Source organism: Microcebus murinus, unplaced genomic scaffold (assembly GCF_040939455.1).
Source record: "Microcebus murinus isolate Inina unplaced genomic scaffold, M.murinus_Inina_mat1.0 scaf006_hap2_Mmur4.0, whole genome shotgun sequence".
NCBI lineage: Eukaryota > Metazoa > Chordata > Mammalia > Primates > Cheirogaleidae > Microcebus > Microcebus murinus.
This window is the reverse complement of record NW_027438952.1, coordinates 172,268-305,975: the sequence shown is the minus strand read 5'-3', so window position 1 is coordinate 305,975 and position 133,708 is coordinate 172,268. Positions and strand designations below refer to the sequence as shown.

Sequence of the window (133,708 nt, the reverse complement as noted above, 5' to 3'; positions counted from 1 at the left end):
AGCCCGTCTCCTCTGCCCCTGCCTGACGCACTCCTCCCCGGCCAGGCCCGTCACTGTCCTGGGCCCCCGCCTGACCGGCTCCTCCCCGCCCGGCCGGTCACCGTCCTCTGCCCCTGCCTGACACGCTCCTTCCCGCCCGGCCTCTCACCGTCCTCGGCCCCTGCCTGACCGGCTCCTCCGTCGCCTGGGCCTTCCAAGGGCTTGGTGTGGATGCTGCTTCCAGGAAGCCCTCCAGAAACCCGGCAGCAGGGTGGCCGCAGCAGTCTCCAGCAGCCGTCCCTAAGTCGCGTGAGTGCGGGGGACGTGCCCCCGCTGTGCCGCGGGGGCCCAGCCTGGTGTCTTCCCTGAGGCCCTGCGGCTGCCGGCTGGGCTGCGGCTCCCCGCAAGGGGAGAGCCGCGGAGGTGGGGACCGCCTCCTGATGGGGACGTACACGCAGCTCTCCACGTCGGATTCCGGGGCTCTCTGTCCTGCCCGAAGGCCCAGCTGGCCTGCGGGTCCTTAGAGTGGCAAAAACCTCCGAAAACTGAGACTGAGGGTCCGGTGGGTGTCTGCACTTTTGTGCTGGGCACCCCAGGGAGGCCCGGGGGCTGGCTGGACAACGCGGTCTGCTCGGCCAGGGGGGGGGGGTTGGAGGAGCAACTGATGCCCTTTGCACTTTGGGTAGCAAGAGTCTGAGGTGTCTCTGAGCCCTGTGCCCTGTGGGGGCGGGGCGGGGGGGAGGAGGAGGAGGAGGAGGAGGAGGAGGAGGTGGGAAGGGCCGGGGCCTGCAGTCCTGTTCCCGGGGTGGCACGGCAAGTGGCTTCTTCCACAGGCTGCTTGGCCTGGGCTCCCTGCACCTGGGCCTTTGGAGGACCGGCCCTGTGCTTGCCAACACTTCCTGCAGGGACCCAGAGCTGGGAGGTGGCATCTCTCAGCCCTGGGTCGGGCAGAGCCCCAGCGGGCCATGCCCACAACCTCTCTCAGCACCGGTCCCCCAGAAGGCTCCTTTGGGACCAGGATTCTCTTGGGGTGACTCTTTAAGGTCTGGCCCCTGGATGGAGGGGCACCAGGAGTAGAGGAGCAGGAAGGGGAAGGGGGTGGCCATGCGAGGGGACACTTTGAGGCCAAGTCCCAGCTTCAGCCTGATCCTCCTGGGAACCCCGCTCTGAGACAAGGAGCCGGGCTTCGCATTCCCACAGCAGCCAGTCGTGGGCTGAGGACACCTGGGGCGTTGGGAACTCCCTGGCTTCTCCTTGGTTTAACATCTAGAGCTGCTTGTGAATCGCGCCACCACACACACCCGAGCGCAGGTGTCTTCCGCACAGACTGCGGGCCTCGCTCTTCTGAATGCCGCTGGCTCGCCACCCACCCACGGGTGAACCTGGTCAGGGTGCTTTCTCTCAGGGGCAGACTCTTTTCCGGGCGGGCTACCGGTGTCTCTGTTTGCTCGTTTCTTTCTTCCATTTCGGGAAAGTCTTCCTTGCTGGGTGTGGAAATCTCCTATGCCTTCCCTCGCCTATTCTGTCAGCTTTAAAATTCTCTTTCAGTTGCCACCCTCACAGATGGATTAGGAAACTCTTTCCGGTGCACTCATTAGTGAAATGACCTCCAGGAAGCTGGAATCCAATATCTAATGGCCGATTTTTAGCGAGTCCACACGCCAGGGTGGTCGGGGTCCAATGCAGCCCCGGCCAGGCCCAGGCCCCTTGGACTGGGCCACAGGAGGACACGGAGGAGGGTCCCGGCCCCCACGAAGCGGTGCCGGCAGTTCTCCACGGGCTTGGGCGTTTTCCAGAGGTAGGAGATGGAGGGGACTGATTTCTTCAGCACCCCCCAAACCACGCCACCCCACCCCACCCATGGGACACATCCCCAGAGAGAGACGCCCCATACACTGGCTGTGCCCCAGCCCTGGCCCGGGGGAATAGGCGGCAGCCCACCCACAGGGCGAGGGGGGGGCACAGCTGAAAGGGGTTGTGGGGGAGGGCGGCCCCTGGCTGGGGTCAAAGGGCGAGCGTCCCGCGAGTGCGCAGTCAGCGGCAGCGACGCGCTGGGGGTGGGCAGCGGGTAGGTGAAGGAGGCCGGGCGAGGAGACGAGGGGGGCTGGGAGGGCTCCACCTTGGCGAGTCCAGCCGTGGAGGCGCATCTTGTGTGAGTGTGAGTGAGTGTGAGTGTGTGTGTGTGTGTATAGAGAGACAGCCCCCCACCCCGCCCCGCCCCGCCCCGCCCCGCCCATCACCCTCGTCCCTGGGAGCCCGCGGGACCCGGCCGGCGAACTCAACCGGCCCGGCCCGGCCCGGCCCGGCGCGGGGCCTGGGGCGGGAGGCGGCGGCGGGGAAGCCCAGAGAGGCTCGGCTTCTCGAGCGGGGCAGGGGCGCCCTCCGCCGTCTAGGGCCACACCACCCTGAACGCGCCCGATCTCGTCTGGTCTCGGAAGCTAAGCAGGGTCGGGCCTGGTTAGTACTTGGATGGGAGACCGCCTGGGAATACCGGGTGCCACAGGCTGCTGCTTTTTTTTTTTTTTTTTTCTTGCCTCTTGTTCTGTCCCCTTTCTGGGAGCGAGGCGGCGGCCCGGGGTGGGGGTCACCCCCACCCTCAGCGCCCGCGCGGTGCCTGGCGCCCCAGCCCGCACCGGGGGGCCTCCTCTTGTCCCAAGCCGCGACACCGCGGCCACGCGGCAGCATGCGTGGCATCTGGACTGTCAGGTCTCAGACCAAAGGTCTGCTCTGTGGGAACCGACACGCTGGAGGAAACCTTGAGAGTCTGAGAGGGGAGGGAGTTCCAGAAGAAGGCCAGGATGTCATTTTGAGGGAGTATGTGACCAGAACTCGTCCCGTTGCTTTTGGGGTTCTATGGGCTACACGCAGGAATCTTTGGTGGTGGCACCTGATGTTGGGGGATCCGTAGTCACACCCAGACCTGCTCCACAGGCCTCCTTTTACTTTTCTCTTCGGATTCATTATTTTTAAAAAGTGTCTCTTACCTCTAGGATTGCATTTTCTTTTCTCTCTCTTTTCAAGCAGATGATGGGAGTACAAGTATTCAGGTGACATGTGTTGCCCGTGCCGCCCTCCCCCCTGTGTTCTTTTTTTTTTTTTTTTTTGAGACAGAGTCTCGTTTTGCTGCCCAGGCTAGAGTGAGTGCCATGGCGTCAGCCTAGCTCACAGCAACCTCAATCTCCGGGCTCAAGCAATCCTGCTGCCTCAGCCTCCCGAGTAGTTGGGACTACAGGCATGCACCACCACGCCCGGCTGTGTTTTTCTATATATATTAGTTGGCCAATTAATTTCTTTCTATTTTTAGTAGAGACGGGGTCTCGCTCTTGCTCAGGCTGGTTTCGAACTCCTGACCTGGAGCAATCCGCCCGCCTCGGCCTCCCAGAGAGCTAGGATTACAGGCGTGAGCCACCGCGCCCGGCCCCCCCTGTGTTCTTATTCATATACCTCTCATGTTGTTCCAGCGTATTGTGGGGGTACCAATGTTAAGGTCGGGTGCCTTGCCCTCTCCAAGCCTCCCCCCTCGGGTCAGAGCTTCAAGTGCGCCCATCCCCCAGTCGGTGCGCACCCACCCCATGCCTAATGGATGTGTATGCCCCTCCCCTCCCCCCACCCGCCCGCCCGACACCCACCCGATGAAGGTGATTCCTCTCTGTCCACTTAGGCGTCCATCCGTTCGTACCAATTTGCTGGTGAGCGCGCTCACGTGGTGCTCGTGTGTCCATTCTTGGGATACCTGGCCTACTGGAACGGGTTCCAGCTCTGGCCAGGAGAACACGAGAGGCGCCCTCTCACCGCTGCTCCTCACAGCCGAATGGCACTCCGTGGTGTCCACGCGCCACATTTTATTGATGCACTCCTGGATGGATGGGCACTCGGGTCGCTTCCACGTCTTTGGGATTGTGAATTGTGCCCTAACTGTAACCCTAACCCTTACCCAGCCCGTCTCCTCTGCCCCTGCCTGACGCACTCCTCCCCGGCCAGGCCCGTCACTGTCCTGGGCCCCCGCCTGACCGGCTCCTCCCCGCCCGGCCGGTCACCGTCCTCTGCCCCTGCCTGACACGCTCCTTCCCGCCCGGCCTCTCACCGTCCTCGGCCCCTGCCTGACCGGCTCCTCCGTCGCCTGGGCCTTCCAAGGGCTTGGTGTGGATGCTGCTTCCAGGAAGCCCTCCAGAAACCCGGCAGCAGGGTGGCCGCAGCAGTCTCCAGCAGCCGTCCCTAAGTCGCGTGAGTGCGGGGGACGTGCCCCCGCTGTGCCGCGGGGGCCCAGCCTGGTGTCTTCCCTGAGGCCCTGCGGCTGCCGGCTGGGCTGCGGCTCCCCGCAAGGGGAGAGCCGCGGAGGTGGGGACCGCCTCCTGATGGGGACGTACACGCAGCTCTCCACGTCGGATTCCGGGGCTCTCTGTCCTGCCCGAAGGCCCAGCTGGCCTGCGGGTCCTTAGAGTGGCAAAAACCTCCGAAAACTGAGACTGAGGGTCCGGTGGGTGTCTGCACTTTTGTGCTGGGCACCCCAGGGAGGCCCGGGGGCTGGCTGGACAACGCGGTCTGCTCGGCCAGGGGGGGGGGGTTGGAGGAGCAACTGATGCCCTTTGCACTTTGGGTAGCAAGAGTCTGAGGTGTCTCTGAGCCCTGTGCCCTGTGGGGGCGGGGCGGGGGGGAGGAGGAGGAGGAGGAGGAGGAGGAGGAGGTGGGAAGGGCCGGGGCCTGCAGTCCTGTTCCCGGGGTGGCACGGCAAGTGGCTTCTTCCACAGGCTGCTTGGCCTGGGCTCCCTGCACCTGGGCCTTTGGAGGACCGGCCCTGTGCTTGCCAACACTTCCTGCAGGGACCCAGAGCTGGGAGGTGGCATCTCTCAGCCCTGGGTCGGGCAGAGCCCCAGCGGGCCATGCCCACAACCTCTCTCAGCACCGGTCCCCCAGAAGGCTCCTTTGGGACCAGGATTCTCTTGGGGTGACTCTTTAAGGTCTGGCCCCTGGATGGAGGGGCACCAGGAGTAGAGGAGCAGGAAGGGGAAGGGGGTGGCCATGCGAGGGGACACTTTGAGGCCAAGTCCCAGCTTCAGCCTGATCCTCCTGGGAACCCCGCTCTGAGACAAGGAGCCGGGCTTCGCATTCCCACAGCAGCCAGTCGTGGGCTGAGGACACCTGGGGCGTTGGGAACTCCCTGGCTTCTCCTTGGTTTAACATCTAGAGCTGCTTGTGAATCGCGCCACCACACACACCCGAGCGCAGGTGTCTTCCGCACAGACTGCGGGCCTCGCTCTTCTGAATGCCGCTGGCTCGCCACCCACCCACGGGTGAACCTGGTCAGGGTGCTTTCTCTCAGGGGCAGACTCTTTTCCGGGCGGGCTACCGGTGTCTCTGTTTGCTCGTTTCTTTCTTCCATTTCGGGAAAGTCTTCCTTGCTGGGTGTGGAAATCTCCTATGCCTTCCCTCGCCTATTCTGTCAGCTTTAAAATTCTCTTTCAGTTGCCACCCTCACAGATGGATTAGGAAACTCTTTCCGGTGCACTCATTAGTGAAATGACCTCCAGGAAGCTGGAATCCAATATCTAATGGCCGATTTTTAGCGAGTCCACACGCCAGGGTGGTCGGGGTCCAATGCAGCCCCGGCCAGGCCCAGGCCCCTTGGACTGGGCCACAGGAGGACACGGAGGAGGGTCCCGGCCCCCACGAAGCGGTGCCGGCAGTTCTCCACGGGCTTGGGCGTTTTCCAGAGGTAGGAGATGGAGGGGACTGATTTCTTCAGCACCCCCCAAACCACGCCACCCCACCCCACCCATGGGACACATCCCCAGAGAGAGACGCCCCATACACTGGCTGTGCCCCAGCCCTGGCCCGGGGGAATAGGCGGCAGCCCACCCACAGGGCGAGGGGGGGGCACAGCTGAAAGGGGTTGTGGGGGAGGGCGGCCCCTGGCTGGGGTCAAAGGGCGAGCGTCCCGCGCGTGCGCAGTCAGCGGCAGCGACGCGCTGGGGGTGGGCAGCGGGTAGGTGAAGGAGGCCCGGCGAGGAGACGAGGGGGGCTGGGAGGGCTCCACCTTGGCGAGTCCAGCCGTGGAGGCGCATCTTGTGTGAGTGTGAGTGAGTGTGAGTGTGTGTGTGTGTGTATAGAGAGACAGCGCCCCGCCCCGCCCCGCCCCGCCCATCACCCCCGTCCCTGGGAGCCCGCGGGACCCGGCCGGCGAACTCAACCGGCCCGGCCGGCCCGGCCCGGCGCGGGGCCTGGGGCGGGAGGCGGCGGCGGGGAAGCCCAGAGAGGCTCGGCTTCTCGAGCGGGGCAGGGGCGCCCTCCGCCGTCTAGGGCCACACCACCCTGAACGCGCCCGATCTCGTCTGGTCTCGGAAGCTAAGCAGGGTCGGGCCTGGTTAGTACTTGGATGGGAGACCGCCTGGGAATACCGGGTGCCACAGGCTGCTGCTTTTTTTTTTTTTTTTTCTTGCCTCTTGTTCTGTCCCCTTTCTGGGAGCGAGGCGGCGGCCCGGGGTGGGGGTCACCCCCACCCTCAGCGCCCGCGCGGTGCCTGGCGCCCCAGCCCGCACCGGGGGGCCTCCTCTTGTCCCAAGCCGCGACACCGCGGCCACGCGGCAGCATGCGTGGCATCTGGACTGTCAGGTCTCAGACCAAAGGTCTGCTCTGTGGGAACCGACACGCTGGAGGAAACCTTGAGAGTCTGAGAGGGGAGGGAGTTCCAGAAGAAGGCCAGGATGTCATTTTGAGGGAGTATGTGACCAGAACTCGTCCCGTTGCTTTTGGGGTTCTATGGGCTACACGCAGGAATCTTTGGTGGTGGCACCTGATGTTGGGGGATCCGGAGTCACACCCAGACCTGCTTCACAGGCCTCCTTTTACTTTTCTCTTCGGATTCATTATTTTTAAAAAGTGTCTCTTACCTCTAGGATTGCATTTTCTTTTCTCTCTCTTTTCAAGCAGATGATGGGAGTACAAGTATTCAGGTGACATGTGTTGCCCGTGCCGCCCTCCCCCCTGTATTCTTTTTTTTTTTTTTTTTTTTGAGACAGAGTCTCGTTTTGCTGCCCAGGCTAGAGTGAGTGCCATGGCGTCAGCCTAGCTCACAGCAACCTCAATCTCCGGGCTCAAGCAATCCTGCTGCCTCAGCCTCCCGAGTAGTTGGGACTACAGGCATGCACCACCACGCCCGGCTGTGTTTTTCTATATATATTAGTTGGCCAATTAATTTCTTTCTATTTTTAGTAGAGACGGGGTCTCGCTCTTGCTCAGGCTGGTTTCGAACTCCTGACCTGGAGCAATCCGCCCGCCTCGGCCTCCCAGAGAGCTAGGATTACAGGCGTGAGCCACCGCGCCCGGCCCCCCCTGTGTTCTTATTCATATACCTCTCATGTTGTTCCAGCGTATTGTGGGGGTACCAATGTTAAGGTCGGGTGCCTTGCCCTCTCCAAGCCTCCCCCCTCGGGTCAGAGCTTCAAGTGCGCCCATCCCCCAGTCGGTGCGCACCCACCCCATGCCTAATGGATGTGTATGCCCCTCCCCTCCCCCCACCCGCCCGCCCGACACCCACCCGATGAAGGTGATTCCTCTCTGTCCACTTAGGCGTCCATCCGTTCGTACCAATTTGCTGGTGAGCGCGCTCACGTGGTGCTCGTGTGTCCATTCTTGGGATACCTGGCCTACTGGAACGGGTTCCAGCTCTGGCCAGGAGAACACGAGAGGCGCCCTCTCACCGCTGCTCCTCACAGCCGAATGGCACTCCGTGGTGTCCACGCGCCACATTTTATTGATGCACTCCTGGATGGATGGGCACTCGGGTCGCTTCCACGTCTTTGGGATTGTGAATTGTGCCCTAACTGTAACCCTAACCCTTACCCAGCCCGTCTCCTCTGCCCCTGCCTGACGCACTCCTCCCCGGCCAGGCCCGTCACTGTCCTGGGCCCCCGCCTGACCGGCTCCTCCCCGCCCGGCCGGTCACCGTCCTCTGCCCCTGCCTGACACGCTCCTTCCCGCCCGGCCTCTCACCGTCCTCGGCCCCTGCCTGACCGGCTCCTCCGTCGCCTGGGCCTTCCAAGGGCTTGGTGTGGATGCTGCTTCCAGGAAGCCCTCCAGAAACCCGGCAGCAGGGTGGCCGCAGCAGTCTCCAGCAGCCGTCCCTAAGTCGCGTGAGTGCGGGGGACGTGCCCCCGCTGTGCCGCGGGGGCCCAGCCTGGTGTCTTCCCTGAGGCCCTGCGGCTGCCGGCTGGGCTGCGGCTCCCCGCAAGGGGAGAGCCGCGGAGGTGGGGACCGCCTCCTGATGGGGACGTACACGCAGCTCTCCACGTCGGATTCCGGGGCTCTCTGTCCTGCCCGAAGGCCCAGCTGGCCTGCGGGTCCTTAGAGTGGCAAAAACCTCCGAAAACTGAGACTGAGGGTCCGGTGGGTGTCTGCACTTTTGTGCTGGGCACCCCAGGGAGGCCCGGGGGCTGGCTGGACAACGCGGTCTGCTCGGCCAGGGGGGGGGGTTGGAGGAGCAACTGATGCCCTTTGCACTTTGGGTAGCAAGAGTCTGAGTTGTCTCTGAGCCCTGTGCCCTGTGGGGGCGGGGCGGGGGGGAGGAGGAGGAGGAGGAGGAGGAGGAGGAGGTGGGAAGGGCCGGGGCCTGCAGTCCTGTTCCCGGGGTGGCACGGCAAGTGGCTTCTTCCACAGGCTGCTTGGCCTGGGCTCCCTGCACCTGGGCCTTTGGAGGACCGGCCCTGTGCTTGCCAACACTTCCTGCAGGGACCCAGAGCTGGGAGGTGGCATCTCTCAGCCCTGGGTCGGGCAGAGCCCCAGCGGGCCATGCCCACAACCTCTCTCAGCACCGGTCCCCCAGAAGGCTCCTTTGGGACCAGGATTCTCTTGCGGTGACTCTTTAAGGTCTGGCCCCTGGATGGAGGGGCACCAGGAGTAGAGGAGCAGGAAGGGGAAGGGGGTGGCCATGCGAGGGGACACTTTGAGGCCAAGTCCCAGCTTCAGCCTGATCCTCCTGGGAACCCCGCTCTGAGACAAGGAGCCGGGCTTCGCATTCCCACAGCAGCCAGTCGTGGGCTGAGGACACCTGGGGCGTTGGGAACTCCCTGGCTTCTCCTTGGTTTAACATCTAGAGCTGCTTGTGAATCGCGCCGCCACACACACCCGAGCGCAGGTGTCTTCCGCACAGACTGCGGGCCTCGCTCTTCTGAATGCCGCTGGCTCGCCACCCACCCACGGGTGAACCTGGTCAGGGTGCTTTCTCTCAGGGGCAGACTCTTTTCCGGGCGGGCTACCGGTGTCTCTGCTCGTTTCTTTCTTCCATTTCGGGAAAGTCTTCCTTGCTGGGTGTGGAAATCTCCTATGCCTTCCCTCGCCTATTCTGTCAGCTTTAAAATTCTCTTTCAGTTGCCACCCTCACAGATGGATTAGGAAACTCTTTCCGGTGCACTCATTAGTGAAATGACCTCCAGGAAGCTGGAATCCAATATCTAATGGCCGATTTTTAGCGAGTCCACACGCCAGGGTGGTCGGGGTCCAATGCAGCCCCGGCCAGGCCCAGGCCCCTTGGACTGGGCCACAGGAGGACACGGAGGAGGGTCCCGGCCCCCACGAAGCGGTGCCGGCAGTTCTCCACGGGCTTGGGCGTTTTCCAGAGGTAGGAGATGGAGGGGACTGATTTCTTCAGCACCCCCCAAACCACGCCACCCCACCCCACCCATGGGACACATCCCCAGAGAGAGACGCCCCATACACTGGCTGTGCCCCAGCCCTGGCCCGGGGGAATAGGCGGCAGCCCACCCACAGGGCGAGGGGGGGGCACAGCTGAAAGGGGTTGTGGGGGAGGGCGGCCCCTGGCTGGGGTCAAAGGGCGAGCGTCCCGCGCGTGCGCAGTCAGCGGCAGCGACGCGCTGGGGGTGGGCAGCGGGTAGGTGAAGGAGGCCGGGCGAGGAGACGAGGGGGGCTGGGAGGGCTCCACCTTGGCGAGTCCAGCCGTGGAGGCGCATCTTGTGTGAGTGTGAGTGAGTGTGAGTGTGTGTGTGTGTGTATAGAGAGACAGCCCCCCACCCCGCCCCGCCCCGCCCCGCCCCGCCCATCACCCCCGTCCCTGGGAGCCCGCGGGACCTGGCCGGCGAACTCAACCGGCCCGGCCCGGCCCGGCCCGGCCCGGCGCGGGGCCTGGGGCGGGAGGCGGCGGCGGGGAAGCCCAGAGAGGCTCGGCTTCTCGAGCGGGGCAGGGGCGCCCTCCGCCGTCTAGGGCCACACCACCCTGAACGCGCCCGATCTCGTCTGGTCTCGGAAGCTAAGCAGGGTCTGGCCTGGTTAGTACTTGGATGGGAGACCGCCTGGGAATACCGGGTGCCACAGGCTGCTGCTTTTTTTTTTTTTTTTTCTTGCCTCTTGTTCTGTCCCCTTTCTGGGAGCGAGGCGGCGGCCCGGGGTGGGGGTCACCCCCACCCTCAGCGCCCGCGCGGTGCCTGGCGCCCCAGCCCGCACCGGGGGGCCTCCTCTTGTCCCAAGCCGCGACACCGCGGCCACGCGGCAGCATGCGTGGCATCTGGACTGTCAGGTCTCAGACCAAAGGTCTGCTCTGTGGGAACCGACACGCTGGAGGAAACCTTGAGAGTCTGAGAGGGGAGGGAGTTCCAGAAGAAGGCCAGGATGTCATTTTGAGGGAGTATGTGACCAGAACTCGTCCCGTTGCTTTTGGGGTTCTATGGGCTACACGCAGGAATCTTTGGTGGTGGCACCTGATGTTGGGGGATCCGGAGTCACACCCAGACCTGCTCCACAGGCCTCCTTTTACTTTTCTCTTCGGATTCATTATTTTTAAAAAGTGTCTCTTACCTCTAGGATTGCATTTTCTTTTCTCTCTCTTTTCAAGCAGATGATGGGAGTACAAGTATTCAGGTGACATGTGTTGCCCGTGCCGCCCTCCCCCCTGTGTTCTTTTTTTTTTTTTTTTTTGAGACAGAGTCTCGTTTTGCTGCCCAGGCTAGAGTGAGTGCCATGGCGTCAGCCTAGCTCACAGCAACCTCAATCTCCGGGCTCAAGCAATCCTGCTGCCTCAGCCTCCCGAGTAGTTGGGACTACAGGCATGCACCACCACGCCCGGCTGTGTTTTTCTATATATATTAGTTGGCCAATTAATTTCTTTCTATTTTTAGTAGAGACGGGGTCTCGCTCTTGCTCAGGCTGGTTTCGAACTCCTGACCTGGAGCAATCCGCCCGCCTCGGCCTCCCAGAGAGCTAGGATTACAGGCGTGAGCCACCGCGCCCGGCCCCCCCTGTGTTCTTATTCATATACCTCTCATGTTGTTCCAGCGTATTGTGGGGGTACCAATGTTAAGGTCGGGTGCCTTGCCCTCTCCAAGCCTCCCCCCTCGGGTCAGAGCTTCAAGTGCGCCCATCCCCCAGTCGGTGCGCACCCACCCCATGCCTAATGGATGTGTATGCCCCTCCCCTCCCCCCACCCGCCCGCCCGACACCCACCCGATGAAGGTGATTCCTCTCTGTCCACTTAGGCGTCCATCCGTTCGTACCAATTTGCTGGTGAGCGCGCTCACGTGGTGCTCGTGTGTCCATTCTTGGGATACCTGGCCTACTGGAACGGGTTCCAGCTCTGGCCAGGAGAACACGAGAGGCGCCCTCTCACCGCTGCTCCTCACAGCCGAATGGCACTCCGTGGTGTCCACGCGCCACATTTTATTGATGCACTCCTGGATGGATGGGCACTCGGGTCGCTTCCACGTCTTTGGGATTGTGAATTGTGCCCTAACTGTAACCCTAACCCTTACCCAGCCCGTCTCCTCTGCCCCTGCCTGACGCACTCCTCCCCGGCCAGGCCCGTCACTGTCCTGGGCCCCCGCCTGACCGGCTCCTCCCCGCCCGGCCGGTCACCGTCCTCTGCCCCTGCCTGACACGCTCCTTCCCGCCCGGCCTCTCACCGTCCTCGGCCCCTGCCTGACCGGCTCCTCCGTCGCCTGGGCCTTCCAAGGGCTTGGTGTGGATGCTGCTTCCAGGAAGCCCTCCAGAAACCCGGCAGCAGGGTGGCCGCAGCAGTCTCCAGCAGCCGTCCCTAAGTCGCGTGAGTGCGGGGGACGTGCCCCCGCTGTGCCGCGGGGGCCCAGCCTGGTGTCTTCCCTGAGGCCCTGCGGCTGCCGGCTGGGCTGCGGCTCCCCGCAAGGGGAGAGCCGCGGAGGTGGGGACCGCCTCCTGATGGGGACGTACACGCAGCTCTCCACGTCGGATTCCGGGGCTCTCTGTCCTGCCCGAAGGCCCAGCTGGCCTGCGGGTCCTTAGAGTGGCAAAAACCTCCGAAAACTGAGACTGAGGGTCCGGTGGGTGTCTGCACTTTTGTGCTGGGCACCCCAGGGAGGCCCGGGGGCTGGCTGGACAACGCGGTCTGCTCGGCCAGGGGGGGGGGGTTGGAGGAGCAACTGATGCCCTTTGCACTTTGGGTAGCAAGAGTCTGAGGTGTCTCTGAGCCCTGTGCCCTGTGGGGGCGGGGCGGGGGGGAGGAGGAGGAGGAGGAGGAGGAGGAGGAGGTGGGAAGGGCCGGGGCCTGCAGTCCTGTTCCCGGGGTGGCACGGCAAGTGGCTTCTTCCACAGGCTGCTTGGCCTGGGCTCCCTGCACCTGGGCCTTTGGAGGACCGGCCCTGTGCTTGCCAACACTTCCTGCAGGGACCCAGAGCTGGGAGGTGGCATCTCTCAGCCCTGGGTCGGGCAGAGCCCCAGCGGGCCATGCCCACAACCTCTCTCAGCACCGGTCCCCCAGAAGGCTCCTTTGGGACCAGGATTCTCTTGGGGTGACTCTTTAAGGTCTGGCCCCTGGATGGAGGGGCACCAGGAGTAGAGGAGCAGGAAGGGGAAGGGGGTGGCCATGCGAGGGGACACTTTGAGGCCAAGTCCCAGCTTCAGCCTGATCCTCCTGGGAACCCCGCTCTGAGACAAGGAGCCGGGCTTCGCATTCCCACAGCAGCCAGTCGTGGGCTGAGGACACCTGGGGCGTTGGGAACTCCCTGGCTTCTCCTTGGTTTAACATCTAGAGCTGCTTGTGAATCGCGCCACCACACACACCCGAGCGCAGGTGTCTTCCGCACAGACTGCGGGCCTCGCTCTTCTGAATGCCGCTGGCTCGCCACCCACCCACGGGTGAACCTGGTCAGGGTGCTTTCTCTCAGGGGCAGACTCTTTTCCGGGCGGGCTACCGGTGTCTCTGTTTGCTCGTTTCTTTCTTCCATTTCGGGAAAGTCTTCCTTGCTGGGTGTGGAAATCTCCTATGCCTTCCCTCGCCTATTCTGTCAGCTTTAAAATTCTCTTTCAGTTGCCACCCTCACAGATGGATTAGGAAACTCTTTCCGGTGCACTCATTAGTGAAATGACCTCCAGGAAGCTGGAATCCAATATCTAATGGCCGATTTTTAGCGAGTCCACACGCCAGGGTGGTCGGGGTCCAATGCAGCCCCGGCCAGGCCCAGGCCCCTTGGACTGGGCCACAGGAGGACACGGAGGAGGGTCCCGGCCCCCACGAAGCGGTGCCGGCAGTTCTCCACGGGCTTGGGCGTTTTCCAGAGGTAGGAGATGGAGGGGACTGATTTCTTCAGCACCCCCCAAACCACGCCACCCCACCCCACCCATGGGACACATCCCCAGAGAGAGACGCCCCATACACTGGCTGTGCCCCAGCCCTGGCCCGGGGGAATAGGCGGCAGCCCACCCACAGGGCGAGGGGGGGGCACAGCTGAAAGGGGTTGTGGGGGAGGGCGGCCCCTGGCTGGGGTCAAAGGGCGAGCGTCCCGCGCGTGCGCAGTCAGCGGCAGCGACGCGCTGGGGGTGGGCAGCGGGTAGGTGAAGGAGGCCGGGCGAGGAGACGAGGGGGGCTGGGAGGGCTCCACCTTGGCGAGTCCAGCCGTGGAGGCGCATCTTGTGTGAGTGTGAGTGAGTGTGAGTGTGTGTGTGTGTGTATAGAGAGACAGCCCCCCACCCCGCCCCGCCCCGCCCCGCCCCGCCCATCACCCCCGTCGCTGGGAGCCCGCGGGACCCGGCCGGCGAACTCAACCGGCCCGGCCCGGCCCGGCCCGGCGCGGGGCCTGGGGCGGGAGGCGGCGGCGGGGAAGCCCAGAGAGGCTCGGCTTCTCGAGCGGGGCAGGGGCGCCCTCCGCCGTCTAGGGCCACACCACCCTGAACGCCCCCGATCTCGTCTGGTCTCGGAAGCTAAGCAGGGTCGGGCCTGGTTAGTACTTGGATGGGAGACCGCCTGGGAATACCGGGTGCCACAGGCTGCTGCTTTTTTTTTTTTTTTTTCTTGCCTCTTGTTCTGTCCCCTTTCTGGGAGCGAGGCGGCGGCCCGGGGTGGGGGTCACCCCCACCCTCAGCGCCCGCGCGGTGCCTGGCGCCCCAGCCCGCACCGGGGGGCCTCCTCTTGTCCCAAGCCGCGACACCGCGGCCACGCGGCAGCATGCGTGGCATCTGGACTGTCAGGTCTCAGACCAAAGGTCTGCTCTGTGGGAACCGACACGCTGGAGGAAACCTTGAGAGTCTGAGAGGGGAGGGAGTTCCAGAAGAAGGCCAGGATGTCATTTTGAGGGAGTATGTGACCAGAACTCGTCCCGTTGCTTTTGGGGTTCTATGGGCTACACGCAGGAATCTTTGGTGGTGGCACCTGATGTTGGGGGATCCGGAGTCACACCCAGACCTGCTCCACAGGCCTCCTTTTACTTTTCTCTTCGGATTCATTATTTTTAAAAAGTGTCTCTTACCTCTAGGATTGCATTTTCTTTTCTCTCTCTTTTCAAGCAGATGATGGGAGTACAAGTATTCAGGTGACATGTGTTGCCCGTGCCGCCCTCCCCCCTGTGTTCTTTTTTTTTTTTTTTTTTTGAGACAGAGTCTCGTTTTGCTGCCCAGGCTAGAGTGAGTGCCATGGCGTCAGCCTAGCTCACAGCAACCTCAATCTCCGGGCTCAAGCAATCCTGCTGCCTCAGCCTCCCGAGTAGTTGGGACTACAGGCATGCACCACCACGCCCGGCTGTGTTTTTCTATATATATTAGTTGGCCAATTAATTTCTTTCTATTTTTAGTAGAGACGGGGTCTCGCTCTTGCTCAGGCTGGTTTCGAACTCCTGACCTGGAGCAATCCGCCCGTCTCGGCCTCCCAGAGAGCTAGGATTACAGGCGTGAGCCACCGCGCCCGGCCCCCCCTGTGTTCTTATTCATATACCTCTCATGTTGTTCCAGCGTATTGTGGGGGTACCAATGTTAAGGTCGGGTGCCTTGCCCTCTCCAAGCCTCCCCCCTCGGGTCAGAGCTTCAAGTGCGCCCATCCCCCAGTCGGTGCGCACCCACCCCATGCCTAATGGATGTGTATGCCCCTCCCCTCCCCCCACCCGCCCGCCCGACACCCACCCGATGAAGGTGATTCCTCTCTGTCCACTTAGGCGTCCATCCGTTCGTACCAATTTGCTGGTGAGCGCGCTCACGTGGTGCTCGTGTGTCCATTCTTGGGATACCTGGCCTACTGGAACGGGTTCCAGCTCTGGCCAGGAGAACACGAGAGGCGCCCTCTCACCGCTGCTCCTCACAGCCGAATGGCACTCCGTGGTGTCCACGCGCCACATTTTATTGATGCACTCCTGGATGGATGGGCACTCGGGTCGCTTCCACGTCTTTGGGATTGTGAATTGTGCCCTAACTGTAACCCTAACCCTTACCCAGCCCGTCTCCTCTGCCCCTGCCTGACGCACTCCTCCCCGGCCAGGCCCGTCACTGTCCTGGGCCCCCGCCTGACCGGCTCCTCCCCGCCCGGCCGGTCACCGTCCTCTGCCCCTGCCTGACACGCTCCTTCCCGCCCGGCCTCTCACCGTCCTCGGCCCCTGCCTGACCGGCTCCTCCGTCGCCTGGGCCTTCCAAGGGCTTGGTGTGGATGCTGCTTCCAGGAAGCCCTCCAGAAACCCGGCAGCAGGGTGGCCGCAGCAGTCTCCAGCAGCCGTCCCTAAGTCGCGTGAGTGCGGGGGACGTGCCCCCGCTGTGCCGCGGGGGCCCAGCCTGGTGTCTTCCCTGAGGCCCTGCGGCTGCCGGCTGGGCTGCGGCTCCCCGCAAGGGGAGAGCCGCGGAGGTGGGGACCGCCTCCTGATGGGGACGTACACGCAGCTCTCCACGTCGGATTCCGGGGCTCTCTGTCCTGCCCGAAGGCCCAGCTGGCCTGCGGGTCCTTAGAGTGGCAAAAACCTCCGAAAACTGAGACTGAGGGTCCGGTGGGTGTCTGCACTTTTGTGCTGGGCACCCCAGGGAGGCCCGGGGGCTGGCTGGACAACGCGGTCTGCTCGGCCAGGGGGGGGGGTTGGAGGAGCAACTGATGCCCTTTGCACTTTGGGTAGCAAGAGTCTGAGGTGTCTCTGAGCCCTGTGCCCTGTGGGGGCGGGGCGGGGGGGAGGAGGAGGAGGAGGAGGAGGAGGAGGAGGTGGGAAGGGCCGGGGCCTGCAGTCCTGTTCCCGGGGTGGCACGGCAAGTGGCTTCTTCCACAGGCTGCTTGGCCTGGGCTCCCTGCACCTGGGCCTTTGGAGGACCGGCCCTGTGCTTGCCAACACTTCCTGCAGGGACCCAGAGCTGGGAGGTGGCATCTCTCAGCCCTGGGTCGGGCAGAGCCCCAGCGGGCCATGCCCACAACCTCTCTCAGCACCGGTCCCCCAGAAGGCTCCTTTGGGACCAGGATTCTCTTGCGGTGACTCTTTAAGGTCTGGCCCCTGGATGGAGGGGCACCAGGAGTAGAGGAGCAGGAAGGGGAAGGGGGTGGCCATGCGAGGGGACACTTTGAGGCCAAGTCCCAGCTTCAGCCTGATCCTCCTGGGAACCCCGCTCTGAGACAAGGAGCCGGGCTTCGCATTCCCACAGCAGCCAGTCGTGGGCTGAGGACACCTGGGGCGTTGGGAACTCCCTGGCTTCTCCTTGGTTTAACATCTAGAGCTGCTTGTGAATCGCGCCGCCACACACACCCGAGCGCAGGTGTCTTCCGCACAGACTGCGGGCCTCGCTCTTCTGAATGCCGCTGGCTCGCCACCCACCCACGGGTGAACCTGGTCAGGGTGCTTTCTCTCAGGGGCAGACTCTTTTCCGGGCGGGCTACCGGTGTCTCTGCTCGTTTCTTTCTTCCATTTCGGGAAAGTCTTCCTTGCTGGGTGTGGAAATCTCCTATGCCTTCCCTCGCCTATTCTGTCAGCTTTAAAATTCTCTTTCAGTTGCCACCCTCACAGATGGATTAGGAAACTCTTTCCGGTGCACTCATTAGTGAAATGACCTCCAGGAAGCTGGAATCCAATATCTAATGGCCGATTTTTAGCGAGTCCACACGCCAGGGTGGTCGGGGTCCAATGCAGCCCCGGCCAGGCCCAGGCCCCTTGGACTGGGCCACAGGAGGACACGGAGGAGGGTCCCGGCCCCCACGAAGCGGTGCCGGCAGTTCTCCACGGGCTTGGGCGTTTTCCAGAGGTAGGAGATGGAGGGGACTGATTTCTTCAGCACCCCCCAAACCACGCCACCCCACCCCACCCATGGGACACATCCCCAGAGAGAGACGCCCCATACACTGGCTGTGCCCCAGCCCTGGCCCGGGGGAATAGGCGGCAGCCCACCCACAGGGCGAGGGGGGGGCACAGCTGAAAGGGGTTGTGGGGGAGGGCGGCCCCTGGCTGGGGTCAAAGGGCGAGCGTCCCGCGCGTGCGCAGTCAGCGGCAGCGACGCGCTGGGGGTGGGCAGCGGGTAGGTGAAGGAGGCCGGGCGAGGAGACGAGGGGGGCTGGGAGGGCTCCACCTTGGCGAGTCCAGCCGTGGAGGCGCATCTTGTGTGAGTGTGAGTGAGTGTGAGTGTGTGTGTGTGTGTATAGAGAGACAGCCCCCCACCCCGCCCCGCCCCGCCCCGCCCCGCCCATCACCCCCGTCGCTGGGAGCCCGCGGGACCCGGCCGGCGAACTCAACCGGCCCGGCCCGGCCCGGCCCGGCGCGGGGCCTGGGGCGGGAGGCGGCGGCGGGGAAGCCCAGAGAGGCTCGGCTTCTCGAGCGGGGCAGGGGCGCCCTCCGCCGTCTAGGGCCACACCACCCTGAACGCGCCCGATCTCGTCTGGTCTCGGAAGCTAAGCAGGGTCGGGCCTGGTTAGTACTTGGATGGGAGACCGCCTGGGAATACCGGGTGCCACAGGCTGCTGCTTTTTTTTTTTTTTTTTTCTTGCCTCTTGTTCTGTCCCCTTTCTGGGAGCGAGGCGGCGGCCCGGGGTGGGGGTCACCCCCACCCTCAGCGCCCGCGCGGTGCCTGGCGCCCCAGCCCGCACCGGGGGGCCTCCTCTTGTCCCAAGCCGCGACACCGCGGCCACGCGGCAGCATGCGTGGCATCTGGACTGTCAGGTCTCAGACCAAAGGTCTGCTCTGTGGGAACCGACACGCTGGAGGAAACCTTGAGAGTCTGAGAGGGGAGGGAGTTCCAGAAGAAGGCCAGGATGTCATTTTGAGGGAGTATGTGACCAGAACTCGTCCCGTTGCTTTTGGGGTTCTATGGGCTACACGCAGGAATCTTTGGTGGTGGCACCTGATGTTGGGGGATCCGGAGTCACACCCAGACCTGCTCCACAGGCCTCCTTTTACTTTTCTCTTCGGATTCATTATTTTTAAAAAGTGTCTCTTACCTCTAGGATTGCATTTTCTTTTCTCTCTCTTTTGAAGCAGATGATGGGAGTACAAGTATTCAGGTGACATGTGTTGCCCGTGCCGCCCTCCCCCCTGTGTTCTTTTTTTTTTTTTTTTTTGAGACAGAGTCTCGTTTTGCTGCCCAGGCTAGAGTGAGTGCCATGGCGTCAGCCTAGCTCACAGCAACCTCAATCTCCGGGCTCAAGCAATCCTGCTGCCTCAGCCTCCCGAGTAGTTGGGACTACAGGCATGCACCACCACGCCCGGCTGTGTTTTTCTATATATATTAGTTGGCCAATTAATTTCTTTCTATTTTTAGTAGAGACGGGGTCTCGCTCTTGCTCAGGCTGGTTTCGAACTCCTGACCTGGAGCAATCCGCCCGCCTCGGCCTCCCAGAGAGCTAGGATTACAGGCGTGAGCCACCGCGCCCGGCCCCCCCTGTGTTCTTATTCATATACCTCTCATGTTGTTCCAGCGTATTGTGGGGGTACCAATGTTAAGGTCGGGTGCCTTGCCCTCTCCAAGCCTCCCCCCTCGGGTCAGAGCTTCAAGTGCGCCCATCCCCCAGTCGGTGCGCACCCACCCCATGCCTAATGGATGTGTATGCCCCTCCCCTCCCCCCACCCGCCCGCCCGACACCCACCCGATGAAGGTGATTCCTCTCTGTCCACTTAGGCGTCCATCCGTTCGTACCAATTTGCTGGTGAGCGCGCTCACGTGGTGCTCGTGTGTCCATTCTTGGGATACCTGGCCTACTGGAACGGGTTCCAGCTCTGGCCAGGAGAACACGAGAGGCGCCCTCTCACCGCTGCTCCTCACAGCCGAATGGCACTCCGTGGTGTCCACGCGCCACATTTTATTGATGCACTCCTGGATGGATGGGCACTCGGGTCGCTTCCACGTCTTTGGGATTGTGAATTGTGCCCTAACTGTAACCCTAACCCTTACCCAGCCCGTCTCCTCTGCCCCTGCCTGACGCACTCCTCCCCGGCCAGGCCCGTCACTGTCCTGGGCCCCCGCCTGACCGGCTCCTCCCCGCCCGGCCGGTCACCGTCCTCTGCCCCTGCCTGACACGCTCCTTCCCGCCCGGCCTCTCACCGTCCTCGGCCCCTGCCTGACCGGCTCCTCCGTCGCCTGGGCCTTCCAAGGGCTTGGTGTGGATGCTGCTTTCAGGAAGCCCTCCAGAAACCCGGCAGCAGGGTGGCCGCAGCAGTCTCCAGCAGCCGTCCCTAAGTCGCGTGAGTGCGGGGGACGTGCCCCCGCTGTGCCGCGGGGGCCCAGCCTGGTGTCTTCCCTGAGGCCCTGCGGCTGCCGGCTGGGCTGCGGCTCCCCGCAAGGGGAGAGCCGCGGAGGTGGGGACCGCCTCCTGATGGGGACGTACACGCAGCTCTCCACGTCGGATTCCGGGGCTCTCTGTCCTGCCCGAAGGCCCAGCTGGCCTGCGGGTCCTTAGAGTGGCAAAAACCTCCGAAAACTGAGACTGAGGGTCCGGTGGGTGTCTGCACTTTTGTGCTGGGCACCCCAGGGAGGCCCGGGGGCTGGCTGGACAACGCGGTCTGCTCGGCCGGGGGGGGGGGTTGGAGGAGCAACTGATGCCCTTTGCACTTTGGGTAGCAAGAGTCTGAGGTGTCTCTGAGCCCTGTGCCCTGTGGGGGCGGGGCGGGGGGGAGGAGGAGGAGGAGGAGGAGGAGGAGGAGGTGGGAAGGGCCGGGGCCTGCAGTCCTGTTCCCGGGGTGGCACGGCAAGTGGCTTCTTCCACAGGCTGCTTGGCCTGGGCTCCCTGCACCTGGGCCTTTGGAGGACCGGCCCTGTGCTTGCCAACACTTCCTGCAGGGACCCAGAGCTGGGAGGTGGCATCTCTCAGCCCTGGGTCGGGCAGAGCCCCAGCGGGCCATGCCCACAACCTCTCTCAGCACCGGTCCCCCAGAAGGCTCCTTTGGGACCAGGATTCTCTTGCGGTGACTCTTTAAGGTCTGGCCCCTGGATGGAGGGGCACCAGGAGTAGAGGAGCAGGAAGGGGAAGGGGGTGGCCATGCGAGGGGACACTTTGAGGCCAAGTCCCAGCTTCAGCCTGATCCTCCTGGGAACCCCGCTCTGAGACAAGGAGCCGGGCTTCGCATTCCCACAGCAGCCAGTCGTGGGCTGAGGACACCTGGGGCGTTGGGAACTCCCTGGCTTCTCCTTGGTTTAACATCTAGAGCTGCTTGTGAATCGCGCCACCACACACACCCGAGCGCAGGTGTCTTCCGCACAGACTGCGGGCCTCGCTCTTCTGAATGCCGCTGGCTCGCCACCCACCCACGGGTGAACCTGGTCAGGGTGCTTTCTCTCAGGGGCAGACTCTTTTCCGGGCGGGCTACCGGTGTCTCTGTTTGCTCGTTTCTTTCTTCCATTTCGGGAAAGTCTTCCTTGCTGGGTGTGGAAATCTCCTATGCCTTCCCTCGCCTATTCTGTCAGCTTTAAAATTCTCTTTCAGTTGCCACCCTCACAGATGGATTAGGAAACTCTTTCCGGTGCACTCATTAGTGAAATGACCTCCAGGAAGCTGGAATCCAATATCTAATGGCCGATTTTTAGCGAGTCCACACGCCAGGGTGGTCGGGGTCCAATGCAGCCCCGGCCAGGCCCAGGCCCCTTGGACTGGGCCACAGGAGGACACGGAGGAGGGTCCCGGCCCCCACGAAGCGGTGCCGGCAGTTCTCCACGGGCTTGGGCGTTTTCCAGAGGTAGGAGATGGAGGGGACTGATTTCTTCAGCACCCCCCAAACCACGCCACCCCACCCCACCCATGGGACACATCCCCAGAGAGAGACGCCCCATACACTGGCTGTGCCCCAGCCCTGGCCCGGGGGAATAGGCGGCAGCCCACCCACAGGGCGAGGGGGGGGCACAGCTGAAAGGGGTTGTGGGGGAGGGCGGCCCCTGGCTGGGGTCAAAGGGCGAGCGTCCCGCGCGTGCGCAGTCAGCGGCAGCGACGCGCTGGGGGTGGGCAGCGGGTAGGTGAAGGAGGCCGGGCGAGGAGACGAGGGGGGCTGGGAGGGCTCCACCTTGGCGAGTCCAGCCGTGGAGGCGCATCTTGTGTGAGTGTGAGTGAGTGTGAGTGTGTGTGTGTGTGTATAGAGAGACAGCCCCCCACCCCGCCCCGCCCCGCCCCGCCCCGCCCATCACCCCCGTCCCTGGGAGCCCGCGGGACCCGGCCGGCGAACTCAACCGGCCCGGCCCGGCCCGGCCCGGCCCGGCGCGGGGCCTGGGGCGGGAGGCGGCGGCGGGGAAGCCCAGAGAGGCTCGGCTTCTCGAGCGGGGCAGGGGCGCCCTCCGCCGTCTAGGGCCACACCACCCTGAACGCGCCCGATCTCGTCTGGTCTCGGAAGCTAAGCAGGGTCGGGCCTGGTTAGTACTTGGATGGGAGACCGCCTGGGAATACCGGGTGCCACAGGCTGCTGCTTTTTTTTTTTTTTTTTCTTGCCTCTTGTTCTGTCCCCTTTCTGGGAGCGAGGCGGCGGCCCGGGGTGGGGGTCACCCCCACCCTCAGCGCCCGCGCGGTGCCTGGCGCCCCAGCCCGCACCGGGGGGCCTCCTCTTGTCCCAAGCCGCGACACCGCGGCCACGCGGCAGCATGCGTGGCATCTGGACTGTCAGGTCTCAGACCAAAGGTCTGCTCTGTGGGAACCGACACGCTGGAGGAAACCTTGAGAGTCTGAGAGGGGAGGGAGTTCCAGAAGAAGGCCAGGATGTCATTTTGAGGGAGTATGTGACCAGAACTCGTCCCGTTGCTTTTGGGGTTCTATGGGCTACACGCAGGAATCTTTGGTGGTGGCACCTGATGTTGGGGGATCCGGAGTCACACCCAGACCTGCTCCACAGGCCTCCTTTTACTTTTCTCTTCGGATTCATTATTTTTAAAAAGTGTCTCTTACCTCTAGGATTGCATTTTCTTTTCTCTCTCTTTTCAAGCAGATGATGGGAGTACAAGTATTCAGGTGACATGTGTTGCCCGTGCCGCCCTCCCCCCTGTGTTCTTTTTTTTTTTTTTTTTTTGAGACAGAGTCTCGTTTTGCTGCCCAGGCTAGAGTGAGTGCCATGGCGTCAGCCTAGCTCACAGCAACCTCAATCTCCGGGCTCAAGCAATCCTGCTGCCTCAGCCTCCCGAGTAGTTGGGACTACAGGCATGCACCACCACGCCCGGCTGTGTTTTTCTATATATATTAGTTGGCCAATTAATTTCTTTCTATTTTTAGTAGAGACGGGGTCTCGCTCTTGCTCAGGCTGGTTTCGAACTCCTGACCTGGAGCAATCCGCCCGCCTCGGCCTCCCAGAGAGCTAGGATTACAGGCGTGAGCCACCGCGCCCGGCCCCCCCTGTGTTCTTATTCATATACCTCTCATGTTGTTCCAGCGTATTGTGGGGGTACCAATGTTAAGGTCGGGTGCCTTGCCCTCTCCAAGCCTCCCCCCTCGGGTCAGAGCTTCAAGTGCGCCCATCCCCCAGTCGGTGCGCACCCACCCCATGCCTAATGGATGTGTATGCCCCTCCCCTCCCCCCACCCGCCCGCCCGACACCCACCCGATGAAGGTGATTCCTCTCTGTCCACTTAGGCGTCCATCCGTTCGTACCAATTTGCTGGTGAGCGCGCTCACGTGGTGCTCGTGTGTCCATTCTTGGGATACCTGGCCTACTGGAACGGGTTCCAGCTCTGGCCAGGAGAACACGAGAGGCGCCCTCTCACCGCTGCTCCTCACAGCCGAATGGCACTCCGTGGTGTCCACGCGCCACATTTTATTGATGCACTCCTGGATGGATGGGCACTCGGGTCGCTTCCACGTCTTTGGGATTGTGAATTGTGCCCTAACTGTAACCCTAACCCTTACCCAGCCCGTCTCCTCTGCCCCTGCCTGACGCACTCCTCCCCGGCCAGGCCCGTCACTGTCCTGGGCCCCCGCCTGACCGGCTCCTCCCCGCCCGGCCGGTCACCGTCCTCTGCCCCTGCCTGACACGCTCCTTCCCGCCCGGCCTCTCACCGTCCTCGGCCCCTGCCTGACCGGCTCCTCCGTCGCCTGGGCCTTCCAAGGGCTTGGTGTGGATGCTGCTTCCAGGAAGCCCTCCAGAAACCCGGCAGCAGGGTGGCCGCAGCAGTCTCCAGCAGCCGTCCCTAAGTCGCGTGAGTGCGGGGGACGTGCCCCCGCTGTGCCGCGGGGGCCCAGCCTGGTGTCTTCCCTGAGGCCCTGCGGCTGCCGGCTGGGCTGCGGCTCCCCGCAAGGGGAGAGCCGCGGAGGTGGGGACCGCCTCCTGATGGGGACGTACACGCAGCTCTCCACGTCGGATTCCGGGGCTCTCTGTCCTGCCCGAAGGCCCAGCTGGCCTGCGGGTCCTTAGAGTGGCAAAAACCTCCGAAAACTGAGACTGAGGGTCCGGTGGGTGTCTGCACTTTTGTGCTGGGCACCCCAGGGAGGCCCGGGGGCTGGCTGGACAACGCGGTCTGCTCGGCCAGGGGGGGGGGTTGGAGGAGCAACTGATGCCCTTTGCACTTTGGGTAGCAAGAGTCTGAGGTGTCTCTGAGCCCTGTGCCCTGTGGGGGCGGGGCGGGGGGGAGGAGGAGGAGGAGGAGGAGGAGGAGGTGGGAAGGGCCGGGGCCTGCAGTCCTGTTCCCGGGGTGGCACGGCAAGTGGCTTCTTCCACAGGCTGCTTGGCCTGGGCTCCCTGCACCTGGGCCTTTGGAGGACCGGCCCTGTGCTTGCCAACACTTCCTGCAGGGACCCAGAGCTGGGAGGTGGCATCTCTCAGCCCTGGGTCGGGCAGAGCCCCAGCGGGCCATGCCCACAACCTCTCTCAGCACCGGTCCCCCAGAAGGCTCCTTTGGGACCAGGATTCTCTTGCGGTGACTCTTTAAGGTCTGGCCCCTGGATGGAGGGGCACCAGGAGTAGAGGAGCAGGAAGGGGAACGGGGTGGCCATGCGAGGGGACACTTTGAGGCCAAGTCCCAGCTTCAGCCTGATCCTCCTGGGAACCCCGCTCTGAGACAAGGAGCCGGGCTTCGCATTCCCACAGCAGCCAGTCGTGGGCTGAGGACACCTGGGGCGTTGGGAACTCCCTGGCTTCTCCTTGGTTTAACATCTAGAGCTGCTTGTGAATCGCGCCGCCACACACACCCGAGCGCAGGTGTCTTCCGCACAGACTGCGGGCCTCGCTCTTCTGAATGCCGCTGGCTCGCCACCCACCCACGGGTGAACCTGGTCAGGGTGCTTTCTCTCAGGGGCAGACTCTTTTCCGGGCGGGCTACCGGTGTCTCTGCTCGTTTCTTTCTTCCATTTCGGGAAAGTCTTCCTTGCTGGGTGTGGAAATCTCCTATGCCTTCCCTCGCCTATTCTGTCAGCTTTAAAATTCTCTTTCAGTTGCCACCCTCACAGATGGATTAGGAAACTCTTTCCGGTGCACTCATTAGTGAAATGACCTCCAGGAAGCTGGAATCCAATATCTAATGGCCGATTTTTAGCGAGTCCACACGCCAGGGTGGTCGGGGTCCAATGCAGCCCCGGCCAGGCCCAGGCCCCTTGGACTGGGCCACAGGAGGACACGGAGGAGGGTCCCGGCCCCCACGAAGCGGTGCCGGCAGTTCTCCACGGGCTTGGGCGTTTTCCAGAGGTAGGAGATGGAGGGGACTGATTTCTTCAGCACCCCCCAAACCACGCCACCCCACCCCACCCATGGGACACATCCCCAGAGAGAGACGCCCCATACACTGGCTGTGCCCCAGCCCTGGCCCGGGGGAATAGGCGGCAGCCCACCCACAGGGCGAGGGGGGGGCACAGCTGAAAGGGGTTGTGGGGGAGGGCGGCCCCTGGCTGGGGTCAAAGGGCGAGCGTCCCGCGCGTGCGCAGTCAGCGGCAGCGACGCGCTGGGGGTGGGCAGCGGGTAGGTGAAGGAGGCCGGGCGAGGAGACGAGGGGGGCTGGGAGGGCTCCACCTTGGCGAGTCCAGCCGTGGAGGCGCATCTTGTGTGAGTGTGAGTGAGTGTGAGTGTGTGTGTGTGTGTATAGAGAGACAGCCCCCCACCCCGCCCCGCCCCGCCCCGCCCCGCCCATCACCCCCGTCGCTGGGAGCCCGCGGGACCCGGCCGGCGAACTCAACCGGCCCGGCCCGGCCCGGCCCGGCGCGGGGCCTGGGGCGGGAGGCGGCGGCGGGGAAGCCCAGAGAGGCTCGGCTTCTCGAGCGGGGCAGGGGCGCCCTCCGCCGTCTAGGGCCACACCACCCTGAACGCCCCCGATCTCGTCTGGTCTCGGAAGCTAAGCAGGGTCGGGCCTGGTTAGTACTTGGATGGGAGACCGCCTGGGAATACCGGGTGCCACAGGCTGCTGCTTTTTTTTTTTTTTTTTCTTGCCTCTTGTTCTGTCCCCTTTCTGGGAGCGAGGCGGCGGCCCGGGGTGGGGGTCACCCCCACCCTCAGCGCCCGCGCGGTGCCTGGCGCCCCAGCCCGCACCGGGGGGCCTCCTCTTGTCCCAAGCCGCGACACCGCGGCCACGCGGCAGCATGCGTGGCATCTGGACTGTCAGGTCTCAGACCAAAGGTCTGCTCTGTGGGAACCGACACGCTGGAGGAAACCTTGAGAGTCTGAGAGGGGAGGGAGTTCCAGAAGAAGGCCAGGATGTCATTTTGAGGGAGTATGTGACCAGAACTCGTCCCGTTGCTTTTGGGGTTCTATGGGCTACACGCAGGAATCTTTGGTGGTGGCACCTGATGTTGGGGGATCCGGAGTCACACCCAGACCTGCTCCACAGGCCTCCTTTTACTTTTCTCTTCGGATTCATTATTTTTAAAAAGTGTCTCTTACCTCTAGGATTGCATTTTCTTTTCTCTCTCTTTTCAAGCAGATGATGGGAGTACAAGTATTCAGGTGACATGTGTTGCCCGTGCCGCCCTCCCCCCTGTGTTCTTTTTTTTTTTTTTTTTTTGAGACAGAGTCTCGTTTTGCTGCCCAGGCTAGAGTGAGTGCCATGGCGTCAGCCTAGCTCACAGCAACCTCAATCTCCGGGCTCAAGCAATCCTGCTGCCTCAGCCTCCCGAGTAGTTGGGACTACAGGCATGCACCACCACGCCCGGCTGTGTTTTTCTATATATATTAGTTGGCCAATTAATTTCTTTCTATTTTTAGTAGAGACGGGGTCTCGCTCTTGCTCAGGCTGGTTTCGAACTCCTGACCTGGAGCAATCCGCCCGCCTCGGCCTCCCAGAGAGCTAGGATTACAGGCGTGAGCCACCGCGCCCGGCCCCCCCTGTGTTCTTATTCATATACCTCTCATGTTGTTCCAGCGTATTGTGGGGGTACCAATGTTAAGGTCGGGTGCCTTGCCCTCTCCAAGCCTCCCCCCTCGGGTCAGAGCTTCAAGTGCGCCCATCCCCCAGTCGGTGCGCACCCACCCCATGCCTAATGGATGTGTATGCCCCTCCCCTCCCCCCACCCGCCCGCCCGACACCCACCCGATGAAGGTGATTCCTCTCTGTCCACTTAGGCGTCCATCCGTTCGTACCAATTTGCTGGTGAGCGCGCTCACGTGGTGCTCGTGTGTCCATTCTTGGGATACCTGGCCTACTGGAACGGGTTCCAGCTCTGGCCAGGAGAACACGAGAGGCGCCCTCTCACCGCTGCTCCTCACAGCCGAATGGCACTCCGTGGTGTCCACGCGCCACATTTTATTGATGCACTCCTGGATGGATGGGCACTCGGGTCGCTTCCACGTCTTTGGGATTGTGAATTGTGCCCTAACTGTAACCCTAACCCTTACCCAGCCCGTCTCCTCTGCCCCTGCCTGACGCACTCCTCCCCGGCCAGGCCCGTCACTGTCCTGGGCCCCCGCCTGACCGGCTCCTCCCCGCCCGGCCGGTCACCGTCCTCTGCCCCTGCCTGACACGCTCCTTCCCGCCCGGCCTCTCACCGTCCTCGGCCCCTGCCTGACCGGCTCCTCCGTCGCCTGGGCCTTCCAAGGGCTTGGTGTGGATGCTGCTTCCAGGAAGCCCTCCAGAAACCCGGCAGCAGGGTGGCCGCAGCAGTCTCCAGCAGCCGTCCCTAAGTCGCGTGAGTGCGGGGGACGTGCCCCCGCTGTGCCGCGGGGGCCCAGCCTGGTGTCTTCCCTGAGGCCCTGCGGCTGCCGGCTGGGCTGCGGCTCCCCGCAAGGGGAGAGCCGCGGAGGTGGGGACCGCCTCCTGATGGGGACGTACACGCAGCTCTCCACGTCGGATTCCGGGGCTCTCTGTCCTGCCCGAAGGCCCAGCTGGCCTGCGGGTCCTTAGAGTGGCAAAAACCTCCGAAAACTGAGACTGAGGGTCCGGTGGGTGTCTGCACTTTTGTGCTGGGCACCCCAGGGAGGCCCGGGGGCTGGCTGGACAACGCGGTCTGCTCGGCCAGGGGGGGGGGTTGGAGGAGCAACTGATGCCCTTTGCACTTTGGGTAGCAAGAGTCTGAGGTGTCTCTGAGCCCTGTGCCCTGTGGGGGCGGGGCGGGGGGGAGGAGGAGGAGGAGGAGGAGGAGGAGGAGGTGGGAAGGGCCGGGGCCTGCAGTCCTGTTCCCGGGGTGGCACGGCAAGTGGCTTCTTCCACAGGCTGCTTGGCCTGGGCTCCCTGCACCTGGGCCTTTGGAGGACCGGCCCTGTGCTTGCCAACACTTCCTGCAGGGACCCAGAGCTGGGAGGTGGCATCTCTCAGCCCTGGGTCGGGCAGAGCCCCAGCGGGCCATGCCCACAACCTCTCTCAGCACCGGTCCCCCAGAAGGCTCCTTTGGGACCAGGATTCTCTTGCGGTGACTCTTTAAGGTCTGGCCCCTGGATGGAGGGGCACCAGGAGTAGAGGAGCAGGAAGGGGAAGGGGGTGGCCATGCGAGGGGACACTTTGAGGCCAAGTCCCAGCTTCAGCCTGATCCTCCTGGGAACCCCGCTCTGAGACAAGGAGCCGGGCTTCGCATTCCCACAGCAGCCAGTCGTGGGCTGAGGACACCTGGGGCGTTGGGAACTCCCTGGCTTCTCCTTGGTTTAACATCTAGAGCTGCTTGTGAATCGCGCCGCCACACACACCCGAGCGCAGGTGTCTTCCGCACAGACTGCGGGCCTCGCTCTTCTGAATGCCGCTGGCTCGCCACCCACCCACGGGTGAACCTGGTCAGGGTGCTTTCTCTCAGGGGCAGACTCTTTTCCGGGCGGGCTACCGGTGTCTCTGCTCGTTTCTTTCTTCCATTTCGGGAAAGTCTTCCTTGCTGGGTGTGGAAATCTCCTATGCCTTCCCTCGCCTATTCTGTCAGCTTTAAAATTCTCTTTCAGTTGCCACCCTCACAGATGGATTAGGAAACTCTTTCCGGTGCACTCATTAGTGAAATGACCTCCAGGAAGCTGGAATCCAATATCTAATGGCCGATTTTTAGCGAGTCCACACGCCAGGGTGGTCGGGGTCCAATGCAGCCCTGGCCAGGCCCAGGCCCCTTGGACTGGGCCACAGGAGGACACGGAGGAGGGTCCCGGCCCCCACGAAGCGGTGCCGGCAGTTCTCCACGGGCTTGGGCGTTTTCCAGAGGTAGGAGATGGAGGGGACTGATTTCTTCAGCACCCCCCAAACCACGCCACCCCACCCCACCCATGGGACACATCCCCAGAGAGAGACGCCCCATACACTGGCTGTGCCCCAGCCCTGGCCCGGGGGAATAGGCGGCAGCCCACCCACAGGGCGAGGGGGGGGCACAGCTGAAAGGGGTTGTGGGGGAGGGCGGCCCCTGGCTGGGGTCAAAGGGCGAGCGTCCCGCGCGTGCGCAGTCAGCGGCAGCGACGCGCTGGGGGTGGGCAGCGGGTAGGTGAAGGAGGCCGGGCGAGGAGACGAGGGGGGCTGGGAGGGCTCCACCTTGGCGAGTCCAGCCGTGGAGGCGCATCTTGTGTGAGTGTGAGTGAGTGTGAGTGTGTGTGTGTGTGTATAGAGAGACAGCGCCCCGCCCCGCCCCGCCCCGCCCATCACCCCCGTCCCTGGGAGCCCGCGGGACCCGGCCGGCGAACTCAACCGGCCCGGCCGGCCCGGCCCGGCGCGGGGCCTGGGGCGGGAGGCGGCGGCGGGGAAGCCCAGAGAGGCTCGGCTTCTCGAGCGGGGCAGGGGCGCCCTCCGCCGTCTAGGGCCACACCACCCTGAACGCGCCCGATCTCGTCTGGTCTCGGAAGCTAAGCAGGGTCGGGCCTGGTTAGTACTTGGATGGGAGACCGCCTGGGAATACCGGGTGCCACAGGCTGCTGCTTTTTTTTTTTTTTTTTCTTGCCTCTTGTTCTGTCCCCTTTCTGGGAGCGAGGCGGCGGCCCGGGGTGGGGGTCACCCCCACCCTCAGCGCCCGCGCGGTGCCTGGCGCCCCAGCCCGCACCGGGGGGCCTCCTCTTGTCCCAAGCCGCGACACCGCGGCCACGCGGCAGCATGCGTGGCATCTGGACTGTCAGGTCTCAGACCAAAGGTCTGCTCTGTGGGAACCGACACGCTGGAGGAAACCTTGAGAGTCTGAGAGGGGAGGGAGTTCCAGAAGAAGGCCAGGATGTCATTTTGAGGGAGTATGTGACCAGAACTCGTCCCGTTGCTTTTGGGGTTCTATGGGCTACACGCAGGAATCTTTGGTGGTGGCACCTGATGTTGGGGGATCCGGAGTCACACCCAGACCTGCTTCACAGGCCTCCTTTTACTTTTCTCTTCGGATTCATTATTTTTAAAAAGTGTCTCTTACCTCTAGGATTGCATTTTCTTTTCTCTCTCTTTTCAAGCAGATGATGGGAGTACAAGTATTCAGGTGACATGTGTTGCCCGTGCCGCCCTCCCCCCTGTATTCTTTTTTTTTTTTTTTTTTTTGAGACAGAGTCTCGTTTTGCTGCCCAGGCTAGAGTGAGTGCCATGGCGTCAGCCTAGCTCACAGCAACCTCAATCTCCGGGCTCAAGCAATCCTGCTGCCTCAGCCTCCCGAGTAGTTGGGACTACAGGCATGCACCACCACGCCCGGCTGTGTTTTTCTATATATATTAGTTGGCCAATTAATTTCTTTCTATTTTTAGTAGAGACGGGGTCTCGCTCTTGCTCAGGCTGGTTTCGAACTCCTGACCTGGAGCAATCCGCCCGCCTCGGCCTCCCAGAGAGCTAGGATTACAGGCGTGAGCCACCGCGCCCGGCCCCCCCTGTGTTCTTATTCATATACCTCTCATGTTGTTCCAGCGTATTGTGGGGGTACCAATGTTAAGGTCGGGTGCCTTGCCCTCTCCAAGCCTCCCCCCTCGGGTCAGAGCTTCAAGTGCGCCCATCCCCCAGTCGGTGCGCACCCACCCCATGCCTAATGGATGTGTATGCCCCTCCCCTCCCCCCACCCGCCCGCCCGACACCCACCCGATGAAGGTGATTCCTCTCTGTCCACTTAGGCGTCCATCCGTTCGTACCAATTTGCTGGTGAGCGCGCTCACGTGGTGCTCGTGTGTCCATTCTTGGGATACCTGGCCTACTGGAACGGGTTCCAGCTCTGGCCAGGAGAACACGAGAGGCGCCCTCTCACCGCTGCTCCTCACAGCCGAATGGCACTCCGTGGTGTCCACGCGCCACATTTTATTGATGCACTCCTGGATGGATGGGCACTCGGGTCGCTTCCACGTCTTTGGGATTGTGAATTGTGCCCTAACTGTAACCCTAACCCTTACCCAGCCCGTCTCCTCTGCCCCTGCCTGACGCACTCCTCCCCGGCCAGGCCCGTCACTGTCCTGGGCCCCCGCCTGACCGGCTCCTCCCCGCCCGGCCGGTCACCGTCCTCTGCCCCTGCCTGACACGCTCCTTCCCGCCCGGCCTCTCACCGTCCTCGGCCCCTGCCTGACCGGCTCCTCCGTCGCCTGGGCCTTCCAAGGGCTTGGTGTGGATGCTGCTTCCAGGAAGCCCTCCAGAAACCCGGCAGCAGGGTGGCCGCAGCAGTCTCCAGCAGCCGTCCCTAAGTCGCGTGAGTGCGGGGGACGTGCCCCCGCTGTGCCGCGGGGGCCCAGCCTGGTGTCTTCCCTGAGGCCCTGCGGCTGCCGGCTGGGCTGCGGCTCCCCGCAAGGGGAGAGCCGCGGAGGTGGGGACCGCCTCCTGATGGGGACGTACACGCAGCTCTCCACGTCGGATTCCGGGGCTCTCTGTCCTGCCCGAAGGCCCAGCTGGCCTGCGGGTCCTTAGAGTGGCAAAAACCTCCGAAAACTGAGACTGAGGGTCCGGTGGGTGTCTGCACTTTTGTGCTGGGCACCCCAGGGAGGCCCGGGGGCTGGCTGGACAACGCGGTCTGCTCGGCCAGGGGGGGGGGTTGGAGGAGCAACTGATGCCCTTTGCACTTTGGGTAGCAAGAGTCTGAGTTGTCTCTGAGCCCTGTGCCCTGTGGGGGCGGGGCGGGGGGGAGGAGGAGGAGGAGGAGGAGGAGGAGGAGGTGGGAAGGGCCGGGGCCTGCAGTCCTGTTCCCGGGGTGGCACGGCAAGTGGCTTCTTCCACAGGCTGCTTGGCCTGGGCTCCCTGCACCTGGGCCTTTGGAGGACCGGCCCTGTGCTTGCCAACACTTCCTGCAGGGACCCAGAGCTGGGAGGTGGCATCTCTCAGCCCTGGGTCGGGCAGAGCCCCAGCGGGCCATGCCCACAACCTCTCTCAGCACCGGTCCCCCAGAAGGCTCCTTTGGGACCAGGATTCTCTTGCGGTGACTCTTTAAGGTCTGGCCCCTGGATGGAGGGGCACCAGGAGTAGAGGAGCAGGAAGGGGAAGGGGGTGGCCATGCGAGGGGACACTTTGAGGCCAAGTCCCAGCTTCAGCCTGATCCTCCTGGGAACCCCGCTCTGAGACAAGGAGCCGGGCTTCGCATTCCCACAGCAGCCAGTCGTGGGCTGAGGACACCTGGGGCGTTGGGAACTCCCTGGCTTCTCCTTGGTTTAACATCTAGAGCTGCTTGTGAATCGCGCCGCCACACACACCCGAGCGCAGGTGTCTTCCGCACAGACTGCGGGCCTCGCTCTTCTGAATGCCGCTGGCTCGCCACCCACCCACGGGTGAACCTGGTCAGGGTGCTTTCTCTCAGGGGCAGACTCTTTTCCGGGCGGGCTACCGGTGTCTCTGCTCGTTTCTTTCTTCCATTTCGGGAAAGTCTTCCTTGCTGGGTGTGGAAATCTCCTATGCCTTCCCTCGCCTATTCTGTCAGCTTTAAAATTCTCTTTCAGTTGCCACCCTCACAGATGGATTAGGAAACTCTTTCCGGTGCACTCATTAGTGAAATGACCTCCAGGAAGCTGGAATCCAATATCTAATGGCCGATTTTTAGCGAGTCCACACGCCAGGGTGGTCGGGGTCCAATGCAGCCCCGGCCAGGCCCAGGCCCCTTGGACTGGGCCACAGGAGGACACGGAGGAGGGTCCCGGCCCCCACGAAGCGGTGCCGGCAGTTCTCCACGGGCTTGGGCGTTTTCCAGAGGTAGGAGATGGAGGGGACTGATTTCTTCAGCACCCCCCAAACCACGCCACCCCACCCCACCCATGGGACACATCCCCAGAGAGAGACGCCCCATACACTGGCTGTGCCCCAGCCCTGGCCCGGGGGAATAGGCGGCAGCCCACCCACAGGGCGAGGGGGGGGCACAGCTGAAAGGGGTTGTGGGGGAGGGCGGCCCCTGGCTGGGGTCAAAGGGCGAGCGTCCCGCGCGTGCGCAGTCAGCGGCAGCGACGCGCTGGGGGTGGGCAGCGGGTAGGTGAAGGAGGCCGGGCGAGGAGACGAGGGGGGCTGGGAGGGCTCCACCTTGGCGAGTCCAGCCGTGGAGGCGCATCTTGTGTGAGTGTGAGTGAGTGTGAGTGTGTGTGTGTGTGTATAGAGAGACAGCCCCCCACCCCGCCCCGCCCCGCCCCGCCCCGCCCATCACCCCCGTCCCTGGGAGCCCGCGGGACCTGGCCGGCGAACTCAACCGGCCCGGCCCGGCCCGGCCCGGCCCGGCGCGGGGCCTGGGGCGGGAGGCGGCGGCGGGGAAGCCCAGAGAGGCTCGGCTTCTCGAGCGGGGCAGGGGCGCCCTCCGCCGTCTAGGGCCACACCACCCTGAACGCGCCCGATCTCGTCTGGTCTCGGAAGCTAAGCAGGGTCTGGCCTGGTTAGTACTTGGATGGGAGACCGCCTGGGAATACCGGGTGCCACAGGCTGCTGCTTTTTTTTTTTTTTTTTCTTGCCTCTTGTTCTGTCCCCTTTCTGGGAGCGAGGCGGCGGCCCGGGGTGGGGGTCACCCCCACCCTCAGCGCCCGCGCGGTGCCTGGCGCCCCAGCCCGCACCGGGGGGCCTCCTCTTGTCCCAAGCCGCGACACCGCGGCCACGCGGCAGCATGCGTGGCATCTGGACTGTCAGGTCTCAGACCAAAGGTCTGCTCTGTGGGAACCGACACGCTGGAGGAAACCTTGAGAGTCTGAGAGGGGAGGGAGTTCCAGAAGAAGGCCAGGATGTCATTTTGAGGGAGTATGTGACCAGAACTCGTCCCGTTGCTTTTGGGGTTCTATGGGCTACACGCAGGAATCTTTGGTGGTGGCACCTGATGTTGGGGGATCCGGAGTCACACCCAGACCTGCTCCACAGGCCTCCTTTTACTTTTCTCTTCGGATTCATTATTTTTAAAAAGTGTCTCTTACCTCTAGGATTGCATTTTCTTTTCTCTCTCTTTTCAAGCAGATGATGGGAGTACAAGTATTCAGGTGACATGTGTTGCCCGTGCCGCCCTCCCCCCTGTGTTCTTTTTTTTTTTTTTTTTTGAGACAGAGTCTCGTTTTGCTGCCCAGGCTAGAGTGAGTGCCATGGCGTCAGCCTAGCTCACAGCAACCTCAATCTCCGGGCTCAAGCAATCCTGCTGCCTCAGCCTCCCGAGTAGTTGGGACTACAGGCATGCACCACCACGCCCGGCTGTGTTTTTCTATATATATTAGTTGGCCAATTAATTTCTTTCTATTTTTAGTAGAGACGGGGTCTCGCTCTTGCTCAGGCTGGTTTCGAACTCCTGACCTGGAGCAATCCGCCCGCCTCGGCCTCCCAGAGAGCTAGGATTACAGGCGTGAGCCACCGCGCCCGGCCCCCCCTGTGTTCTTATTCATATACCTCTCATGTTGTTCCAGCGTATTGTGGGGGTACCAATGTTAAGGTCGGGTGCCTTGCCCTCTCCAAGCCTCCCCCCTCGGGTCAGAGCTTCAAGTGCGCCCATCCCCCAGTCGGTGCGCACCCACCCCATGCCTAATGGATGTGTATGCCCCTCCCCTCCCCCCACCCGCCCGCCCGACACCCACCCGATGAAGGTGATTCCTCTCTGTCCACTTAGGCGTCCATCCGTTCGTACCAATTTGCTGGTGAGCGCGCTCACGTGGTGCTCGTGTGTCCATTCTTGGGATACCTGGCCTACTGGAACGGGTTCCAGCTCTGGCCAGGAGAACACGAGAGGCGCCCTCTCACCGCTGCTCCTCACAGCCGAATGGCACTCCGTGGTGTCCACGCGCCACATTTTATTGATGCACTCCTGGATGGATGGGCACTCGGGTCGCTTCCACGTCTTTGGGATTGTGAATTGTGCCCTAACTGTAACCCTAACCCTTACCCAGCCCGTCTCCTCTGCCCCTGCCTGACGCACTCCTCCCCGGCCAGGCCCGTCACTGTCCTGGGCCCCCGCCTGACCGGCTCCTCCCCGCCCGGCCGGTCACCGTCCTCTGCCCCTGCCTGACACGCTCCTTCCCGCCCGGCCTCTCACCGTCCTCGGCCCCTGCCTGACCGGCTCCTCCGTCGCCTGGGCCTTCCAAGGGCTTGGTGTGGATGCTGCTTCCAGGAAGCCCTCCAGAAACCCGGCAGCAGGGTGGCCGCAGCAGTCTCCAGCAGCCGTCCCTAAGTCGCGTGAGTGCGGGGGACGTGCCCCCGCTGTGCCGCGGGGGCCCAGCCTGGTGTCTTCCCTGAGGCCCTGCGGCTGCCGGCTGGGCTGCGGCTCCCCGCAAGGGGAGAGCCGCGGAGGTGGGGACCGCCTCCTGATGGGGACGTACACGCAGCTCTCCACGTCGGATTCCGGGGCTCTCTGTCCTGCCCGAAGGCCCAGCTGGCCTGCGGGTCCTTAGAGTGGCAAAAACCTCCGAAAACTGAGACTGAGGGTCCGGTGGGTGTCTGCACTTTTGTGCTGGGCACCCCAGGGAGGCCCGGGGGCTGGCTGGACAACGCGGTCTGCTCGGCCAGGGGGGGGGGGTTGGAGGAGCAACTGATGCCCTTTGCACTTTGGGTAGCAAGAGTCTGAGGTGTCTCTGAGCCCTGTGCCCTGTGGGGGCGGGGCGGGGGGGAGGAGGAGGAGGAGGAGGAGGAGGAGGAGGTGGGAAGGGCCGGGGCCTGCAGTCCTGTTCCCGGGGTGGCACGGCAAGTGGCTTCTTCCACAGGCTGCTTGGCCTGGGCTCCCTGCACCTGGGCCTTTGGAGGACCGGCCCTGTGCTTGCCAACACTTCCTGCAGGGACCCAGAGCTGGGAGGTGGCATCTCTCAGCCCTGGGTCGGGCAGAGCCCCAGCGGGCCATGCCCACAACCTCTCTCAGCACCGGTCCCCCAGAAGGCTCCTTTGGGACCAGGATTCTCTTGGGGTGACTCTTTAAGGTCTGGCCCCTGGATGGAGGGGCACCAGGAGTAGAGGAGCAGGAAGGGGAAGGGGGTGGCCATGCGAGGGGACACTTTGAGGCCAAGTCCCAGCTTCAGCCTGATCCTCCTGGGAACCCCGCTCTGAGACAAGGAGCCGGGCTTCGCATTCCCACAGCAGCCAGTCGTGGGCTGAGGACACCTGGGGCGTTGGGAACTCCCTGGCTTCTCCTTGGTTTAACATCTAGAGCTGCTTGTGAATCGCGCCACCACACACACCCGAGCGCAGGTGTCTTCCGCACAGACTGCGGGCCTCGCTCTTCTGAATGCCGCTGGCTCGCCACCCACCCACGGGTGAACCTGGTCAGGGTGCTTTCTCTCAGGGGCAGACTCTTTTCCGGGCGGGCTACCGGTGTCTCTGTTTGCTCGTTTCTTTCTTCCATTTCGGGAAAGTCTTCCTTGCTGGGTGTGGAAATCTCCTATGCCTTCCCTCGCCTATTCTGTCAGCTTTAAAATTCTCTTTCAGTTGCCACCCTCACAGATGGATTAGGAAACTCTTTCCGGTGCACTCATTAGTGAAATGACCTCCAGGAAGCTGGAATCCAATATCTAATGGCCGATTTTTAGCGAGTCCACACGCCAGGGTGGTCGGGGTCCAATGCAGCCCCGGCCAGGCCCAGGCCCCTTGGACTGGGCCACAGGAGGACACGGAGGAGGGTCCCGGCCCCCACGAAGCGGTGCCGGCAGTTCTCCACGGGCTTGGGCGTTTTCCAGAGGTAGGAGATGGAGGGGACTGATTTCTTCAGCACCCCCCAAACCACGCCACCCCACCCCACCCATGGGACACATCCCCAGAGAGAGACGCCCCATACACTGGCTGTGCCCCAGCCCTGGCCCGGGGGAATAGGCGGCAGCCCACCCACAGGGCGAGGGGGGGGCACAGCTGAAAGGGGTTGTGGGGGAGGGCGGCCCCTGGCTGGGGTCAAAGGGCGAGCGTCCCGCGCGTGCGCAGTCAGCGGCAGCGACGCGCTGGGGGTGGGCAGCGGGTAGGTGAAGGAGGCCGGGCGAGGAGACGAGGGGGGCTGGGAGGGCTCCACCTTGGCGAGTCCAGCCGTGGAGGCGCATCTTGTGTGAGTGTGAGTGAGTGTGAGTGTGTGTGTGTGTGTATAGAGAGACAGCCCCCCACCCCGCCCCGCCCCGCCCCGCCCCGCCCATCACCCCCGTCGCTGGGAGCCCGCGGGACCCGGCCGGCGAACTCAACCGGCCCGGCCCGGCCCGGCCCGGCGCGGGGCCTGGGGCGGGAGGCGGCGGCGGGGAAGCCCAGAGAGGCTCGGCTTCTCGAGCGGGGCAGGGGCGCCCTCCGCCGTCTAGGGCCACACCACCCTGAACGCCCCCGATCTCGTCTGGTCTCGGAAGCTAAGCAGGGTCGGGCCTGGTTAGTACTTGGATGGGAGACCGCCTGGGAATACCGGGTGCCACAGGCTGCTGCTTTTTTTTTTTTTTTTTCTTGCCTCTTGTTCTGTCCCCTTTCTGGGAGCGAGGCGGCGGCCCGGGGTGGGGGTCACCCCCACCCTCAGCGCCCGCGCGGTGCCTGGCGCCCCAGCCCGCACCGGGGGGCCTCCTCTTGTCCCAAGCCGCGACACCGCGGCCACGCGGCAGCATGCGTGGCATCTGGACTGTCAGGTCTCAGACCAAAGGTCTGCTCTGTGGGAACCGACACGCTGGAGGAAACCTTGAGAGTCTGAGAGGGGAGGGAGTTCCAGAAGAAGGCCAGGATGTCATTTTGAGGGAGTATGTGACCAGAACTCGTCCCGTTGCTTTTGGGGTTCTATGGGCTACACGCAGGAATCTTTGGTGGTGGCACCTGATGTTGGGGGATCCGGAGTCACACCCAGACCTGCTCCACAGGCCTCCTTTTACTTTTCTCTTCGGATTCATTATTTTTAAAAAGTGTCTCTTACCTCTAGGATTGCATTTTCTTTTCTCTCTCTTTTCAAGCAGATGATGGGAGTACAAGTATTCAGGTGACATGTGTTGCCCGTGCCGCCCTCCCCCCTGTGTTCTTTTTTTTTTTTTTTTTTTGAGACAGAGTCTCGTTTTGCTGCCCAGGCTAGAGTGAGTGCCATGGCGTCAGCCTAGCTCACAGCAACCTCAATCTCCGGGCTCAAGCAATCCTGCTGCCTCAGCCTCCCGAGTAGTTGGGACTACAGGCATGCACCACCACGCCCGGCTGTGTTTTTCTATATATATTAGTTGGCCAATTAATTTCTTTCTATTTTTAGTAGAGACGGGGTCTCGCTCTTGCTCAGGCTGGTTTCGAACTCCTGACCTGGAGCAATCCGCCCGTCTCGGCCTCCCAGAGAGCTAGGATTACAGGCGTGAGCCACCGCGCCCGGCCCCCCCTGTGTTCTTATTCATATACCTCTCATGTTGTTCCAGCGTATTGTGGGGGTACCAATGTTAAGGTCGGGTGCCTTGCCCTCTCCAAGCCTCCCCCCTCGGGTCAGAGCTTCAAGTGCGCCCATCCCCCAGTCGGTGCGCACCCACCCCATGCCTAATGGATGTGTATGCCCCTCCCCTCCCCCCACCCGCCCGCCCGACACCCACCCGATGAAGGTGATTCCTCTCTGTCCACTTAGGCGTCCATCCGTTCGTACCAATTTGCTGGTGAGCGCGCTCACGTGGTGCTCGTGTGTCCATTCTTGGGATACCTGGCCTACTGGAACGGGTTCCAGCTCTGGCCAGGAGAACACGAGAGGCGCCCTCTCACCGCTGCTCCTCACAGCCGAATGGCACTCCGTGGTGTCCACGCGCCACATTTTATTGATGCACTCCTGGATGGATGGGCACTCGGGTCGCTTCCACGTCTTTGGGATTGTGAATTGTGCCCTAACTGTAACCCTAACCCTTACCCAGCCCGTCTCCTCTGCCCCTGCCTGACGCACTCCTCCCCGGCCAGGCCCGTCACTGTCCTGGGCCCCCGCCTGACCGGCTCCTCCCCGCCCGGCCGGTCACCGTCCTCTGCCCCTGCCTGACACGCTCCTTCCCGCCCGGCCTCTCACCGTCCTCGGCCCCTGCCTGACCGGCTCCTCCGTCGCCTGGGCCTTCCAAGGGCTTGGTGTGGATGCTGCTTCCAGGAAGCCCTCCAGAAACCCGGCAGCAGGGTGGCCGCAGCAGTCTCCAGCAGCCGTCCCTAAGTCGCGTGAGTGCGGGGGACGTGCCCCCGCTGTGCCGCGGGGGCCCAGCCTGGTGTCTTCCCTGAGGCCCTGCGGCTGCCGGCTGGGCTGCGGCTCCCCGCAAGGGGAGAGCCGCGGAGGTGGGGACCGCCTCCTGATGGGGACGTACACGCAGCTCTCCACGTCGGATTCCGGGGCTCTCTGTCCTGCCCGAAGGCCCAGCTGGCCTGCGGGTCCTTAGAGTGGCAAAAACCTCCGAAAACTGAGACTGAGGGTCCGGTGGGTGTCTGCACTTTTGTGCTGGGCACCCCAGGGAGGCCCGGGGGCTGGCTGGACAACGCGGTCTGCTCGGCCAGGGGGGGGGGTTGGAGGAGCAACTGATGCCCTTTGCACTTTGGGTAGCAAGAGTCTGAGGTGTCTCTGAGCCCTGTGCCCTGTGGGGGCGGGGCGGGGGGGAGGAGGAGGAGGAGGAGGAGGAGGAGGAGGTGGGAAGGGCCGGGGCCTGCAGTCCTGTTCCCGGGGTGGCACGGCAAGTGGCTTCTTCCACAGGCTGCTTGGCCTGGGCTCCCTGCACCTGGGCCTTTGGAGGACCGGCCCTGTGCTTGCCAACACTTCCTGCAGGGACCCAGAGCTGGGAGGTGGCATCTCTCAGCCCTGGGTCGGGCAGAGCCCCAGCGGGCCATGCCCACAACCTCTCTCAGCACCGGTCCCCCAGAAGGCTCCTTTGGGACCAGGATTCTCTTGCGGTGACTCTTTAAGGTCTGGCCCCTGGATGGAGGGGCACCAGGAGTAGAGGAGCAGGAAGGGGAAGGGGGTGGCCATGCGAGGGGACACTTTGAGGCCAAGTCCCAGCTTCAGCCTGATCCTCCTGGGAACCCCGCTCTGAGACAAGGAGCCGGGCTTCGCATTCCCACAGCAGCCAGTCGTGGGCTGAGGACACCTGGGGCGTTGGGAACTCCCTGGCTTCTCCTTGGTTTAACATCTAGAGCTGCTTGTGAATCGCGCCGCCACACACACCCGAGCGCAGGTGTCTTCCGCACAGACTGCGGGCCTCGCTCTTCTGAATGCCGCTGGCTCGCCACCCACCCACGGGTGAACCTGGTCAGGGTGCTTTCTCTCAGGGGCAGACTCTTTTCCGGGCGGGCTACCGGTGTCTCTGCTCGTTTCTTTCTTCCATTTCGGGAAAGTCTTCCTTGCTGGGTGTGGAAATCTCCTATGCCTTCCCTCGCCTATTCTGTCAGCTTTAAAATTCTCTTTCAGTTGCCACCCTCACAGATGGATTAGGAAACTCTTTCCGGTGCACTCATTAGTGAAATGACCTCCAGGAAGCTGGAATCCAATATCTAATGGCCGATTTTTAGCGAGTCCACACGCCAGGGTGGTCGGGGTCCAATGCAGCCCCGGCCAGGCCCAGGCCCCTTGGACTGGGCCACAGGAGGACACGGAGGAGGGTCCCGGCCCCCACGAAGCGGTGCCGGCAGTTCTCCACGGGCTTGGGCGTTTTCCAGAGGTAGGAGATGGAGGGGACTGATTTCTTCAGCACCCCCCAAACCACGCCACCCCACCCCACCCATGGGACACATCCCCAGAGAGAGACGCCCCATACACTGGCTGTGCCCCAGCCCTGGCCCGGGGGAATAGGCGGCAGCCCACCCACAGGGCGAGGGGGGGGCACAGCTGAAAGGGGTTGTGGGGGAGGGCGGCCCCTGGCTGGGGTCAAAGGGCGAGCGTCCCGCGCGTGCGCAGTCAGCGGCAGCGACGCGCTGGGGGTGGGCAGCGGGTAGGTGAAGGAGGCCGGGCGAGGAGACGAGGGGGGCTGGGAGGGCTCCACCTTGGCGAGTCCAGCCGTGGAGGCGCATCTTGTGTGAGTGTGAGTGAGTGTGAGTGTGTGTGTGTGTGTATAGAGAGACAGCCCCCCACCCCGCCCCGCCCCGCCCCGCCCCGCCCATCACCCCCGTCGCTGGGAGCCCGCGGGACCCGGCCGGCGAACTCAACCGGCCCGGCCCGGCCCGGCCCGGCGCGGGGCCTGGGGCGGGAGGCGGCGGCGGGGAAGCCCAGAGAGGCTCGGCTTCTCGAGCGGGGCAGGGGCGCCCTCCGCCGTCTAGGGCCACACCACCCTGAACGCGCCCGATCTCGTCTGGTCTCGGAAGCTAAGCAGGGTCGGGCCTGGTTAGTACTTGGATGGGAGACCGCCTGGGAATACCGGGTGCCACAGGCTGCTGCTTTTTTTTTTTTTTTTTTCTTGCCTCTTGTTCTGTCCCCTTTCTGGGAGCGAGGCGGCGGCCCGGGGTGGGGGTCACCCCCACCCTCAGCGCCCGCGCGGTGCCTGGCGCCCCAGCCCGCACCGGGGGGCCTCCTCTTGTCCCAAGCCGCGACACCGCGGCCACGCGGCAGCATGCGTGGCATCTGGACTGTCAGGTCTCAGACCAAAGGTCTGCTCTGTGGGAACCGACACGCTGGAGGAAACCTTGAGAGTCTGAGAGGGGAGGGAGTTCCAGAAGAAGGCCAGGATGTCATTTTGAGGGAGTATGTGACCAGAACTCGTCCCGTTGCTTTTGGGGTTCTATGGGCTACACGCAGGAATCTTTGGTGGTGGCACCTGATGTTGGGGGATCCGGAGTCACACCCAGACCTGCTCCACAGGCCTCCTTTTACTTTTCTCTTCGGATTCATTATTTTTAAAAAGTGTCTCTTACCTCTAGGATTGCATTTTCTTTTCTCTCTCTTTTGAAGCAGATGATGGGAGTACAAGTATTCAGGTGACATGTGTTGCCCGTGCCGCCCTCCCCCCTGTGTTCTTTTTTTTTTTTTTTTTTGAGACAGAGTCTCGTTTTGCTGCCCAGGCTAGAGTGAGTGCCATGGCGTCAGCCTAGCTCACAGCAACCTCAATCTCCGGGCTCAAGCAATCCTGCTGCCTCAGCCTCCCGAGTAGTTGGGACTACAGGCATGCACCACCACGCCCGGCTGTGTTTTTCTATATATATTAGTTGGCCAATTAATTTCTTTCTATTTTTAGTAGAGACGGGGTCTCGCTCTTGCTCAGGCTGGTTTCGAACTCCTGACCTGGAGCAATCCGCCCGCCTCGGCCTCCCAGAGAGCTAGGATTACAGGCGTGAGCCACCGCGCCCGGCCCCCCCTGTGTTCTTATTCATATACCTCTCATGTTGTTCCAGCGTATTGTGGGGGTACCAATGTTAAGGTCGGGTGCCTTGCCCTCTCCAAGCCTCCCCCCTCGGGTCAGAGCTTCAAGTGCGCCCATCCCCCAGTCGGTGCGCACCCACCCCATGCCTAATGGATGTGTATGCCCCTCCCCTCCCCCCACCCGCCCGCCCGACACCCACCCGATGAAGGTGATTCCTCTCTGTCCACTTAGGCGTCCATCCGTTCGTACCAATTTGCTGGTGAGCGCGCTCACGTGGTGCTCGTGTGTCCATTCTTGGGATACCTGGCCTACTGGAACGGGTTCCAGCTCTGGCCAGGAGAACACGAGAGGCGCCCTCTCACCGCTGCTCCTCACAGCCGAATGGCACTCCGTGGTGTCCACGCGCCACATTTTATTGATGCACTCCTGGATGGATGGGCACTCGGGTCGCTTCCACGTCTTTGGGATTGTGAATTGTGCCCTAACTGTAACCCTAACCCTTACCCAGCCCGTCTCCTCTGCCCCTGCCTGACGCACTCCTCCCCGGCCAGGCCCGTCACTGTCCTGGGCCCCCGCCTGACCGGCTCCTCCCCGCCCGGCCGGTCACCGTCCTCTGCCCCTGCCTGACACGCTCCTTCCCGCCCGGCCTCTCACCGTCCTCGGCCCCTGCCTGACCGGCTCCTCCGTCGCCTGGGCCTTCCAAGGGCTTGGTGTGGATGCTGCTTTCAGGAAGCCCTCCAGAAACCCGGCAGCAGGGTGGCCGCAGCAGTCTCCAGCAGCCGTCCCTAAGTCGCGTGAGTGCGGGGGACGTGCCCCCGCTGTGCCGCGGGGGCCCAGCCTGGTGTCTTCCCTGAGGCCCTGCGGCTGCCGGCTGGGCTGCGGCTCCCCGCAAGGGGAGAGCCGCGGAGGTGGGGACCGCCTCCTGATGGGGACGTACACGCAGCTCTCCACGTCGGATTCCGGGGCTCTCTGTCCTGCCCGAAGGCCCAGCTGGCCTGCGGGTCCTTAGAGTGGCAAAAACCTCCGAAAACTGAGACTGAGGGTCCGGTGGGTGTCTGCACTTTTGTGCTGGGCACCCCAGGGAGGCCCGGGGGCTGGCTGGACAACGCGGTCTGCTCGGCCGGGGGGGGGGGTTGGAGGAGCAACTGATGCCCTTTGCACTTTGGGTAGCAAGAGTCTGAGGTGTCTCTGAGCCCTGTGCCCTGTGGGGGCGGGGCGGGGGGGAGGAGGAGGAGGAGGAGGAGGAGGAGGAGGTGGGAAGGGCCGGGGCCTGCAGTCCTGTTCCCGGGGTGGCACGGCAAGTGGCTTCTTCCACAGGCTGCTTGGCCTGGGCTCCCTGCACCTGGGCCTTTGGAGGACCGGCCCTGTGCTTGCCAACACTTCCTGCAGGGACCCAGAGCTGGGAGGTGGCATCTCTCAGCCCTGGGTCGGGCAGAGCCCCAGCGGGCCATGCCCACAACCTCTCTCAGCACCGGTCCCCCAGAAGGCTCCTTTGGGACCAGGATTCTCTTGGGGTGACTCTTTAAGGTCTGGCCCCTGGATGGAGGGGCACCAGGAGTAGAGGAGCAGGAAGGGGAAGGGGGTGGCCATGCGAGGGGACACTTTGAGGCCAAGTCCCAGCTTCAGCCTGATCCTCCTGGGAACCCCGCTCTGAGACAAGGAGCCGGGCTTCGCATTCCCACAGCAGCCAGTCGTGGGCTGAGGACACCTGGGGCGTTGGGAACTCCCTGGCTTCTCCTTGGTTTAACATCTAGAGCTGCTTGTGAATCGCGCCACCACACACACCCGAGCGCAGGTGTCTTCCGCACAGACTGCGGGCCTCGCTCTTCTGAATGCCGCTGGCTCGCCACCCACCCACGGGTGAACCTGGTCAGGGTGCTTTCTCTCAGGGGCAGACTCTTTTCCGGGCGGGCTACCGGTGTCTCTGTTTGCTCGTTTCTTTCTTCCATTTCGGGAAAGTCTTCCTTGCTGGGTGTGGAAATCTCCTATGCCTTCCCTCGCCTATTCTGTCAGCTTTAAAATTCTCTTTCAGTTGCCACCCTCACAGATGGATTAGGAAACTCTTTCCGGTGCACTCATTAGTGAAATGACCTCCAGGAAGCTGGAATCCAATATCTAATGGCCGATTTTTAGCGAGTCCACACGCCAGGGTGGTCGGGGTCCAATGCAGCCCCGGCCAGGCCCAGGCCCCTTGGACTGGGCCACAGGAGGACACGGAGGAGGGTCCCGGCCCCCACGAAGCGGTGCCGGCAGTTCTCCACGGGCTTGGGCGTTTTCCAGAGGTAGGAGATGGAGGGGACTGATTTCTTCAGCACCCCCCAAACCACGCCACCCCACCCCACCCATGGGACACATCCCCAGAGAGAGACGCCCCATACACTGGCTGTGCCCCAGCCCTGGCCCGGGGGAATAGGCGGCAGCCCACCCACAGGGCGAGGGGGGGGCACAGCTGAAAGGGGTTGTGGGGGAGGGCGGCCCCTGGCTGGGGTCAAAGGGCGAGCGTCCCGCGCGTGCGCAGTCAGCGGCAGCGACGCGCTGGGGGTGGGCAGCGGGTAGGTGAAGGAGGCCGGGCGAGGAGACGAGGGGGGCTGGGAGGGCTCCACCTTGGCGAGTCCAGCCGTGGAGGCGCATCTTGTGTGAGTGTGAGTGAGTGTGAGTGTGTGTGTGTGTGTATAGAGAGACAGCCCCCCACCCCGCCCCGCCCCGCCCCGCCCCGCCCATCACCCCCGTCCCTGGGAGCCCGCGGGACCCGGCCGGCGAACTCAACCGGCCCGGCCCGGCCCGGCCCGGCCCGGCGCGGGGCCTGGGGCGGGAGGCGGCGGCGGGGAAGCCCAGAGAGGCTCGGCTTCTCGAGCGGGGCAGGGGCGCCCTCCGCCGTCTAGGGCCACACCACCCTGAACGCGCCCGATCTCGTCTGGTCTCGGAAGCTAAGCAGGGTCGGGCCTGGTTAGTACTTGGATGGGAGACCGCCTGGGAATACCGGGTGCCACAGGCTGCTGCTTTTTTTTTTTTTTTTTCTTGCCTCTTGTTCTGTCCCCTTTCTGGGAGCGAGGCGGCGGCCCGGGGTGGGGGTCACCCCCACCCTCAGCGCCCGCGCGGTGCCTGGCGCCCCAGCCCGCACCGGGGGGCCTCCTCTTGTCCCAAGCCGCGACACCGCGGCCACGCGGCAGCATGCGTGGCATCTGGACTGTCAGGTCTCAGACCAAAGGTCTGCTCTGTGGGAACCGACACGCTGGAGGAAACCTTGAGAGTCTGAGAGGGGAGGGAGTTCCAGAAGAAGGCCAGGATGTCATTTTGAGGGAGTATGTGACCAGAACTCGTCCCGTTGCTTTTGGGGTTCTATGGGCTACACGCAGGAATCTTTGGTGGTGGCACCTGATGTTGGGGGATCCGGAGTCACACCCAGACCTGCTCCACAGGCCTCCTTTTACTTTTCTCTTCGGATTCATTATTTTTAAAAAGTGTCTCTTACCTCTAGGATTGCATTTTCTTTTCTCTCTCTTTTCAAGCAGATGATGGGAGTACAAGTATTCAGGTGACATGTGTTGCCCGTGCCGCCCTCCCCCCTGTGTTCTTTTTTTTTTTTTTTTTTTGAGACAGAGTCTCGTTTTGCTGCCCAGGCTAGAGTGAGTGCCATGGCGTCAGCCTAGCTCACAGCAACCTCAATCTCCGGGCTCAAGCAATCCTGCTGCCTCAGCCTCCCGAGTAGTTGGGACTACAGGCATGCACCACCACGCCCGGCTGTGTTTTTCTATATATATTAGTTGGCCAATTAATTTCTTTCTATTTTTAGTAGAGACGGGGTCTCGCTCTTGCTCAGGCTGGTTTCGAACTCCTGACCTGGAGCAATCCGCCCGCCTCGGCCTCCCAGAGAGCTAGGATTACAGGCGTGAGCCACCGCGCCCGGCCCCCCCTGTGTTCTTATTCATATACCTCTCATGTTGTTCCAGCGTATTGTGGGGGTACCAATGTTAAGGTCGGGTGCCTTGCCCTCTCCAAGCCTCCCCCCTCGGGTCAGAGCTTCAAGTGCGCCCATCCCCCAGTCGGTGCGCACCCACCCCATGCCTAATGGATGTGTATGCCCCTCCCCTCCCCCCACCCGCCCGCCCGACACCCACCCGATGAAGGTGATTCCTCTCTGTCCACTTAGGCGTCCATCCGTTCGTACCAATTTGCTGGTGAGCGCGCTCACGTGGTGCTCGTGTGTCCATTCTTGGGATACCTGGCCTACTGGAACGGGTTCCAGCTCTGGCCAGGAGAACACGAGAGGCGCCCTCTCACCGCTGCTCCTCACAGCCGAATGGCACTCCGTGGTGTCCACGCGCCACATTTTATTGATGCACTCCTGGATGGATGGGCACTCGGGTCGCTTCCACGTCTTTGGGATTGTGAATTGTGCCCTAACTGTAACCCTAACCCTTACCCAGCCCGTCTCCTCTGCCCCTGCCTGACGCACTCCTCCCCGGCCAGGCCCGTCACTGTCCTGGGCCCCCGCCTGACCGGCTCCTCCCCGCCCGGCCGGTCACCGTCCTCTGCCCCTGCCTGACACGCTCCTTCCCGCCCGGCCTCTCACCGTCCTCGGCCCCTGCCTGACCGGCTCCTCCGTCGCCTGGGCCTTCCAAGGGCTTGGTGTGGATGCTGCTTCCAGGAAGCCCTCCAGAAACCCGGCAGCAGGGTGGCCGCAGCAGTCTCCAGCAGCCGTCCCTAAGTCGCGTGAGTGCGGGGGACGTGCCCCCGCTGTGCCGCGGGGGCCCAGCCTGGTGTCTTCCCTGAGGCCCTGCGGCTGCCGGCTGGGCTGCGGCTCCCCGCAAGGGGAGAGCCGCGGAGGTGGGGACCGCCTCCTGATGGGGACGTACACGCAGCTCTCCACGTCGGATTCCGGGGCTCTCTGTCCTGCCCGAAGGCCCAGCTGGCCTGCGGGTCCTTAGAGTGGCAAAAACCTCCGAAAACTGAGACTGAGGGTCCGGTGGGTGTCTGCACTTTTGTGCTGGGCACCCCAGGGAGGCCCGGGGGCTGGCTGGACAACGCGGTCTGCTCGGCCAGGGGGGGGGGTTGGAGGAGCAACTGATGCCCTTTGCACTTTGGGTAGCAAGAGTCTGAGGTGTCTCTGAGCCCTGTGCCCTGTGGGGGCGGGGCGGGGGGGAGGAGGAGGAGGAGGAGGAGGAGGAGGTGGGAAGGGCCGGGGCCTGCAGTCCTGTTCCCGGGGTGGCACGGCAAGTGGCTTCTTCCACAGGCTGCTTGGCCTGGGCTCCCTGCACCTGGGCCTTTGGAGGACCGGCCCTGTGCTTGCCAACACTTCCTGCAGGGACCCAGAGCTGGGAGGTGGCATCTCTCAGCCCTGGGTCGGGCAGAGCCCCAGCGGGCCATGCCCACAACCTCTCTCAGCACCGGTCCCCCAGAAGGCTCCTTTGGGACCAGGATTCTCTTGCGGTGACTCTTTAAGGTCTGGCCCCTGGATGGAGGGGCACCAGGAGTAGAGGAGCAGGAAGGGGAACGGGGTGGCCATGCGAGGGGACACTTTGAGGCCAAGTCCCAGCTTCAGCCTGATCCTCCTGGGAACCCCGCTCTGAGACAAGGAGCCGGGCTTCGCATTCCCACAGCAGCCAGTCGTGGGCTGAGGACACCTGGGGCGTTGGGAACTCCCTGGCTTCTCCTTGGTTTAACATCTAGAGCTGCTTGTGAATCGCGCCGCCACACACACCCGAGCGCAGGTGTCTTCCGCACAGACTGCGGGCCTCGCTCTTCTGAATGCCGCTGGCTCGCCACCCACCCACGGGTGAACCTGGTCAGGGTGCTTTCTCTCAGGGGCAGACTCTTTTCCGGGCGGGCTACCGGTGTCTCTGCTCGTTTCTTTCTTCCATTTCGGGAAAGTCTTCCTTGCTGGGTGTGGAAATCTCCTATGCCTTCCCTCGCCTATTCTGTCAGCTTTAAAATTCTCTTTCAGTTGCCACCCTCACAGATGGATTAGGAAACTCTTTCCGGTGCACTCATTAGTGAAATGACCTCCAGGAAGCTGGAATCCAATATCTAATGGCCGATTTTTAGCGAGTCCACACGCCAGGGTGGTCGGGGTCCAATGCAGCCCCGGCCAGGCCCAGGCCCCTTGGACTGGGCCACAGGAGGACACGGAGGAGGGTCCCGGCCCCCACGAAGCGGTGCCGGCAGTTCTCCACGGGCTTGGGCGTTTTCCAGAGGTAGGAGATGGAGGGGACTGATTTCTTCAGCACCCCCCAAACCACGCCACCCCACCCCACCCATGGGACACATCCCCAGAGAGAGACGCCCCATACACTGGCTGTGCCCCAGCCCTGGCCCGGGGGAATAGGCGGCAGCCCACCCACAGGGCGAGGGGGGGGCACAGCTGAAAGGGGTTGTGGGGGAGGGCGGCCCCTGGCTGGGGTCAAAGGGCGAGCGTCCCGCGCGTGCGCAGTCAGCGGCAGCGACGCGCTGGGGGTGGGCAGCGGGTAGGTGAAGGAGGCCGGGCGAGGAGACGAGGGGGGCTGGGAGGGCTCCACCTTGGCGAGTCCAGCCGTGGAGGCGCATCTTGTGTGAGTGTGAGTGAGTGTGAGTGTGTGTGTGTGTGTATAGAGAGACAGCCCCCCACCCCGCCCCGCCCCGCCCCGCCCCGCCCATCACCCCCGTCGCTGGGAGCCCGCGGGACCCGGCCGGCGAACTCAACCGGCCCGGCCCGGCCCGGCCCGGCGCGGGGCCTGGGGCGGGAGGCGGCGGCGGGGAAGCCCAGAGAGGCTCGGCTTCTCGAGCGGGGCAGGGGCGCCCTCCGCCGTCTAGGGCCACACCACCCTGAACGCCCCCGATCTCGTCTGGTCTCGGAAGCTAAGCAGGGTCGGGCCTGGTTAGTACTTGGATGGGAGACCGCCTGGGAATACCGGGTGCCACAGGCTGCTGCTTTTTTTTTTTTTTTTTCTTGCCTCTTGTTCTGTCCCCTTTCTGGGAGCGAGGCGGCGGCCCGGGGTGGGGGTCACCCCCACCCTCAGCGCCCGCGCGGTGCCTGGCGCCCCAGCCCGCACCGGGGGGCCTCCTCTTGTCCCAAGCCGCGACACCGCGGCCACGCGGCAGCATGCGTGGCATCTGGACTGTCAGGTCTCAGACCAAAGGTCTGCTCTGTGGGAACCGACACGCTGGAGGAAACCTTGAGAGTCTGAGAGGGGAGGGAGTTCCAGAAGAAGGCCAGGATGTCATTTTGAGGGAGTATGTGACCAGAACTCGTCCCGTTGCTTTTGGGGTTCTATGGGCTACACGCAGGAATCTTTGGTGGTGGCACCTGATGTTGGGGGATCCGGAGTCACACCCAGACCTGCTCCACAGGCCTCCTTTTACTTTTCTCTTCGGATTCATTATTTTTAAAAAGTGTCTCTTACCTCTAGGATTGCATTTTCTTTTCTCTCTCTTTTCAAGCAGATGATGGGAGTACAAGTATTCAGGTGACATGTGTTGCCCGTGCCGCCCTCCCCCCTGTGTTCTTTTTTTTTTTTTTTTTTTGAGACAGAGTCTCGTTTTGCTGCCCAGGCTAGAGTGAGTGCCATGGCGTCAGCCTAGCTCACAGCAACCTCAATCTCCGGGCTCAAGCAATCCTGCTGCCTCAGCCTCCCGAGTAGTTGGGACTACAGGCATGCACCACCACGCCCGGCTGTGTTTTTCTATATATATTAGTTGGCCAATTAATTTCTTTCTATTTTTAGTAGAGACGGGGTCTCGCTCTTGCTCAGGCTGGTTTCGAACTCCTGACCTGGAGCAATCCGCCCGCCTCGGCCTCCCAGAGAGCTAGGATTACAGGCGTGAGCCACCGCGCCCGGCCCCCCCTGTGTTCTTATTCATATACCTCTCATGTTGTTCCAGCGTATTGTGGGGGTACCAATGTTAAGGTCGGGTGCCTTGCCCTCTCCAAGCCTCCCCCCTCGGGTCAGAGCTTCAAGTGCGCCCATCCCCCAGTCGGTGCGCACCCACCCCATGCCTAATGGATGTGTATGCCCCTCCCCTCCCCCCACCCGCCCGCCCGACACCCACCCGATGAAGGTGATTCCTCTCTGTCCACTTAGGCGTCCATCCGTTCGTACCAATTTGCTGGTGAGCGCGCTCACGTGGTGCTCGTGTGTCCATTCTTGGGATACCTGGCCTACTGGAACGGGTTCCAGCTCTGGCCAGGAGAACACGAGAGGCGCCCTCTCACCGCTGCTCCTCACAGCCGAATGGCACTCCGTGGTGTCCACGCGCCACATTTTATTGATGCACTCCTGGATGGATGGGCACTCGGGTCGCTTCCACGTCTTTGGGATTGTGAATTGTGCCCTAACTGTAACCCTAACCCTTACCCAGCCCGTCTCCTCTGCCCCTGCCTGACGCACTCCTCCCCGGCCAGGCCCGTCACTGTCCTGGGCCCCCGCCTGACCGGCTCCTCCCCGCCCGGCCGGTCACCGTCCTCTGCCCCTGCCTGACACGCTCCTTCCCGCCCGGCCTCTCACCGTCCTCGGCCCCTGCCTGACCGGCTCCTCCGTCGCCTGGGCCTTCCAAGGGCTTGGTGTGGATGCTGCTTCCAGGAAGCCCTCCAGAAACCCGGCAGCAGGGTGGCCGCAGCAGTCTCCAGCAGCCGTCCCTAAGTCGCGTGAGTGCGGGGGACGTGCCCCCGCTGTGCCGCGGGGGCCCAGCCTGGTGTCTTCCCTGAGGCCCTGCGGCTGCCGGCTGGGCTGCGGCTCCCCGCAAGGGGAGAGCCGCGGAGGTGGGGACCGCCTCCTGATGGGGACGTACACGCAGCTCTCCACGTCGGATTCCGGGGCTCTCTGTCCTGCCCGAAGGCCCAGCTGGCCTGCGGGTCCTTAGAGTGGCAAAAACCTCCGAAAACTGAGACTGAGGGTCCGGTGGGTGTCTGCACTTTTGTGCTGGGCACCCCAGGGAGGCCCGGGGGCTGGCTGGACAACGCGGTCTGCTCGGCCAGGGGGGGGGGTTGGAGGAGCAACTGATGCCCTTTGCACTTTGGGTAGCAAGAGTCTGAGGTGTCTCTGAGCCCTGTGCCCTGTGGGGGCGGGGCGGGGGGGAGGAGGAGGAGGAGGAGGAGGAGGAGGAGGTGGGAAGGGCCGGGGCCTGCAGTCCTGTTCCCGGGGTGGCACGGCAAGTGGCTTCTTCCACAGGCTGCTTGGCCTGGGCTCCCTGCACCTGGGCCTTTGGAGGACCGGCCCTGTGCTTGCCAACACTTCCTGCAGGGACCCAGAGCTGGGAGGTGGCATCTCTCAGCCCTGGGTCGGGCAGAGCCCCAGCGGGCCATGCCCACAACCTCTCTCAGCACCGGTCCCCCAGAAGGCTCCTTTGGGACCAGGATTCTCTTGCGGTGACTCTTTAAGGTCTGGCCCCTGGATGGAGGGGCACCAGGAGTAGAGGAGCAGGAAGGGGAAGGGGGTGGCCATGCGAGGGGACACTTTGAGGCCAAGTCCCAGCTTCAGCCTGATCCTCCTGGGAACCCCGCTCTGAGACAAGGAGCCGGGCTTCGCATTCCCACAGCAGCCAGTCGTGGGCTGAGGACACCTGGGGCGTTGGGAACTCCCTGGCTTCTCCTTGGTTTAACATCTAGAGCTGCTTGTGAATCGCGCCGCCACACACACCCGAGCGCAGGTGTCTTCCGCACAGACTGCGGGCCTCGCTCTTCTGAATGCCGCTGGCTCGCCACCCACCCACGGGTGAACCTGGTCAGGGTGCTTTCTCTCAGGGGCAGACTCTTTTCCGGGCGGGCTACCGGTGTCTCTGCTCGTTTCTTTCTTCCATTTCGGGAAAGTCTTCCTTGCTGGGTGTGGAAATCTCCTATGCCTTCCCTCGCCTATTCTGTCAGCTTTAAAATTCTCTTTCAGTTGCCACCCTCACAGATGGATTAGGAAACTCTTTCCGGTGCACTCATTAGTGAAATGACCTCCAGGAAGCTGGAATCCAATATCTAATGGCCGATTTTTAGCGAGTCCACACGCCAGGGTGGTCGGGGTCCAATGCAGCCCTGGCCAGGCCCAGGCCCCTTGGACTGGGCCACAGGAGGACACGGAGGAGGGTCCCGGCCCCCACGAAGCGGTGCCGGCAGTTCTCCACGGGCTTGGGCGTTTTCCAGAGGTAGGAGATGGAGGGGACTGATTTCTTCAGCACCCCCCAAACCACGCCACCCCACCCCACCCATGGGACACATCCCCAGAGAGAGACGCCCCATACACTGGCTGTGCCCCAGCCCTGGCCCGGGGGAATAGGCGGCAGCCCACCCACAGGGCGAGGGGGGGGCACAGCTGAAAGGGGTTGTGGGGGAGGGCGGCCCCTGGCTGGGGTCAAAGGGCGAGCGTCCCGCGCGTGCGCAGTCAGCGGCAGCGACGCGCTGGGGGTGGGCAGCGGGTAGGTGAAGGAGGCCGGGCGAGGAGACGAGGGGGGCTGGGAGGGCTCCACCTTGGCGAGTCCAGCCGTGGAGGCGCATCTTGTGTGAGTGTGAGTGAGTGTGAGTGTGTGTGTGTGTGTATAGAGAGACAGCCCCCCACCCCGCCCCGCCCCGCCCCGCCCCGCCCATCACCCCCGTCGCTGGGAGCCCGCGGGACCCGGCCGGCGAACTCAACCGGCCCGGCCCGGCCCGGCCCGGCGCGGGGCCTGGGGCGGGAGGCGGCGGCGGGGAAGCCCAGAGAGGCTCGGCTTCTCGAGCGGGGCAGGGGCGCCCTCCGCCGTCTAGGGCCACACCACCCTGAACGCGCCCGATCTCGTCTGGTCTCGGAAGCTAAGCAGGGTCGGGCCTGGTTAGTACTTGGATGGGAGACCGCCTGGGAATACCGGGTGCCACAGGCTGCTGCTTTTTTTTTTTTTTTTTTCTTGCCTCTTGTTCTGTCCCCTTTCTGGGAGCGAGGCGGCGGCCCGGGGTGGGGGTCACCCCCACCCTCAGCGCCCGCGCGGTGCCTGGCGCCCCAGCCCGCACCGGGGGGCCTCCTCTTGTCCCAAGCCGCGACACCGCGGCCACGCGGCAGCATGCGTGGCATCTGGACTGTCAGGTCTCAGACCAAAGGTCTGCTCTGTGGGAACCGACACGCTGGAGGAAACCTTGAGAGTCTGAGAGGGGAGGGAGTTCCAGAAGAAGGCCAGGATGTCATTTTGAGGGAGTATGTGACCAGAACTCGTCCCGTTGCTTTTGGGGTTCTATGGGCTACACGCAGGAATCTTTGGTGGTGGCACCTGATGTTGGGGGATCCGGAGTCACACCCAGACCTGCTCCACAGGCCTCCTTTTACTTTTCTCTTCGGATTCATTATTTTTAAAAAGTGTCTCTTACCTCTAGGATTGCATTTTCTTTTCTCTCTCTTTTGAAGCAGATGATGGGAGTACAAGTATTCAGGTGACATGTGTTGCCCGTGCCGCCCTCCCCCCTGTGTTCTTTTTTTTTTTTTTTTTTGAGACAGAGTCTCGTTTTGCTGCCCAGGCTAGAGTGAGTGCCATGGCGTCAGCCTAGCTCACAGCAACCTCAATCTCCGGGCTCAAGCAATCCTGCTGCCTCAGCCTCCCGAGTAGTTGGGACTACAGGCATGCACCACCACGCCCGGCTGTGTTTTTCTATATATATTAGTTGGCCAATTAATTTCTTTCTATTTTTAGTAGAGACGGGGTCTCGCTCTTGCTCAGGCTGGTTTCGAACTCCTGACCTGGAGCAATCCGCCCGCCTCGGCCTCCCAGAGAGCTAGGATTACAGGCGTGAGCCACCGCGCCCGGCCCCCCCTGTGTTCTTATTCATATACCTCTCATGTTGTTCCAGCGTATTGTGGGGGTACCAATGTTAAGGTCGGGTGCCTTGCCCTCTCCAAGCCTCCCCCCTCGGGTCAGAGCTTCAAGTGCGCCCATCCCCCAGTCGGTGCGCACCCACCCCATGCCTAATGGATGTGTATGCCCCTCCCCTCCCCCCACCCGCCCGCCCGACACCCACCCGATGAAGGTGATTCCTCTCTGTCCACTTAGGCGTCCATCCGTTCGTACCAATTTGCTGGTGAGCGCGCTCACGTGGTGCTCGTGTGTCCATTCTTGGGATACCTGGCCTACTGGAACGGGTTCCAGCTCTGGCCAGGAGAACACGAGAGGCGCCCTCTCACCGCTGCTCCTCACAGCCGAATGGCACTCCGTGGTGTCCACGCGCCACATTTTATTGATGCACTCCTGGATGGATGGGCACTCGGGTCGCTTCCACGTCTTTGGGATTGTGAATTGTGCCCTAACTGTAACCCTAACCCTTACCCAGCCCGTCTCCTCTGCCCCTGCCTGACGCACTCCTCCCCGGCCAGGCCCGTCACTGTCCTGGGCCCCCGCCTGACCGGCTCCTCCCCGCCCGGCCGGTCACCGTCCTCTGCCCCTGCCTGACACGCTCCTTCCCGCCCGGCCTCTCACCGTCCTCGGCCCCTGCCTGACCGGCTCCTCCGTCGCCTGGGCCTTCCAAGGGCTTGGTGTGGATGCTGCTTTCAGGAAGCCCTCCAGAAACCCGGCAGCAGGGTGGCCGCAGCAGTCTCCAGCAGCCGTCCCTAAGTCGCGTGAGTGCGGGGGACGTGCCCCCGCTGTGCCGCGGGGGCCCAGCCTGGTGTCTTCCCTGAGGCCCTGCGGCTGCCGGCTGGGCTGCGGCTCCCCGCAAGGGGAGAGCCGCGGAGGTGGGGACCGCCTCCTGATGGGGACGTACACGCAGCTCTCCACGTCGGATTCCGGGGCTCTCTGTCCTGCCCGAAGGCCCAGCTGGCCTGCGGGTCCTTAGAGTGGCAAAAACCTCCGAAAACTGAGACTGAGGGTCCGGTGGGTGTCTGCACTTTTGTGCTGGGCACCCCAGGGAGGCCCGGGGGCTGGCTGGACAACGCGGTCTGCTCGGCCAGGGGGGGGGGGTTGGAGGAGCAACTGATGCCCTTTGCACTTTGGGTAGCAAGAGTCTGAGGTGTCTCTGAGCCCTGTGCCCTGTGGGGGCGGGGCGGGGGGGAGGAGGAGGAGGAGGAGGAGGAGGAGGAGGTGGGAAGGGCCGGGGCCTGCAGTCCTGTTCCCGGGGTGGCACGGCAAGTGGCTTCTTCCACAGGCTGCTTGGCCTGGGCTCCCTGCACCTGGGCCTTTGGAGGACCGGCCCTGTGCTTGCCAACACTTCCTGCAGGGACCCAGAGCTGGGAGGTGGCATCTCTCAGCCCTGGGTCGGGCAGAGCCCCAGCGGGCCATGCCCACAACCTCTCTCAGCACCGGTCCCCCAGAAGGCTCCTTTGGGACCAGGATTCTCTTGGGGTGACTCTTTAAGGTCTGGCCCCTGGATGGAGGGGCACCAGGAGTAGAGGAGCAGGAAGGGGAAGGGGGTGGCCATGCGAGGGGACACTTTGAGGCCAAGTCCCAGCTTCAGCCTGATCCTCCTGGGAACCCCGCTCTGAGACAAGGAGCCGGGCTTCGCATTCCCACAGCAGCCAGTCGTGGGCTGAGGACACCTGGGGCGTTGGGAACTCCCTGGCTTCTCCTTGGTTTAACATCTAGAGCTGCTTGTGAATCGCGCCACCACACACACCCGAGCGCAGGTGTCTTCCGCACAGACTGCGGGCCTCGCTCTTCTGAATGCCGCTGGCTCGCCACCCACCCACGGGTGAACCTGGTCAGGGTGCTTTCTCTCAGGGGCAGACTCTTTTCCGGGCGGGCTACCGGTGTCTCTGTTTGCTCGTTTCTTTCTTCCATTTCGGGAAAGTCTTCCTTGCTGGGTGTGGAAATCTCCTATGCCTTCCCTCGCCTATTCTGTCAGCTTTAAAATTCTCTTTCAGTTGCCACCCTCACAGATGGATTAGGAAACTCTTTCCGGTGCACTCATTAGTGAAATGACCTCCAGGAAGCTGGAATCCAATATCTAATGGCCGATTTTTAGCGAGTCCACACGCCAGGGTGGTCGGGGTCCAATGCAGCCCCGGCCAGGCCCAGGCCCCTTGGACTGGGCCACAGGAGGACACGGAGGAGGGTCCCGGCCCCCACGAAGCGGTGCCGGCAGTTCTCCACGGGCTTGGGCGTTTTCCAGAGGTAGGAGATGGAGGGGACTGATTTCTTCAGCACCCCCCAAACCACGCCACCCCACCCCACCCATGGGACACATCCCCAGAGAGAGACGCCCCATACACTGGCTGTGCCCCAGCCCTGGCCCGGGGGAATAGGCGGCAGCCCACCCACAGGGCGAGGGGGGGGCACAGCTGAAAGGGGTTGTGGGGGAGGGCGGCCCCTGGCTGGGGTCAAAGGGCGAGCGTCCCGCGCGTGCGCAGTCAGCGGCAGCGACGCGCTGGGGGTGGGCAGCGGGTAGGTGAAGGAGGCCGGGCGAGGAGACGAGGGGGGCTGGGAGGGCTCCACCTTGGCGAGTCCAGCCGTGGAGGCGCATCTTGTGTGAGTGTGAGTGAGTGTGAGTGTGTGTGTGTGTGTATAGAGAGACAGCCCCCCACCCCGCCCCGCCCCGCCCCGCCCCGCCCATCACCCCCGTCGCTGGGAGCCCGCGGGACCCGGCCGGCGAACTCAACCGGCCCGGCCCGGCCCGGCCCGGCGCGGGGCCTGGGGCGGGAGGCGGCGGCGGGGAAGCCCAGAGAGGCTCGGCTTCTCGAGCGGGGCAGGGGCGCCCTCCGCCGTCTAGGGCCACACCACCCTGAACGCCCCCGATCTCGTCTGGTCTCGGAAGCTAAGCAGGGTCGGGCCTGGTTAGTACTTGGATGGGAGACCGCCTGGGAATACCGGGTGCCACAGGCTGCTGCTTTTTTTTTTTTTTTTTCTTGCCTCTTGTTCTGTCCCCTTTCTGGGAGCGAGGCGGCGGCCCGGGGTGGGGGTCACCCCCACCCTCAGCGCCCGCGCGGTGCCTGGCGCCCCAGCCCGCACCGGGGGGCCTCCTCTTGTCCCAAGCCGCGACACCGCGGCCACGCGGCAGCATGCGTGGCATCTGGACTGTCAGGTCTCAGACCAAAGGTCTGCTCTGTGGGAACCGACACGCTGGAGGAAACCTTGAGAGTCTGAGAGGGGAGGGAGTTCCAGAAGAAGGCCAGGATGTCATTTTGAGGGAGTATGTGACCAGAACTCGTCCCGTTGCTTTTGGGGTTCTATGGGCTACACGCAGGAATCTTTGGTGGTGGCACCTGATGTTGGGGGATCCGGAGTCACACCCAGACCTGCTCCACAGGCCTCCTTTTACTTTTCTCTTCGGATTCATTATTTTTAAAAAGTGTCTCTTACCTCTAGGATTGCATTTTCTTTTCTCTCTCTTTTCAAGCAGATGATGGGAGTACAAGTATTCAGGTGACATGTGTTGCCCGTGCCGCCCTCCCCCCTGTGTTCTTTTTTTTTTTTTTTTTTTGAGACAGAGTCTCGTTTTGCTGCCCAGGCTAGAGTGAGTGCCATGGCGTCAGCCTAGCTCACAGCAACCTCAATCTCCGGGCTCAAGCAATCCTGCTGCCTCAGCCTCCCGAGTAGTTGGGACTACAGGCATGCACCACCACGCCCGGCTGTGTTTTTCTATATATATTAGTTGGCCAATTAATTTCTTTCTATTTTTAGTAGAGACGGGGTCTCGCTCTTGCTCAGGCTGGTTTCGAACTCCTGACCTGGAGCAATCCGCCCGCCTCGGCCTCCCAGAGAGCTAGGATTACAGGCGTGAGCCACCGCGCCCGGCCCCCCCTGTGTTCTTATTCATATACCTCTCATGTTGTTCCAGCGTATTGTGGGGGTACCAATGTTAAGGTCGGGTGCCTTGCCCTCTCCAAGCCTCCCCCCTCGGGTCAGAGCTTCAAGTGCGCCCATCCCCCAGTCGGTGCGCACCCACCCCATGCCTAATGGATGTGTATGCCCCTCCCCTCCCCCCACCCGCCCGCCCGACACCCACCCGATGAAGGTGATTCCTCTCTGTCCACTTAGGCGTCCATCCGTTCGTACCAATTTGCTGGTGAGCGCGCTCACGTGGTGCTCGTGTGTCCATTCTTGGGATACCTGGCCTACTGGAACGGGTTCCAGCTCTGGCCAGGAGAACACGAGAGGCGCCCTCTCACCGCTGCTCCTCACAGCCGAATGGCACTCCGTGGTGTCCACGCGCCACATTTTATTGATGCACTCCTGGATGGATGGGCACTCGGGTCGCTTCCACGTCTTTGGGATTGTGAATTGTGCCCTAACTGTAACCCTAACCCTTACCCAGCCCGTCTCCTCTGCCCCTGCCTGACGCACTCCTCCCCGGCCAGGCCCGTCACTGTCCTGGGCCCCCGCCTGACCGGCTCCTCCCCGCCCGGCCGGTCACCGTCCTCTGCCCCTGCCTGACACGCTCCTTCCCGCCCGGCCTCTCACCGTCCTCGGCCCCTGCCTGACCGGCTCCTCCGTCGCCTGGGCCTTCCAAGGGCTTGGTGTGGATGCTGCTTCCAGGAAGCCCTCCAGAAACCCGGCAGCAGGGTGGCCGCAGCAGTCTCCAGCAGCCGTCCCTAAGTCGCGTGAGTGCGGGGGACGTGCCCCCGCTGTGCCGCGGGGGCCCAGCCTGGTGTCTTCCCTGAGGCCCTGCGGCTGCCGGCTGGGCTGCGGCTCCCCGCAAGGGGAGAGCCGCGGAGGTGGGGACCGCCTCCTGATGGGGACGTACACGCAGCTCTCCACGTCGGATTCCGGGGCTCTCTGTCCTGCCCGAAGGCCCAGCTGGCCTGCGGGTCCTTAGAGTGGCAAAAACCTCCGAAAACTGAGACTGAGGGTCCGGTGGGTGTCTGCACTTTTGTGCTGGGCACCCCAGGGAGGCCCGGGGGCTGGCTGGACAACGCGGTCTGCTCGGCCAGGGGGGGGGGTTGGAGGAGCAACTGATGCCCTTTGCACTTTGGGTAGCAAGAGTCTGAGGTGTCTCTGAGCCCTGTGCCCTGTGGGGGCGGGGCGGGGGGGAGGAGGAGGAGGAGGAGGAGGAGGAGGTGGGAAGGGCCGGGGCCTGCAGTCCTGTTCCCGGGGTGGCACGGCAAGTGGCTTCTTCCACAGGCTGCTTGGCCTGGGCTCCCTGCACCTGGGCCTTTGGAGGACCGGCCCTGTGCTTGCCAACACTTCCTGCAGGGACCCAGAGCTGGGAGGTGGCATCTCTCAGCCCTGGGTCGGGCAGAGCCCCAGCGGGCCATGCCCACAACCTCTCTCAGCACCGGTCCCCCAGAAGGCTCCTTTGGGACCAGGATTCTCTTGCGGTGACTCTTTAAGGTCTGGCCCCTGGATGGAGGGGCACCAGGAGTAGAGGAGCAGGAAGGGGAAGGGGGTGGCCATGCGAGGGGACACTTTGAGGCCAAGTCCCAGCTTCAGCCTGATCCTCCTGGGAACCCCGCTCTGAGACAAGGAGCCGGGCTTCGCATTCCCACAGCAGCCAGTCGTGGGCTGAGGACACCTGGGGCGTTGGGAACTCCCTGGCTTCTCCTTGGTTTAACATCTAGAGCTGCTTGTGAATCGCGCCGCCACACACACCCGAGCGCAGGTGTCTTCCGCACAGACTGCGGGCCTCGCTCTTCTGAATGCCGCTGGCTCGCCACCCACCCACGGGTGAACCTGGTCAGGGTGCTTTCTCTCAGGGGCAGACTCTTTTCCGGGCGGGCTACCGGTGTCTCTGCTCGTTTCTTTCTTCCATTTCGGGAAAGTCTTCCTTGCTGGGTGTGGAAATCTCCTATGCCTTCCCTCGCCTATTCTGTCAGCTTTAAAATTCTCTTTCAGTTGCCACCCTCACAGATGGATTAGGAAACTCTTTCCGGTGCACTCATTAGTGAAATGACCTCCAGGAAGCTGGAATCCAATATCTAATGGCCGATTTTTAGCGAGTCCACACGCCAGGGTGGTCGGGGTCCAATGCAGCCCCGGCCAGGCCCAGGCCCCTTGGACTGGGCCACAGGAGGACACGGAGGAGGGTCCCGGCCCCCACGAAGCGGTGCCGGCAGTTCTCCACGGGCTTGGGCGTTTTCCAGAGGTAGGAGATGGAGGGGACTGATTTCTTCAGCACCCCCCAAACCACGCCACCCCACCCCACCCATGGGACACATCCCCAGAGAGAGACGCCCCATACACTGGCTGTGCCCCAGCCCTGGCCCGGGGGAATAGGCGGCAGCCCACCCACAGGGCGAGGGGGGGGCACAGCTGAAAGGGGTTGTGGGGGAGGGCGGCCCCTGGCTGGGGTCAAAGGGCGAGCGTCCCGCGCGTGCGCAGTCAGCGGCAGCGACGCGCTGGGGGTGGGCAGCGGGTAGGTGAAGGAGGCCGGGCGAGGAGACGAGGGGGGCTGGGAGGGCTCCACCTTGGCGAGTCCAGCCGTGGAGGCGCATCTTGTGTGAGTGTGAGTGAGTGTGAGTGTGTGTGTGTGTGTATAGAGAGACAGCCCCCCACCCCGCCCCGCCCCGCCCCGCCCCGCCCATCACCCCCGTCGCTGGGAGCCCGCGGGACCCGGCCGGCGAACTCAACCGGCCCGGCCCGGCCCGGCCCGGCGCGGGGCCTGGGGCGGGAGGCGGCGGCGGGGAAGCCCAGAGAGGCTCGGCTTCTCGAGCGGGGCAGGGGCGCCCTCCGCCGTCTAGGGCCACACCACCCTGAACGCGCCCGATCTCGTCTGGTCTCGGAAGCTAAGCAGGGTCGGGCCTGGTTAGTACTTGGATGGGAGACCGCCTGGGAATACCGGGTGCCACAGGCTGCTGCTTTTTTTTTTTTTTTTTTCTTGCCTCTTGTTCTGTCCCCTTTCTGGGAGCGAGGCGGCGGCCCGGGGTGGGGGTCACCCCCACCCTCAGCGCCCGCGCGGTGCCTGGCGCCCCAGCCCGCACCGGGGGGCCTCCTCTTGTCCCAAGCCGCGACACCGCGGCCACGCGGCAGCATGCGTGGCATCTGGACTGTCAGGTCTCAGACCAAAGGTCTGCTCTGTGGGAACCGACACGCTGGAGGAAACCTTGAGAGTCTGAGAGGGGAGGGAGTTCCAGAAGAAGGCCAGGATGTCATTTTGAGGGAGTATGTGACCAGAACTCGTCCCGTTGCTTTTGGGGTTCTATGGGCTACACGCAGGAATCTTTGGTGGTGGCACCTGATGTTGGGGGATCCGGAGTCACACCCAGACCTGCTCCACAGGCCTCCTTTTACTTTTCTCTTCGGATTCATTATTTTTAAAAAGTGTCTCTTACCTCTAGGATTGCATTTTCTTTTCTCTCTCTTTTGAAGCAGATGATGGGAGTACAAGTATTCAGGTGACATGTGTTGCCCGTGCCGCCCTCCCCCCTGTGTTCTTTTTTTTTTTTTTTTTTGAGACAGAGTCTCGTTTTGCTGCCCAGGCTAGAGTGAGTGCCATGGCGTCAGCCTAGCTCACAGCAACCTCAATCTCCGGGCTCAAGCAATCCTGCTGCCTCAGCCTCCCGAGTAGTTGGGACTACAGGCATGCACCACCACGCCCGGCTGTGTTTTTCTATATATATTAGTTGGCCAATTAATTTCTTTCTATTTTTAGTAGAGACGGGGTCTCGCTCTTGCTCAGGCTGGTTTCGAACTCCTGACCTGGAGCAATCCGCCCGCCTCGGCCTCCCAGAGAGCTAGGATTACAGGCGTGAGCCACCGCGCCCGGCCCCCCCTGTGTTCTTATTCATATACCTCTCATGTTGTTCCAGCGTATTGTGGGGGTACCAATGTTAAGGTCGGGTGCCTTGCCCTCTCCAAGCCTCCCCCCTCGGGTCAGAGCTTCAAGTGCGCCCATCCCCCAGTCGGTGCGCACCCACCCCATGCCTAATGGATGTGTATGCCCCTCCCCTCCCCCCACCCGCCCGCCCGACACCCACCCGATGAAGGTGATTCCTCTCTGTCCACTTAGGCGTCCATCCGTTCGTACCAATTTGCTGGTGAGCGCGCTCACGTGGTGCTCGTGTGTCCATTCTTGGGATACCTGGCCTACTGGAACGGGTTCCAGCTCTGGCCAGGAGAACACGAGAGGCGCCCTCTCACCGCTGCTCCTCACAGCCGAATGGCACTCCGTGGTGTCCACGCGCCACATTTTATTGATGCACTCCTGGATGGATGGGCACTCGGGTCGCTTCCACGTCTTTGGGATTGTGAATTGTGCCCTAACTGTAACCCTAACCCTTACCCAGCCCGTCTCCTCTGCCCCTGCCTGACGCACTCCTCCCCGGCCAGGCCCGTCACTGTCCTGGGCCCCCGCCTGACCGGCTCCTCCCCGCCCGGCCGGTCACCGTCCTCTGCCCCTGCCTGACACGCTCCTTCCCGCCCGGCCTCTCACCGTCCTCGGCCCCTGCCTGACCGGCTCCTCCGTCGCCTGGGCCTTCCAAGGGCTTGGTGTGGATGCTGCTTTCAGGAAGCCCTCCAGAAACCCGGCAGCAGGGTGGCCGCAGCAGTCTCCAGCAGCCGTCCCTAAGTCGCGTGAGTGCGGGGGACGTGCCCCCGCTGTGCCGCGGGGGCCCAGCCTGGTGTCTTCCCTGAGGCCCTGCGGCTGCCGGCTGGGCTGCGGCTCCCCGCAAGGGGAGAGCCGCGGAGGTGGGGACCGCCTCCTGATGGGGACGTACACGCAGCTCTCCACGTCGGATTCCGGGGCTCTCTGTCCTGCCCGAAGGCCCAGCTGGCCTGCGGGTCCTTAGAGTGGCAAAAACCTCCGAAAACTGAGACTGAGGGTCCGGTGGGTGTCTGCACTTTTGTGCTGGGCACCCCAGGGAGGCCCGGGGGCTGGCTGGACAACGCGGTCTGCTCGGCCAGGGGGGGGGGGTTGGAGGAGCAACTGATGCCCTTTGCACTTTGGGTAGCAAGAGTCTGAGGTGTCTCTGAGCCCTGTGCCCTGTGGGGGCGGGGCGGGGGGGAGGAGGAGGAGGAGGAGGAGGAGGAGGAGGTGGGAAGGGCCGGGGCCTGCAGTCCTGTTCCCGGGGTGGCACGGCAAGTGGCTTCTTCCACAGGCTGCTTGGCCTGGGCTCCCTGCACCTGGGCCTTTGGAGGACCGGCCCTGTGCTTGCCAACACTTCCTGCAGGGACCCAGAGCTGGGAGGTGGCATCTCTCAGCCCTGGGTCGGGCAGAGCCCCAGCGGGCCATGCCCACAACCTCTCTCAGCACCGGTCCCCCAGAAGGCTCCTTTGGGACCAGGATTCTCTTGGGGTGACTCTTTAAGGTCTGGCCCCTGGATGGAGGGGCACCAGGAGTAGAGGAGCAGGAAGGGGAAGGGGGTGGCCATGCGAGGGGACACTTTGAGGCCAAGTCCCAGCTTCAGCCTGATCCTCCTGGGAACCCCGCTCTGAGACAAGGAGCCGGGCTTCGCATTCCCACAGCAGCCAGTCGTGGGCTGAGGACACCTGGGGCGTTGGGAACTCCCTGGCTTCTCCTTGGTTTAACATCTAGAGCTGCTTGTGAATCGCGCCACCACACACACCCGAGCGCAGGTGTCTTCCGCACAGACTGCGGGCCTCGCTCTTCTGAATGCCGCTGGCTCGCCACCCACCCACGGGTGAACCTGGTCAGGGTGCTTTCTCTCAGGGGCAGACTCTTTTCCGGGCGGGCTACCGGTGTCTCTGTTTGCTCGTTTCTTTCTTCCATTTCGGGAAAGTCTTCCTTGCTGGGTGTGGAAATCTCCTATGCCTTCCCTCGCCTATTCTGTCAGCTTTAAAATTCTCTTTCAGTTGCCACCCTCACAGATGGATTAGGAAACTCTTTCCGGTGCACTCATTAGTGAAATGACCTCCAGGAAGCTGGAATCCAATATCTAATGGCCGATTTTTAGCGAGTCCACACGCCAGGGTGGTCGGGGTCCAATGCAGCCCCGGCCAGGCCCAGGCCCCTTGGACTGGGCCACAGGAGGACACGGAGGAGGGTCCCGGCCCCCACGAAGCGGTGCCGGCAGTTCTCCACGGGCTTGGGCGTTTTCCAGAGGTAGGAGATGGAGGGGACTGATTTCTTCAGCACCCCCCAAACCACGCCACCCCACCCCACCCATGGGACACATCCCCAGAGAGAGACGCCCCATACACTGGCTGTGCCCCAGCCCTGGCCCGGGGGAATAGGCGGCAGCCCACCCACAGGGCGAGGGGGGGGGCACAGCTGAAAGGGGTTGTGGGGGAGGGCGGCCCCTGGCTGGGGTCAAAGGGCGAGCGTCCCGCGCGTGCGCAGTCAGCGGCAGCGACGCGCTGGGGGTGGGCAGCGGGTAGGTGAAGGAGGCCGGGCGAGGAGACGAGGGGGGCTGGGAGGGCTCCACCTTGGCGAGTCCAGCCGTGGAGGCGCATCTTGTGTGAGTGTGAGTGAGTGTGAGTGTGTGTGTGTGTGTATAGAGAGACAGCCCCCCACCCCGCCCCGCCCCGCCCCGCCCCGCCCATCACCCCCGTCGCTGGGAGCCCGCGGGACCCGGCCGGCGAACTCAACCGGCCCGGCCCGGCCCGGCCCGGCGCGGGGCCTGGGGCGGGAGGCGGCGGCGGGGAAGCCCAGAGAGGCTCGGCTTCTCGAGCGGGGCAGGGGCGCCCTCCGCCGTCTAGGGCCACACCACCCTGAACGCGCCCGATCTCGTCTGGTCTCGGAAGCTAAGCAGGGTCGGGCCTGGTTAGTACTTGGATGGGAGACCGCCTGGGAATACCGGGTGCCACAGGCTGCTGCTTTTTTTTTTTTTTTTTCTTGCCTCTTGTTCTGTCCCCTTTCTGGGAGCGAGGCGGCGGCCCGGGGTGGGGGTCACCCCCACCCTCAGCGCCCGCGCGGTGCCTGGCGCCCCAGCCCGCACCGGGGGGCCTCCTCTTGTCCCAAGCCGCGACACCGCGGCCACGCGGCAGCATGCGTGGCATCTGGACTGTCAGGTCTCAGACCAAAGGTCTGCTCTGTGGGAACCGACACGCTGGAGGAAACCTTGAGAGTCTGAGAGGGGAGGGAGTTCCAGAAGAAGGCCAGGATGTCATTTTGAGGGAGTATGTGACCAGAACTCGTCCCGTTGCTTTTGGGGTTCTATGGGCTACACGCAGGAATCTTTGGTGGTGGCACCTGATGTTGGGGGATCCGGAGTCACACCCAGACCTGCTCCACAGGCCTCCTTTTACTTTTCTCTTCGGATTCATTATTTTTAAAAAGTGTCTCTTACCTCTAGGATTGCATTTTCTTTTCTCTCTCTTTTGAAGCAGATGATGGGAGTACAAGTATTCAGGTGACATGTGTTGCCCGTGCCGCCCTCCCCCCTGTGTTCTTTTTTTTTTTTTTTTTTGAGACAGAGTCTCGTTTTGCTGCCCAGGCTAGAGTGAGTGCCATGGCGTCAGCCTAGCTCACAGCAACCTCAATCTCCGGGCTCAAGCAATCCTGCTGCCTCAGCCTCCCGAGTAGTTGGGACTACAGGCATGCACCACCACGCCCGGCTGTGTTTTTCTATATATATTAGTTGGCCAATTAATTTCTTTCTATTTTTAGTAGAGACGGGGTCTCGCTCTTGCTCAGGCTGGTTTCGAACTCCTGACCTGGAGCAATCCGCCCGCCTCGGCCTCCCAGAGAGCTAGGATTACAGGCGTGAGCCACCGCGCCCGGCCCCCCCTGTGTTCTTATTCATATACCTCTCATGTTGTTCCAGCGTATTGTGGGGGTACCAATGTTAAGGTCGGGTGCCTTGCCCTCTCCAAGCCTCCCCCCTCGGGTCAGAGCTTCAAGTGCGCCCATCCCCCAGTCGGTGCGCACCCACCCCATGCCTAATGGATGTGTATGCCCCTCCCCTCCCCCCACCCGCCCGCCCGACACCCACCCGATGAAGGTGATTCCTCTCTGTCCACTTAGGCGTCCATCCGTTCGTACCAATTTGCTGGTGAGCGCGCTCACGTGGTGCTCGTGTGTCCATTCTTGGGATACCTGGCCTACTGGAACGGGTTCCAGCTCTGGCCAGGAGAACACGAGAGGCGCCCTCTCACCGCTGCTCCTCACAGCCGAATGGCACTCCGTGGTGTCCACGCGCCACATTTTATTGATGCACTCCTGGATGGATGGGCACTCGGGTCGCTTCCACGTCTTTGGGATTGTGAATTGTGCCCTAACTGTAACCCTAACCCTTACCCAGCCCGTCTCCTCTGCCCCTGCCTGACGCACTCCTCCCCGGCCAGGCCCGTCACTGTCCTGGGCCCCCGCCTGACCGGCTCCTCCCCGCCCGGCCGGTCACCGTCCTCTGCCCCTGCCTGACACGCTCCTTCCCGCCCGGCCTCTCACCGTCCTCGGCCCCTGCCTGACCGGCTCCTCCGTCGCCTGGGCCTTCCAAGGGCTTGGTGTGGATGCTGCTTTCAGGAAGCCCTCCAGAAACCCGGCAGCAGGGTGGCCGCAGCAGTCTCCAGCAGCCGTCCCTAAGTCGCGTGAGTGCGGGGGACGTGCCCCCGCTGTGCCGCGGGGGCCCAGCCTGGTGTCTTCCCTGAGGCCCTGCGGCTGCCGGCTGGGCTGCGGCTCCCCGCAAGGGGAGAGCCGCGGAGGTGGGGACCGCCTCCTGATGGGGACGTACACGCAGCTCTCCACGTCGGATTCCGGGGCTCTCTGTCCTGCCCGAAGGCCCAGCTGGCCTGCGGGTCCTTAGAGTGGCAAAAACCTCCGAAAACTGAGACTGAGGGTCCGGTGGGTGTCTGCACTTTTGTGCTGGGCACCCCAGGGAGGCCCGGGGGCTGGCTGGACAACGCGGTCTGCTCGGCCAGGGGGGGGGGGTTGGAGGAGCAACTGATGCCCTTTGCACTTTGGGTAGCAAGAGTCTGAGGTGTCTCTGAGCCCTGTGCCCTGTGGGGGCGGGGCGGGGGGGAGGAGGAGGAGGAGGAGGAGGAGGAGGAGGTGGGAAGGGCCGGGGCCTGCAGTCCTGTTCCCGGGGTGGCACGGCAAGTGGCTTCTTCCACAGGCTGCTTGGCCTGGGCTCCCTGCACCTGGGCCTTTGGAGGACCGGCCCTGTGCTTGCCAACACTTCCTGCAGGGACCCAGAGCTGGGAGGTGGCATCTCTCAGCCCTGGGTCGGGCAGAGCCCCAGCGGGCCATGCCCACAACCTCTCTCAGCACCGGTCCCCCAGAAGGCTCCTTTGGGACCAGGATTCTCTTGGGGTGACTCTTTAAGGTCTGGCCCCTGGATGGAGGGGCACCAGGAGTAGAGGAGCAGGAAGGGGAAGGGGGTGGCCATGCGAGGGGACACTTTGAGGCCAAGTCCCAGCTTCAGCCTGATCCTCCTGGGAACCCCGCTCTGAGACAAGGAGCCGGGCTTCGCATTCCCACAGCAGCCAGTCGTGGGCTGAGGACACCTGGGGCGTTGGGAACTCCCTGGCTTCTCCTTGGTTTAACATCTAGAGCTGCTTGTGAATCGCGCCACCACACACACCCGAGCGCAGGTGTCTTCCGCACAGACTGCGGGCCTCGCTCTTCTGAATGCCGCTGGCTCGCCACCCACCCACGGGTGAACCTGGTCAGGGTGCTTTCTCTCAGGGGCAGACTCTTTTCCGGGCGGGCTACCGGTGTCTCTGTTTGCTCGTTTCTTTCTTCCATTTCGGGAAAGTCTTCCTTGCTGGGTGTGGAAATCTCCTATGCCTTCCCTCGCCTATTCTGTCAGCTTTAAAATTCTCTTTCAGTTGCCACCCTCACAGATGGATTAGGAAACTCTTTCCGGTGCACTCATTAGTGAAATGACCTCCAGGAAGCTGGAATCCAATATCTAATGGCCGATTTTTAGCGAGTCCACACGCCAGGGTGGTCGGGGTCCAATGCAGCCCCGGCCAGGCCCAGGCCCCTTGGACTGGGCCACAGGAGGACACGGAGGAGGGTCCCGGCCCCCACGAAGCGGTGCCGGCAGTTCTCCACGGGCTTGGGCGTTTTCCAGAGGTAGGAGATGGAGGGGACTGATTTCTTCAGCACCCCCCAAACCACGCCACCCCACCCCACCCATGGGACACATCCCCAGAGAGAGACGCCCCATACACTGGCTGTGCCCCAGCCCTGGCCCGGGGGAATAGGCGGCAGCCCACCCACAGGGCGAGGGGGGGGCACAGCTGAAAGGGGTTGTGGGGGAGGGCGGCCCCTGGCTGGGGTCAAAGGGCGAGCGTCCCGCGCGTGCGCAGTCAGCGGCAGCGACGCGCTGGGGGTGGGCAGCGGGTAGGTGAAGGAGGCCGGGCGAGGAGACGAGGGGGGCTGGGAGGGCTCCACCTTGGCGAGTCCAGCCGTGGAGGCGCATCTTGTGTGAGTGTGAGTGAGTGTGAGTGTGTGTGTGTGTGTATAGAGAGACAGCCCCCCACCCCGCCCCGCCCCGCCCCGCCCATCACCCCCGTCGCTGGGAGCCCGCGGGACCCGGCCGGCGAACTCAACCGGCCCGGCCCGGCCCGGCCCGGCGCGGGGCCTGGGGCGGGAGGCGGCGGCGGGGAAGCCCAGAGAGGCTCGGCTTCTCGAGCGGGGCAGGGGCGCCCTCCGCCGTCTAGGGCCACACCACCCTGAACGCGCCCGATCTCGTCTGGTCTCGGAAGCTAAGCAGGGTCGGGCCTGGTTAGTACTTGGATGGGAGACCGCCTGGGAATACCGGGTGCCACAGGCTGCTGCTTTTTTTTTTTTTTTTCTTGCCTCTTGTTCTGTCCCCTTTCTGGGAGCGAGGCGGCGGCCCGGGGTGGGGGTCACCCCCACCCTCAGCGCCCGCGCGGTGCCTGGCGCCCCAGCCCGCACCGGGGGGCCTCCTCTTGTCCCAAGCCGCGACACCGCGGCCACGCGGCAGCATGCGTGGCATCTGGACTGTCAGGTCTCAGACCAAAGGTCTGCTCTGTGGGAACCGACACGCTGGAGGAAACCTTGAGAGTCTGAGAGGGGAGGGAGTTCCAGAAGAAGGCCAGGATGTCATTTTGAGGGAGTATGTGACCAGAACTCGTCCCGTTGCTTTTGGGGTTCTATGGGCTACACGCAGGAATCTTTGGTGGTGGCACCTGATGTTGGGGGATCCGGAGTCACACCCAGACCTGCTCCACAGGCCTCCTTTTACTTTTCTCTTCGGATTCATTATTTTTAAAAAGTGTCTCTTACCTCTAGGATTGCATTTTCTTTTCTCTCTCTTTTCAAGCAGATGATGGGAGTACAAGTATTCAGGTGACATGTGTTGCCCGTGCCGCCCTCCCCCCTGTGTTCTTTTTTTTTTTTTTTTTTGAGACAGAGTCTCGTTTTGCTGCCCAGGCTAGAGTGAGTGCCATGGCGTCAGCCTAGCTCACAGCAACCTCAATCTCCGGGCTCAAGCAATCCTGCTGCCTCAGCCTCCCGAGTAGTTGGGACTACAGGCATGCACCACCATGCCCGGCTGTGTTTTTCTATATATATTAGTTGGCCAATTAATTTCTTTCTATTTTTAGTAGAGACGGGGTCTCGCTCTTGCTCAGGCTGGTTTCGAACTCCTGACCTGGAGCAATCCGCCCGCCTCGGCCTCCCAGAGAGCTAGGATTACAGGCGTGAGCCACCGCGCCCGGCCCCCCCTGTGTTCTTATTCATATACCTCTCATGTTGTTCCAGCGTATTGTGGGGGTACCAATGTTAAGGTCGGGTGCCTTGCCCTCTCCAAGCCTCCCCCCTCGGGTCAGAGCTTCAAGTGCGCCCATCCCCCAGTCGGTGCGCACCCACCCCATGCCTAATGGATGTGTATGCCCCTCCCCTCCCCCCACCCGCCCGCCCGACACCCACCCGATGAAGGTGATTCCTCTCTGTCCACTTAGGCGTCCATCCGTTCGTACCAATTTGCTGGTGAGCGCGCTCACGTGGTGCTCGTGTGTCCATTCTTGGGATACCTGGCCTACTGGAACGGGTTCCAGCTCTGGCCAGGAGAACACGAGAGGCGCCCTCTCACCGCTGCTCCTCACAGCCGAATGGCACTCCGTGGTGTCCACGCGCCACATTTTATTGATGCACTCCTGGATGGATGGGCACTCGGGTCGCTTCCACGTCTTTGGGATTGTGAATTGTGCCCTAACTGTAACCCTAACCCTTACCCAGCCCGTCTCCTCTGCCCCTGCCTGACGCACTCCTCCCCGGCCAGGCCCGTCACTGTCCTGGGCCCCCGCCTGACCGGCTCCTCCCCGCCCGGCCGGTCACCGTCCTCTGCCCCTGCCTGACACGCTCCTTCCCGCCCGGCCTCTCACCGTCCTCGGCCCCTGCCTGACCGGCTCCTCCGTCGCCTGGGCCTTCCAAGGGCTTGGTGTGGATGCTGCTTCCAGGAAGCCCTCCAGAAACCCGGCAGCAGGGTGGCCGCAGCAGTCTCCAGCAGCCGTCCCTAAGTCGCGTGAGTGCGGGGGACGTGCCCCCGCTGTGCCGCGGGGGCCCAGCCTGGTGTCTTCCCTGAGGCCCTGCGGCTGCCGGCTGGGCTGCGGCTCCCCGCAAGGGGAGAGCCGCGGAGGTGGGGACCGCCTCCTGATGGGGACGTACACGCAGCTCTCCACGTCGGATTCCGGGGCTCTCTGTCCTGCCCGAAGGCCCAGCTGGCCTGCGGGTCCTTAGAGTGGCAAAAACCTCCGAAAACTGAGACTGAGGGTCCGGTGGGTGTCTGCACTTTTGTGCTGGGCACCCCAGGGAGGCCCGGGGGCTGGCTGGACAACGCGGTCTGCTCGGCCAGGGGGGGGGGGTTGGAGGAGCAACTGATGCCCTTTGCACTTTGGGTAGCAAGAGTCTGAGGTGTCTCTGAGCCCTGTGCCCTGTGGGGGCGGGGCGGGGGGGAGGAGGAGGAGGAGGAGGAGGAGGAGGAGGTGGGAAGGGCCGGGGCCTGCAGTCCTGTTCCCGGGGTGGCACGGCAAGTGGCTTCTTCCACAGGCTGCTTGGCCTGGGCTCCCTGCACCTGGGCCTTTGGAGGACCGGCCCTGTGCTTGCCAACACTTCCTGCAGGGACCCAGAGCTGGGAGGTGGCATCTCTCAGCCCTGGGTCGGGCAGAGCCCCAGCGGGCCATGCCCACAACCTCTCTCAGCACCGGTCCCCCAGAAGGCTCCTTTGGGACCAGGATTCTCTTGGGGTGACTCTTTAAGGTCTGGCCCCTGGATGGAGGGGCACCAGGAGTAGAGGAGCAGGAAGGGGAAGGGGGTGGCCATGCGAGGGGACACTTTGAGGCCAAGTCCCAGCTTCAGCCTGATCCTCCTGGGAACCCCGCTCTGAGACAAGGAGCCGGGCTTCGCATTCCCACAGCAGCCAGTCGTGGGCTGAGGACACCTGGGGCGTTGGGAACTCCCTGGCTTCTCCTTGGTTTAACATCTAGAGCTGCTTGTGAATCGCGCCACCACACACACCCGAGCGCAGGTGTCTTCCGCACAGACTGCGGGCCTCGCTCTTCTGAATGCCGCTGGCTCGCCACCCACCCACGGGTGAACCTGGTCAGGGTGCTTTCTCTCAGGGGCAGACTCTTTTCCGGGCGGGCTACCGGTGTCTCTGTTTGCTCGTTTCTTTCTTCCATTTCGGGAAAGTCTTCCTTGCTGGGTGTGGAAATCTCCTATGCCTTCCCTCGCCTATTCTGTCAGCTTTAAAATTCTCTTTCAGTTGCCACCCTCACAGATGGATTAGGAAACTCTTTCCGGTGCACTCATTAGTGAAATGACCTCCAGGAAGCTGGAATCCAATATCTAATGGCCGATTTTTAGCGAGTCCACACGCCAGGGTGGTCGGGGTCCAATGCAGCCCCGGCCAGGCCCAGGCCCCTTGGACTGGGCCACAGGAGGACACGGAGGAGGGTCCCGGCCCCCACGAAGCGGTGCCGGCAGTTCTCCACGGGCTTGGGCGTTTTCCAGAGGTAGGAGATGGAGGGGACTGATTTCTTCAGCACCCCCCAAACCACGCCACCCCACCCCACCCATGGGACACATCCCCAGAGAGAGACGCCCCATACACTGGCTGTGCCCCAGCCCTGGCCCGGGGGAATAGGCGGCAGCCCACCCACAGGGCGAGGGGGGGGCACAGCTGAAAGGGGTTGTGGGGGAGGGCGGCCCCTGGCTGGGGTCAAAGGGCGAGCGTCCCGCGCGTGCGCAGTCAGCGGCAGCGACGCGCTGGGGGTGGGCAGCGGGTAGGTGAAGGAGGCCGGGCGAGGAGACGAGGGGGGCTGGGAGGGCTCCACCTTGGCGAGTCCAGCCGTGGAGGCGCATCTTGTGTGAGTGTGAGTGAGTGTGAGTGTGTGTGTGTGTGTATAGAGAGACAGCCCCCCACCCCGCCCCGCCCCGCCCCGCCCATCACCCCCGTCGCTGGGAGCCCGCGGGACCCGGCCGGCGAACTCAACCGGCCCGGCCCGGCCCGGCCCGGCGCGGGGCCTGGGGCGGGAGGCGGCGGCGGGGAAGCCCAGAGAGGCTCGGCTTCTCGAGCGGGGCAGGGGCGCCCTCCGCCGTCTAGGGCCACACCACCCTGAACGCGCCCGATCTCGTCTGGTCTCGGAAGCTAAGCAGGGTCGGGCCTGGTTAGTACTTGGATGGGAGACCGCCTGGGAATACCGGGTGCCACAGGCTGCTGCTTTTTTTTTTTTTTTTCTTGCCTCTTGTTCTGTCCCCTTTCTGGGAGCGAGGCGGCGGCCCGGGGTGGGGGTCACCCCCACCCTCAGCGCCCGCGCGGTGCCTGGCGCCCCAGCCCGCACCGGGGGGCCTCCTCTTGTCCCAAGCCGCGACACCGCGGCCACGCGGCAGCATGCGTGGCATCTGGACTGTCAGGTCTCAGACCAAAGGTCTGCTCTGTGGGAACCGACACGCTGGAGGAAACCTTGAGAGTCTGAGAGGGGAGGGAGTTCCAGAAGAAGGCCAGGATGTCATTTTGAGGGAGTATGTGACCAGAACTCGTCCCGTTGCTTTTGGGGTTCTATGGGCTACACGCAGGAATCTTTGGTGGTGGCACCTGATGTTGGGGGATCCGGAGTCACACCCAGACCTGCTCCACAGGCCTCCTTTTACTTTTCTCTTCGGATTCATTATTTTTAAAAAGTGTCTCTTACCTCTAGGATTGCATTTTCTTTTCTCTCTCTTTTGAAGCAGATGATGGGAGTACAAGTATTCAGGTGACATGTGTTGCCCGTGCCGCCCTCCCCCCTGTGTTCTTTTTTTTTTTTTTTTTTGAGACAGAGTCTCGTTTTGCTGCCCAGGCTAGAGTGAGTGCCATGGCGTCAGCCTAGCTCACAGCAACCTCAATCTCCGGGCTCAAGCAATCCTGCTGCCTCAGCCTCCCGAGTAGTTGGGACTACAGGCATGCACCACCACGCCCGGCTGTGTTTTTCTATATATATTAGTTGGCCAATTAATTTCTTTCTATTTTTAGTAGAGACGGGGTCTCGCTCTTGCTCAGGCTGGTTTCGAACTCCTGACCTGGAGCAATCCGCCCGCCTCGGCCTCCCAGAGAGCTAGGATTACAGGCGTGAGCCACCGCGCCCGGCCCCCCCTGTGTTCTTATTCATATACCTCTCATGTTGTTCCAGCGTATTGTGGGGGTACCAATGTTAAGGTCGGGTGCCTTGCCCTCTCCAAGCCTCCCCCCTCGGGTCAGAGCTTCAAGTGCGCCCATCCCCCAGTCGGTGCGCACCCACCCCATGCCTAATGGATGTGTATGCCCCTCCCCTCCCCCCACCCGCCCGCCCGACACCCACCCGATGAAGGTGATTCCTCTCTGTCCACTTAGGCGTCCATCCGTTCGTACCAATTTGCTGGTGAGCGCGCTCACGTGGTGCTCGTGTGTCCATTCTTGGGATACCTGGCCTACTGGAACGGGTTCCAGCTCTGGCCAGGAGAACACGAGAGGCGCCCTCTCACCGCTGCTCCTCACAGCCGAATGGCACTCCGTGGTGTCCACGCGCCACATTTTATTGATGCACTCCTGGATGGATGGGCACTCGGGTCGCTTCCACGTCTTTGGGATTGTGAATTGTGCCCTAACTGTAACCCTAACCCTTACCCAGCCCGTCTCCTCTGCCCCTGCCTGACGCACTCCTCCCCGGCCAGGCCCGTCACTGTCCTGGGCCCCCGCCTGACCGGCTCCTCCCCGCCCGGCCGGTCACCGTCCTCTGCCCCTGCCTGACACGCTCCTTCCCGCCCGGCCTCTCACCGTCCTCGGCCCCTGCCTGACCGGCTCCTCCGTCGCCTGGGCCTTCCAAGGGCTTGGTGTGGATGCTGCTTCCAGGAAGCCCTCCAGAAACCCGGCAGCAGGGTGGCCGCAGCAGTCTCCAGCAGCCGTCCCTAAGTCGCGTGAGTGCGGGGGACGTGCCCCCGCTGTGCCGCGGGGGCCCAGCCTGGTGTCTTCCCTGAGGCCCTGCGGCTGCCGGCTGGGCTGCGGCTCCCCGCAAGGGGAGAGCCGCGGAGGTGGGGACCGCCTCCTGATGGGGACGTACACGCAGCTCTCCACGTCGGATTCCGGGGCTCTCTGTCCTGCCCGAAGGCCCAGCTGGCCTGCGGGTCCTTAGAGTGGCAAAAACCTCCGAAAACTGAGACTGAGGGTCCGGTGGGTGTCTGCACTTTTGTGCTGGGCACCCCAGGGAGGCCCGGGGGCTGGCTGGACAACGCGGTCTGCTCGGCCGGGGGGGGGGGGTTGGAGGAGCAACTGATGCCCTTTGCACTTTGGGTAGCAAGAGTCTGAGGTGTCTCTGAGCCCTGTGCCCTGTGGGGGCGGGGCGGGGGGGAGGAGGAGGAGGAGGAGGAGGAGGAGGAGGTGGGAAGGGCCGGGGCCTGCAGTCCTGTTCCCGGGGTGGCACGGCAAGTGGCTTCTTCCACAGGCTGCTTGGCCTGGGCTCCCTGCACCTGGGCCTTTGGAGGACCGGCCCTGTGCTTGCCAACACTTCCTGCAGGGACCCAGAGCTGGGAGGTGGCATCTCTCAGCCCTGGGTCGGGCAGAGCCCCAGCGGGCCATGCCCACAACCTCTCTCAGCACCGGTCCCCCAGAAGGCTCCTTTGGGACCAGGATTCTCTTGCGGTGACTCTTTAAGGTCTGGCCCCTGGATGGAGGGGCACCAGGAGTAGAGGAGCAGGAAGGGGAAGGGGGTGGCCATGCGAGGGGACACTTTGAGGCCAAGTCCCAGCTTCAGCCTGATCCTCCTGGGAACCCCGCTCTGAGACAAGGAGCCGGGCTTCGCATTCCCACAGCAGCCAGTCGTGGGCTGAGGACACCTGGGGCGTTGGGAACTCCCTGGCTTCTCCTTGGTTTAACATCTAGAGCTGCTTGTGAATCGCGCCGCCACACACACCCGAGCGCAGGTGTCTTCCGCACAGACTGCGGGCCTCGCTCTTCTGAATGCCGCTGGCTCGCCACCCACCCACGGGTGAACCTGGTCAGGGTGCTTTCTCTCAGGGGCAGACTCTTTTCCGGGCGGGCTACCGGTGTCTCTGTTTGCTCGTTTCTTTCTTCCATTTCGGGAAAGTCTTCCTTGCTGGGTGTGGAAATCTCCTATGCCTTCCCTCGCCTATTCTGTCAGCTTTAAAATTCTCTTTCAGTTGCCACCCTCACAGATGGATTAGGAAACTCTTTCCGGTGCACTCATTAGTGAAATGACCTCCAGGAAGCTGGAATCCAATATCTAATGGCCGATTTTTAGCGAGTCCACACGCCAGGGTGGTCGGGGTCCAATGCAGCCCCGGCCAGGCCCAGGCCCCTTGGACTGGGCCACAGGAGGACACGGAGGAGGGTCCCGGCCCCCACGAAGCGGTGCCGGCAGTTCTCCACGGGCTTGGGCGTTTTCCAGAGGTAGGAGATGGAGGGGACTGATTTCTTCAGCACCCCCCAAACCATGCCACCCCACCCCACCCATGGGACACATCCCCAGAGAGAGACGCCCCATACACTGGCTGTGCCCCAGCCCTGGCCCGGGGGAATAGGCGGCAGCCCACCCACAGGGCGAGGGGGGGGCACAGCTGAAAGGGGTTGTGGGGGAGGGCGGCCCCTGGCTGGGGTCAAAGGGCGAGCGTCCCGCGCGTGCGCAGTCAGCGGCAGCGACGCGCTGGGGGTGGGCAGCGGGTAGGTGAAGGAGGCCGGGCGAGGAGACGAGGGGGGCTGGGAGGGCTCCACCTTGGCGAGTCCAGCCGTGGAGGCGCATCTTGTGTGAGTGTGAGTGAGTGTGAGTGTGTGTGTGTGTGTATAGAGAGACAGCCCCCCACCCCGCCCCGCCCCGCCCCGCCCCGCCCATCACCCCCGTCCCTGGGAGCCCGCGGGACCCGGCCGGCGAACTCAACCGGCCCGGCCCGGCCCGGCCCGGCGCGGGGCCTGGGGCGGGAGGCGGCGGCGGGGAAGCCCAGAGAGGCTCGGCTTCTCGAGCGGGGCAGGGGCGCCCTCCGCCTTCTAGGGCCACACCACCCTGAACGCGCCCGATCTCGTCTGGTCTCGGAAGCTAAGCAGGGTCGGGCCTGGTTAGTACTTGGATGGGAGACCGCCTGGGAATACCGGGTGCCACAGGCTGCTGCTTTTTTTTTTTTTTTTTCTTGCCTCTTGTTCTGTCCCCTTTCTGGGAGCGAGGCGGCGGCCCGGGGTGGGGGTCACCCCCACCCTCAGCGCCCGCGCGGTGCCTGGCGCCCCAGCCCGCACCGGGGGGCCTCCTCTTGTCCCAAGCCGCGACACCGCGGCCACGCGGCAGCATGCGTGGCATCTGGACTGTCAGGTCTCAGACCAAAGGTCTGCTCTGTGGGAACCGACACGCTGGAGGAAACCTTGAGAGTCTGAGAGGGGAGGGAGTTCCAGAAGAAGGCCAGGATGTCATTTTGAGGGAGTATGTGACCAGAACTCGTCCCGTTGCTTTTGGGGTTCTATGGGCTACACGCAGGAATCTTTGGTGGTGGCACCTGATGTTGGGGGATCCGGAGTCACACCCAGACCTGCTCCACAGGCCTCCTTTTACTTTTCTCTTCGGATTCATTATTTTTAAAAAGTGTCTCTTACCTCTAGGATTGCATTTTCTTTTCTCTCTCTTTTCAAGCAGATGATGGGAGTACAAGTATTCAGGTGACATGTGTTGCCCGTGCCGCCCTCCCCCCTGTGTTCTTTTTTTTTTTTTTTTTTGAGACAGAGTCTCGTTTTGCTGCCCAGGCTAGAGTGAGTGCCATGGCGTCAGCCTAGCTCACAGCAACCTCAATCTCCGGGCTCAAGCAATCCTGCTGCCTCAGCCTCCCGAGTAGTTGGGACTACAGGCATGCACCACCACGCCCGGCTGTGTTTTTCTATATATATTAGTTGGCCAATTAATTTCTTTCTATTTTTAGTAGAGACGGGGTCTCGCTCTTGCTCAGGCTGGTTTCGAACTCCTGACCTGGAGCAATCCGCCCGCCTCGGCCTCCCAGAGAGCTAGGATTACAGGCGTGAGCCACCGCGCCCGGCCCCCCCTGTGTTCTTATTCATATACCTCTCATGTTGTTCCAGCGTATTGTGGGGGTACCAATGTTAAGGTCGGGTGCCTTGCCCTCTCCAAGCCTCCCCCCTCGGGTCAGAGCTTCAAGTGCGCCCATCCCCCAGTCGGTGCGCACCCACCCCATGCCTAATGGATGTGTATGCCCCTCCCCTCCCCCCACCCGCCCGCCCGACACCCACCCGATGAAGGTGATTCCTCTCTGTCCACTTAGGCGTCCATCCGTTCGTACCAATTTGCTGGTGAGCGCGCTCACGTGGTGCTCGTGTGTCCATTCTTGGGATACCTGGCCTACTGGAACGGGTTCCAGCTCTGGCCAGGAGAACACGAGAGGCGCCCTCTCACCGCTGCTCCTCACAGCCGAATGGCACTCCGTGGTGTCCACGCGCCACATTTTATTGATGCACTCCTGGATGGATGGGCACTCGGGTCGCTTCCACGTCTTTGGGATTGTGAATTGTGCCCTAACTGTAACCCTAACCCTTACCCAGCCCGTCTCCTCTGCCCCTGCCTGACGCACTCCTCCCCGGCCAGGCCCGTCACTGTCCTGGGCCCCCGCCTGACCGGCTCCTCCCCGCCCGGCCGGTCACCGTCCTCTGCCCCTGCCTGACACGCTCCTTCCCGCCCGGCCTCTCACCGTCCTCGGCCCCTGCCTGACCGGCTCCTCCGTCGCCTGGGCCTTCCAAGGGCTTGGTGTGGATGCTGCTTCCAGGAAGCCCTCCAGAAACCCGGCAGCAGGGTGGCCGCAGCAGTCTCCAGCAGCCGTCCCTAAGTCGCGTGAGTGCGGGGGACGTGCCCCCGCTGTGCCGCGGGGGCCCAGCCTGGTGTCTTCCCTGAGGCCCTGCGGCTGCCGGCTGGGCTGCGGCTCCCCGCAAGGGGAGAGCCGCGGAGGTGGGGACCGCCTCCTGATGGGGACGTACACGCAGCTCTCCACGTCGGATTCCGGGGCTCTCTGTCCTGCCCGAAGGCCCAGCTGGCCTGCGGGTCCTTAGAGTGGCAAAAACCTCCGAAAACTGAGACTGAGGGTCCGGTGGGTGTCTGCACTTTTGTGCTGGGCACCCCAGGGAGGCCCGGGGGCTGGCTGGACAACGCGGTCTGCTCGGCCGGGGGGGGGGGGTTGGAGGAGCAACTGATGCCCTTTGCACTTTGGGTAGCAAGAGTCTGAGGTGTCTCTGAGCCCTGTGCCCTGTGGGGGCGGGGCGGGGGGGAGGAGGAGGAGGAGGAGGAGGAGGAGGAGGTGGGAAGGGCCGGGGCCTGCAGTCCTGTTCCCGGGGTGGCACGGCAAGTGGCTTCTTCCACAGGCTGCTTGGCCTGGGCTCCCTGCACCTGGGCCTTTGGAGGACCGGCCCTGTGCTTGCCAACACTTCCTGCAGGGACCCAGAGCTGGGAGGTGGCATCTCTCAGCCCTGGGTCGGGCAGAGCCCCAGCGGGCCATGCCCACAACCTCTCTCAGCACCGGTCCCCCAGAAGGCTCCTTTGGGACCAGGATTCTCTTGCGGTGACTCTTTAAGGTCTGGCCCCTGGATGGAGGGGCACCAGGAGTAGAGGAGCAGGAAGGGGAAGGGGGTGGCCATGCGAGGGGACACTTTGAGGCCAAGTCCCAGCTTCAGCCTGATCCTCCTGGGAACCCCGCTCTGAGACAAGGAGCCGGGCTTCGCATTCCCACAGCAGCCAGTCGTGGGCTGAGGACACCTGGGGCGTTGGGAACTCCCTGGCTTCTCCTTGGTTTAACATCTAGAGCTGCTTGTGAATCGCGCCGCCACACACACCCGAGCGCAGGTGTCTTCCGCACAGACTGCGGGCCTCGCTCTTCTGAATGCCGCTGGCTCGCCACCCACCCACGGGTGAACCTGGTCAGGGTGCTTTCTCTCAGGGGCAGACTCTTTTCCGGGCGGGCTACCGGTGTCTCTGTTTGCTCGTTTCTTTCTTCCATTTCGGGAAAGTCTTCCTTGCTGGGTGTGGAAATCTCCTATGCCTTCCCTCGCCTATTCTGTCAGCTTTAAAATTCTCTTTCAGTTGCCACCCTCACAGATGGATTAGGAAACTCTTTCCGGTGCACTCATTAGTGAAATGACCTCCAGGAAGCTGGAATCCAATATCTAATGGCCGATTTTTAGCGAGTCCACACGCCAGGGTGGTCGGGGTCCAATGCAGCCCCGGCCAGGCCCAGGCCCCTTGGACTGGGCCACAGGAGGACACGGAGGAGGGTCCCGGCCCCCACGAAGCGGTGCCGGCAGTTCTCCACGGGCTTGGGCGTTTTCCAGAGGTAGGAGATGGAGGGGACTGATTTCTTCAGCACCCCCCAAACCACGCCACCCCACCCCACCCATGGGACACATCCCCAGAGAGAGACGCCCCATACACTGGCTGTGCCCCAGCCCTGGCCCGGGGGAATAGGCGGCAGCCCACCCACAGGGCGAGGGGGGGGCACAGCTGAAAGGGGTTGTGGGGGAGGGCGGCCCCTGGCTGGGGTCAAAGGGCGAGCGTCCCGCGCGTGCGCAGTCAGCGGCAGCGACGCGCTGGGGGTGGGCAGCGGGTAGGTGAAGGAGGCCGGGCGAGGAGACGAGGGGGGCTGGGAGGGCTCCACCTTGGCGAGTCCAGCCGTGGAGGCGCATCTTGTGTGAGTGTGAGTGAGTGTGAGTGTGTGTGTGTGTGTATAGAGAGACAGCCCCCCACCCCGCCCCGCCCCGCCCCGCCCCGCCCATCACCCCCGTCCCTGGGAGCCCGCGGGACCCGGCCGGCGAACTCAACCGGCCCGGCCCGGCCCGGCCCGGCGCGGGGCCTGGGGCGGGAGGCGGCGGCGGGGAAGCCCAGAGAGGCTCGGCTTCTCGAGCGGGGCAGGGGCGCCCTCCGCCGTCTAGGGCCACACCACCCTGAACGCGCCCGATCTCGTCTGGTCTCGGAAGCTAAGCAGGGTCGGGCCTGGTTAGTACTTGGATGGGAGACCGCCTGGGAATACCGGGTGCCACAGGCTGCTGCTTTTTTTTTTTTTTTTCTTGCCTCTTGTTCTGTCCCCTTTCTGGGAGCGAGGCGGCGGCCCGGGGTGGGGGTCACCCCCACCCTCAGCGCCCGCGCGGTGCCTGGCGCCCCAGCCCGCACCGGGGGGCCTCCTCTTGTCCCAAGCCGCGACACCGCGGCCACGCGGCAGCATGCGTGGCATCTGGACTGTCAGGTCTCAGACCAAAGGTCTGCTCTGTGGGAACCGACACGCTGGAGGAAACCTTGAGAGTCTGAGAGGGGAGGGAGTTCCAGAAGAAGGCCAGGATGTCATTTTGAGGGAGTATGTGACCAGAACTCGTCCCGTTGCTTTTGGGGTTCTATGGGCTACACGCAGGAATCTTTGGTGGTGGCACCTGATGTTGGGGGATCCGGAGTCACACCCAGACCTGCTCCACAGGCCTCCTTTTACTTTTCTCTTCGGATTCATTATTTTTAAAAAGTGTCTCTTACCTCTAGGATTGCATTTTCTTTTCTCTCTCTTTTCAAGCAGATGATGGGAGTACAAGTATTCAGGTGACATGTGTTGCCCGTGCCGCCCTCCCCCCTGTGTTCTTTTTTTTTTTTTTTTTTGAGACAGAGTCTCGTTTTGCTGCCCAGGCTAGAGTGAGTGCCATGGCGTCAGCCTAGCTCACAGCAACCTCAATCTCCGGGCTCAAGCAATCCTGCTGCCTCAGCCTCCCGAGTAGTTGGGACTACAGGCATGCACCACCACGCCCGGCTGTGTTTTTCTATATATATTAGTTGGCCAATTAATTTCTTTCTATTTTTAGTAGAGACGGGGTCTCGCTCTTGCTCAGGCTGGTTTCGAACTCCTGACCTGGAGCAATCCGCCCGCCTCGGCCTCCCAGAGAGCTAGGATTACAGGCGTGAGCCACCGCGCCCGGCCCCCCCTGTGTTCTTATTCATATACCTCTCATGTTGTTCCAGCGTATTGTGGGGGTACCAATGTTAAGGTCGGGTGCCTTGCCCTCTCCAAGCCTCCCCCCTCGGGTCAGAGCTTCAAGTGCGCCCATCCCCCAGTCGGTGCGCACCCACCCCATGCCTAATGGATGTGTATGCCCCTCCCCTCCCCCCACCCGCCCGCCCGACACCCACCCGATGAAGGTGATTCCTCTCTGTCCACTTAGGCGTCCATCCGTTCGTACCAATTTGCTGGTGAGCGCGCTCACGTGGTGCTCGTGTGTCCATTCTTGGGATACCTGGCCTACTGGAACGGGTTCCAGCTCTGGCCAGGAGAACACGAGAGGCGCCCTCTCACCGCTGCTCCTCACAGCCGAATGGCACTCCGTGGTGTCCACGCGCCACATTTTATTGATGCACTCCTGGATGGATGGGCACTCGGGTCGCTTCCACGTCTTTGGGATTGTGAATTGTGCCCTAACTGTAACCCTAACCCTTACCCAGCCCGTCTCCTCTGCCCCTGCCTGACGCACTCCTCCCCGGCCAGGCCCGTCACTGTCCTGGGCCCCCGCCTGACCGGCTCCTCCCCGCCCGGCCGGTCACCGTCCTCTGCCCCTGCCTGACACGCTCCTTCCCGCCCGGCCTCTCACCGTCCTCGGCCCCTGCCTGACCGGCTCCTCCGTCGCCTGGGCCTTCCAAGGGCTTGGTGTGGATGCTGCTTCCAGGAAGCCCTCCAGAAACCCGGCAGCAGGGTGGCCGCAGCAGTCTCCAGCAGCCGTCCCTAAGTCGCGTGAGTGCGGGGGACGTGCCCCCGCTGTGCCGCGGGGGCCCAGCCTGGTGTCTTCCCTGAGGCCCTGCGGCTGCCGGCTGGGCTGCGGCTCCCCGCAAGGGGAGAGCCGCGGAGGTGGGGACCGCCTCCTGATGGGGACGTACACGCAGCTCTCCACGTCGGATTCCGGGGCTCTCTGTCCTGCCCGAAGGCCCAGCTGGCCTGCGGGTCCTTAGAGTGGCAAAAACCTCCGAAAACTGAGACTGAGGGTCCGGTGGGTGTCTGCACTTTTGTGCTGGGCACCCCAGGGAGGCCCGGGGGCTGGCTGGACAACGCGGTCTGCTCGGCCGGGGGGGGGGGGTTGGAGGAGCAACTGATGCCCTTTGCACTTTGGGTAGCAAGAGTCTGAGGTGTCTCTGAGCCCTGTGCCCTGTGGGGGCGGGGCGGGGGGGAGGAGGAGGAGGAGGAGGAGGAGGAGGAGGTGGGAAGGGCCGGGGCCTGCAGTCCTGTTCCCGGGGTGGCACGGCAAGTGGCTTCTTCCACAGGCTGCTTGGCCTGGGCTCCCTGCACCTGGGCCTTTGGAGGACCGGCCCTGTGCTTGCCAACACTTCCTGCAGGGACCCAGAGCTGGGAGGTGGCATCTCTCAGCCCTGGGTCGGGCAGAGCCCCAGCGGGCCATGCCCACAACCTCTCTCAGCACCGGTCCCCCAGAAGGCTCCTTTGGGACCAGGATTCTCTTGCGGTGACTCTTTAAGGTCTGGCCCCTGGATGGAGGGGCACCAGGAGTAGAGGAGCAGGAAGGGGAAGGGGGTGGCCATGCGAGGGGACACTTTGAGGCCAAGTCCCAGCTTCAGCCTGATCCTCCTGGGAACCCCGCTCTGAGACAAGGAGCCGGGCTTCGCATTCCCACAGCAGCCAGTCGTGGGCTGAGGACACCTGGGGCGTTGGGAACTCCCTGGCTTCTCCTTGGTTTAACATCTAGAGCTGCTTGTGAATCGCGCCGCCACACACACCCGAGCGCAGGTGTCTTCCGCACAGACTGCGGGCCTCGCTCTTCTGAATGCCGCTGGCTCGCCACCCACCCACGGGTGAACCTGGTCAGGGTGCTTTCTCTCAGGGGCAGACTCTTTTCCGGGCGGGCTACCGGTGTCTCTGTTTGCTCGTTTCTTTCTTCCATTTCGGGAAAGTCTTCCTTGCTGGGTGTGGAAATCTCCTATGCCTTCCCTCGCCTATTCTGTCAGCTTTAAAATTCTCTTTCAGTTGCCACCCTCACAGATGGATTAGGAAACTCTTTCCGGTGCACTCATTAGTGAAATGACCTCCAGGAAGCTGGAATCCAATATCTAATGGCCGATTTTTAGCGAGTCCACACGCCAGGGTGGTCGGGGTCCAATGCAGCCCCGGCCAGGCCCAGGCCCCTTGGACTGGGCCACAGGAGGACACGGAGGAGGGTCCCGGCCCCCACGAAGCGGTGCCGGCAGTTCTCCACGGGCTTGGGCGTTTTCCAGAGGTAGGAGATGGAGGGGACTGATTTCTTCAGCACCCCCCAAACCACGCCACCCCACCCCACCCATGGGACACATCCCCAGAGAGAGACGCCCCATACACTGGCTGTGCCCCAGCCCTGGCCCGGGGGAATAGGCGGCAGCCCACCCACAGGGCGAGGGGGGGGCACAGCTGAAAGGGGTTGTGGGGGAGGGCGGCCCCTGGCTGGGGTCAAAGGGCGAGCGTCCCGCGCGTGCGCAGTCAGCGGCAGCGACGCGCTGGGGGTGGGCAGCGGGTAGGTGAAGGAGGCCGGGCGAGGAGACGAGGGGGGCTGGGAGGGCTCCACCTTGGCGAGTCCAGCCGTGGAGGCGCATCTTGTGTGAGTGTGAGTGAGTGTGAGTGTGTGTGTGTGTGTATAGAGAGACAGCCCCCCACCCCGCCCCGCCCCGCCCCGCCCCGCCCATCACCCCCGTCCCTGGGAGCCCGCGGGACCCGGCCGGCGAACTCAACCGGCCCGGCCCGGCCCGGCCCGGCGCGGGGCCTGGGGCGGGAGGCGGCGGCGGGGAAGCCCAGAGAGGCTCGGCTTCTCGAGCGGGGCAGGGGCGCCCTCCGCCGTCTAGGGCCACACCACCCTGAACGCGCCCGATCTCGTCTGGTCTCGGAAGCTAAGCAGGGTCGGGCCTGGTTAGTACTTGGATGGGAGACCGCCTGGGAATACCGGGTGCCACAGGCTGCTGCTTTTTTTTTTTTTTTTCTTGCCTCTTGTTCTGTCCCCTTTCTGGGAGCGAGGCGGCGGCCCGGGGTGGGGGTCACCCCCACCCTCAGCGCCCGCGCGGTGCCTGGCGCCCCAGCCCGCACCGGGGGGCCTCCTCTTGTCCCAAGCCGCGACACCGCGGCCACGCGGCAGCATGCGTGGCATCTGGACTGTCAGGTCTCAGACCAAAGGTCTGCTCTGTGGGAACCGACACGCTGGAGGAAACCTTGAGAGTCTGAGAGGGGAGGGAGTTCCAGAAGAAGGCCAGGATGTCATTTTGAGGGAGTATGTGACCAGAACTCGTCCCGTTGCTTTTGGGGTTCTATGGGCTACACGCAGGAATCTTTGGTGGTGGCACCTGATGTTGGGGGATCCGGAGTCACACCCAGACCTGCTCCACAGGCCTCCTTTTACTTTTCTCTTCGGATTCATTATTTTTAAAAAGTGTCTCTTACCTCTAGGATTGCATTTTCTTTTCTCTCTCTTTTCAAGCAGATGATGGGAGTACAAGTATTCAGGTGACATGTGTTGCCCGTGCCGCCCTCCCCCCTGTGTTCTTTTTTTTTTTTTTTTTTGAGACAGAGTCTCGTTTTGCTGCCCAGGCTAGAGTGAGTGCCATGGCGTCAGCCTAGCTCACAGCAACCTCAATCTCCGGGCTCAAGCAATCCTGCTGCCTCAGCCTCCCGAGTAGTTGGGACTACAGGCATGCACCACCACGCCCGGCTGTGTTTTTCTATATATATTAGTTGGCCAACTAATTTCTCTCTATTTTTAGTAGAGACGGGGTCTCGCTCTTGCTCAGGCTGGTTTCGAACTCCTGACCTGGAGCAATCCGCCCGCCTCGGCCTCCCAGAGAGCTAGGATTACAGGCGTGAGCCACCGCGCCCGGCCCCCCCTGTGTTCTTATTCATATACCTCTCATGTTGTTCCAGCGTATTGTGGGGGTACCAATGTTAAGGTCGGGTGCCTTGCCCTCTCCAAGCCTCCCCCCTCGGGTCAGAGCTTCAAGTGCGCCCATCCCCCAGTCGGTGCGCACCCACCCCATGCCTAATGGATGTGTATGCCCCTCCCCTCCCCCCACCCGCCCGCCCGACACCCACCCGATGAAGGTGATTCCTCTCTGTCCACTTAGGCGTCCATCCGTTCGTACCAATTTGCTGGTGAGCGCGCTCACGTGGTGCTCGTGTGTCCATTCTTGGGATACCTGGCCTACTGGAACGGGTTCCAGCTCTGGCCAGGAGAACACGAGAGGCGCCCTCTCACCGCTGCTCCTCACAGCCGAATGGCACTCCGTGGTGTCCACGCGCCACATTTTATTGATGCACTCCTGGATGGATGGGCACTCGGGTCGCTTCCACGTCTTTGGGATTGTGAATTGTGCCCTAACTGTAACCCTAACCCTTACCCAGCCCGTCTCCTCTGCCCCTGCCTGACGCACTCCTCCCCGGCCAGGCCCGTCACTGTCCTGGGCCCCCGCCTGACCGGCTCCTCCCCGCCCGGCCGGTCACCGTCCTCTGCCCCTGCCTGACACGCTCCTTCCCGCCCGGCCTCTCACCGTCCTCGGCCCCTGCCTGACCGGCTCCTCCGTCGCCTGGGCCTTCCAAGGGCTTGGTGTGGATGCTGCTTCCAGGAAGCCCTCCAGAAACCCGGCAGCAGGGTGGCCGCAGCAGTCTCCAGCAGCCGTCCCTAAGTCGCGTGAGTGCGGGGGACGTGCCCCCGCTGTGCCGCGGGGGCCCAGCCTGGTGTCTTCCCTGAGGCCCTGCGGCTGCCGGCTGGGCTGCGGCTCCCCGCAAGGGGAGAGCCGCGGAGGTGGGGACCGCCTCCTGATGGGGACTTACACGCAGCTCTCCACGTCGGATTCCGGGGCTCTCTGTCCTGCCCGAAGGCCCAGCTGGCCTGCGGGTCCTTAGAGTGGCAAAAACCTCCGAAAACTGAGACTGAGGGTCCGGTGGGTGTCTGCACTTTTGTGCTGGGCACCCCAGGGAGGCCCGGGGGCTGGCTGGACAACGCGGTCTGCTCGGCCGGGGGGGGGGGGTTGGAGGAGCAACTGATGCCCTTTGCACTTTGGGTAGCAAGAGTCTGAGGTGTCTCTGAGCCCTGTGCCCTGTGGGGGCGGGGCGGGGGGGAGGAGGAGGAGGAGGAGGAGGAGGAGGAGGTGGGAAGGGCCGGGGCCTGCAGTCCTGTTCCCGGGGTGGCACGGCAAGTGGCTTCTTCCACAGGCTGCTTGGCCTGGGCTCCCTGCACCTGGGCCTTTGGAGGACCGGCCCTGTGCTTGCCAACACTTCCTGCAGGGACCCAGAGCTGGGAGGTGGCATCTCTCAGCCCTGGGTCGGGCAGAGCCCCAGCGGGCCATGCCCACAACCTCTCTCAGCACCGGTCCCCCAGAAGGCTCCTTTGGGACCAGGATTCTCTTGCGGTGACTCTTTAAGGTCTGGCCCCTGGATGGAGGGGCACCAGGAGTAGAGGAGCAGGAAGGGGAAGGGGGTGGCCATGCGAGGGGACACTTTGAGGCCAAGTCCCAGCTTCAGCCTGATCCTCCTGGGAACCCCGCTCTGAGACAAGGAGCCGGGCTTCGCATTCCCACAGCAGCCAGTCGTGGGCTGAGGACACCTGGGGCGTTGGGAACTCCCTGGCTTCTCCTTGGTTTAACATCTAGAGCTGCTTGTGAATCGCGCCGCCACACACACCCGAGCGCAGGTGTCTTCCGCACAGACTGCGGGCCTCGCTCTTCTGAATGCCGCTGGCTCGCCACCCACCCACGGGTGAACCTGGTCAGGGTGCTTTCTCTCAGGGGCAGACTCTTTTCCGGGCGGGCTACCGGTGTCTCTGTTTGCTCGTTTCTTTCTTCCATTTCGGGAAAGTCTTCCTTGCTGGGTGTGGAAATCTCCTATGCCTTCCCTCGCCTATTCTGTCAGCTTTAAAATTCTCTTTCAGTTGCCACCCTCACAGATGGATTAGGAAACTCTTTCCGGTGCACTCATTAGTGAAATGACCTCCAGGAAGCTGGAATCCAATATCTAATGGCCGATTTTTAGCGAGTCCACACGCCAGGGTGGTCGGGGTCCAATGCAGCCCCGGCCAGGCCCAGGCCCCTTGGACTGGGCCACAGGAGGACACGGAGGAGGGTCCCGGCCCCCACGAAGCGGTGCCGGCAGTTCTCCACGGGCTTGGGCGTTTTCCAGAGGTAGGAGATGGAGGGGACTGATTTCTTCAGCACCCCCCAAACCACGCCACCCCACCCCACCCATGGGACACATCCCCAGAGAGAGACGCCCCATACACTGGCTGTGCCCCAGCCCTGGCCCGGGGGAATAGGCGGCAGCCCACCCACAGGGCGAGGGGGGGGCACAGCTGAAAGGGGTTGTGGGGGAGGGCGGCCCCTGGCTGGGGTCAAAGGGCGAGCGTCCCGCGCGTGCGCAGTCAGCGGCAGCGACGCGCTGGGGGTGGGCAGCGGGTAGGTGAAGGAGGCCGGGCGAGGAGACGAGGGGGGCTGGGAGGGCTCCACCTTGGCGAGTCCAGCCGTGGAGGCGCATCTTGTGTGAGTGTGAGTGAGTGTGAGTGTGTGTGTGTGTGTATAGAGAGACAGCCCCCCACCCCGCCCCGCCCCGCCCCGCCCATCACCCCCGTCGCTGGGAGCCCGCGGGACCCGGCCGGCGAACTCAACCGGCCCGGCCCGGCCCGGCCCGGCGCGGGGCCTGGGGCGGGAGGCGGCGGCGGGGAAGCCCAGAGAGGCTCGGCTTCTCGAGCGGGGCAGGGGCGCCCTCCGCCGTCTAGGGCCACACCACCCTGAACGCGCCCGATCTCGTCTGGTCTCGGAAGCTAAGCAGGGTCGGGCCTGGTTAGTACTTGGATGGGAGACCGCCTGGGAATACCGGGTGCCACAGGCTGCTGCTTTTTTTTTTTTTTTTTCTTGCCTCTTGTTCTGTCCCCTTTCTGGGAGCGAGGCGGCGGCCCGGGGTGGGGGTCACCCCCACCCTCAGCGCCCGCGCGGTGCCTGGCGCCCCAGCCCGCACCGGGGGGCCTCCTCTTGTCCCAAGCCGCGACACCGCGGCCACGCGGCAGCATGCGTGGCATCTGGACTGTCAGGTCTCAGACCAAAGGTCTGCTCTGTGGGAACCGACACGCTGGAGGAAACCTTGAGAGTCTGAGAGGGGAGGGAGTTCCAGAAGAAGGCCAGGATGTCATTTTGAGGGAGTATGTGACCAGAACTCGTCCCGTTGCTTTTGGGGTTCTATGGGCTACACGCAGGAATCTTTGGTGGTGGCACCTGATGTTGGGGGATCCGGAGTCACACCCAGACCTGCTCCACAGGCCTCCTTTTACTTTTCTCTTCGGATTCATTATTTTTAAAAAGTGTCTCTTACCTCTAGGATTGCATTTTCTTTTCTCTCTCTTTTCAAGCAGATGATGGGAGTACAAGTATTCAGGTGACATGTGTTGCCCGTGCCGCCCTCCCCCCTGTGTTCTTTTTTTTTTTTTTTTTTGAGACAGAGTCTCGTTTTGCTGCCCAGGCTAGAGTGAGTGCCATGGCGTCAGCCTAGCTCACAGCAACCTCAATCTCCGGGCTCAAGCAATCCTGCTGCCTCAGCCTCCCGAGTAGTTGGGACTACAGGCATGCACCACCACGCCCGGCTGTGTTTTTCTATATATATTAGTTGGCCAATTAATTTCTTTCTATTTTTAGTAGAGACGGGGTCTCGCTCTTGCTCAGGCTGGTTTCGAACTCCTGACCTGGAGCAATCCGCCCGCCTCGGCCTCCCAGAGAGCTAGGATTACAGGCGTGAGCCACCGCGCCCGGCCCCCCCTGTGTTCTTATTCATATACCTCTCATGTTGTTCCAGCGTATTGTGGGGGTACCAATGTTAAGGTCGGGTGCCTTGCCCTCTCCAAGCCTCCCCCCTCGGGTCAGAGCTTCAAGTGCGCCCATCCCCCAGTCGGTGCGCACCCACCCCATGCCTAATGGATGTGTATGCCCCTCCCCTCCCCCCACCCGCCCGCCCGACACCCACCCGATGAAGGTGATTCCTCTCTGTCCACTTAGGCGTCCATCCGTTCGTACCAATTTGCTGGTGAGCGCGCTCACGTGGTGCTCGTGTGTCCATTCTTGGGATACCTGGCCTACTGGAACGGGTTCCAGCTCTGGCCAGGAGAACACGAGAGGCGCCCTCTCACCGCTGCTCCTCACAGCCGAATGGCACTCCGTGGTGTCCACGCGCCACATTTTATTGATGCACTCCTGGATGGATGGGCACTCGGGTCGCTTCCACGTCTTTGGGATTGTGAATTGTGCCCTAACTGTAACCCTAACCCTTACCCAGCCCGTCTCCTCTGCCCCTGCCTGACGCACTCCTCCCCGGCCAGGCCCGTCACTGTCCTGGGCCCCCGCCTGACCGGCTCCTCCCCGCCCGGCCGGTCACCGTCCTCTGCCCCTGCCTGACACGCTCCTTCCCGCCCGGCCTCTCACCGTCCTCGGCCCCTGCCTGACCGGCTCCTCCGTCGCCTGGGCCTTCCAAGGGCTTGGTGTGGATGCTGCTTCCAGGAAGCCCTCCAGAAACCCGGCAGCAGGGTGGCCGCAGCAGTCTCCAGCAGCCGTCCCTAAGTCGCGTGAGTGCGGGGGACGTGCCCCCGCTGTGCCGCGGGGGCCCAGCCTGGTGTCTTCCCTGAGGCCCTGCGGCTGCCGGCTGGGCTGCGGCTCCCCGCAAGGGGAGAGCCGCGGAGGTGGGGACCGCCTCCTGATGGGGACGTACACGCAGCTCTCCACGTCGGATTCCGGGGCTCTCTGTCCTGCCCGAAGGCCCAGCTGGCCTGCGGGTCCTTAGAGTGGCAAAAACCTCCGAAAACTGAGACTGAGGGTCCGGTGGGTGTCTGCACTTTTGTGCTGGGCACCCCAGGGAGGCCCGGGGGCTGGCTGGACAACGCGGTCTGCTCGGCCGGGGGGGGGGGTTGGAGGAGCAACTGATGCCCTTTGCACTTTGGGTAGCAAGAGTCTGAGGTGTCTCTGAGCCCTGTGCCCTGTGGGGGCGGGGCGGGGGGGAGGAGGAGGAGGAGGAGGAGGAGGAGGAGGTGGGAAGGGCCGGGGCCTGCAGTCCTGTTCCCGGGGTGGCACGGCAAGTGGCTTCTTCCACAGGCTGCTTGGCCTGGGCTCCCTGCACCTGGGCCTTTGGAGGACCGGCCCTGTGCTTGCCAACACTTCCTGCAGGGACCCAGAGCTGGGAGGTGGCATCTCTCAGCCCTGGGTCGGGCAGAGCCCCAGCGGGCCATGCCCACAACCTCTCTCAGCACCGGTCCCCCAGAAGGCTCCTTTGGGACCAGGATTCTCTTGCGGTGACTCTTTAAGGTCTGGCCCCTGGATGGAGGGGCACCAGGAGTAGAGGAGCAGGAAGGGGAAGGGGGTGGCCATGCGAGGGGACACTTTGAGGCCAAGTCCCAGCTTCAGCCTGATCCTCCTGGGAACCCCGCTCTGAGACAAGGAGCCGGGCTTCGCATTCCCACAGCAGCCAGTCGTGGGCTGAGGACACCTGGGGCGTTGGGAACTCCCTGGCTTCTCCTTGGTTTAACATCTAGAGCTGCTTGTGAATCGCGCCGCCACACACACCCGAGCGCAGGTGTCTTCCGCACAGACTGCGGGCCTCGCTCTTCTGAATGCCGCTGGCTCGCCACCCACCCACGGGTGAACCTGGTCAGGGTGCTTTCTCTCAGGGGCAGACTCTTTTCCGGGCGGGCTACCGGTGTCTCTGTTTGCTCGTTTCTTTCTTCCATTTCGGGAAAGTCTTCCTTGCTGGGTGTGGAAATCTCCTATGCCTTCCCTCGCCTATTCTGTCAGCTTTAAAATTCTCTTTCAGTTGCCACCCTCACAGATGGATTAGGAAACTCTTTCCGGTGCACTCATTAGTGAAATGACCTCCAGGAAGCTGGAATCCAATATCTAATGGCCGATTTTTAGCGAGTCCACACGCCAGGGTGGTCGGGGTCCAATGCAGCCCCGGCCAGGCCCAGGCCCCTTGGACTGGGCCACAGGAGGACACGGAGGAGGGTCCCGGCCCCCACGAAGCGGTGCCGGCAGTTCTCCACGGGCTTGGGCGTTTTCCAGAGGTAGGAGATGGAGGGGACTGATTTCTTCAGCACCCCCCAAACCACGCCACCCCACCCCACCCATGGGACACATCCCCAGAGAGAGACGCCCCATACACTGGCTGTGCCCCAGCCCTGGCCCGGGGGAATAGGCGGCAGCCCACCCACAGGGCGAGGGGGGGGCACAGCTGAAAGGGGTTGTGGGGGAGGGCGGCCCCTGGCTGGGGTCAAAGGGCGAGCGTCCCGCGCGTGCGCAGTCAGCGGCAGCGACGCGCTGGGGGTGGGCAGCGGGTAGGTGAAGGAGGCCGGGCGAGGAGACGAGGGGGGCTGGGAGGGCTCCACCTTGGCGAGTCCAGCCGTGGAGGCGCATCTTGTGTGAGTGTGAGTGAGTGTGAGTGTGTGTGTGTGTGTATAGAGAGACAGCCCCCCACCCCGCCCCGCCCCGCCCCGCCCCGCCCATCACCCCCGTCCCTGGGAGCCCGCGGGACCCGGCCGGCGAACTCAACCGGCCCGGCCCGGCCCGGCCCGGCGCGGGGCCTGGGGCGGGAGGCGGCGGCGGGGAAGCCCAGAGAGGCTCGGCTTCTCGAGCGGGGCAGGGGCGCCCTCCGCCGTCTAGGGCCACACCACCCTGAACGCGCCCGATCTCGTCTGGTCTCGGAAGCTAAGCAGGGTCGGGCCTGGTTAGTACTTGGATGGGAGACCGCCTGGGAATACCGGGTGCCACAGGCTGCTGCTTTTTTTTTTTTTTTTCTTGCCTCTTGTTCTGTCCCCTTTCTGGGAGCGAGGCGGCGGCCCGGGGTGGGGGTCACCCCCACCCTCAGCGCCCGCGCGGTGCCTGGCGCCCCAGCCCGCACCGGGGGGCCTCCTCTTGTCCCAAGCCGCGACACCGCGGCCACGCGGCAGCATGCGTGGCATCTGGACTGTCAGGTCTCAGACCAAAGGTCTGCTCTGTGGGAACCGACACGCTGGAGGAAACCTTGAGAGTCTGAGAGGGGAGGGAGTTCCAGAAGAAGGCCAGGATGTCATTTTGAGGGAGTATGTGACCAGAACTCGTCCCGTTGCTTTTGGGGTTCTATGGGCTACACGCAGGAATCTTTGGTGGTGGCACCTGATGTTGGGGGATCCGGAGTCACACCCAGACCTGCTCCACAGGCCTCCTTTTACTTTTCTCTTCGGATTCATTATTTTTAAAAAGTGTCTCTTACCTCTAGGATTGCATTTTCTTTTCTCTCTCTTTTCAAGCAGATGATGGGAGTACAAGTATTCAGGTGACATGTGTTGCCCGTGCCGCCCTCCCCCCTGTGTTCTTTTTTTTTTTTTTTTTTGAGACAGAGTCTCGTTTTGCTGCCCAGGCTAGAGTGAGTGCCATGGCGTCAGCCTAGCTCACAGCAACCTCAATCTCCGGGCTCAAGCAATCCTGCTGCCTCAGCCTCCCGAGTAGTTGGGACTACAGGCATGCACCACCACGCCCGGCTGTGTTTTTCTATATATATTAGTTGGCCAATTAATTTCTTTCTATTTTTAGTAGAGACGGGGTCTCGCTCTTGCTCAGGCTGGTTTCGAACTCCTGACCTGGAGCAATCCGCCCGCCTCGGCCTCCCAGAGAGCTAGGATTACAGGCGTGAGCCACCGCGCCCGGCCCCCCCTGTGTTCTTATTCATATACCTCTCATGTTGTTCCAGCGTATTGTGGGGGTACCAATGTTAAGGTCGGGTGCCTTGCCCTCTCCAAGCCTCCCCCCTCGGGTCAGAGCTTCAAGTGCGCCCATCCCCCAGTCGGTGCGCACCCACCCCATGCCTAATGGATGTGTATGCCCCTCCCCTCCCCCCACCCGCCCGCCCGACACCCACCCGATGAAGGTGATTCCTCTCTGTCCACTTAGGCGTCCATCCGTTCGTACCAATTTGCTGGTGAGCGCGCTCACGTGGTGCTCGTGTGTCCATTCTTGGGATACCTGGCCTACTGGAACGGGTTCCAGCTCTGGCCAGGAGAACACGAGAGGCGCCCTCTCACCGCTGCTCCTCACAGCCGAATGGCACTCCGTGGTGTCCACGCGCCACATTTTATTGATGCACTCCTGGATGGATGGGCACTCGGGTCGCTTCCACGTCTTTGGGATTGTGAATTGTGCCCTAACTGTAACCCTAACCCTTACCCAGCCCGTCTCCTCTGCCCCTGCCTGACGCACTCCTCCCCGGCCAGGCCCGTCACTGTCCTGGGCCCCCGCCTGACCGGCTCCTCCCCGCCCGGCCGGTCACCGTCCTCTGCCCCTGCCTGACACGCTCCTTCCCGCCCGGCCTCTCACCGTCCTCGGCCCCTGCCTGACCGGCTCCTCCGTCGCCTGGGCCTTCCAAGGGCTTGGTGTGGATGCTGCTTCCAGGAAGCCCTCCAGAAACCCGGCAGCAGGGTGGCCGCAGCAGTCTCCAGCAGCCGTCCCTAAGTCGCGTGAGTGCGGGGGACGTGCCCCCGCTGTGCCGCGGGGGCCCAGCCTGGTGTCTTCCCTGAGGCCCTGCGGCTGCCGGCTGGGCTGCGGCTCCCCGCAAGGGGAGAGCCGCGGAGGTGGGGACCGCCTCCTGATGGGGACGTACACGCAGCTCTCCACGTCGGATTCCGGGGCTCTCTGTCCTGCCCGAAGGCCCAGCTGGCCTGCGGGTCCTTAGAGTGGCAAAAACCTCCGAAAACTGAGACTGAGGGTCCGGTGGGTGTCTGCACTTTTGTGCTGGGCACCCCAGGGAGGCCCGGGGGCTGGCTGGACAACGCGGTCTGCTCGGCCGGGGGGGGGGGGGTTGGAGGAGCAACTGATGCCCTTTGCACTTTGGGTAGCAAGAGTCTGAGGTGTCTCTGAGCCCTGTGCCCTGTGGGGGCGGGGCGGGGGGGAGGAGGAGGAGGAGGAGGAGGAGGAGGAGGTGGGAAGGGCCGGGGCCTGCAGTCCTGTTCCCGGGGTGGCACGGCAAGTGGCTTCTTCCACAGGCTGCTTGGCCTGGGCTCCCTGCACCTGGGCCTTTGGAGGACCGGCCCTGTGCTTGCCAACACTTCCTGCAGGGACCCAGAGCTGGGAGGTGGCATCTCTCAGCCCTGGGTCGGGCAGAGCCCCAGCGGGCCATGCCCACAACCTCTCTCAGCACCGGTCCCCCAGAAGGCTCCTTTGGGACCAGGATTCTCTTGCGGTGACTCTTTAAGGTCTGGCCCCTGGATGGAGGGGCACCAGGAGTAGAGGAGCAGGAAGGGGAAGGGGGTGGCCATGCGAGGGGACACTTTGAGGCCAAGTCCCAGCTTCAGCCTGATCCTCCTGGGAACCCCGCTCTGAGACAAGGAGCCGGGCTTCGCATTCCCACAGCAGCCAGTCGTGGGCTGAGGACACCTGGGGCGTTGGGAACTCCCTGGCTTCTCCTTGGTTTAACATCTAGAGCTGCTTGTGAATCGCGCCGCCACACACACCCGAGCGCAGGTGTCTTCCGCACAGACTGCGGGCCTCGCTCTTCTGAATGCCGCTGGCTCGCCACCCACCCACGGGTGAACCTGGTCAGGGTGCTTTCTCTCAGGGGCAGACTCTTTTCCGGGCGGGCTACCGGTGTCTCTGTTTGCTCGTTTCTTTCTTCCATTTCGGGAAAGTCTTCCTTGCTGGGTGTGGAAATCTCCTATGCCTTCCCTCGCCTATTCTGTCAGCTTTAAAATTCTCTTTCAGTTGCCACCCTCACAGATGGATTAGGAAACTCTTTCCGGTGCACTCATTAGTGAAATGACCTCCAGGAAGCTGGAATCCAATATCTAATGGCCGATTTTTAGCGAGTCCACACGCCAGGGTGGTCGGGGTCCAATGCAGCCCCGGCCAGGCCCAGGCCCCTTGGACTGGGCCACAGGAGGACACGGAGGAGGGTCCCGGCCCCCACGAAGCGGTGCCGGCAGTTCTCCACGGGCTTGGGCGTTTTCCAGAGGTAGGAGATGGAGGGGACTGATTTCTTCAGCACCCCCCAAACCACGCCACCCCACCCCACCCATGGGACACATCCCCAGAGAGAGACGCCCCATACACTGGCTGTGCCCCAGCCCTGGCCCGGGGGAATAGGCGGCAGCCCACCCACAGGGCGAGGGGGGGGCACAGCTGAAAGGGGTTGTGGGGGAGGGCGGCCCCTGGCTGGGGTCAAAGGGCGAGCGTCCCGCGCGTGCGCAGTCAGCGGCAGCGACGCGCTGGGGGTGGGCAGCGGGTAGGTGAAGGAGGCCGGGCGAGGAGACGAGGGGGGCTGGGAGGGCTCCACCTTGGCGAGTCCAGCCGTGGAGGCGCATCTTGTGTGAGTGTGAGTGAGTGTGAGTGTGTGTGTGTGTGTATAGAGAGACAGCCCCCCACCCCGCCCCGCCCCGCCCCGCCCCGCCCATCACCCCCGTCCCTGGGAGCCCGCGGGACCCGGCCGGCGAACTCAACCGGCCCGGCCCGGCCCGGCCCGGCGCGGGGCCTGGGGCGGGAGGCGGCGGCGGGGAAGCCCAGAGAGGCTCGGCTTCTCGAGCGGGGCAGGGGCGCCCTCCGCCGTCTAGGGCCACACCACCCTGAACGCGCCCGATCTCGTCTGGTCTCGGAAGCTAAGCAGGGTCGGGCCTGGTTAGTACTTGGATGGGAGACCGCCTGGGAATACCGGGTGCCACAGGCTGCTGCTTTTTTTTTTTTTTTTCTTGCCTCTTGTTCTGTCCCCTTTCTGGGAGCGAGGCGGCGGCCCGGGGTGGGGGTCACCCCCACCCTCAGCGCCCGCGCGGTGCCTGGCGCCCCAGCCCGCACCGGGGGGCCTCCTCTTGTCCCAAGCCGCGACACCGCGGCCACGCGGCAGCATGCGTGGCATCTGGACTGTCAGGTCTCAGACCAAAGGTCTGCTCTGTGGGAACCGACACGCTGGAGGAAACCTTGAGAGTCTGAGAGGGGAGGGAGTTCCAGAAGAAGGCCAGGATGTCATTTTGAGGGAGTATGTGACCAGAACTCGTCCCGTTGCTTTTGGGGTTCTATGGGCTACACGCAGGAATCTTTGGTGGTGGCACCTGATGTTGGGGGATCCGGAGTCACACCCAGACCTGCTCCACAGGCCTCCTTTTACTTTTCTCTTCGGATTCATTATTTTTAAAAAGTGTCTCTTACCTCTAGGATTGCATTTTCTTTTCTCTCTCTTTTCAAGCAGATGATGGGAGTACAAGTATTCAGGTGACATGTGTTGCCCGTGCCGCCCTCCCCCCTGTGTTCTTTTTTTTTTTTTTTTTTGAGACAGAGTCTCGTTTTGCTGCCCAGGCTAGAGTGAGTGCCATGGCGTCAGCCTAGCTCACAGCAACCTCAATCTCCGGGCTCAAGCAATCCTGCTGCCTCAGCCTCCCGAGTAGTTGGGACTACAGGCATGCACCACCACGCCCGGCTGTGTTTTTCTATATATATTAGTTGGCCAATTAATTTCTCTCTATTTTTAGTAGAGACGGGGTCTCGCTCTTGCTCAGGCTGGTTTCGAACTCCTGACCTGGAGCAATCCGCCCGCCTCGGCCTCCCAGAGAGCTAGGATTACAGGCGTGAGCCACCGCGCCCGGCCCCCCCTGTGTTCTTATTCATATACCTCTCATGTTGTTCCAGCGTATTGTGGGGGTACCAATGTTAAGGTCGGGTGCCTTGCCCTCTCCAAGCCTCCCCCCTCGGGTCAGAGCTTCAAGTGCGCCCATCCCCCAGTCGGTGCGCACCCACCCCATGCCTAATGGATGTGTATGCCCCTCCCCTCCCCCCACCCGCCCGCCCGACACCCACCCGATGAAGGTGATTCCTCTCTGTCCACTTAGGCGTCCATCCGTTCGTACCAATTTGCTGGTGAGCGCGCTCACGTGGTGCTCGTGTGTCCATTCTTGGGATACCTGGCCTACTGGAACGGGTTCCAGCTCTGGCCAGGAGAACACGAGAGGCGCCCTCTCACCGCTGCTCCTCACAGCCGAATGGCACTCCGTGGTGTCCACGCGCCACATTTTATTGATGCACTCCTGGATGGATGGGCACTCGGGTCGCTTCCACGTCTTTGGGATTGTGAATTGTGCCCTAACTGTAACCCTAACCCTTACCCAGCCCGTCTCCTCTGCCCCTGCCTGACGCACTCCTCCCCGGCCAGGCCCGTCACTGTCCTGGGCCCCCGCCTGACCGGCTCCTCCCCGCCCGGCCGGTCACCGTCCTCTGCCCCTGCCTGACACGCTCCTTCCCGCCCGGCCTCTCACCGTCCTCGGCCCCTGCCTGACCGGCTCCTCCGTCGCCTGGGCCTTCCAAGGGCTTGGTGTGGATGCTGCTTCCAGGAAGCCCTCCAGAAACCCGGCAGCAGGGTGGCCGCAGCAGTCTCCAGCAGCCGTCCCTAAGTCGCGTGAGTGCGGGGGACGTGCCCCCGCTGTGCCGCGGGGGCCCAGCCTGGTGTCTTCCCTGAGGCCCTGCGGCTGCCGGCTGGGCTGCGGCTCCCCGCAAGGGGAGAGCCGCGGAGGTGGGGACCGCCTCCTGATGGGGACTTACACGCAGCTCTCCACGTCGGATTCCGGGGCTCTCTGTCCTGCCCGAAGGCCCAGCTGGCCTGCGGGTCCTTAGAGTGGCAAAAACCTCCGAAAACTGAGACTGAGGGTCCGGTGGGTGTCTGCACTTTTGTGCTGGGCACCCCAGGGAGGCCCGGGGGCTGGCTGGACAACGCGGTCTGCTCGGCCAGGGGGGGGGGTTGGAGGAGCAACTGATGCCCTTTGCACTTTGGGTAGCAAGAGTCTGAGGTGTCTCTGAGCCCTGTGCCCTGTGGGGGCGGGGCGGGGGGGAGGAGGAGGAGGAGGAGGAGGAGGAGGAGGTGGGAAGGGCCGGGGCCTGCAGTCCTGTTCCCGGGGTGGCACGGCAAGTGGCTTCTTCCACAGGCTGCTTGGCCTGGGCTCCCTGCACCTGGGCCTTTGGAGGACCGGCCCTGTGCTTGCCAACACTTCCTGCAGGGACCCAGAGCTGGGAGGTGGCATCTCTCAGCCCTGGGTCGGGCAGAGCCCCAGCGGGCCATGCCCACAACCTCTCTCAGCACCGGTCCCCCAGAAGGCTCCTTTGGGACCAGGATTCTCTTGCGGTGACTCTTTAAGGTCTGGCCCCTGGATGGAGGGGCACCAGGAGTAGAGGAGCAGGAAGGGGAAGGGGGTGGCCATGCGAGGGGACACTTTGAGGCCAAGTCCCAGCTTCAGCCTGATCCTCCTGGGAACCCCGCTCTGAGACAAGGAGCCGGGCTTCGCATTCCCACAGCAGCCAGTCGTGGGCTGAGGACACCTGGGGCGTTGGGAACTCCCTGGCTTCTCCTTGGTTTAACATCTAGAGCTGCTTGTGAATCGCGCCGCCACACACACCCGAGCGCAGGTGTCTTCCGCACAGACTGCGGGCCTCGCTCTTCTGAATGCCGCTGGCTCGCCACCCACCCACGGGTGAACCTGGTCAGGGTGCTTTCTCTCAGGGGCAGACTCTTTTCCGGGCGGGCTACCGGTGTCTCTGTTTGCTCGTTTCTTTCTTCCATTTCGGGAAAGTCTTCCTTGCTGGGTGTGGAAATCTCCTATGCCTTCCCTCGCCTATTCTGTCAGCTTTAAAATTCTCTTTCAGTTGCCACCCTCACAGATGGATTAGGAAACTCTTTCCGGTGCACTCATTAGTGAAATGACCTCCAGGAAGCTGGAATCCAATATCTAATGGCCGATTTTTAGCGAGTCCACACGCCAGGGTGGTCGGGGTCCAATGCAGCCCCGGCCAGGCCCAGGCCCCTTGGACTGGGCCACAGGAGGACACGGAGGAGGGTCCCGGCCCCCACGAAGCGGTGCCGGCAGTTCTCCACGGGCTTGGGCGTTTTCCAGAGGTAGGAGATGGAGGGGACTGATTTCTTCAGCACCCCCCAAACCACGCCACCCCACCCCACCCATGGGACACATCCCCAGAGAGAGACGCCCCATACACTGGCTGTGCCCCAGCCCTGGCCCGGGGGAATAGGCGGCAGCCCACCCACAGGGCGAGGGGGGGGCACAGCTGAAAGGGGTTGTGGGGGAGGGCGGCCCCTGGCTGGGGTCAAAGGGCGAGCGTCCCGCGCGTGCGCAGTCAGCGGCAGCGACGCGCTGGGGGTGGGCAGCGGGTAGGTGAAGGAGGCCGGGCGAGGAGACGAGGGGGGCTGGGAGGGCTCCACCTTGGCGAGTCCAGCCGTGGAGGCGCATCTTGTGTGAGTGTGAGTGAGTGTGAGTGTGTGTGTGTGTGTATAGAGAGACAGCCCCCCACCCCGCCCCGCCCCGCCCCGCCCATCACCCCCGTCGCTGGGAGCCCGCGGGACCCGGCCGGCGAACTCAACCGGCCCGGCCCGGCCCGGCCCGGCGCGGGGCCTGGGGCGGGAGGCGGCGGCGGGGAAGCCCAGAGAGGCTCGGCTTCTCGAGCGGGGCAGGGGCGCCCTCCGCCGTCTAGGGCCACACCACCCTGAACGCGCCCGATCTCGTCTGGTCTCGGAAGCTAAGCAGGGTCGGGCCTGGTTAGTACTTGGATGGGAGACCGCCTGGGAATACCGGGTGCCACAGGCTGCTGCTTTTTTTTTTTTTTTTCTTGCCTCTTGTTCTGTCCCCTTTCTGGGAGCGAGGCGGCGGCCCGGGGTGGGGGTCACCCCCACCCTCAGCGCCCGCGCGGTGCCTGGCGCCCCAGCCCGCACCGGGGGGCCTCCTCTTGTCCCAAGCCGCGACACCGCGGCCACGCGGCAGCATGCGTGGCATCTGGACTGTCAGGTCTCAGACCAAAGGTCTGCTCTGTGGGAACCGACACGCTGGAGGAAACCTTGAGAGTCTGAGAGGGGAGGGAGTTCCAGAAGAAGGCCAGGATGTCATTTTGAGGGAGTATGTGACCAGAACTCGTCCCGTTGCTTTTGGGGTTCTATGGGCTACACGCAGGAATCTTTGGTGGTGGCACCTGATGTTGGGGGATCCGGAGTCACACCCAGACCTGCTCCACAGGCCTCCTTTTACTTTTCTCTTCGGATTCATTATTTTTAAAAAGTGTCTCTTACCTCTAGGATTGCATTTTCTTTTCTCTCTCTTTTCAAGCAGATGATGGGAGTACAAGTATTCAGGTGACATGTGTTGCCCGTGCCGCCCTCCCCCCTGTGTTCTTTTTTTTTTTTTTTTTTGAGACAGAGTCTCGTTTTGCTGCCCAGGCTAGAGTGAGTGCCATGGCGTCAGCCTAGCTCACAGCAACCTCAATCTCCGGGCTCAAGCAATCCTGCTGCCTCAGCCTCCCGAGTAGTTGGGACTACAGGCATGCACCACCACGCCCGGCTGTGTTTTTCTATATATATTAGTTGGCCAATTAATTTCTTTCTATTTTTAGTAGAGACGGGGTCTCGCTCTTGCTCAGGCTGGTTTCGAACTCCTGACCTGGAGCAATCCGCCCGCCTCGGCCTCCCAGAGAGCTAGGATTACAGGCGTGAGCCACCGCGCCCGGCCCCCCCTGTGTTCTTATTCATATACCTCTCATGTTGTTCCAGCGTATTGTGGGGGTACCAATGTTAAGGTCGGGTGCCTTGCCCTCTCCAAGCCTCCCCCCTCGGGTCAGAGCTTCAAGTGCGCCCATCCCCCAGTCGGTGCGCACCCACCCCATGCCTAATGGATGTGTATGCCCCTCCCCTCCCCCCACCCGCCCGCCCGACACCCACCCGATGAAGGTGATTCCTCTCTGTCCACTTAGGCGTCCATCCGTTCGTACCAATTTGCTGGTGAGCGCGCTCACGTGGTGCTCGTGTGTCCATTCTTGGGATACCTGGCCTACTGGAACGGGTTCCAGCTCTGGCCAGGAGAACACGAGAGGCGCCCTCTCACCGCTGCTCCTCACAGCCGAATGGCACTCCGTGGTGTCCACGCGCCACATTTTATTGATGCACTCCTGGATGGATGGGCACTCGGGTCGCTTCCACGTCTTTGGGATTGTGAATTGTGCCCTAACTGTAACCCTAACCCTTACCCAGCCCGTCTCCTCTGCCCCTGCCTGACGCACTCCTCCCCGGCCAGGCCCGTCACTGTCCTGGGCCCCCGCCTGACCGGCTCCTCCCCGCCCGGCCGGTCACCGTCCTCTGCCCCTGCCTGACACGCTCCTTCCCGCCCGGCCTCTCACCGTCCTCGGCCCCTGCCTGACCGGCTCCTCCGTCGCCTGGGCCTTCCAAGGGCTTGGTGTGGATGCTGCTTCCAGGAAGCCCTCCAGAAACCCGGCAGCAGGGTGGCCGCAGCAGTCTCCAGCAGCCGTCCCTAAGTCGCGTGAGTGCGGGGGACGTGCCCCCGCTGTGCCGCGGGGGCCCAGCCTGGTGTCTTCCCTGAGGCCCTGCGGCTGCCGGCTGGGCTGCGGCTCCCCGCAAGGGGAGAGCCGCGGAGGTGGGGACCGCCTCCTGATGGGGACGTACACGCAGCTCTCCACGTCGGATTCCGGGGCTCTCTGTCCTGCCCGAAGGCCCAGCTGGCCTGCGGGTCCTTAGAGTGGCAAAAACCTCCGAAAACTGAGACTGAGGGTCCGGTGGGTGTCTGCACTTTTGTGCTGGGCACCCCAGGGAGGCCCGGGGGCTGGCTGGACAACGCGGTCTGCTCGGCCGGGGGGGGGGGTTGGAGGAGCAACTGATGCCCTTTGCACTTTGGGTAGCAAGAGTCTGAGGTGTCTCTGAGCCCTGTGCCCTGTGGGGGCGGGGCGGGGGGGAGGAGGAGGAGGAGGAGGAGGAGGAGGAGGTGGGAAGGGCCGGGGCCTGCAGTCCTGTTCCCGGGGTGGCACGGCAAGTGGCTTCTTCCACAGGCTGCTTGGCCTGGGCTCCCTGCACCTGGGCCTTTGGAGGACCGGCCCTGTGCTTGCCAACACTTCCTGCAGGGACCCAGAGCTGGGAGGTGGCATCTCTCAGCCCTGGGTCGGGCAGAGCCCCAGCGGGCCATGCCCACAACCTCTCTCAGCACCGGTCCCCCAGAAGGCTCCTTTGGGACCAGGATTCTCTTGCGGTGACTCTTTAAGGTCTGGCCCCTGGATGGAGGGGCACCAGGAGTAGAGGAGCAGGAAGGGGAAGGGGGTGGCCATGCGAGGGGACACTTTGAGGCCAAGTCCCAGCTTCAGCCTGATCCTCCTGGGAACCCCGCTCTGAGACAAGGAGCCGGGCTTCGCATTCCCACAGCAGCCAGTCGTGGGCTGAGGACACCTGGGGCGTTGGGAACTCCCTGGCTTCTCCTTGGTTTAACATCTAGAGCTGCTTGTGAATCGCGCCGCCACACACACCCGAGCGCAGGTGTCTTCCGCACAGACTGCGGGCCTCGCTCTTCTGAATGCCGCTGGCTCGCCACCCACCCACGGGTGAACCTGGTCAGGGTGCTTTCTCTCAGGGGCAGACTCTTTTCCGGGCGGGCTACCGGTGTCTCTGTTTGCTCGTTTCTTTCTTCCATTTCGGGAAAGTCTTCCTTGCTGGGTGTGGAAATCTCCTATGCCTTCCCTCGCCTATTCTGTCAGCTTTAAAATTCTCTTTCAGTTGCCACCCTCACAGATGGATTAGGAAACTCTTTCCGGTGCACTCATTAGTGAAATGACCTCCAGGAAGCTGGAATCCAATATCTAATGGCCGATTTTTAGCGAGTCCACACGCCAGGGTGGTCGGGGTCCAATGCAGCCCCGGCCAGGCCCAGGCCCCTTGGACTGGGCCACAGGAGGACACGGAGGAGGGTCCCGGCCCCCACGAAGCGGTGCCGGCAGTTCTCCACGGGCTTGGGCGTTTTCCAGAGGTAGGAGATGGAGGGGACTGATTTCTTCAGCACCCCCCAAACCACGCCACCCCACCCCACCCATGGGACACATCCCCAGAGAGAGACGCCCCATACACTGGCTGTGCCCCAGCCCTGGCCCGGGGGAATAGGCGGCAGCCCACCCACAGGGCGAGGGGGGGGCACAGCTGAAAGGGGTTGTGGGGGAGGGCGGCCCCTGGCTGGGGTCAAAGGGCGAGCGTCCCGCGCGTGCGCAGTCAGCGGCAGCGACGCGCTGGGGGTGGGCAGCGGGTAGGTGAAGGAGGCCGGGCGAGGAGACGAGGGGGGCTGGGAGGGCTCCACCTTGGCGAGTCCAGCCGTGGAGGCGCATCTTGTGTGAGTGTGAGTGTGTGTGTGTGTGTATAGAGAGACAGCCCCCCGCCCCGCCCCGCCCCGCCCATCACCCCCGTCCCTGGGAGCCCGCGGGACCCGGCCGGCGAACTCAACCGGCCCGGCCCGGCCCGGCCCGGCGCGGGGCCTGGGGCGGGAGGCGGCGGCGGGGAAGCCCAGAGAGGCTCGGCTTCTCGAGCGGGGCAGGGGCGCCCTCCGCCGTCTAGGGCCACACCACCCTGAACGCCCCCGATCTCGTCTGGTCTCGGAAGCTAAGCAGGGTCGGGCCTGGTTAGTACTTGGATGGGAGACCGCCTGGGAATACCGGGTGCCACAGGCTGCTGCTTTTTTTTTTTTTTTTTTTCTTGCCTCTTGTTCTGTCCCCTTTCTGGGAGCGAGGCGGCGGCCCGGGGTGGGGGTCACCCCCACCCTCAGCGCCCGCGCGGTGCCTGGCGCCCCAGCCCGCACCGGGGGGCCTCCTCTTGTCCCAAGCCGCGACACCGCGGCCACGCGGCAGCATGCGTGGCATCTGGACTGTCAGGTCTCAGACCAAAGGTCTGCTCTGTGGGAACCGACACGCTGGAGGAAACCTTGAGAGTCTGAGAGGGGAGGGAGTTCCAGAAGAAGGCCAGGATGTCATTTTGAGGGAGTATGTGACCAGAACTCGTCCCGTTGCTTTTGGGGTTCTATGGGCTACACGCAGGAATCTTTGGTGGTGGCACCTGATGTTGGGGGATCCGGAGTCACACCCAGACCTGCTCCACAGGCCTCCTTTTACTTTTCTCTTCGGATTCATTATTTTTAAAAAGTGTCTCTTACCTCTAGGATTGCATTTTCTTTTCTCTCTCTTTTCAAGCAGATGATGGGAGTACAAGTATTCAGGTGACATGTGTTGCCCGTGCCGCCCTCCCCCCTGTGTTCTTTTTTTTTTTTTTTTTGAGACAGAGTCTCGTTTTGCTGCCCAGGCTAGAGTGAGTGCCATGGCGTCAGCCTAGCTCACAGCAACCTCAATCTCCGGGCTCAAGCAATCCTGCTGCCTCAGCCTCCCGAGTAGTTGGGACTACAGGCATGCACCACCACGCCCGGCTGTGTTTTTCTATATATATTAGTTGGCCAATTAATTTCTTTCTATTTTTAGTAGAGACGGGGTCTCGCTCTTGCTCAGGCTGGTTTCGAACTCCTGACCTGGAGCAATCCGCCCGCCTCGGCCTCCCAGAGAGCTAGGATTACAGGCGTGAGCCACCGCGCCCGGCCCCCCCTGTGTTCTTATTCATATACCTCTCATGTTGTTCCAGCGTATTGTGGGGGTACCAATGTTAAGGTCGGGTGCCTTGCCCTCTCCAAGCCTCCCCCCTCGGGTCAGAGCTTCAAGTGCGCCCATCCCCCAGTCGGTGCGCACCCACCCCATGCCTAATGGATGTGTATGCCCCTCCCCTCCCCCCACCCGCCCGCCCGACACCCACCCGATGAAGGTGATTCCTCTCTGTCCACTTAGGCGTCCATCCGTTCGTACCAATTTGCTGGTGAGCGCGCTCACGTGGTGCTCGTGTGTCCATTCTTGGGATACCTGGCCTACTGGAACGGGTTCCAGCTCTGGCCAGGAGAACACGAGAGGCGCCCTCTCACCGCTGCTCCTCACAGCCGAATGGCACTCCGTGGTGTCCACGCGCCACATTTTATTGATGCACTCCTGGATGGATGGGCACTCGGGTCGCTTCCACGTCTTTGGGATTGTGAATTGTGCCCTAACTGTAACCCTAACCCTTACCCAGCCCGTCTCCTCTGCCCCTGCCTGACGCACTCCTCCCCGGCCAGGCCCGTCACTGTCCTGGGCCCCCGCCTGACCGGCTCCTCCCCGCCCGGCCGGTCACCGTCCTCTGCCCCTGCCTGACACGCTCCTTCCCGCCCGGCCTCTCACCGTCCTCGGCCCCTGCCTGACCGGCTCCTCCGTCGCCTGGGCCTTCCAAGGGCTTGGTGTGGATGCTGCTTCCAGGAAGCCCTCCAGAAACCCGGCAGCAGGGTGGCCGCAGCAGTCTCCAGCAGCCGTCCCTAAGTCGCGTGAGTGCGGGGGACGTGCCCCCGCTGTGCCGCGGGGGCCCAGCCTGGTGTCTTCCCTGAGGCCCTGCGGCTGCCGGCTGGGCTGCGGCTCCCCGCAAGGGGAGAGCCGCGGAGGTGGGGACCGCCTCCTGATGGGGACGTACACGCAGCTCTCCACGTCGGATTCCGGGGCTCTCTGTCCTGCCCGAAGGCCCAGCTGGCCTGCGGGTCCTTAGAGTGGCAAAAACCTCCGAAAACTGAGACTGAGGGTCCGGTGGGTGTCTGCACTTTTGTGCTGGGCACCCCAGGGAGGCCCGGGGGCTGGCTGGACAACGCGGTCTGCTCGGCCGGGGGGGGGGGTTGGAGGAGCAACTGATGCCCTTTGCACTTTGGGTAGCAAGAGTCTGAGGTGTCTCTGAGCCCTGTGCCCTGTGGGGGCGGGGCGGGGGGGAGGAGGAGGAGGAGGAGGAGGAGGAGGAGGTGGGAAGGGCCGGGGCCTGCAGTCCTGTTCCCGGGGTGGCACGGCAAGTGGCTTCTTCCACAGGCTGCTTGGCCTGGGCTCCCTGCACCTGGGCCTTTGGAGGACCGGCCCTGTGCTTGCCAACACTTCCTGCAGGGACCCAGAGCTGGGAGGTGGCATCTCTCAGCCCTGGGTCGGGCAGAGCCCCAGCGGGCCATGCCCACAACCTCTCTCAGCACCGGTCCCCCAGAAGGCTCCTTTGGGACCAGGATTCTCTTGCGGTGACTCTTTAAGGTCTGGCCCCTGGATGGAGGGGCACCAGGAGTAGAGGAGCAGGAAGGGGAAGGGGGTGGCCATGCGAGGGGACACTTTGAGGCCAAGTCCCAGCTTCAGCCTGATCCTCCTGGGAACCCCGCTCTGAGACAAGGAGCCGGGCTTCGCATTCCCACAGCAGCCAGTCGTGGGCTGAGGACACCTGGGGCGTTGGGAACTCCCTGGCTTCTCCTTGGTTTAACATCTAGAGCTGCTTGTGAATCGCGCCGCCACACACACCCGAGCGCAGGTGTCTTCCGCACAGACTGCGGGCCTCGCTCTTCTGAATGCCGCTGGCTCGCCACCCACCCACGGGTGAACCTGGTCAGGGTGCTTTCTCTCAGGGGCAGACTCTTTTCCGGGCGGGCTACCGGTGTCTCTGTTTGCTCGTTTCTTTCTTCCATTTCGGGAAAGTCTTCCTTGCTGGGTGTGGAAATCTCCTATGCCTTCCCTCGCCTATTCTGTCAGCTTTAAAATTCTCTTTCAGTTGCCACCCTCACAGATGGATTAGGAAACTCTTTCCGGTGCACTCATTAGTGAAATGACCTCCAGGAAGCTGGAATCCAATATCTAATGGCCGATTTTTAGCGAGTCCACACGCCAGGGTGGTCGGGGTCCAATGCAGCCCCGGCCAGGCCCAGGCCCCTTGGACTGGGCCACAGGAGGACACGGAGGAGGGTCCCGGCCCCCACGAAGCGGTGCCGGCAGTTCTCCACGGGCTTGGGCGTTTTCCAGAGGTAGGAGATGGAGGGGACTGATTTCTTCAGCACCCCCCAAACCACGCCACCCCACCCCACCCATGGGACACATCCCCAGAGAGAGACGCCCCATACACTGGCTGTGCCCCAGCCCTGGCCCGGGGGAATAGGCGGCAGCCCACCCACAGGGCGAGGGGGGGGCACAGCTGAAAGGGGTTGTGGGGGAGGGCGGCCCCTGGCTGGGGTCAAAGGGCGAGCGTCCCGCGCGTGCGCAGTCAGCGGCAGCGACGCGCTGGGGGTGGGCAGCGGGTAGGTGAAGGAGGCCGGGCGAGGAGACGAGGGGGGCTGGGAGGGCTCCACCTTGGCGAGTCCAGCCGTGGAGGCGCATCTTGTGTGAGTGTGAGTGTGTGTGTGTGTGTATAGAGAGACAGCCCCCCACCCCGCCCCGCCCCGCCCCGCCCCGCCCATCACCCCCGTCCCTGGGAGCCCGCGGGACCCGGCCGGCGAACTCAACCGGCCCGGCCCGGCCCGGCCCGGCGCGGGGCCTGGGGCGGGAGGCGGCGGCGGGGAAGCCCAGAGAGGCTCGGCTTCTCGAGCGGGGCAGGGGCGCCCTCCGCCGTCTAGGGCCACACCACCCTGAACGCCCCCGATCTCGTCTGGTCTCGGAAGCTAAGCAGGGTCGGGCCTGGTTAGTACTTGGATGGGAGACCGCCTGGGAATACCGGGTGCCACAGGCTGCTGCTTTTTTTTTTTTTTTTTTTCTTGCCTCTTGTTCTGTCCCCTTTCTGGGAGCGAGGCGGCGGCCCGGGGTGGGGGTCACCCCCACCCTCAGCGCCCGCGCGGTGCCTGGCGCCCCAGCCCGCACCGGGGGGCCTCCTCTTGTCCCAAGCCGCGACACCGCGGCCACGCGGCAGCATGCGTGGCATCTGGACTGTCAGGTCTCAGACCAAAGGTCTGCTCTGTGGGAACCGACACGCTGGAGGAAACCTTGAGAGTCTGAGAGGGGAGGGAGTTCCAGAAGAAGGCCAGGATGTCATTTTGAGGGAGTATGTGACCAGAACTCGTCCCGTTGCTTTTGGGGTTCTATGGGCTACACGCAGGAATCTTTGGTGGTGGCACCTGATGTTGGGGGATCCGGAGTCACACCCAGACCTGCTCCACAGGCCTCCTTTTACTTTTCTCTTCGGATTCATTATTTTTAAAAAGTGTCTCTTACCTCTAGGATTGCATTTTCTTTTCTCTCTCTTTTCAAGCAGATGATGGGAGTACAAGTATTCAGGTGACATGTGTTGCCCGTGCCGCCCTCCCCCCTGTGTTCTTTTTTTTTTTTTTTTTGAGACAGAGTCTCGTTTTGCTGCCCAGGCTAGAGTGAGTGCCATGGCGTCAGCCTAGCTCACAGCAACCTCAATCTCCGGGCTCAAGCAATCCTGCTGCCTCAGCCTCCCGAGTAGTTGGGACTACAGGCATGCACCACCACGCCCGGCTGTGTTTTTCTATATATATTAGTTGGCCAATTAATTTCTTTCTATTTTTAGTAGAGACGGGGTCTCGCTCTTGCTCAGGCTGGTTTCGAACTCCTGACCTGGAGCAATCCGCCCGCCTCGGCCTCCCAGAGAGCTAGGATTACAGGCGTGAGCCACCGCGCCCGGCCCCCCCTGTGTTCTTATTCATATACCTCTCATGTTGTTCCAGCGTATTGTGGGGGTACCAATGTTAAGGTCGGGTGCCTTGCCCTCTCCAAGCCTCCCCCCTCGGGTCAGAGCTTCAAGTGCGCCCATCCCCCAGTCGGTGCGCACCCACCCCATGCCTAATGGATGTGTATGCCCCTCCCCTCCCCCCACCCGCCCGCCCGACACCCACCCGATGAAGGTGACTCCTCTCTGTCCACTTAGGCGTCCATCCGTTCGTACCAATTTGCTGGTGAGCGCGCTCACGTGGTGCTCGTGTGTCCATTCTTGGGATACCTGGCCTACTGGAACGGGTTCCAGCTCTGGCCAGGAGAACACGAGAGGCGCCCTCTCACCGCTGCTCCTCACAGCCGAATGGCACTCCGTGGTGTCCACGCGCCACATTTTATTGATGCACTCCTGGATGGATGGGCACTCGGGTCGCTTCCACGTCTTTGGGATTGTGAATTGTGCCCTAACTGTAACCCTAACCCTTACCCAGCCCGTCTCCTCTGCCCCTGCCTGACGCACTCCTCCCCGGCCAGGCCCGTCACTGTCCTGGGCCCCCGCCTGACCGGCTCCTCCCCGCCCGGCCGGTCACCGTCCTCTGCCCCTGCCTGACACGCTCCTTCCCGCCCGGCCTCTCACCGTCCTCGGCCCCTGCCTGACCGGCTCCTCCGTCGCCTGGGCCTTCCAAGGGCTTGGTGTGGATGCTGCTTCCAGGAAGCCCTCCAGAAACCCGGCAGCAGGGTGGCCGCAGCAGTCTCCAGCAGCCGTCCCTAAGTCGCGTGAGTGCGGGGGACGTGCCCCCGCTGTGCCGCGGGGGCCCAGCCTGGTGTCTTCCCTGAGGCCCTGCGGCTGCCGGCTGGGCTGCGGCTCCCCGCAAGGGGAGAGCCGCGGAGGTGGGGACCGCCTCCTGATGGGGACGTACACGCAGCTCTCCACGTCGGATTCCGGGGCTCTCTGTCCTGCCCGAAGGCCCAGCTGGCCTGCGGGTCCTTAGAGTGGCAAAAACCTCCGAAAACTGAGACTGAGGGTCCGGTGGGCGTCTGCACTTTTGTGCTGGGCACCCCAGGGAGGCCCGGGGGCTGGCTGGACAACGCGGTCTACTGGGCCGGGGGGGGGGGGGGTTGGAGGAGCAACTGATGCCCTTTGCACTTTGGGTAGCAAGAGTCTGAGGTGTCTCTGAGCCCTGTGCCCTGTGGGGGCGGGGCGGGGGGGAGGAGGAGGAGGAGGAGGAGGAGGAGGTGGGAAGGGCCGGGGCCTGCAGTCCTGTTCCCGGGGTGGCACGGCAAGTGGCTTCTTCCACAGGCTGCTTGGCCTGGGCTCCCTGCACCTGGGCCTTTGGAGGACCGGCCCTGTGCTTGCCAACACTTCCTGCAGGGACCCAGAGCTGGGAGGTGGCATCTCTCAGCCCTGGGTCGGGCAGAGCCCCAGCGGGCCATGCCCACAACCTCTCTCAGCACCGGTCCCCCAGAAGGCTCCTTTGGGACCAGGATTCTCTTGCGGTGACTCTTTAAGGTCTGGCCCCTGGATGGAGGGGCACCAGGAGTAGAGGAGCAGGAAGGGGAAGGGGGTGGCCATGCGAGGGGACACTTTGAGGCCAAGTCCCAGCTTCAGCCTGATCCTCCTGGGAACCCCGCTCTGAGACAAGGAGCCGGGCTTCGCATTCCCACAGCAGCCAGTCGTGGGCTGAGGACACCTGGGGCGTTGGGAACTCCCTGGCTTCTCCTTGGTTTAACATCTAGAGCTGCTTGTGAATCGCGCCGCCACACACACCCGAGCGCAGGTGTCTTCCGCACAGACTGCGGGCCTCGCTCTTCTGAATGCCGCTGGCTCGCCACCCACCCACGGGTGAACCTGGTCAGGGTGCTTTCTCTCAGGGGCAGACTCTTTTCCGGGCGGGCTACCGGTGTCTCTGCTCGTTTCTTTCTTCCATTTCGGGAAAGTCTTCCTTGCTGGGTGTGGAAATCTCCTATGCCTTCCCTCGCCTATTCTGTCAGCTTTAAAATTCTCTTTCAGTTGCCACCCTCACAGATGGATTAGGAAACTCTTTCCGGTGCACTCATTAGTGAAATGACCTCCAGGAAGCTGGAATCCAATATCTAATGGCCGATTTTTAGCGAGTCCACACGCCAGGGTGGTCGGGGTCCAATGCAGCCCCGGCCAGGCCCAGGCCCCTTGGACTGGGCCACAGGAGGACACGGAGGAGGGTCCCGGCCCCCACGAAGCGGTGCCGGCAGTTCTCCACGGGCTTGGGCGTTTTCCAGAGGTAGGAGATGGAGGGGACTGATTTCTTCAGCGCCCCCCAAACCACGCCACCCCACCCCACCCATGGGACACATCCCCAGAGAGAGACGCCCCATACACTGGCTGTGCCCCAGCCCTGGCCCGGGGGAATAGGCGGCAGCCCACCCACAGGGCGAGGGGGGGGCACAGCTGAAAGGGGTTGTGGGGGAGGGCGGCCCCTGGCTGGGGTCAAAGGGCGAGCGTCCCGCGCGTGCGCAGTCAGCGGCAGCGACGCGCTGGGGGTGGGCAGCGGGTAGGTGAAGGAGGCCGGGCGAGGAGACGAGGGGGGCTGGGAGGGCTCCACCTTGGCGAGTCCAGCCGTGGAGGCGCATCTTGTGTGAGTGTGAGTGTGTGTGTGTGTGTATAGAGAGACAGCCCCCCACCCCGCCCCGCCCCGCCCCGCCCCGCCCATCACCCCCGTCCCTGGGAGCCCGCGGGACCCGGCCGGCGAACTCAACCGGCCCGGCCCGGCCCGGCCCGGCGCGGGGCCTGGGGCGGGAGGCGGCGGCGGGGAAGCCCAGAGAGGCTCGGCTTCTCGAGCGGGGCAGGGGCGCCCTCCGCCGTCTAGGGCCACACCACCCTGAACGCCCCCGATCTCGTCTGGTCTCGGAAGCTAAGCAGGGTCGGGCCTGGTTAGTACTTGGATGGGAGACCGCCTGGGAATACCGGGTGCCACAGGCTGCTGCTTTTTTTTTTTTTTTTTTTCTTGCCTCTTGTTCTGTCCCCTTTCTGGGAGCGAGGCGGCGGCCCGGGGTGGGGGTCACCCCCACCCTCAGCGCCCGCGCGGTGCCTGGCGCCCCAGCCCGCACCGGGGGGCCTCCTCTTGTCCCAAGCCGCGACACCGCGGCCACGCGGCAGCATGCGTGGCATCTGGACTGTCAGGTCTCAGACCAAAGGTCTGCTCTGTGGGAACCGACACGCTGGAGGAAACCTTGAGAGTCTGAGAGGGGAGGGAGTTCCAGAAGAAGGCCAGGATGTCATTTTGAGGGAGTATGTGACCAGAACTCATCCCGTTGCTTTTGGGGTTCTATGGGCTACACGCAGGAATCTTTGGTGGTGGCACCTGATGTTGGGGGATCCGGAGTCACACCCAGACCTGCTCCACAGGCCTCCTTTTACTTTTCTCTTCGGATTCATTATTTTTAAAAAGTGTCTCTTACCTCTAGGATTGCATTTTCTTTTCTCTCTCTTTTCAAGCAGATGATGGGAGTACAAGTATTCAGGTGACATGTGTTGCCCGTGCCGCCCTCCCCCCTGTGTTCTTTTTTTTTTTTTTTTTGAGACAGAGTCTCGTTTTGCTGCCCAGGCTAGAGTGAGTGCCATGGCGTCAGCCTAGCTCACAGCAACCTCAATCTCCGGGCTCAAGCAATCCTGCTGCCTCAGCCTCCCGAGTAGTTGGGACTACAGGCATGCACCACCACGCCCGGCTGTGTTTTTCTATATATATTAGTTGGCCAATTAATTTCTTTCTATTTTTAGTAGAGACGGGGTCTCGCTCTTGCTCAGGCTGGTTTCGAACTCCTGACCTGGAGCAATCCGCCCGCCTCGGCCTCCCAGAGAGCTAGGATTACAGGCGTGAGCCACCGCGCCCGGCCCCCCCTGTGTTCTTATTCATATACCTCTCATGTTGTTCCAGCGTATTGTGGGGGTACCAATGTTAAGGTCGGGTGCCTTGCCCTCTCCAAGCCTCCCCCCTCGGGTCAGAGCTTCAAGTGCGCCCATCCCCCAGTCGGTGCGCACCCACCCCATGCCTAATGGATGTGTATGCCCCTCCCCTCCCCCCACCCGCCCGCCCGACACCCACCCGATGAAGGTGATTCCTCTCTGTCCACTTAGGCGTCCATCCGTTCGTACCAATTTGCTGGTGAGCGCGCTCACGTGGTGCTCGTGTGTCCATTCTTGGGATACCTGGCCTACTGGAACGGGTTCCAGCTCTGGCCAGGAGAACACGAGAGGCGCCCTCTCACCGCTGCTCCTCACAGCCGAATGGCACTCCGTGGTGTCCACGCGCCACATTTTATTGATGCACTCCTGGATGGATGGGCACTCGGGTCGCTTCCACGTCTTTGGGATTGTGAATTGTGCCCTAACTGTAACCCTAACCCTTACCCAGCCCGTCTCCTCTGCCCCTGCCTGACGCACTCCTCCCCGGCCAGGCCCGTCACTGTCCTGGGCCCCCGCCTGACCGGCTCCTCCCCGCCCGGCCGGTCACCGTCCTCTGCCCCTGCCTGACACGCTCCTTCCCGCCCGGCCTCTCACCGTCCTCGGCCCCTGCCTGACCGGCTCCTCCGTCGCCTGGGCCTTCCAAGGGCTTGGTGTGGATGCTGCTTCCAGGAAGCCCTCCAGAAACCCGGCAGCAGGGTGGCCGCAGCAGTCTCCAGCAGCCGTCCCTAAGTCGCGTGAGTGCGGGGGACGTGCCCCCGCTGTGCCGCGGGGGCCCAGCCTGGTGTCTTCCCTGAGGCCCTGCGGCTGCCGGCTGGGCTGCGGCTCCCCGCAAGGGGAGAGCCGCGGAGGTGGGGACCGCCTCCTGATGGGGACGTACACGCAGCTCTCCACGTCGGATTCCGGGGCTCTCTGTCCTGCCCGAAGGCCCAGCTGGCCTGCGGGTCCTTAGAGTGGCAAAAACCTCCGAAAACTGAGACTGAGGGTCCGGTGGGTGTCTGCACTTTTGTGCTGGGCACCCCAGGGAGGCCCGGGGGCTGGCTGGACAACGCGGTCTACTGGGCCGGGGGGGGGGGGGGGGTTGGAGGAGCAACTGATGCCCTTTGCACTTTGGGTAGCAAGAGTCTGAGGTGTCTCTGAGCCCTGTGCCCTGTGGGGGCGGGGCGGGGGGGAGGAGGAGGAGGAGGAGGAGGAGGAGGTGGGAAGGGCCGGGGCCTGCAGTCCTGTTCCCGGGGTGGCACGGCAAGTGGCTTCTTCCACAGGCTGCTTGGCCTGGGCTCCCTGCACCTGGGCCTTTGGAGGACCGGCCCTGTGCTTGCCAACACTTCCTGCAGGGACCCAGAGCTGGGAGGTGGCATCTCTCAGCCCTGGGTCGGGCAGAGCCCCAGCGGGCCATGCCCACAACCTCTCTCAGCACCGGTCCCCCAGAAGGCTCCTTTGGGACCAGGATTCTCTTGCGGTGACTCTTTAAGGTCTGGCCCCTGGATGGAGGGGCACCAGGAGTAGAGGAGCAGGAAGGGGAAGGGGGTGGCCATGCGAGGGGACACTTTGAGGCCAAGTCCCAGCTTCAGCCTGATCCTCCTGGGAACCCCGCTCTGAGACAAGGAGCCGGGCTTCGCATTCCCACAGCAGCCAGTCGTGGGCTGAGGACACCTGGGGCGTTGGGAACTCCCTGGCTTCTCCTTGGTTTAACATCTAGAGCTGCTTGTGAATCGCGCCGCCACACACACCCGAGCGCAGGTGTCTTCCGCACAGACTGCGGGCCTCGCTCTTCTGAATGCCGCTGGCTCGCCACCCACCCACGGGTGAACCTGGTCAGGGTGCTTTCTCTCAGGGGCAGACTCTTTTCCGGGCGGGCTACCGGTGTCTCTGCTCGTTTCTTTCTTCCATTTCGGGAAAGTCTTCCTTGCTGGGTGTGGAAATCTCCTATGCCTTCCCTCGCCTATTCTGTCAGCTTTAAAATTCTCTTTCAGTTGCCACCCTCACAGATGGATTAGGAAACTCTTTCCGGTGCACTCATTAGTGAAATGACCTCCAGGAAGCTGGAATCCAATATCTAATGGCCGATTTTTAGCGAGTCCACACGCCAGGGTGGTCGGGGTCCAATGCAGCCCCGGCCAGGCCCAGGCCCCTTGGACTGGGCCACAGGAGGACACGGAGGAGGGTCCCGGCCCCCACGAAGCGGTGCCGGCAGTTCTCCACGGGCTTGGGCGTTTTCCAGAGGTAGGAGATGGAGGGGACTGATTTCTTCAGCACCCCCCAAACCACGCCACCCCACCCCACCCATGGGACACATCCCCAGAGAGAGACGCCCCATACACTGGCTGTGCCCCAGCCCTGGCCCGGGGGAATAGGCGGCAGCCCACCCACAGGGCGAGGGGGGGGCACAGCTGAAAGGGGTTGTGGGGGAGGGCGGCCCCTGGCTGGGGTCAAAGGGCGAGCGTCCCGCGCGTGCGCAGTCAGCGGCAGCGACGCGCTGGGGGTGGGCAGCGGGTAGGTGAAGGAGGCCGGGCGAGGAGACGAGGGGGGCTGGGAGGGCTCCACCTTGGCGAGTCCAGCCGTGGAGGCGCATCTTGTGTGAGTGTGAGTGAGTGTGAGTGTGTGTGTGTGTGTATAGAGAGACAGCCCCCCACCCCGCCCCGCCCCGCCCCGCCCCGCCCATCACCCCCGTCGCTGGGAGCCCGCGGGACCCGGCCGGCGAACTCAACCGGCCCGGCCCGGCCCGGCCCGGCGCGGGGCCTGGGGCGGGAGGCGGCGGCGGGGAAGCCCAGAGAGGCTCGGCTTCTCGAGCGGGGCAGGGGCGCCCTCCGCCGTCTAGGGCCACACCACCCTGAACGCGCCCGATCTCGTCTGGTCTCGGAAGCTAAGCAGGGTCGGGCCTGGTTAGTACTTGGATGGGAGACCGCCTGGGAATACCGGGTGCCACAGGCTGCTGCTTTTTTTTTTTTTTTTTTCTTGCCTCTTGTTCTGTCCCCTTTCTGGGAGCGAGGCGGCGGCCCGGGGTGGGGGTCACCCCCACCCTCAGCGCCCGCGCGGTGCCTGGCGCCCCAGCCCGCACCGGGGGGCCTCCTCTTGTCCCAAGCCGCGACACCGCGGCCACGCGGCAGCATGCGTGGCATCTGGACTGTCAGGTCTCAGACCAAAGGTCTGCTCTGTGGGAACCGACACGCTGGAGGAAACCTTGAGAGTCTGAGAGGGGAGGGAGTTCCAGAAGAAGGCCAGGATGTCATTTTGAGGGAGTATGTGACCAGAACTCGTCCCGTTGCTTTTGGGGTTCTATGGGCTACACGCAGGAATCTTTGGTGGTGGCACCTGATGTTGGGGGATCCGGAGTCACACCCAGACCTGCTCCACAGGCCTCCTTTTACTTTTCTCTTCGGATTCATTATTTTTAAAAAGTGTCTCTTACCTCTAGGATTGCATTTTCTTTTCTCTCTCTTTTCAAGCAGATGATGGGAGTACAAGTATTCAGGTGACATGTGTTGCCCGTGCCGCCCTCCCCCCTGTGTTCTTTTTTTTTTTTTTTTTGAGACAGAGTCTCGTTTTGCTGCCCAGGCTAGAGTGAGTGCCATGGCGTCAGCCTAGCTCACAGCAACCTCAATCTCCGGGCTCAAGCAATCCTGCTGCCTCAGCCTCCCGAGTAGTTGGGACTACAGGCATGCACCACCACGCCCGGCTGTGTTTTTCTATATATATTAGTTGGCCAATTAATTTCTTTCTATTTTTAGTAGAGACGGGGTCTCGCTCTTGCTCAGGCTGGTTTCGAACTCCTGACCTGGAGCAATCCGCCCGCCTCGGCCTCCCAGAGAGCTAGGATTACAGGCGTGAGCCACCGCGCCCGGCCCCCCCTGTGTTCTTATTCATATACCTCTCATGTTGTTCCAGCGTATTGTGGGGGTACCAATGTTAAGGTCGGGTGCCTTGCCCTCTCCAAGCCTCCCCCCTCGGGTCAGAGCTTCAAGTGCGCCCATCCCCCAGTCGGTGCGCACCCACCCCATGCCTAATGGATGTGTATGCCCCTCCCCTCATCCCACCCGCCCGCCCGACACCCACCCGATGAAGGTGATTCCTCTCTGTCCACTTAGGCGTCCATCCGTTCGTACCAATTTGCTGGTGAGCGCGCTCACGTGGTGCTCGTGTGTCCATTCTTGGGATACCTGGCCTACTGGAACGGGTTCCAGCTCTGGCCAGGAGAACACGAGAGGCGCCCTCTCACCGCTGCTCCTCACAGCCGAATGGCACTCCGTGGTGTCCACGCGCCACATTTTATTGATGCACTCCTGGATGGATGGGCACTCGGGTCGCTTCCACGTCTTTGGGATTGTGAATTGTGCCCTAACTGTAACCCTAACCCTTACCCAGCCCGTCTCCTCTGCCCCTGCCTGACGCACTCCTCCCCGGCCAGGCCCGTCACTGTCCTGGGCCCCCGCCTGACCGGCTCCTCCCCGCCCGGCCGGTCACCGTCCTCTGCCCCTGCCTGACACGCTCCTTCCCGCCCGGCCTCTCACCGTCCTCGGCCCCTGCCTGACCGGCTCCTCCGTCGCCTGGGCCTTCCAAGGGCTTGGTGTGGATGCTGCTTTCAGGAAGCCCTCCAGAAACCCGGCAGCAGGGTGGCCGCAGCAGTCTCCAGCAGCCGTCCCTAAGTCGCGTGAGTGCGGGGGACGTGCCCCCGCTGTGCCGCGGGGGCCCAGCCTGGTGTCTTCCCTGAGGCCCTGCGGCTGCCGGCTGGGCTGCGGCTCCCCGCAAGGGGAGAGCCGCGGAGGTGGGGACCGCCTCCTGATGGGGACGTACACGCAGCTCTCCACGTCGGATTCCGGGGCTCTCTGTCCTGCCCGAAGGCCCAGCTGGCCTGCGGGTCCTTAGAGTGGCAAAAACCTCCGAAAACTGAGACTGAGGGTCCGGTGGGTGTCTGCACTTTTGTGCTGGGCACCCCAGGGAGGCCCGGGGGCTGGCTGGACAACGCGGTCTGCTCGGCCAGGGGGGGGGGTTGGAGGAGCAACTGATGCCCTTTGCACTTTGGGTAGCAAGAGTCTGAGGTGTCTCTGAGCCCTGTGCCCTGTGGGGGCGGGGCGGGGGGGAGGAGGAGGAGGAGGAGGAGGAGGAGGTGGGAAGGGCCGGGGCCTGCAGTCCTGTTCCCGGGGTGGCACGGCAAGTGGCTTCTTCCACAGGCTGCTTGGCCTGGGCTCCCTGCACCTGGGCCTTTGGAGGACCGGCCCTGTGCTTGCCAACACTTCCTGCAGGGACCCAGAGCTGGGAGGTGGCATCTCTCAGCCCTGGGTCGGGCAGAGCCCCAGCGGGCCATGCCCACAACCTCTCTCAGCACCGGTCCCCCAGAAGGCTCCTTTGGGACCAGGATTCTCTTGCGGTGACTCTTTAAGGTCTGGCCCCTGGATGGAGGGGCACCAGGAGTAGAGGAGCAGGAAGGGGAAGGGGGTGGCCATGCGAGGGGACACTTTGAGGCCAAGTCCCAGCTTCAGCCTGATCCTCCTGGGAACCCCGCTCTGAGACAAGGAGCCGGGCTTCGCATTCCCACAGCAGCCAGTCGTGGGCTGAGGACACCTGGGGCGTTGGGAACTCCCTGGCTTCTCCTTGGTTTAACATCTAGAGCTGCTTGTGAATCGCGCCACCACACACACCCGAGCGCAGGTGTCTTCCGCACAGACTGCGGGCCTCGCTCTTCTGAATGCCGCTGGCTCGCCACCCACCCACGGGTGAACCTGGTCAGGGTGCTTTCTCTCAGGGGCAGACTCTTTTCCGGGCGGGCTACCGGTGTCTCTGTTTGCTCGTTTCTTTCTTCCATTTCGGGAAAGTCTTCCTTGCTGGGTGTGGAAATCTCCTATGCCTTCCCTCGCCTATTCTGTCAGCTTTAAAATTCTCTTTCAGTTGCCACCCTCACAGATGGATTAGGAAACTCTTTCCGGTGCACTCATTAGTGAAATGACCTCCAGGAAGCTGGAATCCAATATCTAATGGCCGATTTTTAGCGAGTCCACACGCCAGGGTGGTCGGGGTCCAATGCAGCCCCGGCCAGGCCCAGGCCCCTTGGACTGGGCCACAGGAGGACACGGAGGAGGGTCCCGGCCCCCACGAAGCGGTGCCGGCAGTTCTCCACGGGCTTGGGCGTTTTCCAGAGGTAGGAGATGGAGGGGACTGATTTCTTCAGCACCCCCCAAACCACGCCACCCCACCCCACCCATGGGACACATCCCCAGAGAGAGACGCCCCATACACTGGCTGTGCCCCAGCCCTGGCCCGGGGGAATAGGCGGCAGCCCACCCACAGGGCGAGGGGGGGGCACAGCTGAAAGGGGTTGTGGGGGAGGGCGGCCCCTGGCTGGGGTCAAAGGGCGAGCGTCCCGCGCGTGCGCAGTCAGCGGCAGCGACGCGCTGGGGGTGGGCAGCGGGTAGGTGAAGGAGGCCGGGCGAGGAGACGAGGGGGGCTGGGAGGGCTCCACCTTGGCGAGTCCAGCCGTGGAGGCGCATCTTGTGTGAGTGTGAGTGAGTGTGAGTGTGTGTGTGTGTGTATAGAGAGACAGCCCCCCACCCCGCCCCGCCCCGCCCCGCCCATCACCCCCGTCGCTGGGAGCCCGCGGGACCCGGCCGGCGAACTCAACCGGCCCGGCCCGGCCCGGCCCGGCGCGGGGCCTGGGGCGGGAGGCGGCGGCGGGGAAGCCCAGAGAGGCTCGGCTTCTCGAGCGGGGCAGGGGCGCCCTCCGCCTTCTAGGGCCACACCACCCTGAACGCGCCCGATCTCGTCTGGTCTCGGAAGCTAAGCAGGGTCGGGCCTGGTTAGTACTTGGATGGGAGACCGCCTGGGAATACCGGGTGCCACAGGCTGCTGCTTTTTTTTTTTTTTTTTCTTGCCTCTTGTTCTGTCCCCTTTCTGGGAGCGAGGCGGCGGCCCGGGGTGGGGGTCACCCCCACCCTCAGCGCCCGCGCGGTGCCTGGCGCCCCAGCCCGCACCGGGGGGCCTCCTCTTGTCCCAAGCCGCGACACCGCGGCCACGCGGCAGCATGCGTGGCATCTGGACTGTCAGGTCTCAGACCAAAGGTCTGCTCTGTGGGAACCGACACGCTGGAGGAAACCTTGAGAGTCTGAGAGGGGAGGGAGTTCCAGAAGAAGGCCAGGATGTCATTTTGAGGGAGTATGTGACCAGAACTCGTCCCGTTGCTTTTGGGGTTCTATGGGCTACACGCAGGAATCTTTGGTGGTGGCACCTGATGTTGGGGGATCCGGAGTCACACCCAGACCTGCTCCACAGGCCTCCTTTTACTTTTCTCTTCGGATTCATTATTTTTAAAAAGTGTCTCTTACCTCTAGGATTGCATTTTCTTTTCTCTCTCTTTTCAAGCAGATGATGGGAGTACAAGTATTCAGGTGACATGTGTTGCCCGTGCCGCCCTCCCCCCTGTGTTCTTTTTTTTTTTTTTTTTTGAGACAGAGTCTCGTTTTGCTGCCCAGGCTAGAGTGAGTGCCATGGCGTCAGCCTAGCTCACAGCAACCTCAATCTCCGGGCTCAAGCAATCCTGCTGCCTCAGCCTCCCGAGTAGTTGGGACTACAGGCATGCACCACCACGCCCGGCTGTGTTTTTCTATATATATTAGTTGGCCAATTAATTTCTTTCTATTTTTAGTAGAGACGGGGTCTCGCTCTTGCTCAGGCTGGTTTCGAACTCCTGACCTGGAGCAATCCGCCCGCCTCGGCCTCCCAGAGAGCTAGGATTACAGGCGTGAGCCACCGCGCCCGGCCCCCCCTGTGTTCTTATTCATATACCTCTCATGTTGTTCCAGCGTATTGTGGGGGTACCAATGTTAAGGTCGGGTGCCTTGCCCTCTCCAAGCCTCCCCCCTCGGGTCAGAGCTTCAAGTGCGCCCATCCCCCAGTCGGTGCGCACCCACCCCATGCCTAATGGATGTGTATGCCCCTCCCCTCCCCCCACCCGCCCGCCCGACACCCACCCGATGAAGGTGATTCCTCTCTGTCCACTTAGGCGTCCATCCGTTCGTACCAATTTGCTGGTGAGCGCGCTCACGTGGTGCTCGTGTGTCCATTCTTGGGATACCTGGCCTACTGGAACGGGTTCCAGCTCTGGCCAGGAGAACACGAGAGGCGCCCTCTCACCGCTGCTCCTCACAGCCGAATGGCACTCCGTGGTGTCCACGCGCCACATTTTATTGATGCACTCCTGGATGGATGGGCACTCGGGTCGCTTCCACGTCTTTGGGATTGTGAATTGTGCCCTAACTGTAACCCTAACCCTTACCCAGCCCGTCTCCTCTGCCCCTGCCTGACGCACTCCTCCCCGGCCAGGCCCGTCACTGTCCTGGGCCCCCGCCTGACCGGCTCCTCCCCGCCCGGCCGGTCACCGTCCTCTGCCCCTGCCTGACACGCTCCTTCCCGCCCGGCCTCTCACCGTCCTCGGCCCCTGCCTGACCGGCTCCTCCGTCGCCTGGGCCTTCCAAGGGCTTGGTGTGGATGCTGCTTCCAGGAAGCCCTCCAGAAACCCGGCAGCAGGGTGGCCGCAGCAGTCTCCAGCAGCCGTCCCTAAGTCGCGTGAGTGCGGGGGACGTGCCCCCGCTGTGCCGCGGGGGCCCAGCCTGGTGTCTTCCCTGAGGCCCTGCGGCTGCCGGCTGGGCTGCGGCTCCCCGCAAGGGGAGAGCCGCGGAGGTGGGGACCGCCTCCTGATGGGGACGTACACGCAGCTCTCCACGTCGGATTCCGGGGCTCTCTGTCCTGCCCGAAGGCCCAGCTGGCCTGCGGGTCCTTAGAGTGGCAAAAACCTCCGAAAACTGAGACTGAGGGTCCGGTGGGTGTCTGCACTTTTGTGCTGGGCACCCCAGGGAGGCCCGGGGGCTGGCTGGACAACGCGGTCTGCTCGGCCGGGGGGGGGGGGGGGGGGTTGGAGGAGCAACTGATGCCCTTTGCACTTTGGGTAGCAAGAGTCTGAGGTGTCTCTGAGCCCTGTGCCCTGTGGGGGCGGGGCGGGGGGGAGGAGGAGGAGGAGGAGGAGGAGGAGGAGGTGGGAAGGGCCGGGGCCTGCAGTCCTGTTCCCGGGGTGGCACGGCAAGTGGCTTCTTCCACAGGCTGCTTGGCCTGGGCTCCCTGCACCTGGGCCTTTGGAGGACCGGCCCTGTGCTTGCCAACACTTCCTGCAGGGACCCAGAGCTGGGAGGTGGCATCTCTCAGCCCTGGGTCGGGCAGAGCCCCAGCGGGCCATGCCCACAACCTCTCTCAGCACCGGTCCCCCAGAAGGCTCCTTTGGGACCAGGATTCTCTTGCGGTGACTCTTTAAGGTCTGGCCCCTGGATGGAGGGGCACCAGGAGTAGAGGAGCAGGAAGGGGAAGGGGGTGGCCATGCGAGGGGACACTTTGAGGCCAAGTCCCAGCTTCAGCCTGATCCTCCTGGGAACCCCGCTCTGAGACAAGGAGCCGGGCTTCGCATTCCCACAGCAGCCAGTCGTGGGCTGAGGACACCTGGGGCGTTGGGAACTCCCTGGCTTCTCCTTGGTTTAACATCTAGAGCTGCTTGTGAATCGCGCCGCCACACACACCCGAGCGCAGGTGTCTTCCGCACAGACTGCGGGCCTCGCTCTTCTGAATGCCGCTGGCTCGCCACCCACCCACGGGTGAACCTGGTCAGGGTGCTTTCTCTCAGGGGCAGACTCTTTTCCGGGCGGGCTACCGGTGTCTCTGTTTGCTCGTTTCTTTCTTCCATTTCGGGAAAGTCTTCCTTGCTGGGTGTGGAAATCTCCTATGCCTTCCCTCGCCTATTCTGTCAGCTTTAAAATTCTCTTTCAGTTGCCACCCTCACAGATGGATTAGGAAACTCTTTCCGGTGCACTCATTAGTGAAATGACCTCCAGGAAGCTGGAATCCAATATCTAATGGCCGATTTTTAGCGAGTCCACACGCCAGGGTGGTCGGGGTCCAATGCAGCCCCGGCCAGGCCCAGGCCCCTTGGACTGGGCCACAGGAGGACACGGAGGAGGGTCCCGGCCCCCACGAAGCGGTGCCGGCAGTTCTCCACGGGCTTGGGCGTTTTCCAGAGGTAGGAGATGGAGGGGACTGATTTCTTCAGCACCCCCCAAACCACGCCACCCCACCCCACCCATGGGACACATCCCCAGAGAGAGACGCCCCATACACTGGCTGTGCCCCAGCCCTGGCCCGGGGGAATAGGCGGCAGCCCACCCACAGGGCGAGGGGGGGGCACAGCTGAAAGGGGTTGTGGGGGAGGGCGGCCCCTGGCTGGGGTCAAAGGGCGAGCGTCCCGCGCGTGCGCAGTCAGCGGCAGCGACGCGCTGGGGGTGGGCAGCCGGTAGGTGAAGGAGGCCGGGCGAGGAGACGAGGGGGGCTGGGAGGGCTCCACCTTGGCGAGTCCAGCCGTGGAGGCGCATCTTGTGTGAGTGTGAGTGAGTGTGAGTGTGTGTGTGTGTGTGTATAGAGAGACAGCCCCCCCCCGCCCCGCCCCGCCCCGCCCCGCCCATCACCCCCGTCCCTGGGAGCCCGCGGGACCCGGCCGGCGAACTCAACCGGCCCGGCCCGGCGCGGGGCCTGGGGCGGGAGGCGGCGGCGGGGAAGCCCAGAGAGGCTCGGCTTCTCGAGCGGGGCAGGGGCGCCCTCCGCCGTCTAGGGCCACACCACCCTGAACGCGCCCGATCTCGTCTGGTCTCGGAAGCTAAGCAGGGTCGGGCCTGGTTAGTACTTGGATGGGAGACCGCCTGGGAATACCGGGTGCCACAGGCTGCTGCTTTTTTTTTTTTTTTTTCTTGCCTCTTGTTCTGTCCCCTTTCTGGGAGCGAGGTGGCGGCCCGGGGTGGGGGTCACCCCCACCCTCAGCGCCCGCGCGGTGCCTGGCGCCCCAGCCCGCACCGGGGGGCCTCCTCTTGTCCCAAGCCGCGACACCGCGGCCACGCGGCAGCATGCGTGGCATCTGGACTGTCAGGTCTCAGACCAAAGGTCTGCTCTGTGGGAACCGACACGCTGGAGGAAACCTTGAGAGTCTGAGAGGGGAGGGAGTTCCAGAAGAAGGCCAGGATGTCATTTTGAGGGAGTATGTGACCAGAACTCGTCCCGTTGCTTTTGGGGTTCTATGGGCTACACGCAGGAATCTTTGGTGGTGGCACCTGATGTTGGGGGATCCGGAGTCACACCCAGACCTGCTCCACAGGCCTCCTTTTACTTTTCTCTTCGGATTCATTATTTTTAAAAAGTGTCTCTTACCTCTAGGATTGCATTTTCTTTTCTCTCTCTTTTCAAGCAGATGATGGGAGTACAAGTATTCAGGTGACATGTGTTGCCCGTGCCGCCCTCCCCCCTGTGTTCTTTTTTTTTTTTTTTTTTGAGACAGAGTCTCGTTTTGCTGCCCAGGCTAGAGTGAGTGCCATGGCGTCAGCCTAGCTCACAGCAACCTCAATCTCCGGGCTCAAGCAATCCTGCTGCCTCAGCCTCCCGAGTAGTTGGGACTACAGGCATGCACCACCACGCCCGGCTGTGTTTTTCTATATATATTAGTTGGCCAATTAATTTCTTTCTATTTTTAGTAGAGACGGGGTCTCGCTCTTGCTCAGGCTGGTTTCGAACTCCTGACCTGGAGCAATCCGCCCGCCTCGGCCTCCCAGAGAGCTAGGATTACAGGCGTGAGCCACCGCGCCCGGCCCCCCCTGTGTTCTTATTCATATACCTCTCATGTTGTTCCAGCGTATTGTGGGGGTACCAATGTTAAGGTCGGGTGCCTTGCCCTCTCCAAGCCTCCCCCCTCGGGTCAGAGCTTCAAGTGCGCCCATCCCCCAGTCGGTGCGCACCCACCCCATGCCTAATGGATGTGTATGCCCCTCCCCTCCCCCCACCCGCCCGCCCGACACCCACCCGATGAAGGTGATTCCTCTCTGTCCACTTAGGCGTCCATCCGTTCGTACCAATTTGCTGGTGAGCGCGCTCACGTGGTGCTCGTGTGTCCATTCTTGGGATACCTGGCCTACTGGAACGGGTTCCAGCTCTGGCCAGGAGAACACGAGAGGCGCCCTCTCACCGCTGCTCCTCACAGCCGAATGGCACTCCGTGGTGTCCACGCGCCACATTTTATTGATGCACTCCTGGATGGATGGGCACTCGGGTCGCTTCCACGTCTTTGGGATTGTGAATTGTGCCCTAACTGTAACCCTAACCCTTACCCAGCCCGTCTCCTCTGCCCCTGCCTGACGCACTCCTCCCCGGCCAGGCCCGTCACTGTCCTGGGCCCCCGCCTGACCGGCTCCTCCCCGCCCGGCCGGTCACCGTCCTCTGCCCCTGCCTGACACGCTCCTTCCCGCCCGGCCTCTCACCGTCCTCGGCCCCTGCCTGACCGGCTCCTCCGTCGCCTGGGCCTTCCAAGGGCTTGGTGTGGATGCTGCTTTCAGGAAGCCCTCCAGAAACCCGGCAGCAGGGTGGCCGCAGCAGTCTCCAGCAGCCGTCCCTAAGTCGCGTGAGTGCGGGGGACGTGCCCCCGCTGTGCCGCGGGGGCCCAGCCTGGTGTCTTCCCTGAGGCCCTGCGGCTGCCGGCTGGGCTGCGGCTCCCCGCAAGGGGAGAGCCGCGGAGGTGGGGACCGCCTCCTGATGGGGACGTACACGCAGCTCTCCACGTCGGATTCCGGGGCTCTCTGTCCTGCCCGAAGGCCCAGCTGGCCTGCGGGTCCTTAGAGTGGCAAAAACCTCCGAAAACTGAGACTGAGGGTCCGGTGGGTGTCTGCACTTTTGTGCTGGGCACCCCAGGGAGGCCCGGGGGCTGGCTGGACAACGCGGTCTGCTCGGCCAGGGGGGGGGGTTGGAGGAGCAACTGATGCCCTTTGCACTTTGGGTAGCAAGAGTCTGAGGTGTCTCTGAGCCCTGTGCCCTGTGGGGGCGGGGCGGGGGGGAGGAGGAGGAGGAGGAGGAGGAGGAGGAGGTGGGAAGGGCCGGGGCCTGCAGTCCTGTTCCCGGGGTGGCACGGCAAGTGGCTTCTTCCACAGGCTGCTTGGCCTGGGCTCCCTGCACCTGGGCCTTTGGAGGACCGGCCCTGTGCTTGCCAACACTTCCTGCAGGGACCCAGAGCTGGGAGGTGGCATCTCTCAGCCCTGGGTCGGGCAGAGCCCCAGCGGGCCATGCCCACAACCTCTCTCAGCACCGGTCCCCCAGAAGGCTCCTTTGGGACCAGGATTCTCTTGGGGTGACTCTTTAAGGTCTGGCCCCTGGATGGAGGGGCACCAGGAGTAGAGGAGCAGGAAGGGGAAGGGGGTGGCCATGCGAGGGGACACTTTGAGGCCAAGTCCCAGCTTCAGCCTGATCCTCCTGGGAACCCCGCTCTGAGACAAGGAGCCGGGCTTCGCATTCCCACAGCAGCCAGTCGTGGGCTGAGGACACCTGGGGCGTTGGGAACTCCCTGGCTTCTCCTTGGTTTAACATCTAGAGCTGCTTGTGAATCGCGCCACCACACACACCCGAGCGCAGGTGTCTTCCGCACAGACTGCGGGCCTCGCTCTTCTGAATGCCGCTGGCTCGCCACCCACCCACGGGTGAACCTGGTCAGGGTGCTTTCTCTCAGGGGCAGACTCTTTTCCGGGCGGGCTACCGGTGTCTCTGTTTGCTCGTTTCTTTCTTCCATTTCGGGAAAGTCTTCCTTGCTGGGTGTGGAAATCTCCTATGCCTTCCCTCGCCTATTCTGTCAGCTTTAAAATTCTCTTTCAGTTGCCACCCTCACAGATGGATTAGGAAACTCTTTCCGGTGCACTCATTAGTGAAATGACCTCCAGGAAGCTGGAATCCAATATCTAATGGCCGATTTTTAGCGAGTCCACACGCCAGGGTGGTCGGGGTCCAATGCAGCCCCGGCCAGGCCCAGGCCCCTTGGACTGGGCCACAGGAGGACACGGAGGAGGGTCCCGGCCCCCACGAAGCGGTGCCGGCAGTTCTCCACGGGCTTGGGCGTTTTCCAGAGGTAGGAGATGGAGGGGACTGATTTCTTCAGCACCCCCCAAACCACGCCACCCCACCCCACCCATGGGACACATCCCCAGAGAGAGACGCCCCATACACTGGCTGTGCCCCAGCCCTGGCCCGGGGGAATAGGCGGCAGCCCACCCACAGGGCGAGGGGGGGGCACAGCTGAAAGGGGTTGTGGGGGAGGGCGGCCCCTGGCTGGGGTCAAAGGGCGAGCGTCCCGCGCGTGCGCAGTCAGCGGCAGGCAGCGACGCGCTGGGGGTGGGCAGCGGGTAGGTGAAGGAGGCCGGGCGAGGAGACGAGGGGGGCTGGGAGGGCTCCACCTTGGCGAGTCCAGCCGTGGAGGCGCATCTTGTGTGAGTGTGAGTGAGTGTGAGTGTGTGTGTGTGTGTATAGAGAGACAGCCCCCCACCCCGCCCCGCCCCGCCCCGCCCCGCCCATCACCCCCGTCCCTGGGAGCCCGCGGGACCCGGCCGGCGAACTCAACCGGCCCGGCCCGGCCCGGCCCGGCGCGGGGCCTGGGGCGGGAGGCGGCGGCGGGGAAGCCCAGAGAGGCTCGGCTTCTCGAGCGGGGCAGGGGCGCCCTCCGCCGTCTAGGGCCACACCACCCTGAACGCGCCCGATCTCGTCTGGTCTCGGAAGCTAAGCAGGGTCGGGCCTGGTTAGTACTTGGATGGGAGACCGCCTGGGAATACCGGGTGCCACAGGCTGCTGCTTTTTTTTTTTTTTTTTCTTGCCTCTTGTTCTGTCCCCTTTCTGGGAGCGAGGCGGCGGCCCGGGGTGGGGGTCACCCCCACCCTCAGCGCCCGCGCGGTGCCTGGCGCCCCAGCCCGCACCGGGGGGCCTCCTCTTGTCCCAAGCCGCGACACCGCGGCCACGCGGCAGCATGCGTGGCATCTGGACTGTCAGGTCTCAGACCAAAGGTCTGCTCTGTGGGAACCGACACGCTGGAGGAAACCTTGAGAGTCTGAGAGGGGAGGGAGTTCCAGAAGAAGGCCAGGATGTCATTTTGAGGGAGTATGTGACCAGAACTCGTCCCGTTGCTTTTGGGGTTCTATGGGCTACACGCAGGAATCTTTGGTGGTGGCACCTGATGTTGGGGGATCCGGAGTCACACCCAGACCTGCTCCACAGGCCTCCTTTTACTTTTCTCTTCGGATTCATTATTTTTAAAAAGTGTCTCTTACCTCTAGGATTGCATTTTCTTTTCTCTCTCTTTTCAAGCAGATGATGGGAGTACAAGTATTCAGGTGACATGTGTTGCCCGTGCCGCCCTCCCCCCTGTGTTCTTTTTTTTTTTTTTTTTTTTGAGACAGAGTCTCGTTTTGCTGCCCAGGCTAGAGTGAGTGCCATGGCGTCAGCCTAGCTCACAGCAACCTCAATCTCCGGGCTCAAGCAATCCTGCTGCCTCAGCCTCCCGAGTAGTTGGGACTACAGGCATGCACCACCACGCCCGGCTGTGTTTTTCTATATATATTAGTTGGCCAATTAATTTCTTTCTATTTTTAGTAGAGACGGGGTCTCGCTCTTGCTCAGGCTGGTTTCGAACTCCTGACCTGGAGCAATCCGCCCGCCTCGGCCTCCCAGAGAGCTAGGATTACAGGCGTGAGCCACCGCGCCCGGCCCCCCCTGTGTTCTTATTCATATACCTCTCATGTTGTTCCAGCGTATTGTGGGGGTACCAATGTTAAGGTCGGGTGCCTTGCCCTCTCCAAGCCTCCCCCCTCGGGTCAGATCTTCAAGTGCGCCCATCCCCCAGTCGGTGCGCACCCACCCCATGCCTAATGGATGTGTATGCCCCTCCCCTCCCCCCACCCGCCCGCCCGACACCCACCCGATGAAGGTGATTCCTCTCTGTCCACTTAGGCGTCCATCCGTTCGTACCAATTTGCTGGTGAGCGCGCTCACGTGGTGCTCGTGTGTCCATTCTTGGGATACCTGGCCTACTGGAACGGGTTCCAGCTCTGGCCAGGAGAACACGAGAGGCGCCCTCTCACCGCTGCTCCTCACAGCCGAATGGCACTCCGTGGTGTCCACGCGCCACATTTTATTGATGCACTCCTGGATGGATGGGCACTCGGGTCGCTTCCACGTCTTTGGGATTGTGAATTGTGCCCTAACTGTAACCCTAACCCTTACCCAGCCCGTCTCCTCTGCCCCTGCCTGACGCACTCCTCCCCGGCCAGGCCCGTCACTGTCCTGGGCCCCCGCCTGACCGGCTCCTCCCCGCCCGGCCGGTCACCGTCCTCTGCCCCTGCCTGACACGCTCCTTCCCGCCCGGCCTCTCACCGTCCTCGGCCCCTGCCTGACCGGCTCCTCCGTCGCCTGGGCCTTCCAAGGGCTTGGTGTGGATGCTGCTTCCAGGAAGCCCTCCAGAAACCCGGCAGCAGGGTGGCCGCAGCAGTCTCCAGCAGCCGTCCCTAAGTCGCGTGAGTGCGGGGGACGTGCCCCCGCTGTGCCGCGGGGGCCCAGCCTGGTGTCTTCCCTGAGGCCCTGCGGCTGCCGGCTGGGCTGCGGCTCCCCGCAAGGGGAGAGCCGCGGAGGTGGGGACCGCCTCCTGATGGGGACGTACACGCAGCTCTCCACGTCGGATTCCGGGGCTCTCTGTCCTGCCCGAAGGCCCAGCTGGCCTGCGGGTCCTTAGAGTGGCAAAAACCTCCGAAAACTGAGACTGAGGGTCCGGTGGGTGTCTGCACTTTTGTGCTGGGCACCCCAGGGAGGCCCGGGGGCTGGCTGGACAACGCGGTCTGCTCGGCCAGGGGGGGGGGTTGGAGGAGCAACTGATGCCCTTTGCACTTTGGGTAGCAAGAGTCTGAGGTGTCTCTGAGCCCTGTGCCCTGTGGGGGCGGGGCGGGGGGGAGGAGGAGGAGGAGGAGGAGGAGGAGGAGGAGGAGGTGGGAAGGGCCGGGGCCTGCAGTCCTGTTCCCGGGGTGGCACGGCAAGTGGCTTCTTCCACAGGCTGCTTGGCCTGGGCTCCCTGCACCTGGGCCTTTGGAGGACCGGCCCTGTGCTTGCCAACACTTCCTGCAGGGACCCAGAGCTGGGAGGTGGCATCTCTCAGCCCTGGGTCGGGCAGAGCCCCAGCGGGCCATGCCCACAACCTCTCTCAGCACCGGTCCCCCAGAAGGCTCCTTTGGGACCAGGATTCTCTTGCGGTGACTCTTTAAGGTCTGGCCCCTGGATGGAGGGGCACCAGGAGTAGAGGAGCAGGAAGGGGAAGGGGGTGGCCATGCGAGGGGACACTTTGAGGCCAAGTCCCAGCTTCAGCCTGATCCTCCTGGGAACCCCGCTCTGAGACAAGGAGCCGGGCTTCGCATTCCCACAGCAGCCAGTCGTGGGCTGAGGACACCTGGGGCGTTGGGAACTCCCTGGCTTCTCCTTGGTTTAACATCTAGAGCTGCTTGTGAATCGCGCCGCCACACACACCCGAGCGCAGGTGTCTTCCGCACAGACTGCGGGCCTCGCTCTTCTGAATGCCGCTGGCTCGCCACCCACCCACGGGTGAACCTGGTCAGGGTGCTTTCTCTCAGGGGCAGACTCTTTTCCGGGCGGGCTACCGGTGTCTCTGTTTGCTCGTTTCTTTCTTCCATTTCGGGAAAGTCTTCCTTGCTGGGTGTGGAAATCTCCTATGCCTTCCCTCGCCTATTCTGTCAGCTTTAAAATTCTCTTTCAGTTGCCACCCTCACAGATGGATTAGGAAACTCTTTCCGGTGCACTCATTAGTGAAATGACCTCCAGGAAGCTGGAATCCAATATCTAATGGCCGATTTTTAGCGAGTCCACACGCCAGGGTGGTCGGGGTCCAATGCAGCCCCGGCCAGGCCCAGGCCCCTTGGACTGGGCCACAGGAGGACACGGAGGAGGGTCCCGGCCCCCACGAAGCGGTGCCGGCAGTTCTCCACGGGCTTGGGCGTTTTCCAGAGGTAGGAGATGGAGGGGACTGATTTCTTCAGCACCCCCCAAACCACGCCACCCCACCCCACCCATGGGACACATCCCCAGAGAGAGACGCCCCATACACTGGCTGTGCCCCAGCCCTGGCCCGGGGGAATAGGCGGCAGCCCACCCACAGGGCGAGGGGGGGGCACAGCTGAAAGGGGTTGTGGGGGAGGGCGGCCCCTGGCTGGGGTCAAAGGGCGAGCGTCCCGCGCGTGCGCAGTCAGCGGCAGCGACGCGCTGGGGGTGGGCAGCGGGTAGGTGAAGGAGGCCGGGCGAGGAGACGAGGGGGGCTGGGAGGGCTCCACCTTGGCGAGTCCAGCCGTGGAGGCGCATCTTGTGTGAGTGTGAGTGTGTGTGTGTGTGTATAGAGAGACAGCCCCCCACCCCGCCCCGCCCCGCCCCGCCCCGCCCATCACCCCCGTCCCTGGGAGCCCGCGGGACCCGGCCGGCGAACTCAACCGGCCCGGCCCGGCCCGGCCCGGCGCGGGGCCTGGGGCGGGAGGCGGCGGCGGGGAAGCCCAGAGAGGCTCGGCTTCTCGAGCGGGGCAGGGGCGCCCTCCGCCGTCTAGGGCCACACCACCCTGAACGCCCCCGATCTCGTCTGGTCTCGGAAGCTAAGCAGGGTCGGGCCTGGTTAGTACTTGGATGGGAGACCGCCTGGGAATACCGGGTGCCACAGGCTGCTGCTTTTTTTTTTTTTTTTTTTCTTGCCTCTTGTTCTGTCCCCTTTCTGGGAGCGAGGCGGCGGCCCGGGGTGGGGGTCACCCCCACCCTCAGCGCCCGCGCGGTGCCTGGCGCCCCAGCCCGCACCGGGGGGCCTCCTCTTGTCCCAAGCCGCGACACCGCGGCCACGCGGCAGCATGCGTGGCATCTGGACTGTCAGGTCTCAGACCAAAGGTCTGCTCTGTGGGAACCGACACGCTGGAGGAAACCTTGAGAGTCTGAGAGGGGAGGGAGTTCCAGAAGAAGGCCAGGATGTCATTTTGAGGGAGTATGTGACCAGAACTCGTCCCGTTGCTTTTGGGGTTCTATGGGCTACACGCAGGAATCTTTGGTGGTGGCACCTGATGTTGGGGGATCCGGAGTCACACCCAGACCTGCTCCACAGGCCTCCTTTTACTTTTCTCTTCGGATTCATTATTTTTAAAAAGTGTCTCTTACCTCTAGGATTGCATTTTCTTTTCTCTCTCTTTTCAAGCAGATGATGGGAGTACAAGTATTCAGGTGACATGTGTTGCCCGTGCCGCCCTCCCCCCTGTGTTCTTTTTTTTTTTTTTTTTTTTGAGACAGAGTCTCGTTTTGCTGCCCAGGCTAGAGTGAGTGCCATGGCGTCAGCCTAGCTCACAGCAACCTCAATCTCCGGGCTCAAGCAATCCTGCTGCCTCAGCCTCCCGAGTAGTTGGGACTACAGGCATGCACCACCACGCCCGGCTGTGTTTTTCTATATATATTAGTTGGCCAATTAATTTCTTTCTATTTTTAGTAGAGACGGGGTCTCGCTCTTGCTCAGGCTGGTTTCGAACTCCTGACCTGGAGCAATCCGCCCGCCTCGGCCTCCCAGAGAGCTAGGATTACAGGCGTGAGCCACCGCGCCCGGCCCCCCCTGTGTTCTTATTCATATACCTCTCATGTTGTTCCAGCGTATTGTGGGGGTACCAATGTTAAGGTCGGGTGCCTTGCCCTCTCCAAGCCTCCCCCCTCGGGTCAGAGCTTCAAGTGCGCCCATCCCCCAGTCGGTGCGCACCCACCCCATGCCTAATGGATGTGTATGCCCCTCCCCTCCCCCCACCCGCCCGCCCGACACCCACCCGATGAAGGTGATTCCTCTCTGTCCACTTAGGCGTCCATCCGTTCGTACCAATTTGCTGGTGAGCGCGCTCACGTGGTGCTCGTGTGTCCATTCTTGGGATACCTGGCCTACTGGAACGGGTTCCAGCTCTGGCCAGGAGAACACGACAGGCGCCCTCTCACCGCTGCTCCTCACAGCCGAATGGCACTCCGTGGTGTCCACGCGCCACATTTTATTGATGCACTCCTGGATGGATGGGCACTCGGGTCGCTTCCACGTCTTTGGGATTGTGAATTGTGCCCTAACTGTAACCCTAACCCTTACCCAGCCCGTCTCCTCTGCCCCTGCCTGACGCACTCCTCCCCGGCCAGGCCCGTCACTGTCCTGGGCCCCCGCCTGACCGGCTCCTCCCCGCCCGGCCGGTCACCGTCCTCTGCCCCTGCCTGACACGCTCCTTCCCGCCCGGCCTCTCACCGTCCTCGGCCCCTGCCTGACCGGCTCCTCCGTCGCCTGGGCCTTCCAAGGGCTTGGTGTGGATGCTGCTTCCAGGAAGCCCTCCAGAAACCCGGCAGCAGGGTGGCCGCAGCAGTCTCCAGCAGCCGTCCCTAAGTCGCGTGAGTGCGGGGGACGTGCCCCCGCTGTGCCGCGGGGGCCCAGCCTGGTGTCTTCCCTGAGGCCCTGCGGCTGCCGGCTGGGCTGCGGCTCCCCGCAAGGGGAGAGCCGCGGAGGTGGGGACCGCCTCCTGATGGGGACGTACACGCAGCTCTCCACGTCGGATTCCGGGGCTCTCTGTCCTGCCCGAAGGCCCAGCTGGCCTGCGGGTCCTTAGAGTGGCAAAAACCTCCGAAAACTGAGACTGAGGGTCCGGTGGGTGTCTGCACTTTTGTGCTGGGCACCCCAGGGAGGCCCGGGGGCTGGCTGGACAACGCGGTCTACTGGGCCGGGGGGGGGGGTTGGAGGAGCAACTGATGCCCTTTGCACTTTGGGTAGCAAGAGTCTGAGGTGTCTCTGAGCCCTGTGCCCTGTGGGGGTGGGGCGGGGGGGAGGAGGAGGAGGAGGAGGAGGAGGAGGTGGGAAGGGCCG

General features: G+C 63.2%; 32 non-coding genes and 2 pseudogenes across 32 annotated transcripts; all 34 read left to right on the top strand.

The window, feature by feature from the left end:
- Positions 1 to 2,366: 2,366 nt before the first annotated feature.
- On the top strand, positions 2,367 to 2,485 carry LOC142866417 (5S ribosomal RNA). Its single transcript, XR_012916398.1, has one exon. It is a non-coding gene; the product is annotated as a 5S ribosomal RNA (ribosomal RNA).
- Positions 2,486 to 6,270: 3,785 nt separating this feature from the next.
- LOC142866416 (5S ribosomal RNA) lies at positions 6,271 to 6,389 on the top strand. Its single transcript, XR_012916397.1, has one exon. It is a non-coding gene; the product is annotated as a 5S ribosomal RNA (ribosomal RNA).
- A 3,797-nt stretch (positions 6,390 to 10,186) lies between these two features.
- Positions 10,187 to 10,305, top strand: LOC142866529 (uncharacterized; annotated as a pseudogene).
- Positions 10,306 to 14,100: 3,795 nt separating this feature from the next.
- Positions 14,101 to 14,219, top strand: LOC142866447 (5S ribosomal RNA). The gene has a single exon (XR_012916428.1). It is a non-coding gene; the product is annotated as a 5S ribosomal RNA (ribosomal RNA).
- Positions 14,220 to 18,010: 3,791 nt separating this feature from the next.
- Positions 18,011 to 18,129, top strand: LOC142866415 (5S ribosomal RNA). The gene has a single exon (XR_012916396.1). It is a non-coding gene; the product is annotated as a 5S ribosomal RNA (ribosomal RNA).
- Positions 18,130 to 21,929: 3,800 nt separating this feature from the next.
- LOC142866717 (5S ribosomal RNA) lies at positions 21,930 to 22,048 on the top strand. Its single transcript, XR_012916545.1, has one exon. It is a non-coding gene; the product is annotated as a 5S ribosomal RNA (ribosomal RNA).
- A 3,788-nt stretch (positions 22,049 to 25,836) lies between these two features.
- Positions 25,837 to 25,955, top strand: LOC142866446 (5S ribosomal RNA). The gene has a single exon (XR_012916427.1). It is a non-coding gene; the product is annotated as a 5S ribosomal RNA (ribosomal RNA).
- A 3,780-nt stretch (positions 25,956 to 29,735) lies between these two features.
- Positions 29,736 to 29,854, top strand: LOC142866716 (5S ribosomal RNA). Its single transcript, XR_012916544.1, has one exon. It is a non-coding gene; the product is annotated as a 5S ribosomal RNA (ribosomal RNA).
- Positions 29,855 to 33,651: 3,797 nt separating this feature from the next.
- LOC142866528 (uncharacterized) lies at positions 33,652 to 33,770 on the top strand (annotated as a pseudogene).
- A 3,795-nt stretch (positions 33,771 to 37,565) lies between these two features.
- Positions 37,566 to 37,684, top strand: LOC142866445 (5S ribosomal RNA). Its single transcript, XR_012916426.1, has one exon. It is a non-coding gene; the product is annotated as a 5S ribosomal RNA (ribosomal RNA).
- A 3,791-nt stretch (positions 37,685 to 41,475) lies between these two features.
- Positions 41,476 to 41,594, top strand: LOC142866715 (5S ribosomal RNA). Its single transcript, XR_012916543.1, has one exon. It is a non-coding gene; the product is annotated as a 5S ribosomal RNA (ribosomal RNA).
- A 3,800-nt stretch (positions 41,595 to 45,394) lies between these two features.
- LOC142866714 (5S ribosomal RNA) lies at positions 45,395 to 45,513 on the top strand. The gene has a single exon (XR_012916542.1). It is a non-coding gene; the product is annotated as a 5S ribosomal RNA (ribosomal RNA).
- A 3,788-nt stretch (positions 45,514 to 49,301) lies between these two features.
- On the top strand, positions 49,302 to 49,420 carry LOC142866444 (5S ribosomal RNA). The gene has a single exon (XR_012916425.1). It is a non-coding gene; the product is annotated as a 5S ribosomal RNA (ribosomal RNA).
- A 3,791-nt stretch (positions 49,421 to 53,211) lies between these two features.
- On the top strand, positions 53,212 to 53,330 carry LOC142866713 (5S ribosomal RNA). The gene has a single exon (XR_012916541.1). It is a non-coding gene; the product is annotated as a 5S ribosomal RNA (ribosomal RNA).
- A 3,796-nt stretch (positions 53,331 to 57,126) lies between these two features.
- LOC142866442 (5S ribosomal RNA) lies at positions 57,127 to 57,245 on the top strand. The gene has a single exon (XR_012916423.1). It is a non-coding gene; the product is annotated as a 5S ribosomal RNA (ribosomal RNA).
- Positions 57,246 to 61,033: 3,788 nt separating this feature from the next.
- Positions 61,034 to 61,152, top strand: LOC142866711 (5S ribosomal RNA). The gene has a single exon (XR_012916539.1). It is a non-coding gene; the product is annotated as a 5S ribosomal RNA (ribosomal RNA).
- A 3,797-nt stretch (positions 61,153 to 64,949) lies between these two features.
- Positions 64,950 to 65,068, top strand: LOC142866710 (5S ribosomal RNA). Its single transcript, XR_012916538.1, has one exon. It is a non-coding gene; the product is annotated as a 5S ribosomal RNA (ribosomal RNA).
- Positions 65,069 to 68,858: 3,790 nt separating this feature from the next.
- Positions 68,859 to 68,977, top strand: LOC142866709 (5S ribosomal RNA). Its single transcript, XR_012916537.1, has one exon. It is a non-coding gene; the product is annotated as a 5S ribosomal RNA (ribosomal RNA).
- A 3,789-nt stretch (positions 68,978 to 72,766) lies between these two features.
- LOC142866708 (5S ribosomal RNA) lies at positions 72,767 to 72,885 on the top strand. The gene has a single exon (XR_012916536.1). It is a non-coding gene; the product is annotated as a 5S ribosomal RNA (ribosomal RNA).
- Positions 72,886 to 76,679: 3,794 nt separating this feature from the next.
- On the top strand, positions 76,680 to 76,798 carry LOC142866519 (5S ribosomal RNA). The gene has a single exon (XR_012916500.1). It is a non-coding gene; the product is annotated as a 5S ribosomal RNA (ribosomal RNA).
- Positions 76,799 to 80,593: 3,795 nt separating this feature from the next.
- Positions 80,594 to 80,712, top strand: LOC142866707 (5S ribosomal RNA). The gene has a single exon (XR_012916535.1). It is a non-coding gene; the product is annotated as a 5S ribosomal RNA (ribosomal RNA).
- Positions 80,713 to 84,506: 3,794 nt separating this feature from the next.
- LOC142866706 (5S ribosomal RNA) lies at positions 84,507 to 84,625 on the top strand. Its single transcript, XR_012916534.1, has one exon. It is a non-coding gene; the product is annotated as a 5S ribosomal RNA (ribosomal RNA).
- A 3,789-nt stretch (positions 84,626 to 88,414) lies between these two features.
- LOC142866705 (5S ribosomal RNA) lies at positions 88,415 to 88,533 on the top strand. The gene has a single exon (XR_012916533.1). It is a non-coding gene; the product is annotated as a 5S ribosomal RNA (ribosomal RNA).
- A 3,794-nt stretch (positions 88,534 to 92,327) lies between these two features.
- LOC142866704 (5S ribosomal RNA) lies at positions 92,328 to 92,446 on the top strand. The gene has a single exon (XR_012916532.1). It is a non-coding gene; the product is annotated as a 5S ribosomal RNA (ribosomal RNA).
- Positions 92,447 to 96,241: 3,795 nt separating this feature from the next.
- Positions 96,242 to 96,360, top strand: LOC142866703 (5S ribosomal RNA). The gene has a single exon (XR_012916531.1). It is a non-coding gene; the product is annotated as a 5S ribosomal RNA (ribosomal RNA).
- Positions 96,361 to 100,148: 3,788 nt separating this feature from the next.
- LOC142866702 (5S ribosomal RNA) lies at positions 100,149 to 100,267 on the top strand. Its single transcript, XR_012916530.1, has one exon. It is a non-coding gene; the product is annotated as a 5S ribosomal RNA (ribosomal RNA).
- A 3,773-nt stretch (positions 100,268 to 104,040) lies between these two features.
- Positions 104,041 to 104,159, top strand: LOC142866441 (5S ribosomal RNA). The gene has a single exon (XR_012916422.1). It is a non-coding gene; the product is annotated as a 5S ribosomal RNA (ribosomal RNA).
- A 3,785-nt stretch (positions 104,160 to 107,944) lies between these two features.
- LOC142866440 (5S ribosomal RNA) lies at positions 107,945 to 108,063 on the top strand. The gene has a single exon (XR_012916421.1). It is a non-coding gene; the product is annotated as a 5S ribosomal RNA (ribosomal RNA).
- Positions 108,064 to 111,844: 3,781 nt separating this feature from the next.
- Positions 111,845 to 111,963, top strand: LOC142866439 (5S ribosomal RNA). The gene has a single exon (XR_012916420.1). It is a non-coding gene; the product is annotated as a 5S ribosomal RNA (ribosomal RNA).
- A 3,793-nt stretch (positions 111,964 to 115,756) lies between these two features.
- On the top strand, positions 115,757 to 115,875 carry LOC142866700 (5S ribosomal RNA). The gene has a single exon (XR_012916528.1). It is a non-coding gene; the product is annotated as a 5S ribosomal RNA (ribosomal RNA).
- Positions 115,876 to 119,661: 3,786 nt separating this feature from the next.
- On the top strand, positions 119,662 to 119,780 carry LOC142866518 (5S ribosomal RNA). The gene has a single exon (XR_012916499.1). It is a non-coding gene; the product is annotated as a 5S ribosomal RNA (ribosomal RNA).
- Positions 119,781 to 123,571: 3,791 nt separating this feature from the next.
- Positions 123,572 to 123,690, top strand: LOC142866699 (5S ribosomal RNA). Its single transcript, XR_012916527.1, has one exon. It is a non-coding gene; the product is annotated as a 5S ribosomal RNA (ribosomal RNA).
- A 3,798-nt stretch (positions 123,691 to 127,488) lies between these two features.
- On the top strand, positions 127,489 to 127,607 carry LOC142866698 (5S ribosomal RNA). The gene has a single exon (XR_012916526.1). It is a non-coding gene; the product is annotated as a 5S ribosomal RNA (ribosomal RNA).
- A 3,792-nt stretch (positions 127,608 to 131,399) lies between these two features.
- Positions 131,400 to 131,518, top strand: LOC142866438 (5S ribosomal RNA). The gene has a single exon (XR_012916419.1). It is a non-coding gene; the product is annotated as a 5S ribosomal RNA (ribosomal RNA).
- Positions 131,519 to 133,708: the final 2,190 nt, after the last annotated feature.